The sequence below is a fragment of the Monodon monoceros genome, unplaced genomic scaffold (genome assembly GCF_005190385.1).
Source record: "Monodon monoceros isolate NGI ecotype Baffin Bay Population unplaced genomic scaffold, NGI_Narwhal_1 Super_Scaffold_7, whole genome shotgun sequence".
Classification (NCBI taxonomy): Eukaryota; Metazoa; Chordata; class Mammalia; order Artiodactyla; family Monodontidae; genus Monodon; species Monodon monoceros.
This window is the reverse complement of record NW_021703784.1, coordinates 48,990,101-49,134,279: the sequence shown is the minus strand read 5'-3', so window position 1 is coordinate 49,134,279 and position 144,179 is coordinate 48,990,101.

Below are 144,179 nucleotides of genomic sequence, written 5' to 3'. Positions count from 1 at the left end.
CTGCGGTACGCGGGCCTCTCACTGTTGTGGCCTCTCCCGTTACGGAGCACAGGCTCCGGACGCGCAGGCTCAGCGGCCATGGCTCACGGGCCCAGCCGCTCCGCAGCATATGGGATCTTCCCGGACTGGGGCACGAATCCGTGTCCCCTGCATCGGCAGGCGGACTCTCAACAACTGCGCCACCAGGGAAGCCCCTTTCCTAAGTTTTTAAAAGATTTTATTGGCTCATTACTAGTAGTTTATTCATGTATTCACTATTTATTGAGCATTTACTTTATGCTTATCACTGTGATCATTATTGGCTCACTTATATGTATAAATGATATATCTATATATCTACATATATTCCTTAGTCCTTACAACATCCTAAATCATTATGCTCTCACATAGAATTAAATATAGATTGCCTTGTATTGTAGCTATTACTGTATGTATTTTATGCATACTTATTAGGAAATACATTTATTAAGAATTGTGGGGCTTCCCTGGTGGTGCAGTGGTTGAGAGTCTGCCTGCCAATGCAGGGGACGCGGGTTCGTGCCCCGGTCTGGGAAGACCCCACATGCCGCGGAGCGGCTGGGCCCGTGAGCCATGGCCGCTGAGCCTGCGCGTCCGGAGCCTGTGCTCCGCAACAGGAGAGGCCACAACAGTGAGAGGCCCGCCTACCGCAAAAAAAAAAAAAAAAAAAGAATTGTGTTGTCTTCATTAGATCAATTTTATTTTGAAATAGTTTTAAATTTACTGAAAAATGGCAGAGATACTAGTACATTACTTTTTTCATCTATATATCTACCACATTACTTGTCGTAATGCCTTATGCTCAATAAATATTTCTAATATCAAGACCCACCAGTTCTGTTGGTCACTTTCATGAGGTAAAGAATTTAGAACTGTGTTTGGACAATTGTCCTGTTTAATTATATCCTTTTTATTATTGTGGTATTATTATTAACTGTAATACTAGGAAATACTCATCCATTTTGCCCTTAGAGAAAGGATACAGGAAATAGAAAATAAACAATCATCACCAAAACATTAGCTTTGGTCTGTTATGGGTGTCTGGATGAGAAACTGACAACAAGAAGGAGAATATTATTGGTTTTATCTAAATGAAAGATACTTATCAGAAACAAAAAATCATCTGGGAATTTGATATGATACAGTCATAAAGTTGGAATGGACCCTAGGTATTATTCAGTCCAACTCCCATACTTTGCATATGAGGAAAAAGGTTCAGCTGTGTTCAGTGACTTATAAAAAGGGCAATGCACCTATTAAGAAACAATGTTGGAAATAAACCATGGTCTCTGATTCTAAATCCAGAACTTTTTTGCCTATACCAAAATGAACAGTATATTACTAACAACTTAGGCAGTTCTTCTATACTAATTATTCTTTTGATAAGAATGTAGATTTCATCTCTTTTAATGTACCACTGAATGTTATGAGACTCTGCCATTGTGAGTGGCAACATCATGGCCTTTTTTGCATCCAGGTTTTAGTGCTTGACATTGCTAGATTTGCATTCTGCCTCTGCCACTCCTTTTAGTGATGTGGTAATCATCAAATTAATCTAACAAAGTTTTAGTTTTCCAAGGTATATATAATAACAATCTAAATTTACTCTGAGGATCAAACTGGGTCTTGGCTTAAAGAATCTTCTTTAGAGCCTGGCATATAATAGGCAGTCAATTAGTACTGCTTCCTTTCTCCACCACTCCTGTGGAGAGGGATAATTTTTCTAGGAGACAAGATGGTTTAGAAAAAAGCCTGGATGTGGGAATATGACTAGGTACTAATCCAAGTCTTCCATTGTTTTATGTGCAACTAATGTCTCTGACATATGGGTTCTTCATCTGTTAAGCGGGGATAATATCTGTTTCATGTGATGTTATGAGGATTGAATGCCTAGCATACAGTAAGCACTCAGCAATTGTTCTGTAAGTTCTTCCATTTCCTATATTACCTACCATTTGAAGCAAAATGAGATTTTGCTGATATTTTACATTTTTTTAATGAGTTAAAAATTTGTTATAAAAATATTTTTAAATTATCAACCTTGTTTATAATTCACTCCAGAGAATAAAGACAATGCAATAGAAAATGTCTATCTATAGCTCTTTATACACCTGTTTCCCAAAAAAAAACTACAATTAAAAAGTCCTAATAAGAATATTTGCCAGAAAAAAATGCTTTATAAGAAATCTAGGTGATGTCTCTTAGAATGTAACAACAATGACCTATGTTCCTATTTATATGTGATATAGGTGATATATTCAGTAGAAGGAGGAAGATAACAATAGCTAGACCTGCATTAGGTGGTTTATATAGTATCTTAAATTTTCAAAATAACTCTCTGTATTATTATATTAACTTCAGTGATGGGGAAGCAAGGTTTCTAGAAAGTTAAATTATAACATGCCCAGCCTGACACCTTAGTAAGGTATTGATTCTAGATCTGAATCCAGATATGGTTGCTATCGAAGACATTTCTCCTTTCAGAAATTTTATTGTTCTTTACTGCTACACTCTATTTTCCTGTGATGAAGATAAGATGTAATAAAAAATTAAGACAGAAAAGTCTAGGAAAATTGAGAATACAAAAAGAGCAATACTGCACCTGGCTCTTCCTTCCCTAATTACTGGCTTCCTATTCAGAAGACAATAACATGTACAAATACCTACACACCCATAGTTGATCATTTTGGTTGGCATCAGTAGAAATTAAAATAGACCATGAGCAACCTCTTCTTTCCTGGATACCAGTCTTGTAATTAATGACCCCACTCTTTCTACTAGAACTAATTAGATTTTGTTAATTAGAAATTGAAACAAAAAGTGGTAAGTTAAGAATAATTTGCTTATGCTATGGTAGAATTTATAAACATCACACCAATGGTTACATTCTGCATAACTTTATAATGCATAGTTCATCAGGTCACTGGCTACATTCAGCATAATTTTTTAGTGCAAAAACTAAAAATTGTGGATATTTTCTGCAGGCTGAAGTTTTGAATAAAGTGACAATTTCCCTTCACAGTTTATGAAAAGATCAGGCCCACTTTTACATCCTCTATGTCTAGGATACTGTTCTCTTCGAGCCTCTATGCACTTTCCTCCTGTGCAGTTTGGAATCATGGCTCCATGGACAGCAGTGTGAGGGTTGAGCCTCAAGGCTGAGTTTGGGTGTAAGCTTCACCTCTTACTACACAAATTTCAGAAAAACATTCACATCCTAATCTTCAGATTTTCCCTTATTTGTAAAATGAGAAAAATCTCCCATTTTGAGATTTGTTGGAAGGTCCAAATGAGAAAACATTTTTGGGAATAGTGCTTGTGTGCAAATTGTAAATGGAAACGGAAAGACCCTGATATTCAGAGTGTGCAAGTGTGTGTGCACCAAACTTTACCATTGCTACAAATCCTTACAACCTGCTCTTTCGCTTAAAATCTTTTTTTCTTGAAAGGCTTTGCTTTGCTTTCCTTTCAGTGGTGAATGTTCTCCTCTCTGGAGTTCCTGCCTTGCTCTCTCTCCCTCCTTCCTCCCTTCTCTTTTGCCTTCTTTATACATAACCTTCCACATAACCCTGTCTTTTCTAATCATAATCATAACAATAACAACAACACTGAAGGTAAAGGCAATACTTAGTGTTTACTAAATACTTACTATGTGTCAGGCATTGTTCATAGCACTTTGTGTGCTTTATCTCAGTCAATATTCACAACATCCTCATAAAGAAAATATCACTACCATACTCATCATGGAGACTTCCCCCTCCATCCACCCCATCCACTGCTTGTGGATTTTTCTCAAAATAAATTTATCTCTCTCCCTCCCCTTTTTTTTCTTTCTCCTTCACTCTCTGCCTTTTCTCTCCATCCCATCTCTTGTTGCTCCAGCAACAAATCTGCTACATCTAAGCATTACTTCTCATGCTGCTATAAAAGTGACACAGATTATAGAAGAGCTGCTGCTCTAAAATTCACTTCATTCCTAATTCCTAATAGCTAGAAACAGCTATTTTTCTTTAGAAGGATCATCATTAATGCAGGTGTGGAATCACTTCCTGCAAAACTCCTCTGTAGGATCAGTTCTTTCAGGGAAAAACAAAAACAAAAACAGAAAAAACGACCAAGACACTGCTAAGTTGCTTGACTGATATCAATTCCTTGTGACATGTTAATGTTTTTCTCCAATGGTAAGAGCATGAGAGTTGAATCAGAAAGACCTGAATTCCAGAACTACACAATCATCACTCAGACCTCACCACCGCCACCATGAAACAATTGTCATGTACACATCATTTTATTGTTTAGTGTTTTCTCATGTAAGCTCATCATACTCTGACTTAGCCAGTTTGGAAATCCAGATGAATAGCTTTTTCCCCATATACTGCGGACTGGAAATGCTAAGGGAAAATATGATCCTACTTGTGATGTTGAGCTACTACAGTGTTTGGCAAGAGGTAGAACAAAAAGGAAACTAATATTGGTTGTGTGTTTTGCTTTGCTGCAGGCAAAGTCCTACGTACTTCACATACAGCTCAATAGCAGAAAGCCCATTTTCAGTGAAGCTCGTTAGTCAGGGTTGGTGAGGTTTAGTAATTTGCCCATGGGTCAAGGGCACAGCCAGAATTAGAGCACAGGCCTGTTGGCTTTCAAGACCAACATGTTCTCTGTTCAATTAGCTGCTTCACTTCTTTCTGGGAAGGAAGGTTATGCTGTGTACGTTTAAAGTTGTATTCTTATCATTCACAAGTAATTCCTTGGTTTTCTTGGGCAAGTTTGGATGTAGTTCTGACTCTTGGAACATTAGTTGCCTGCCATTTAGGATATCAAAAGGATAATTTATTGAATTATATCTTAGCTATACCAAAGTTAATATAACTTTAAAAACTTTTTCTAAGTTTTAATCAAGAAATGATTTTAGCCTCTGAGAAAATCTTATTCAATAATAACAGTCAAAATGGTAATAATATATGTAATTTCACCATCTTAGATATGAAGACATTAATGGGAGTTTTCTTTTTTGTTTGTTTGTTTTTTTGTTTGTTTGTTTTGTTTTTTTTGGTTTTTTTTGTTTTTTTGTTTTTTGTTTTTTTGTTGTTTTTTTGTTGTTTTTTTGTTTTTTTTTTTGTTTTGTTTTGTTTTTTTTGTGGACAAGTAATGGGACTTTTCAATTGATTCAACCCTTTTCTCAAAATTTGGGTGCTGTGAAAACATCCCTTAAATCAGTTGAGCCATTTATTTCCTGGTGTTCTCATCTTTCTCTTACACTTGATGATTCTGCCGCTCTTGAATAACTGCAGATTGCAAATCATTTTAATGTTTATTTCTCAATTGACTTTCCTCTCAGATGTGAATAATTCATCTACACTTCTTTCCATGAGTCTCAAGTGCCAAATCCAATTGTATGTAATGTAATGTAATCTTGATGATTTTTGTGAGGAAAAGAAGAGAGAGTAAAGTAAATTCATCTTTTGAAAAATATATGGCCATTGAATTTTATATGTAAAAGAGAAAAGAAATTAGTTGAAAAAGACAACTGATTTGTGTTTATTAAATACTACATATAACAATTCTGTGGCATAATATTTGGTATTTACATTGTGTTATGGGCTAAAATGTAAACAGAAATTACTTTTATGTTCCAGACAAAATGGTACCTTTCCAATGATTATATCATGAAATAAAATAGTTTGAGTTAGAAGACATTCAAAGGCTTAGGGATAATAATGAAAAAGTCTTGGCTCAGTAAAAGTTGAAAGATAATGGATTTATTAGTTTTTCTTTTGAAATAGGTCCCCCAATTCTGGTGTTTCTTCATATTTTGAAAAAAATCTGGTTCATAAACACCAACATTTTGGTACTGACAAAAGAGAAGAATACCAAAATTAGAATACAACACTAAGGTAGATGATGTATTTCTAAATGGCTGAATGTCATGATTTACGAAGACGGCATGATCCTCTTCCCAAAGCCTACTATATTCTTTCTTTACACCTGATGAAACAGTGGCATTTAGTGGTCATAGTGTAGTTGGACATCAGCAAGACCATTGTAGGAGCCTGTTTCAATCACCCTATATAAGAGAAAAAGAAATATGTGGAACAGAACCTAGAATGATAAGTCTGATTAGGAGCTAAGTGAATCATGAAAACAAGTTTTTATTGGCTAATCAACTTCCTCTACAATGAGATTTCTAGTGATTTAGCTGAGAACTTTGTCCATGGACCACTTTCCTTCATTTAAAAGTTGTATCTATGACTTGGTAATGACACCAAAGAAATACATGCCGGATTGATTAGTTATTATGAAGATGGGACAAACCAAGCATGTGTAGGATAGGTATACTAAGAAGAACTAACATGTATTGAGCACTGTGCTTTGGACTTTATGTCATCTCTCCTAATCTTCACAGCAACCCTACAAAACAGTGTCATTACTAACTTTTACACCTAAGGAAACTGAGCATTAGATAAAGACACAGTTGCCTAAGCAGCACCTAATTCAAACAGGGCTAAAATTCAAATCATGAGTCTACATTCCTCACAGCATACTATTTTTATGCCTGAGCTCAGTATTCCCTATGCTTTTGACATCATGGTACAGTTCTAAAAAAGAAAGAAAGAAAGAAAAGACTTAGTTTGGACCCAGAAATTTTCAATTATTAGAAATAAAATATCTTTCAGATATGTCTAAAATTACTCATCTAAAATGATCTTCCTTTCTATGAACTACCTTTGAAAACCCTACTCATCTTCCTAGACCTAGCTAAAAAGTCACTTCCTCTATGAAGGCCTCGCTGACAACCTAGATGTTATAGATAACCATTTTTTTTCAGCTCTTGTTTTCCTTAATGACTTCGGCATTCATACTTTTCATTCATACTTTTATATGCCTTCTTTGCTTTAATTATTGTAGTAATTTTAAAATGTTTAATTATAAACTTATTGTTTTATTCTAATGAATGATGAGTCCCTTGAAGGAAAGTACCAAGTCTGATTTATCTTTTAATTTCCACAAAATATTAAATATAATAGACATTCAACAAGTACTTGAATGAAAATATAAAGCCCATAAAGAGCTAAACTGATCTATTTACATGAATAGGCAAAATTATCTATGTAGCTTGGATATCCAATGTGTCTAAAGTAACTAGGAGGAAGTATCTCCAGAGAAGCAGATTTCAAAGAATTGCATAATATTAATATTAATATATATAAGTTTAAAATCTTTTTCAAGGCCTTAGTGGTATCCTTTATCTATAACCTACTTCCAAATCATATCAATTTGTCACAATACTTCTTGTCCCCGTGACATTGATGGAAATACCACCTCTCCCTAAAATGACCCAACCAATCTTTTCTTCCACTCATACTTGCAAGACCCAGGTCAAACTTTACCTTCTCAAAGCAACCTTTCTTAATACAACTCTAGTCCTCCAGCCCTTTTTTTAGGTGGGGTGGGTTAGATGTCAGTTTTTATAAGTGTATTCTGAGAATGACAACTGCCAATTATCTGGAGATCTGGTAGCTGTGAGAAGCTGAGTTTGGTGTAACTCCTCCTTCTGGAAGAAGTGAGGGAGCCCCAGGTTCCAGCTATTGCTTGTCCAGGAAGCCCAGAGGTTGAGGTACTCAGTGTTGATTTTGAACAACCTTACTATTGCACCACAGTACCTAAGTGACTGTGGTAAATCAGTGTATAAATTTGATTCTGAAGGGGTGAGTACTGGGTACATTCTTTGCAGGAAGTAATATACACTGGGTAAGATATTATCAAAAATGCATTATACAACTGCAACTCAATAATTTTATTAAAGTACAAATTGCATTTTACTCCCTTCTTAACTCTCCATGATTGTTCCCTGCTCCCTGAATGTTCAAACTCCTTAACATGATCCTGCCTTAGTTCCAAACTTCAAGTTCTTAGTGTTTCCTTTATATTTTCTGTGCTTCAGTTCATATTCTAAAGGATATGTTACCAGTTCCATGAATGTGTTGTCGTTCTTCATAGCTCAAGCTATTCCTTCTATTTTGACTTTCCTTATCCTTTCTTCTTCAGTTTGAAGACTCCAAGACTCAGCTCAAATCTCAACATCTTTTTTATTTTTTAAATTAATTTATTAATTTATGTTTATTTTTGGCTGTGTTGGGTCTTCGTTTCTGTGCGAGGGCTTTCTCTAGTTGCAGCAAGAGGGGGCCACTCTTCATCGCGGTGCGCGGGCCTCTCACTATCGCAGCCTCTCTTGTTGTGGGGCACAGGCTCCAGACGCGCAGGCTCAGTAGTTGTGGCTCACGGGCCTAGTTGCTCCGTGGCATGTGGGATCTTCCCAGACCAGGGCTCGAACCCGTGTCCCCTGCATTGGCAGGCGGAGTCTCAACCACTGCGCCACCAGGGAAGCCCCAAATCTCAACATCTTGATGAGGTTTTTACTCCCTCCTCTGAGCCCCACAGTGCTGGGTACTAGAAACTTCCTTAAAGTGTCACTATAGTGATTGTGTTTTATTTCTTTTCCTGTTAGCTCTGGAGGATGAGACACTTCTCTTAGATTTCAAAAAATCCCTAGCTCCTATCACAGCATTCAGATTTCAGTAATTTTTTGTTGAGTGATTGTTAACAACAACAATAACAAAAACCTAACTCATATGTAAAAGCAATAGAAAAATAGAATTGTTTATTTATGGCCAACTATAAAGCAGATAATTTTGATTTTTTAGTATTTTCAGATATTGAAATACAATGTTATAGGGCAGAAGAATATTTTAAAAGGTAATAAATTCATGCCAGGAGGTTTTATGAAAGCTTTATTCTGGATATGAAGCAAAGACTGTCCAACTCAGAGTATCTTGGCATGCATCTCATAAAAGGCTTACTTCAAAAGCTTAATGTATATACTAGGGTGCCTTTGCTCAGTCATTTTTATTACAACCTGCTGATAATTAAATAGAAATGCTTATATGTGCTTAAGCTTAGAGACAGAGGTAATTGGTATGGGAAATCAAGGCAGATTAAAATGAGATTCAGTCTTAGGGAAATAGGTTTGTGCTTTCAGTGCTACCAAATGGGCTAAGAACACCTGTCCTCAGTCTGGTGGACTGGCTCTTGAAAGGTGATAAGTAGGCTCTGCTCTTTTCATGTGTCTGAGCCTTAAGAAAGGATCCCCAGCCTGCAAAGCATTTTTTGGTATAAATTTATTTATCTGTTTATTTTTGGCTGTGTTGGATCTTCTTTGCTGCGCATGGGCTTTTTCTAGTTGCGGTGAGCGGGGGCTACTCTTTGTTGCGGTGCCTTCTCTTATTGCGGAGCACAGGCTTTAGGCAAGCGGGCTTCAGTAGTTGTGGCACGTGGGCTCAGTAGTTGTGGCTCGCAGGCTCAGTAATTGTGGCGCACAGGCTTGATCTTCCCGGAACAGGGCTCGAATCCGTTTCCCCTGCATTGGCAGGTGGATTCTAGGGAAGTCCCCTGCAAAGCATTTTGAAATAAATATCTAAACCCAGAGTGTTCTAAACTAAAGAAAAAGCTTAAACAACAGCTTTGAATGAAGATTCATGTTTCTATTTTGTAGGTTTAAAAAATAGTGTTAGAATTGCCACATTAATCACTTAAAAGCTAGAAATTAAAACGAAGACCCAATTACAAGGGATGAAAAACCTGGGTGAGGAAAGGGAAGAGAAAGATGAAGAGAGAGATAGAAGGAGCTAGGAAGAAAAACAGATAAAATTAATATAGTTTAACAGATATGTAATTTGTTTCAGAAAACTGGACAGTTTAGGATTGTGGGAAGAGCAGTGGCTTAAACCTTGGCTCTGTCCCTTAGTTGCTACATGGCCTTAATTGAATGACTTAGCTACCTTAACCTCCAATTAATCATGCATGAAATTAAATTGATAATAATATCACTTTTGGGGAGACTTTGAGGATTAAATAAAATAGTATATGCAAAGTGCTTAGCAAATAGACACTTCGATAAATAGCAGATTATTTTAATGAAAATTTGATCCTGTTATTCACTTGCTAAAAGCCCTTCTCTCTGGTTTCCTACTGTGCTCAACAACAAATCCAGACTTATACTTGGCGCTCAGGTTTCCTCGAGTTCCATGTCTCCTGTGGTCTCTCCAGCCTCACTCTATGCCTCTTTTTTCTTGCCCACAGTGTTTCACTCTGACCCACTTTCAGTCCTTCCAACAGGTAATTTCAGAACCTTGTATTTTCTATCTGACAGGGACATTCCTCTTCCAGTAAATTTCATACATAGCTAACCTCTCTTAGTCCTTAGGTCTTTTACTAAATGTTACTTCCACAGAGAGCTTTGCCTGGTCACCCTAATTATGTGGAATCTGCCCTCTTAAATACACAAGCACTCATAATTCTCTGTGATTGCACTGCGATTCTTTCCATCAGTGTACTTTCAAAACTTTAATTATATTTGTTCGTTTACTTCTGCCTCCTTAGCTACATTTTAATCACCTTGAAAGTAAAGACCAGGCATGCTTCCTTTAGGTGCCCAAAAAATGTTTGTTATATGAAGTAGGGGAGAGGAAGAAAGAATAGTGATATTTTTCTAAGTGCTCAATGGAGAAGCAGAACATTTTTAGGTAACAAGTCAGTCCTAGGAATATTATATACCTAACTGAGAAAGACCCTATACTTGAAGTACAAATTTTGAGCAATTATAGCAAAAACACTTAGAATAATTTTCTCTTACTACAAAGCAGTAAAAAATAGATGAAGAACTCTGTGGCACATATAAAAAGACAAGACAGTGACAAATAATGGACACTGAACAGCACCAACTCAAGGAAAATATCCTTATGTAAACTTTGATAAGACCTTCACAAATTTTCTAGTAAAGACAGGAATGAAATTTGTAGCAGAACTCCACTCCATGCTATTTGCAAGTTGTGACAATTTGAAGAGGACTGGTTAATTTAGGTGAACATGTAATTATTTTAGGCAAGATCTCAGTTGCTACTTATGCATTTTTGGTGGGAATACAAAGGTTACAGTCATTTCAAAAACTGTTATTTATTGATAGCTGCAAAATGCCCATGCCATTAAACCTAACAGTTCTATCTCTAGGGTTTTGTCCTTAAATAAGAATACAAAATACAAACTAAGCTTTATGCACAAAGACGTTAATGTTATTTACATCAATGAGACAGAATAATCATCCTAAAGGCATTCACATAATAACTACCATGTAGTACATAACATTCTGTTTTCAGAGAGTTTCTAATGTTATGGGACAACGCATATGTTATATTTTTTGTGAAAACAGATGAATTTAAATATTTAAAATGATAATTTATATCTACCATTTAGAATTTTAGGAAATTTTTGAAAATGAACATATGTTCCTATATCAGGTACAGTTCAGCCACGTAAACAAAACCGGTAAAATATATATCTATATATGGCATAAGCCAATTGTATTAAATATATTTAAAGTCTTATACTGAAAGCCTGAAGTCCTTAGGACAGGGAACAGGAAGGGAAGACCACGAGCAGCCTGTAACGCCACAGGCATGAGCTGAAGCTTGTTATCCACAGGTGTGCAGGCAGGAACAAAAATCCAGGAAGGGGCAAGAGAAGGTTATGGCAGATCCAGCTATTTGACGTCCCATCAGCTCAGGGAAGGCCTATGAACTCTTATAAAGCGTTCCCAACTGATTAAAGCAGACCCACCCCAAACAGTTTCCCTTTTGATTAACTTAAAACCTATTGATTAAGGGCTTTAATTATATCTGCACATCCCTTCACAGCAGCATCTGAATTAGCGTTTGATTGAATAACTGGAGAAGGTGTGTGTGTTGGCTACAAAACAGCTGCTGTCTTCCTTTCATCTCCTAGCTCACTGAAAGAATGTTGCTGTAGCCAACACTAAGTGGAAACATGCTAGAAAAGGAATTTTGGGGACTGTAGTTCAGAACAACCAAGTAGACACATCACAAAGCCATCACATTCCTTTTATAAATAGAAAAAGAAAAAGAAACTGATTAAAATCTTAATACCTGTATTAGCAATAGAAATAAAAAGGAACATACTATTTATTGAAACCTATGTGCCAGTTACTTGACATATGTGATATCATTTATCTAATATTATCAAATATTCATAATTACTTTGTCTCACTCATCAACTAGAATGAAAGTTATACGAAAGAAGAACTTGATTTGTGTTGTAAAGTGCTCTATTTCCAGTGCCTGGAAGAGGTTCTGGAACTTAATAATTACTTTCTAAATAAACCAACCAACAAAGAAATAAGTGTCTACAGCAAGATAATAAAGTAATTATCCCCATTTTACAAATAATAAAATAAAAATTTAAATAACCTTTCCTAGCTATGAAACAGATAAATGATAGAAACTGTTTGCAAATCCCTAAAAATTTGGTTCTAGAGTCTGAGTTCTTTGTGTACTGCTACTGTACCCACTAAACGTACTTATTCTTTCATAAAGGCCTTTTATGAACTGTAAGATGTCATCCAAATTCAGGAATCATCATCACTTATTTTATTGTCTGAGATTAAAAAGGAGAGGGGAAGAGAGGCAGGAAAGCATGAGTACATTCGCATCCACAGAAAAGGGGCTGGGAAAGCAGAGATCCTGGGCTGTGGCAGGTGAGGTCAGTGGAAGGCCATTTGGTCTGGAAAGAGCCCCTGTGGAGGCAACCAGGCTCTAAGACAGACAAGATCAATATGAAAATCAAAAGGATTATCTTTGTTTACATCCCAGGTACTGGCGTGTGAGAGTCTTTGGCAAGTGAAGGAGTAGGCTGTAAGTGATGGATGTCCCACTGAAATGAAGCTTTGCAAAGCCTTCATCATGTACTGGCAGAAAAGTCACAAGAGAATAAATGACTTTCTTTTCAGTTGCAAGAGCAGGACAGAGGAGACAGACAGTGTGAATGTCACAGTCCCCATTCAATTGATTTCTCAGCTGCTCATGCTGAAGAGTAGTGTCCCGAGGGAAGAGAAGGCTCACAAACACAGAAACCCAGGCAAGTTTGAGTTGTCTGTAATGAAGCCCAATAAATTTCTTTTACTTATTTCTAAAGAAAATTCTTTACCCATTATACAGAAATGTAACAAAATGCCAAAAAAAAAGAAAGAAGAAAAATGAATCATTATTTCACCACTCCTACAGTTTTTTTTTTTTCAAGTTTTCCATTTTAACTTTTAATAGAAATGAATTTCAGGCTTAAATTTACACACTGCAAACACACTTACAAATCATATAGTTGACCTGCACATTAATAAAACCAAATATATTAAAAGGCAAATTAATAAACCACAAAATATAGTGAGAAACTGTTTGGAATTTGCAAGCATTGCTCACTTGCTCATCCTATGCTCTCTGTAAAAGTATATTTTCCTTATGCATACAAGGATTCATTTACTGACTATAACGTTTAGAGAAATGTATGGAGTGGGGGATAATAGCAGTAACATTTCCACTAAAATATAAAAAGTGATTGGTGATTTTTGAACAATCTGAAATGAAGGTAATTACATCATAGATCTAGGGGAAACTAGAATCCAAATTTAAAAAATTAAAATAAACCTTAACAGGAACACATCTAGACTATAAAATGAGCAGTGCCTGCCCCTATGAGAGTCTATCATTGGTTTACAAAGAGGCTGAGTCCCTTGGTAGGAAGTGGAAAATGTCACCCACAATAGGTAGGGAAAGCCAGTTGCTTAAAATAGGATGTTTTTCTAGAATAGAGTCCTCCATTCATCTTTTCATCTCTTCAAATATTTTAATATTTGTTGAGCATCTGTTCTGAGCCAAATACTGTCCCAGGAGTTGGAGATTGATTCGTTAGAGGATTAAGGTTTCTGGTTTCAAGTTGATAGACTGAAGAAGCCATGTGAATAAGGATTCTCAATTCCACACAAATAACTAGGGTTATAAAATAGTTGATAAGACGTGCATGGACCGATTGGAGAGACACCTCAACTCTTCTCAAGATTTTATATGTTTTTCAGAGGAGGTGATGCCTAAGGTGAGACTTGAACAAAAAAAGCAGGAATTAACAGGATGAAGAGGACACAGTGGAGGTAGCAAAGAGGGAACAACAAACAGGAAGACAGAGACAGGAGAGAGCATGGCTCAGTGTAAAAAGTAAAAATACTGTGATTGGAACATACCAATGAAGAGGAAATTAGTTTTTGGTGAGGCTTAAGAGATAAGCAGGGACTAGATCATGAAGAAATTTGTAATTCAAGATAAGGCATTTCATCTTTTGTCCCAAGAGCAATGGGAAAGTCATTGAATTATTTTAATCAGAGGGATTAGGTCTCTCAATTCTGGAGGGATGTAGTAGTTTCAGTGTGTCAAGCTATCAGCTCAGACATTATCAGGACATGAGAGAGGTGGGTGGGGAAGCTTTCCTAAATAAATGCATTCCTCTCCCTAACCCTGGGGCTCTCCTCTGAGCTCCTACATAAATGAACTCTGATTCACCATTTGAGGAAACCCACTGGAACACAACCAAAAAGCCTCCAGAATATACTCTCATTAAGATTACACAAATACAGATCTATTACCAGCCTGGCAAAAGAAAATTATAGCCATAGATCAGTGTCCTAAGGATTTCAGTGAAGCTACTTGTAACACCTTTAGCCAATTGGCTTTGGAATTCTGGTACAACACAGTCAAATTTTTAAACTGAACTAACAGACTGGACAACATCATGAGGGCATTTGTCTATATTGTAATAAGAGCCTACTCAGCAACATGTGAAGCCCCGTTCTCCTGACGGCATCTGTTTTTTGATTCCGATATTGAGGTTGGATGTGCAAGATCTAAGTAGTCTATATCCAATGAGGCCTTTAGCTGCACTTTGAAATCAAATGTTCCTTAACTCTAAATATTCTTGTCCCTTACAGCAGCTTACCTGATCTATCCCTTTCTGTGACTGATGCTGCCTAAACCCTCCTTCCTCTTTAGACTCAGTCCAGACCTCTATTAGAGATCATTCCGCATTGCACTAAAATCATCACCTCTTTTGACCCCAGCCACCCCCACTGGACCATGGGCTAATGGAGGGGAAGGGCTGAGTCTTGTTCAGAGTAGAGGCTCCGTAAGTAGGAATTTAATGTCTCATCAAAGAGCATGAAGAGTGGGAAGTCCGACTATCCAAGTAAGGTGAGACCCATCACGGTGGCAGAGACCCTGTACCCGATTTAGTCTCCACATCTCTGGTGCCCCAAGTCTCTTTATTTCCTGTCCATTCCTCTCTGCAGGCAATTTATGACGCCCCTCACCACTACCACCACTACCCCCACCCCCAACCCCCAGACAGTTCTCTTTCTGTCCTCCACCCACCTGCCTCTCCCTCTGTGTTTTGGCTTCTGGTTCAAGAAAGGAACTAAAGCCTCAACAGCCTCCAGGCATTCTTCTGGGATTTTATCATCTGACAACTTCAGATGATATGAACATTGGGCAACTTATAGTTAGGGAAAAGAAATTTGAAAAGAAATATCTGGCAAAGCAGGGTTTTTACAGTTTTATATATAGAACTGCACAGCTCAATGGTAAAAGACAACCCATAAAAAGGGACAGGGGTAAATGACTGAAAGAGGGTATGACTTCTGGGTTGCTGGTGATTTTCTGTTTCTTTACTTGGGTGCTTGTTATGACAGGAATATTCCTTTGTGAAAATTAATTGAACTGTTCACATGTAATTTGTGCATTTGGGATTTGTTTGGTTAACTTTGACAGAATGGTATAAAATAAAAGGGAATTGAAAATATTTTCAGATAGAAAATTGCCTTAAGAGTTGCTGGCCTGTAGTAGGCATTTGAAAAACTTTCCGAATGGAAAAGGCAGATAATCAATAATAAGTACTTAATAAATAAGTCCTCTTCAAAGTTCCAAAGATACACCCATGGAAATCACACATCTGTTACGAAGACTTGCACTGAAATTACTCTCTTTACAAGGAATCAGTACACAAAGATGCAAGAAAACATTTATTTCTTTTTGGTTCTAGTTAATTTATAAGCACTATCTTAAATGTTATTTTTTAAGTTGATACTTGTATTGATTGGTTTAATATAGTTGCTGGGCCTAATCTTCAAAATCAGCAAACAGTTATGAACACCATTAATGGGCTAAAGATTTTTCTACTTGAAGCCTCAATTCTACTTAATTCTTGTAAGGTCGGATCTTAACAAACGGCACCGCGAAACAGAGGAAAGCTTCAAGTGAGCTTTATTAGGGAGCGCTCCCGGGCGAGGTTCACTGGTCCGAGAGAAAGGGGCCAGAGAAGTCGCACCCGGGCGAGGGTTGGGCAAGATTTTATAGGGGAAGAAGGGAAAGGGGTGTGGTGAATCTGGGAGGGCGCAGGGTATTCCTTATTTGGTGGTCTTTTCGGGTATCCTGGGGGACCGTTAGTCCCGCCCCTCGAAAGGCGGGAAGGCTGGGCTGGGTTCAAAGTCCCCAGGTCAGTTCCTGGAACTGGGTGGTCCGGAGAATTTCGGTCTGATGCAACCTATGAATCTGATTGTGTTCCCCTGCCTCGGGCCAGTTGGCCTTACAATTCTAAGAGCACATTTTTAAGGTGTTATTTCTTATCCTTTTAGAATAAGGAAATGGAGGCTAGTGGTATTTAAGAACTCGCTATTAAATTCAGGTTTCCCAATTCCAACAACAGCTAGTCTTAATGCTACTTTAAAAAAATGAGGAAAGGAGTGGTAGTGAAAGATTCCTGTTTATCTGCTCTAGTTAGTTTCTAAGTCAGTTTGTTTTTTAAGGGTCCCAAAGAGGGGCTTGTGACCTCTTACCATGGGTGTCCATGACATGTGTGGCTGATCACATTTAAAGAAGCTGACTCAAATTGCCAGAAAAGTACGAGACCTCTTTTGGGTTCAAGTATGGACCTGTGAGATTCTCTTGACAACAATCTAGCAGCAATCTTCATTCCCCTTTTATTTTGTAAAATCTGCACTCTATAAAATGACTAAGATGACTCTTTATGACCTAACCTCAATTTTTTTTTCTACATCTCTATATTTCACACTAAACACTCTTAAGGTATCTGTAGATCTATTTATTGAGTTGTAGGGGATTGGTGAAAAGGCATGTCAGGTTGACTTTTGGGTACAGGGTTTATGTAAGCAGAAAACAGTGTTATTAGAAGGAGCATAGTTTTAGAAGAAAATAAAGGAACATTATTTAAGGAGTTCTTACCATGTGTCAGGTAATTTAAATACAGTATTGTGTTCTCACAATATATTGGGTATTTCTGCCTTGCACACTGGTAACTAACTTTAGCAAATGCCTCACCAATTCATGGAATTAAGCCATTCACACCAAGCAAACCATTTCAGAAAGATTCTACTGACACCTCACCTGTCATATGAAATCTACCCCAGTGGCAAACTTTCTTCACTTCATTCTTCTTGCTTTTCCCTTCTGTTTCAAGGGACCCTGTCACTAGCTTAAGCCTGGGCAAGACTCGATGACTAAGAGAAAATTCTGTCTTATATGCAAAGAATATTCTTTCTTCCTTTACTTGAAAACCTCGCCGTCTCTTCTTCCTAATCCAGAGCCATCTTTATCCTTCCTCCTCAAGTCTGGGTCACAGATTTTCTTGCTTTGATTTACTTGCTTCATTATACTTTATTTCTACCCTATTGTAGTTAGTAAGGCCATGCAGAAAATTTATCTTTCAGGGAACAGGTGATCTAATTTACAAACAGCTCTCTCACACCTGTTTAGTCCAACTCCTGTTGTGACTTCTATCTGTTAACAGTGAGTCTGATGGGTCCTTCTTTTTCTGGCTAGAGCCTCTGCTTCTTTTAGACTTATTAACAGTTCTCTATTTTCATTCAATTTAAATACATATACAGAGAATATAGATCTATACTTTTAGTAAAACTGCACTCAACAGTGACAAGGGAACAATACTGAACCTTGACAGAAAACTATAAATTATATATTCCCCATTGTACAAGGGAATTATATGATATTTGAATATGGAAAGGTTAAGAAAACTGAATAAAATCACATAATGACCAGTGGCAGACTCAGATTTCTAAATCAGGTCTCCACAGAGAACCCAAATCCTGGGCTTTCAACCCTGCCACTTTACTGACAAAAGGTCCTGCCATTGTATGTGGACTTTGCCTTATTAGTGCCATTGAGCTTCAATTGCATCATTTTAAAAATAATCTTAACATTATATATATAACTTGATGATTATGAAAACTAGTCTTAGATTTCTCATAGCAGACTAACAGATAAAAGCAATATCCAAATATTATCTAGTATTGTTATTCTAACTCTTTTTTAACTTTTGTTAACTTTCCTCTATATGGTTTAATTATTGTTTTTGCAAGGTCTTTTTTTTTGTAATCTATATCAGAGTTTCTGCTCTCAAAGTCTGAACTGTTAGAGCAATTCCCAGAGACAAATATTTAAGAGACATGAAATAGATCTTCAACTGGAATTACAGTCCCTGGGCATTTTACTTTTTTTTTTTTTTCCCTAAAGGATTTTCCCTCAATTCTGTCATGTTAAAAGATAAATGGATGGTTGATTAGTTAATGTGCTTTTCTTCTTAAAACCTCTTTAAAAATTACAGCCTGAAAAAAAAGTCAATACCTTAAATAATTGTCAGTTATATGTAATATCAAGTAGTAGGTAGCCAGAGTAATTGAAGAAATTATGCATGGATTTCTGTGTCTGTTGGTAAGCCATGTTGGATGTCTTGCAGTCAAAAGAGGCTGAATCTGAGACTATCAGCAGTGGGCCATTATAAATAAAAGGAATTTCGCTTTCTCTATATTGTGTTTAGTATTCTGTCATACTCATGCCTGACAGAATAACTTATTATATTTTAATATCCTACTAAAGTCGAAAAGCACATAGAAGTACAAGAAATACATATGAGACAACCCTTTTAGAATGGGCATTTGTATTTAAACATCTTAAAAATTTTAAGATTATTTTCTAATTCAATTTGTAAAGTTTCTTGATGAATACTATGTTGTGAAATAATATTTTATATATGTGTGTGTGTGTGTGTGTGTGTGTGTGTGTGTGTGTGTGTATTTGTCTCTGCCCCTGCTACTAGTATTTGGTCCTTGATCCCAGTTCCTGGCAGAGTTCCTAAAATCCTTCTAATTTCCTGAATGATAGGAGTGTCTGACACAGAGATCCTAAATCCCTTGGAATTTCCTGGATGATAGGACCATCTTTTGTTCTAATAGGTGATGACTCTTGGTGGGCTCCTGGATGGGGGCTGGTCACTAGAAAGACCAATCCATGATTAGAAACTTGGAACTTTCAGCCTCCACTCTTCAGAGAGAGGAGGGAACTGGAAAACAGAGTTAATAATTGATTTAATATGATGTTTGTCATATTTCTATTGTTTAAAAATCTCATCATTGAGAGATTTGTTGTCAAGTTGTCAAGTTGTCAAGATGACAACGATGACTACTACTATCATTATCACTACATTTTCATTTAAAATAACCATTTTTAAACAACAGGAATATGACAAACATCATATTAAACCCTGGAGGCATAATATGAATAGATGTGACATTTGTCATCCAAATGCTCGCTCAGGGTAAAGTTGTGTGTCTGTGACATTGTGACATTTACACGTCTCATTTAACAATTAGAAGATATCTTTAAGGTAGGCATTATTTCTGTATTTCATTTTTTAAAAATAGGAAAACAAAGCTCAAAGAAGTTAATCCACTTATCCATATTCACACAGGTAGAAGGAGCAAGATCTGGAATTCAAATTCTCTTCCCTAATACTAAAAAAAGCTTGCTTTGTCACATGTCAAGCATTATTATTAGAGGCTTTCAGCAGTTGTGGAGTGTTGAATGGAACAAGAGCTTGAAGTAAAATGATACAGTTGGGAAATAAAGAGAGAAAGAGACATGCTAAACAGCAGAAAAAATTCCCATAGAAAGATACAAAATTATGATATGGCCAGCTATATTGTCCCAGGAAGACATTAAATGTTCACATTGCTTGTAATAAAGGGCCATATCGGACCTGTGGCTGAAGAGGTCAGTAAGGGACAAATTATAGGATGTGATTTTATGTTAAGCTGAAAAAACTATTGGATGTTTTCAAGTAGAAGAGAAGTATGGTCTAATTTGTATTTATTAGGAAAAATTTTCTGTTCTTAATAACAATAATAATGGAAAGAAAATTTAGTAGTTTTGTCTTTGAATCTAAAGCTAAACAAAATTTTGTAATCCTGTCAATTTGTTCAGTACTCTCAGCATGAGTAAATTTCCCAGTGGAAAAATAAATGTTAATAAAATTTGATTTTATGCCTTCCAGCAATACCTAGTTTGATATTTAAGAAACTTGTCATGTTCTACAATTGAAATGGTTTTTATCAATATATGTTTGCTTTAGGCATTTCATCATTAGTCGGCATTCTTGACTTTGAACAGACATGTCTTATTAGTATGACCCATAGCACTTATTTTATGGTTACTTCTAGTGCCACTATAAATTAATAGAATATTGGTGCCTGCAGCATGGATTCCATATGCAGAAGAGCAAATGGAAGACAATGGATGGCTTCTCTGAAGACAAGATCTTTCAAAGTTTATTCTGTGTTATATGGGATATTTATAAGCTGTAAGTGAATTTACCAAAAACTATTTCAATATCTTTATATATGTATGTTTCTCACATCTCAAATTGGGGTTACTAAAACACATTGGCCCAGGGACACTTATTTTTCCCCCAAGCAGCTTGTGTCCATACATAAGAAAAATTATATCATAATGATGATAATAACAGTGCAACTTATTAGACACCTACTCTGTTACTAGCATTCTGCTAGGGAATTATGTAATTTCATTCAATGTAACCTTTAAAATAGTTCCATATAGTAGGCATGTATGTCTATATTTAACAGTGAGAAACTGAAGCTTAAAGTTAAATGCACACAGTTATTGGCAGACCTGGTATTTGGAAGTTAATATGTATATCTCCTAAACCTATAAACCTATGTTGTCAACAAGTCATGTCATACGTCAGAGAAAAGGAGATGGGACAAAACCTGGAAATAGATTGACCAATTGAAGGAGGGGGTTATACCAAGGGCACAGGCCTGGAGAAAATTCAGTAAGAACAGAATGTCTATCTCTGAGGGTCTGACAGAACAGTAAGGTCTTGCAAGGCAAGATGTCAGAATAGGTGGTATATTTCAAACGATTGGTTTATGTTAGTAGAGAAAAGACCCATCTCTAAGAGGGAAAGAAAGAGAAAAACAGAGTAAGAACCTTTAGGTCCTGAAAAGTTAAGTGAAGAAGGCTGGACCCTGGGGAGAAACTGGATTCTAGCACCAGAACTAAAGAAATAAGAGGCCTGGTGACCATTTGTATCTGAAATCATGGTGATACTCAATTATGGAGGAAGAATTATAAAGAGGGTAGAGTTTTCACTTTGAAGGCCTAGATTCAAACCTGGATCTGTCATTTACCAGCTTTAGTTAGCCATGTTGAACCTTAGTTGGTGAATCACAACGTGAGAATAATATTTCCTTAACACCTATGATTGTTGTTAAGAATGGTGATAAGTTTATAAATGCTTTGAATATGGAACCTGGTAGTTAAAAATGGAAGGAAATTATGCAAGTAGCATTGTATTAAAGAAGCATTTATATGACCAAAACTGTTGTATACAGCCCTATCTGCTAGTTAGTAACACATTTTTCTTTATTTTGGAACTGATCATTTTTCTTTATAAAAACTATTAAAAATGCATTTTATATCATTCAGACCATATAGAGTTGTCAATTATTTTTCACAATTAACACAGCTGGTTTATCATACTTGTGGTGGATTTTTTTTTTTTTTTTTTTTTTGCGGTACACGGGCCTCTCACCGTTGTGGCCCCTCCGGTTGCAGAGCACAGGCTCCGGACGCGCAGGCCCAGCGGCCATGGCTCACGGGCCCAGCTGCTTCGCGGCATGCGGGATCCTCCTGGGCCGGGGCACGAACCAGCGTCCCCCGCATCGGCAGGCGGACCCTCAACCACTGCGCCACCAGGGAAGCCCTAGTGGATTTTTTTATACTATCATCTGTCACATTTCTGATCTATGTTTTTCCTCACCTTTGGGATGACGTCTTGAGATGTTGGGGCGGGGGGGGGGGGCGGTGGGAAGCTAGTGTTGGTAGAGACATATCCCCATATTGCACACTCCAATCTATTATTATTTTTCAGGTTTGCTTTCCTTAAAATTTCTATACAGTAAGATGCATAAGATGTTAAGCACACAGTTTGATTAGATTTGGCAAATGCATTCACTCCATCAGTATACTGAATACCTCCATCATCCAAAAAATTTGCCTTGTGCTCTTTCTCAAGCAGATTCCCTCAGATATATCACTGAATTCCATTTTTTCTCACCATATATGAGTTTTACTAGTTTATTCTAGAATATTCTAGAACTAAAGGAAATATTCACATTGTATACTTTTTTCCTGTAAGATTTCTTTAACTCAGCATAAATTGATTTCAACCATTTTTGTCTTCCTCCAGCAATGTGTGGGAGTTCTGATTGCTCCACATCCTTTCCAAAATTTAATATTTTCAGTCTTTATTTTTTCATGTAAATATGTTTGTGTGGTAGCTCCTCGTGGTTTGAATTTTAATCTTCCTAATAATTAGTGATGTTGAATATTTTTATAGTCTTAATGGTTATTCATATATCTTCTTTTGTGAGGTGGCTTGTTCAAGTATTTTTCCTAATTTTTAAAAAATTGAGATATTTTTCTTTGTAATATTGAGTTGTTGAAGTTTTTTTACATGTTTTTGGTGTAATTTTTTGTCAGATATATGATTTCTGACTCCTCTACTGAAGAGTTTCATCATGCTTTTTTATACAATCTGCCAATTTCTGCCTTTTAATTTTGGGGTGTTTAGATCATTTGCATTTGATGTTATTTTTTTGCATGGTCAAGTTTAAGTCTATCATCTTCCTATTTATTTTCTGGTCTTTTCTGTTTGTCTTCTATTTCTATGTATATATATCTACTCTTTGTTCTCCGTTTTCCTTCTTGCCTTTTTTCAGATTAATGAAATTTTTTATAATTATTTTTTTCTCCTTTGTTTTCTTATTAGCTATAACTGTTTAACTCTTTTAGTAATTGGTTTGGGGTTTATTTTATACATCTTTAACTTACCGCAGTCTATCTTCAACGAATATTATAACACTACACATATAAAATAGGAACCATAAAATAGTGTGCTTCCACTTTTTTTGGCCTCAAGACTTTGTGCTATTGTTGTAATACATTTTACTTCTATATATGTTCAAAAAGTCATGGAACATGATTATTATTTTTGTTCTAATTGGTTAAATAGATCAATATTTTGGCTGCTTTTTCTTTACATTTCAAGGTTATAACTATAGTTTGATCACTAGACATAATGCCGTTATCTAAATTTCTTAATATATTTTAAAATTACTCAGAAATGTATGTATAGATATCTGTAAGCAAACTTTAGTGAATACAAATTCTCTCAAGTGTACATAAACCATTTACAAACAGATAAACACATATGCTCAGCCATAAAATAAGCCTCAACAAATAACAGAGCTGGTATCATACAGATCATATTTTCAAACCATAATGTAGTTAAGCCAGGGGTTAATTACATTTTTAATTCCTATAATTCATACATTTAAGAAGGCACTTGAATAGTTTATTGATCAAAGAAAAAAAGAGTAATAGAAATTATAAAAATACTTAGAAAAAGATAATTATATATATAAAAAATCGAAGAAAACTTAAAGCTTTAAATAACACAATATAAATGCAAAAACTAGCCAATGTGTCCAACATGACAAGTTACTGAAAACATTTTTAAAAGCGTCAGCAAAAGAAAGACTTAGCATGTTGGTATTTTATATAACTTTAATTCTGAGTTATTAGAGACAGAATTTCTCATTTTTGTTTCATCTTTATGTGTGTACATGTAAGTATGTGTATGTGAATATGTTTGCCTCGACAACAAGAGACTTCAGTAAGATATTTGATTATCCCTACTGCACCTATCTCTTGCGGTGTCTCCTGCTTTTGTTTTTTATCTTATTTCAGAACTTATTCCAACATTTTCTCTAGTTGGGTAATTGGTAAAATCTTCTTAGGACTTTTTTTATGAAATAATTTTATTAGCCTCTAATATTGAAATGGAAGTTATATTTTTACATAAACTGTACAACAAAGAGTTTCATTCAGTGACTAAGAAACATATATTACTTCCTTGTCTTTTTACAACTAGTATTGCTTTTGAGAAGCTAATGTCAAAATGATACATTTTTTATTTTGTAAGGGAATTGCTCTTTCTTTCTGGAAGCATTTAGAATGCTATCTTTGTTTTTGATGCTCTTAAATATCACTATAATATATCTAATATGAGTTTTTTAACTCTCTTCTTTGGCACTTGGCATGATGTCCACTGAGATAATTCATCTTTCTTCATTTCCTGTAAATGTATCTCCATTTCTTCAAACATTTTCTTTTTTCTAATTTTATTTTTCTTCTTTCCTGTGACTACTATTATTAGAAACTTCTAATTGTATATTTTATATATCTTAAGTTTCTTTAATATTTTCTGTTTTTTATCATTCTCTGCTTTTTTGGGGGGAATGGGATTTCTCAATCTCATACTTCAAATCACTAATTTTTTAACTCTATTCTACACTATCAATTCCATCTATTATCTTTCTTACTAAAACTAATTTACATTTTATCTCTAATATTTTCACTTGTCTTTATGATAACTTCTTGCATTTCAAATTGATAATCCAACACCTTGTCTTATATTTTTTGCTTATTTAAATTATTGGTGTTCTTGATCAAATGCTAATCATTCTAATGATACATATTGTGCAGTAGTTGTTTTGTTCTTTGGAGATAGTTTACTATGGAATAGTTTCTTCTAAATTTGATTTATGAGCTCATAGCCTGCTGGAGAGCTCTCTCATGTTGCACATTGGAGAAGAGACATCAGAAGAACATATTCTGGGTTTGCTTGCTTGGGGAAGTTCAAGAAAAGAGAGCAGAATTGTCTTTGTGGTAAGAATTACAGGGATCACAAAACCACAGCAAATCACTGCATTTGGGCATAACTTTGGCAATCAGTCTTCTAGGTCATGGCCTCACCTTTGGTTTTACAGATGTAAGTTGCTCTGGGAAGATGCTGTTAGCATAGAATGGAATCTAACAGTCCTGAATATTTGGTGGTGCAGAAGTAGAAGAGTGAATGCCAAGAACTAATCAACACTTCCCTCCCATTTTTCCTAACTTTTCATCCCAGCAGACCTTTTCTAGTGCCTTTATCTAATGTTTGTAAACATCAACATCAGAGGTCTGAACTTTTTAGGAGGTAAATAATGATGGTCTAAAGACAACAGAAACATGTAAGAAAGAGCTGGTTTCCAACTACTTTTCTCTAGTTGATTCTTTCATTCTGTCTCAGGATGTAGCCATTCCTCACCACCCTACAAACTCTTGAGTTCAAACAGCTTTCTATCTTAACAGTGGTTTCTCATTTATTTTGCTTATTATGCTGCTGTTGATGTTGACATTATTTCCTTAATTCCTTGTTTCCCTCTATGATTTCTCTTCAGATTGATCTTACAGGAGGGAAGCCTGCAGCTTGTATTAAATTTGATTCTTCGTGGGCGCCTCAAACAAGCTGTTATATCTGCATCCTTAGCATTTTGTGTAGTGCCTGGGTTATAGGGAAGCCTCAAAAAATATTGCATAATGATCATTTGAACAGCCTCTGGCCTTCAGGAACACAAGATACCCCTTAAATTAAAGATGAGATAGTTCATGTCTTAATGACTTAATAAAGGCTTTAATCACAGGTGAAGTATATATTTTACAACTAACATAGTGGATAATTTTATGTATTCATCCTTATTTCCTTTACTGCCACAGTAAGGTAAAATTTGTTCTAATTAGAGATTAGCAAAGAGAAGCAGGGGAACCAGAACCCAGATGGGCCTCCCAGTTCTGTGTTCTACCTTGCTGGAGGCACTGATTTTAGCCCTCTAGATTTTGCTTATCGTTTCAGTATCATTCTATCAAATGAGGAAATTTATTTTGTCATATTAGTTCCCAAATACAAATATTTTCTAGATATCAGCTGACCATCACCCTAGAAATCAAATCCATAACCAAGGTGTATAATTGGCTTTATTTTATATCACCTCTGAAAATGCATATGAGCAAGCAAGAATTTTTTTTAAAACTAAGGCTATCTTAACTACTATGCCCATTTATCATAATGACAGAATGTAAGATATTTTAAGGTGAGGAGGGAATAATGGATTGAAAACAAGTATGCAAACCTTAACTTTTGTTAGAATAAATTAAGGAGACCTAACTGCCAAGCTATGAAACCCAATTGGGGGGTGGCCTTGAAAGAAAAAAAAATCACAACTCTTAGAAACCATTAAAACTGGTGTGGTAGTAAATCTGTCCCATAAAAAACAGGAAGCTGGTTATAGTGTCTTCACAAGGCCAACTTTGTGGAAATTATGGTTGAAGGTATTTAAAATAAACACTGTTAGGTAAAGTAACATATTTCCCTGTAATGCCAAAAGGAATAGAAAAACTGAGTTAGCCTTTATCAAACAACATGAGTCAGTGGGGTTCTTTCTATATAACCCAAAACTGTGTTAAATTCTACCCAAATAGCTTCAATATCTTGTATATCTTGGATAGAAATTAAAGAGGTAGAATTTCTTTTGTGCTGGGAATGAGCCCAAATACCGCTGTCTCTGTGTTTGAGGGGTGGGATATTTGCGAAGATGGCAGCGACAAAACACGACTCTCTCGACTAGACTGTCAGATTGATTTCTTTTGTTTGGAGATCAGAGGTAGTTCGAATAAAAGCAAATGTAGAGATTTTTATTGTACATATTTATGGTATACTCTATAGAAAATAAAAATCACATATCTTAGGTGTTAATTTCCATGAGTTTTGACAACCACTCACAGAAGATATAGAACATTTACATCACTACTGAATAACAGCTTGTACCCTTTCAGTTAATCCTCACCCACAGGCAGATTTGTTCTAATATGTCAGACAGATTAGTTTTGTCATCCATAAGTTTCATGAAAATAGAATCACAGACTTCTGCTTCTGGTTAAGAAGTAGTAACTAAGATTAGATCTATCCTTCTACTTGAAACAAGTAAAAAAAAAATAGGAAAAATATATGAAAAAAAGTTTTTATGATATTGGACATCAGGTAATGATCCCTGAGTCATAAGAAACAAATGAAGTGAGGCTTATACTTGTCCCAGCTTACTGTCATAAGTGAAATTCCAGGTAGCTGCATAGAGCTGGTGAACCCAGGCAGAGCTAGAAAGACTCTCCTGAGTAAAAGACATAGTGCTGAGTCCAAGGAGATCAAATTGGCTAGAATGTTCTAGAAAGTAAAGAGCTGCACAGAGCCAGGATTTGGGAGATCTACACAGGATTCCCCTCATGTACTCAGCAGAGTGCTAATCAGAGCATATGTGTGGGTGAAAAATGTCCAAGAGAAAGTAAACAACCACTATAAATAATTAGAAGAAAGAGAACTCTCCACTTACACAGGCCCACAAAGAGTGCCAGGTATTAGTCAGATTGGAAAACTTCTTAGTTTAAAGGGTATTGGGTAGAGTACTCAGAAAGGTCATGCCTCAGTAGTTAGAGATAATTATCCCTAGACTAACGACTATCCTTATCCCATATAACATATCTTAAGGGCAAGACCTGAAAGGCTCAAAATGTCTCCATGTACTGTAACTGCATCCCAGAAAAACAAAACAAAACAAAACAATATTTTTATAAACACAAAACATAAGGCAGTGTAATAATAATGTAATGTATACATTAATGTAAAATCTGCAATATCTAGCATCCAATAAATAAGTTATTAGGCATGCAAAGGAGCAGATGTATATGATGCAAAATCAAGAGAAAATCAAAACCCTCTAAGAACTAGCACAAATGTTAGAAATTTTATATCAGGACATTAAAACAGTAATTTATAACTGTATCAAATATGCTTTAAAAGGTGAAAAACGGTTTAACATGTAGAGACATAAAATATCTAAAAACTAGAGATGAAAGCTACAGTGCTTGAGGATAAAATACCCATGTCTCTTCTAAAATTCTTATGTATCTTTATACATTTTATTTACCTTATTTTCCACTAGATTCCTTAGAATTTTTGCAAGTGTTTTTTGTTGTTGTTTATTTGTTTGTTTGCTTGGTTGGTTTTGTCCTCTAATCAACTGTAACATTGGGTCATCTCTCTGACTGCTTTGGTTGATTTTTTAATGACTGTGGGTCACATTTTATTTTTTACGTATTATTATTCTTAACTGAGTGTTGGATATTTTTGTAACAACTCAGTATAGATTGAAATAACTGATATCTATCTTAAGAAAGTGACATTTCTATTCTTCTGTCAGTTTGCTAGAGCAGTAGTTGGGTTGATACATGGCAAGGTTGAACTATTTTGGGCTTACTGCAGACTTAATTTGATTCAGTTTCGAAAGTAGGATCCAAAATTGCCTTCCAGCAGAGACTAGGATCTTAGCAGTGTCAAGGTTTTTGAAATCTCTTTCACATCCAGGTGCCTAGTCTCTAACCTATGGGAGATCTCTGGCTGCTTTATAGCTAGCATGCCGTTTTTTGGAGTCCTTTCTCTCTCTCTTGAGTCCTACCTGCAGTTTTCAGTCTAGTTCCTTTTGCTGCCACTTCCCTGCTTTCTGGATGACTGGAATTACTTTGTAGGAACTTCCCTTAGCTCTTCTTCCCTGCCCTAAGTCATTAATAATTGCAAATGTAAAGTGTGTGTCTGGGGTATTATATATATACATGCACAAATTAATAGTTACATATATACTGTTTTTCCTGAAATAGGTTCAAATTAATTATAATGTTTTCTTCTTAATTACACTATGAAAATAGTTCTGTGGCCATACAGAGTATTCTAAATATCTGGATGTGTTTCATTTTCTTATTGGTTTTAAGTGATTCCTTTTGCTGAACAGTTAAATTGCTAGAGTTTTTTTCCTTAATTACTGAAATGTTCTAATAAAATTATATTTTTTGTTTCATTTTCAAATCATGTTATTTTTTTGTTTCCTTAAATTCTCTCTAGAACAATTGAGATAAAACATTTGAGATTACAGACATCCTTACAGAAAGCATGTTATAATTGTTTATTTGCTTCTATATGTTTCATTATTCCATAAACTCATCAAGAAGAGAGGTTGTGAAATACTTTCATTTCTGTATTCTTTATTTCCAGGATGATGTCTTCTGTATAAAGGGTGTACAGTAAAAGTGTAATGAATACATGGCCACATTCTAATTTCTATACGTAAAATGGGCATCCACTTGTGCTATCTGCCCTAGTAACATACACACACACACACACACACACACACACACACACACACAGAGAAATGTATATATATAATGCTATTACTCTGCTCTGGTATAGAACTGGTACAATGGGACTTACTGTTTTATTGGATCCTATCGATATTTGACTCATTAACCTAAAATGCTTTGGGCTTTTGGGGTGTAAAGTCAAATTCTATTACAAGTCATAATTATTCAAATATAATATATTATGGCGTGTTTCACTTTAAGTCCCTGTCCCAAGGAAGATCTTTTCTGAAAATATTTTTCTTTTTTCCTTATAATGAAAATTGTATTTGCTTTCCACTTACTTTTTAATATCTCTTTTTCTTCAGACATCTTTCCTTAACTTTCAAAGAATCATATTAATGTAATTTCTTTCAGTACAGCTACAAAGTCTAAGTAACCTAGTCCAGCCACAATTGCATGGCTAATGATCAATATCTAAGCAAAAGCAGCCATTCATCTTCAAAAGTCTGAAATTACACCTTTTTTAGGACAAAATGGGAATTTGTTTTAACCTTGAACCAAATTATTGTCAGGAGAAATTTATTGCATTTTAAAACAATAAGATAAACATATTTCAGTACAGGCTTCCATTTCTTTTTTGCAAGCCAGTATTTATTTAAGACTATTTTTTTTCCTCTGTGCATATTTCTGGCTTTTCCATCCCAAGCTGTTTGCTGTTTTATAGCAAATGAAAATATGTTTGTGGAAATTGCATATAAAACTGTTTATTGAGACTTAAATCTTCTGTGGCTGTTTGTGGTGTTATTTTTTCCCCAAGCCTCACAGTTGTAGTTCTCTCTCTCTCTCTCTCCCCCTCCCCCTCTCCCCCTCTTCCTTCCTCTCTCCCTCTCTCTCTCTTCCTCTCTCTCTGTCTCTCTCCCTTTCTCCACCTCTCTCTGCTTCTCTCCACTCCCTCTCTCAACCTCAACTCTTTCACTCTTTCTATCTCCAAAGAGCCTTTGTGTAATTAAAATCCTGTATCTTTTATACCCTTGGTCTGTCCTTCAATCCAGTCATTTGGCTAGGACACTGTAAGGTAAAGTTCATCTATTTAATGCCACTGAGCAGATGAGTAAAGAAAGGAAAGTCACATGCCCAGGATCCCAAATATTTATATTTTGCATGTAAATATAAGAAGGTAATTTGCATACTATATTGGTTAGAATTTTGGTTTGGCCACATAAAGAGACTCAACAGTAGCTTAAAAACAGAGTATTATTATTTTCTGAAGGTAAGTCCAAGTGTAAGCAGGTTGGGACTAATACTGCAGGGCCATTGTGGTCTGTAAACAGGCTGCTTCCAATTTGTTACTATGCCACACCTGGGATGCAGTCCAAGGAGCTGGATAGAGAAAAAGAGCTTTGACCCCACCATTTAAACAATAACTCCAAAAGATAGCATATATCTCTTTTCCCTCTTTTATTTATTTGATGGGAGTTAGTTAAAGGAGGTTACCTGGCTGCTAGGGAGGCATAAAAATGTGATATCTATATTTGATGGCCACAAGCCTACCTAAAATTTAGAGATTCCATTGCTGAAGAGTAGAGGACATAAATTAGCAGTCTCTGGAGATTCACTAGATTATGTTTATGTCCATGGACAAATGAATGTATTAAAAAATATTTGTATATACATACACTAGAATGTTATTCAGCCTTAAAAAGGAAGGCATCTTGCAATACATGACAACATTGATGAATCTTGAGAACATTATGTTAAAGGAAATAAGCCAGTCACAGAAGAACAAATACTGCACAATTCCACTTATTATATGAGGTATCTAAAGTAATCGAACTCATTGAAGCAAAGAATAAAATGGTGGTACCAGGGGCAGAGGGGAGGGGAAAATGGAAAGTCCCTGTTCAATGAGCATAAAGTTTCAGTTATGCAAAATGAATAAATTCTAGAGATTTGCTATATAACACTGTGCCCATAACAGTACTGTATCGCACACTTTAAAACCTATGTGGATAAATCTCATGTTAAGTGTTCTTACCACAATAAAATAAAAATTTAAAAAACTCTGTGGCTATCTGAGAAAACTAGAAAATTGCATGGGAAGGCATCAAATGCCTAAATAAATAAATGAATAACCTTTACTCTTAAAAAAAATTATGTTTAAAAGAGAATAGAAAGACAGTTTCTATAAAGGGCAGAGAAATAGTATAATAACAAAAGAAGATGTGGAGTGAAAAATGTTTTTTAAGTGAGGCAAATATTCAACATTTTTCTGCTGATGGAACTAAGTTATTAGAAAGGGGAAATCTGTTGATTTAAGATAGAGGACAACCACAGGAGTAGAGTTCTTGAATGTGTGATATGAAATGGAGTGAAATAAGTCAGAAGAAAAAGACAAATCCTGTATGATCTCACCTATATGTGGAATCTAAAAAAAAAAAAAACTCACAGAAATAGAGAACAGATTTGTGGTGCTAAGGGGTGGAGGTGGGAGGGGTAGGGCAAAAGGATGAAGGTGGTCAATGTGTACAAACTGCCAATTATAAGATTAATAAGTTCTGGAGATGTACAATATGGTAACTATAGTTAACAATACTGTATTGTATACTTGAAAATTGCTAAGAGAATAGATCTTAAAAGCTCTCATCACACACAAAAATATGTGAGATGATGGATGTGTTAACTAGCCTTATTGTGATAATCATTTTACAATATATATGTATATCAAATCATTACGTTGTACACCTTAAACTTTTACACAATGTTATACATAAATTACATTTCAATAAAGATGGAAAAAATAAATGGTGCAGACCTTAAATAAGAACAGAGTCAATTCATTAGTTGCAATAGGAGAGAAGAAAGCTAAAAAAATTTTGGTCCACTTGGTGGCTAAGGGACATGGCAATTTTCTTCATTTACTCAGTCAAATAAGAAGCTAGAGCATTAGGTAAGATGGAAAAATGAAGAGAATGTTGGGTGTTGGAATTTTAAAGTGGGAGGAGAAGATATTAAAATAGTTTTTCAGAGAATTGGATGGAGGACCAAATGACTGAGAAGCTATAAGATAACTTTTTAAAAGCCCTAGCAATATAAGGTCATAAATTTAACATAGCATGTCAGTGGTAGCATATTTCCTGGAAATATATTCAGCTGTTCAGAGGTAGACATGGGATAGTCACAGAGTTGAAAATTATGATAGTTCAAGTCTTACAGACGAGTCTTCAAAGGGAAAAAAGAAACAATAAGAGGTTGGTAATGTTTAGAATCAAAACCATGTGATGCTTGCTTGGTATGAAAAGAAGTAAAGATGTGAGGGGAGTGATAGATAGAAAAATGGTCAAGTCAATGCACTGAAGATTATGACAGAGCTGAAGAATCAGTAGGGTGAGGATATGGCTGGTGTGAGATGAAAAGTTAGAAGGTGGTGATCAAAATGATTTGTATGAGTATGGCTATGGAAATGCATGGCTGAAGTGAGTAAAATCATTGAAAGAAGGGGGTCAAGAGAAAGTTGTTGATGATAGTCCATGAGTTACAGAGAGCAGAGTGGAAGGAGTTGTACCTAGGATATCTGAGTCAGATTAAGGAATACATAAAGGATTGTAGGGATCAGTGATGACCTGAAAGGCTGAGATTCCTTGTGGTAACATAATCAAAAGGATTGCAGGGCATTATGAAATCAGTCTTAATGGTCACTCGAGGCAAGATGGTAATAAGTTCGAATTATAATCATTAGGGGGTGGGAGGTTGAACTCCTAAGCAGTTTGCTGTGATACAACAGGGATTTTGTATATGGGATGTGTGGCAATCTCAACAGAAACAAGTATAATTCTGTAGATACCTGTTTAGATTTCTTAGTGCAAAGCAAAGGCTGGGTAAGGAGTGGGCTTATTGGGAGAACATAGATGAGCTGACACTTTTAAGATGTAGAAACATCTACTGTGGTAAGACCTTAGCTAGGTGGTCCTGGAGATGTTACCAAGCAGGACCTTGGGGGGCCTTCCTGGAACAGACCTCCCCCCAACCTCACTCCATGTCCTCTGCATGCCTCTTGTCTGTAGAGAAGCTTTAGCCTCCTAGGCCTTCCCTGAGTTCCAAAGAGTAAATTTAATCAGAGAAGTGAGAAAATGCAGAAAGAAAGGAAAACAGTCAAGTAAGACAAAATTATAATAGTAAGCCATTAAACAGAGTCAAGGAACTTTAGTTCCTCCTCAAGGGCTATTGATAATACTCTGACCCATGTCCTTTGAGCTGTTTCGTAGATATGGAAATCCCCATCAGGCGGAAGAAGTTAACTGTATGCTGCCCACAAGCACGTAGATCCTACACGGCTTGGAACCGGAAGGTTGATGATGTTGACTCCGGATTACCTCACCACCAACCAATCAGAAGAATATCCATGAGCTTTTCCCATACCCTACAACCCCCTTCCCTCACCCTGTCTTTAAAAACCTTACCCTGAAAGACTTTGGGGAGTTTGGGCCTTTTAAGCACTAGCTACCTGAACTCCTTGCTTGGCACCCTGCAATAAATGCTGCAATTCCCTTCACCAAAACATAGTGTCAAAAAGACATAAGTGGCTTTACTGCACGTGGGCAAGTGGACCCAAGTTTAGTTCGGTAACAGAGATACAGATGAATCTTAAAGATCCTCTTAAGATATGCATTCTTGGAGCTCTGTCATTTTGCTCACTGACTGATGCAGAGTTACTCACTTAATAGGTACTAACTGTATAAATCTCTGAAAGCCACCATTTACTCTTCCCTAGGCTACACTTCATTTAATCCTCACAATAACTACATAAGGGAGTAATGTAATTAGCTTTATCTACATTTTATAGATAAAGGAACTGACATTTGAAAAGAAAAAAGAAATCTTTCTCAGGTCGTGTAGCTATTAAGTGACAAAGCCTGAATTCAAACTCAGGACACCTGATTTAAAGCCTGTATTCTTATAATGAAAAGAAAATGATACAGCCCACCTCTTAGGGAGAAATTCATGTTATATCTGGAAGAAAGGGAGGTGAATTGCCAAATGTAGCACAGTGTGATACCCAAGTGCGCAAGAAGCATAGAAGAGATAACATTTGAAACATATTTTGAAGAAACAGTAAAAATTATTCTGATAAGAAGAAGGAGAAGATCTCATTCTAAGCAAGGATATTAACAAATGGATGGCTCAATGGTGTGAATGAACACAATGAGGTTTTGGAACAATGAGCAGGTTTTGTGATAAGTGATTAAAATGTAGCAGTGTGTGTGTGTGTGTGCGTGTATGTCTGTGTCTGAGTCTAACTTCTGGGGGTTTAGAAGGGCTGGATATAAATAATAATGAGTCTTGCATTTAGTTCTAAAAAATTTGGACTTTATCCTGAAGGCATTAATAAAGTATTAAACCCTTTATTTAAAAAGTAAGCAACATATTTAAATTTCTGGGGTTTTATTTGGGGGGGCGCATGCCACGTGGCCTGCCAGATCTTAGTTCATTGACCAGGGATCGAACCTCTACCCCCTGAGGTGGAAGCACAGAGTCTTAACCACTTCACCACCAGGGAAGTCCCAGATTTGTGTTTTAGAATTATCCCTTTGCAAAGAGTGTGGATGATTGATTAAAAAGGGTTAACCGTTGAAGGGAGGAGGTGATTGCAATATGTAAAATTGCCTGTGTTGTACATTATTGCTCAGTAAATATTAAGTCTGAAGCCAAAACAACCATTTTTTTCTCATTGCCCAGACATCTGGTTTGATTAACATTTCTTCCCTCTCAATGTACCAGCTAAAATTGACTAGTTGTGGGGTATCATAGTAACATAATTATATATAGATAAAGATAATTGCAAAATAAGACTCAGAAAGACAGAAATGGCACATAAGAGGTTAGGAATGCTGTATAATGCAACTGGCATTCTGTGTGTGTGTGTATGTGAATGTTAGTGTGTGTGTGTGAGAGAGAGAGGTGTGAAGGGGCTCAGCAGATGCCAGTCTGAGAAAAGGAAGATTTAAGCCACATGCAGGTTTGTAGCTAATCTGTGAGGTTGCTGAGGAACCAGCCTATGATTCTCCTGTCACTTCAGTAGAAGACAAATGCCATGTATCACCAAATATTACACCCCAAATGGCAAGACACTGTGAAACAATTGCTCTCACTTCTTTTTTTTTTCTAAATTCACATACCAGTTCATGTGAAAGAGCCTTAGTGATTGGAAATGTCAAAGAGTTAAACATGGCATGAAGAGGGATACAAACTCTAGGGGAACGGAAAGCATATTTTTATTTTTTAACATCTTTATTGAAGTATAATTGCTTTACAGTGGTGTGTTTCTGCTTTATAACAAAGTGAATCAGCTATACGTATACATATATCCCCATATCCCCTCCCTCTTGCGTCTCCCTCCCACCCTCCCTATCCCACCACTCTAGGTGGTCACAAATCACCAAGCTGATCTCCCTGTGCTATGCAGCTGCTTCCCACTGGGTATCTATTTTACATTTGGTAGTGTATATATGTCCATGCCACTCTCTCACTTCGTCCCAGCTTATCCTTCCCTCTCTTCATGTCCTCAAGTCCATTCTCTACATCTGCATCTTTATTCCTGTCCTGCCCCTACATTCTTCAGAACCTTTTGTTGTTTCTTTGTTTGTTTAGATTGCATATATATGTGTTAGCATATGGTATTTGTTTTTCTCTTTCTGACTTACTTCACTCTGTATGACAGACTCTAAGTCCAACCACCCCACTACAGATAACTCAATTTCATTTCTTTTATGCCTGAGTAATATTCCATTGTATATATGTACCACATCTTCTTTATCCATTCATCTGTCAATGGACACTTAGGTTGCTTCCATGTCCTGGCTATTGTAAATAGAGCTGCAATAAACATTGTGGTACATGACTCTTTTTGAATTATGGTTTTCACACTGTATTTGCCCAGTAGTGGGATTGCTGGGTCGTATGGAAGTTCTATTTTCAGTTTTTTAAGGAAGCTCCATACTGTTCTCCATAGTGGCTGTATCAGTTCACATTCCCACCAACACTGCAAGAGGGTTCCCTTTTCTCTACACCCTCTCCAGCATTTATTGTTCATAGATTGTTTGACGATGGCCATTCTGACTGGTGTGAGGTGATACCTCATGGTAGTTTTGATTTGCATTTTTCTAATGATTAGTGATGTTGAGCATTCTTTCATGTGTTTGTTGGCAATCTTTATATCTTCTTTGGAGAAATGTCTGTTTAGGTCTTCTGCCCATTTTTGGATTGAGTTGTTTGTTTTTTTGATGTTGAGCTGCCTGAGCTGCTTATAATTTTGGAGATTAATCCTTTTTCAGTTGCTTCATTTACAAATACTTTCTCCCATTCTGAAGGTTGTCTTTTTGTCTTGTTTATGGTTTCCTTTGCTGTGCAAAAGTTTTTAAGTTTCATTATATCCCATTTGTTTATTTCTGTTTTTCTTTCCATTTATCTAGGAGGTGGGTCAAGAAGGATCTTACTGTGATTTATGTCATAGAGTGTTCTACCTGTGTTTTCCTCTGAGAGTCTTATAGTGTCTGGCCTTACATTTAGATATTCAATCCATTTTGAGTTTATTTTTGTGTATGGTGTTAGGGAGTGTTCTAATTTCATTCTTTTATATGTAGCTGTCCAGTTTTCCCAGAACCACTTATTTAAGAGGCTATCTTTTCTCCATTGTATATTCTTGCCTTTTTATCAAAGAAAAGGTAACCATATGTGCATGGCTTTCTCTCTGGGCTTTTTACCCTGTTCCATTAATCTATGTTTCTGTTTTTGTGCCAGTACCATACTCTCTTGATTACTGTAGCTTTGTAGTATAGTCTGAAGTCAAGGAGTCTGATTCCTCCAGCTCCATTGTTGTTCTCAAGATTGTTTTGGCTATTTGGAGTCTTCTGTTTTTCCATACAAATTGAGAAGTTTTTTGTTCTAGTTCTGTGAAAAATGCCATGGGTAGTTTGATAGGGATTGCATTGAATATGTAGATTGCTTTGGGGAGTATAGTCATTTTTAAAATGTTGCTTCTTCCAACCCAAGAACATGGTATATCTCTCATCTCTTTGTATTGTCTTTAATTTGTTTCATCAGTGTCTTATAGTTTTCTGCATACAGGTCTTTTGTCTCCCCAGGTAGGTTTATTCCTAGGTATTTTATTCTTTTTGTTGCAATGGTAAATGGGAGTGTTTCCTTAATTTCTCTTTCAGATTTTTCGTCATTAGTGTGTCAGAATGCAAGAGATTTCTGTGCATTAATTTTGTATCCTGCTACTTTAGAAAATTCATTGATTAGCTCTAGTAGTTTTCTGGTAGAGTCTTTAGGATGCTTTATGTATAGTATCATGTTATCTGCAATCAGTGACAGCTTTACTTCTTCTTTTCCAGTTTGGATTCCTTTTATTCCTTTTTCCTCTCTGATTGCTGTGCCTTAAACTTCCAAAACTATGTTGAATAATAGTGGTGTGAGGTGGCAACCTTTTCTTGTTCCTGATCTTAGTGGAAGTGTTTTCAGTTTTTCACCATTAAGAAGGATGTTGGCTGTGGGTTTGTCATGTATGGCCTTTAATATGTTGAGGTAAGTTCCCTCTAGGCCTACTTTCTGGAGGGTTTTTATCATAAATGGGTGTTGAATTTTGTTGAGATTATTATATGGTTTTTCTCCTTCAGTTTGTTAATATGGTATATCACATTGATTGATCTGCGTATATTGAAGAATCCTTGCATTCCTGGGATAAACCCCACTTGATCATAGTGTATGATCCTTTTAATGTGCTGTTGGAATTTGTTTGCTAGTATTTCGTTGAAAATTTTTGCATCTATGTTCATCAGTGTTATTGGCCTGTAGTTTTCTTTCTTTGTCTGGTTTTGGTATCAAGGTGACGGTGGCCTCGTAGAAGGAATTTGGGAGTGTTCCTCCCTCTGCTGTATTTTGGAAGAGTTTGAGAAGGATAGGTGTTAGCTCTTCTCTAAATGTTTGATAGGATTCGCCTGTGAAGCCATCTGGTCCTGGGCTTTTGTTTGTTGGAAGATTTTTAATCACAGTCTCAATTTCAGGGCTTGTGTTTGTTCTGTTTATATTTTCTATTTCTTCCTGGTTCAGTCTTGGCAGGTTGTGTATTTCTAAGAATTTCTCCATTTCTTCCAGGTTGTCCATTTTATTGGCATATAGTTGTTTGTAGTAATCTCTCATGATCCTTTGTATTTCTGCAGTGTCATTTGTTACTTTTCATTTTTCATTTCTAATTCTATTGATTTGAGTCTTCTCCCTTTTTTTCTTGATGTGTCTGGCTAATGGTATATCAATTTTGTTTATCTTCTTGAAGAACCAGCTTTTAGTTTTATTGATCTTTGCTATAATTTCCTTCATTTCTTTTTTCATTTATTTCTGATCTGATCTTTACGATTTCTTTCCTTCTGCTAACTTTGGAGTTTTTTGTTCTTCTTTCTCTGATTGCTTTAGGTGTAACATTAGGTTGTTTATTAGAGATGTTTCTTGTTTCTTGAGGTAGGATTATATTGCTATAAACTTCCTTCTTAGAACCGCTTTTGCTGCATCCCATAGGTTTTGGGTCATCGTGTTTTCATTGTCATTTGTTTCTAGGTATTTTTTGATTTCCTCTTTGATTTCTTCAATGATCTCCTGGTTATTAAGTAGTGTATTGTTTAGCCTCCATGTGTTTGTATTTTTTATAGATTTTTCCTGTAACTGATATCTAGTCTCATAGCATTGTGGTCAGAAAAGATACTTGATATGATTTCAATTTTCTTAAATTTACCAAGGCTTGATTTGTGACCCAAGATATGATCTATCCTGGAGAATGTTCCATGAGCACTTGAGAAGAAAGTTTATTCTGTTGTTTTTGGATGGAATGTCCTATAAATATCAATTAAATCCATCTTGTTTAATGTATCATTTAAAGCTTGTGTTTCCTTATTTATTTTCATTTTGGATGATCTGTCCATTGGTGAAAGTGGGGTGTTAACGTCCCCTACTATGATTGTGTTACTGTTGATTTCCCCTTTTATGGTTGTTAGCATTTGCCTTATGTATTGAGGTGCTCCTATTTTGGGTGCATAAATATTTACAATTGTTATATCTTCTTCTTGGTTTGAGCCCTTGATCATTATGTAGTGTCCTTGTTTGTCTCTTGTAATAGTCTCTATTTTTAAAGTCGATTTTGTCTGATATGAGAATTGCTACTCCATCTTTCTTTTGATTTCTATTTTCATGGAATATCTTTTTCCATCCCCTCACCTTCAGTCTGTATGTGTCCCTAGGTCTGAAGTGGGTCTCTTGTAGATAGCGTATATATGGGTCTTGTTTTTGTATCCATTCAGCCAGTCTATGTCTTTTGGTTAGAGCATTTAATCCATTTACATTTAAGGTAATTATAGATACGGGTATTCCTATTACCATTTTCTTATTTGTTTTGGTTTTGTTATTGTAGGTCTTTTCCTTCTCTGTGTTTCCTGCCTAGAGAAGTTCCTTTAGCATTTGTTTTAAAGCTAGTTTGGTGGTGCTGAATTCTTTTAGCTTTTGCTTGTCTGTAAAGGTTTTAATTTCTCTATCAAATCTGAATGAGATCCTTGCTGGGTAGAGTAATCTTGGTTGTAGGTTTTTCCCTTTCATCACTTTAAATATGTCCTGCCACTCCCTTCTGGTTTGCAGAATTTCTGCTGAAAGATCAGCTGTTAACCTTATGGGGATTCCCTTGTATGTTATTTGTTGTTTTTTCCTTGCTGCTTTTAATATTTTTTCTTTGTATTTAATTTTTGATTGTTTGATTAATATGTGTCTTGGAGTGTTTCTCCTTGGATTTATCCTGTATGGGACTCTCTGTGCTTCCTGGACTTGATTGACTATTTCCTTTCCCATATTAGGGAAGTTTTCAACGATAATCTCTTCAAATATTTTCTCAGTCCCTTTCTTTTTCTCTTCTTCTTCTGGGACCCCTATAATTCGAATGTTGGTGCATTTATTGTTGTTCCAGAGGTCTCTGAGACTGTCCTCAATTCTTTTCATTCTTCTTTCTTCATTCTGCTCTGCAGTAGTTATTTCTACTATTTTATCTTCTAGGTCACTTATCCGTTCTTCTGCCTCAGTTATTCTGCTATTGATTCCTTCTAGAGGATTTTAAATTTCATTTCTTGTGTTGTTCGTCATTGTTTGTTTGCTCTTTAGTCCTTGTAGGTCCTTGTTCAATGTTCTTCTGTTTTCTCCATTCTATTTCCAAATTTTGGATCCTCTTTACTATCATTACTCTGAATATTTTTTCAGGTAGACTGCCTATTTCCTCTTCGTTTGTTAGGTCTGGTGGGTTTTTACCTTTCTCCTTCATCTGCTATGTGTTTCTTTGTCTTCTCTTTTTGCTTAACTTACTGTGTTTGGGGTCACCTTTTTGCAGGCTGCAGGTTGGTAGTTCCCATTGTTTTTGGTGTCTGCCCCCAGTGGCTAATGTTGGTTCAGTGCATTGTGTAGGCTTCCTGGTGGAGGGGACTAGTGCCTGTGTTCTGGTGGATGAGGCTGGATCTTGTGTTTCTGGTGGGCAGGAGGACATCCAGTGTTGTGTTTTGGGGTGTCTGTGACCTTATTATGATTTTAGGCAGCCTCTCTGCTAATGGGTGGGGTTGTGTTCTTGTCTTTCTTGTTGTTTGGCATAGGGTGTCCAGCCCCATAGCTTACTGGTCGTTGAGTGGAGCTGGGTCTTAGCGTTGAAATGGAGATCTCTGGGAGCACTTTCACCATTTGATATTACCTGGAGTTGTGAGGTCTCTGGTGTACCAATGTCCTGAACTCAGCTCTCCCAACTCAGAGGCGCAGGCCTAACACCTGGCTGGAGCACCAAGACCCTGTCAGCAACATGGCTCAGAGAAAAGGGAGAAAAATAGAAATAAAGAAAGAAAAACAATAAATAAATAAAATAAAGCTATTAAAATAAGAAATAAAAATAATTATTAAAAATAAAAAAATTTTAAAGTAATTTAAAAAAGAAAGAAAGAAGAGAGCAACCAAACCAAAAAACAAATCCACCAATGAGAACAAGCACTAAAAACTATACTAAAAAAAAAAAAAAGCAGACAGACAGAACCTTTGGACAAATGGTAAAAACAAAGCTATAGACAAAATCACACAAGGATGCATACATATACACACTCACAAAAAGGGAAAAAAGAAAAAAAATTATATCGTTGCTCCTAAGGTCCACTGCCTCAATTTTGGGATGATTCGTTGTCTATTCAGTTATTCCAGAGATGCAGGGTACATCAAGTTGATTGTGGAGATTTAATCCGTTGCTCCTGAGGCTGCTGGGAGAGATTTCCCTTTCTCTTCTTTGTTCGCACAGCTCCTGGGGTTCAGCTTTGGATTTGGCCCTGCGTCTGCCTGTAGGTCATCTGAGGGCATCTGTTCTTCGCTCAGACAGGACGGGGTTAAAGTAGCAGCTGATTAGGGAGTTCTGGGTCACTCAGGCCCGGGGGAGGGAGGGGTATGGAGTGCGGGGCGAGCTGCAGTAGTAGAGGCCTACATGACGTTGAAATAGCCTGAGGCGTGTGGTGTGTTCTCCCAGGGAAGTTGTCCTTGGATCACGGCACCCTGGCAGTGGCGGGCTGCACAGGCTCCCGGGAGGGGAGGTGTGGATAGTGACCTGTGCTTACACACAGGCTTCTTGGTGGCGGCAGCAGCAGCCTTAACGTCTCATGCCCGTCTCTGGGGTCCGCGCTGATAGCCACGGCTTGCACCCGTCTCTGGAGCTCGTTTAGGCAGTGCTCTGAATCCCCTCTCCTCGTGCACCCCAAAACAATGGTCTCCTGCCTCTTAGGCAGTTCCAGACTTTTTCCCGGACTCCCTCCCAGCTAGTTGTGGCAGCACTAGTCCCCTTCAGGCTGTGTTCACGCAGCCAACCCAAGTCCTCTCCCTGAGATGTGAACTCCAAAGCCCAGGCCTCAGCTCCCAGCCCACACCCATCCCAGCAGACAAGCCTCTCAGGCTGGTGAGTGCTGGTTGGCACTGATCCTCTGTGCAGGATTCTCTCCGCTTTGCCCCCTGCACCCCTGTTGCTGCGCTCTCCTCTGTGGCTCCGAAGCTTCCACCCCACCACTCCCCATCTCTGCCAGTGAAGAGTCTTCCTAGTGTGTGGAAACTTTTCCTCCTTCACAGCTCCTTCCCAGTGGTGCAGGTGCCATCCCTATTCTTTTGTCTCTGTTTTTTCTTTTTTCTTTTGCCCTACCCAGGTACTTGGGGAGTTTCTTACCTTTTGGGAAGTCTGAGGTCTTCTGCCAGTGTTCAGTAGGTGTTCTGTAGGAGTTGTTCCATATATAGATGTATTTCTGATGTATTTGTTGGGAGGAAGGTGATCTCCATGTCTAATTCTTCAGCCATCTTGAAGGTCCTCTGAAAGCATCTATTTTTGCTGCTCTGAGGTGACTATATAACATCTACTACAAGAAGTTATACCTTTAGTCACGTTATTTTTTCAACAAATATTAAAGGTATGCTGGGTGCCAAGTACTGTAGATACAGGGATGAAACATTATGGTGACTGTGTTCCAGGCACTAAAGTTGGAAATTTGCATATGTTAAATATAAAGCTCCAGGTCAAACAGCTCTTATTTAGATATGGATTTCAAACACAGCCTCCCACCCTGTGCTACTTCATTATACCACACTGCTTCTGATGATTATGGGATGTTGAGTTATAGGATTTTACATGGGAAGAGATTAACCCTAAATAAGAGAAACCCCAGAAGCCCACAACTTCCAACTTCTAATCTGTGAAGAGCCTTCAGGTTGGTAGAGTAGGTGTAGAACTGATGGTTGGAATTATACCTGGATCCCTATGAGAAAATACTTTCCAATAGTCAGAAGTATCAGCAAATTAAAACATCTTTCTCATGTGGGAGAAAGTATTCCTGCTACTGAAAATATTCAGAGAGAGAATGACTGGTGAGTCAAATATGCAGATAGCTTCTAAACTCCCTTCAGATGCTGTTATACTGTTAGTCCATGAAACATGCAAAGGTATATTTGAGAAATATCAAGGCAAGCTCCAAAACAGTATTATAGAAAGAAGCATGGCAATATCTAAATGAAAGAAGCCTTAGAAATCACTAAGTTCAACTCCATCTTTCATTGTAGAGATAAAAGAGCAAGAAGTAAATAGGCTGAAAAATGTACCAGCGGACAACTCTATCAGCACTATCACAAGCAAAGTCTGGATATATGGGACAAAAAGCTTTCAGGAATTCAAATGAAAAAAAGAATCCAGAGCTAGAGGTATCTTCTGTAAGAAGACCTGGAATAGGATGTGGGTATCAGTGACAGTGAGGATTCTGGACAGATAGGTTTAATGGGAGGGCACTTGATACCTAAGAATAATTAAAGAAAAGAAGGAAAAGACAAATAAAGTGATACCATATTCTAAATTAACATCTTTAAAAATCAGGTACTCCTCACCAAGCCATTCTGACCAAATAGTGTTTGTATTTAGAACTCAGTGTACCAGTGTGAAGGCAGACAAAAGTGATGCTTTGATTTACATTCCATGAAAAGCTGTCTATTAAAGTGGTCATGGGATATTCATACATTAAACAAATGCTTGGGCAATTCTGCCCAAAAGTAACGAATTTCATAGATTTTCTTTAATGTGAAAATGCTGCTGGTCCAAAGCCAGGGATTTCTGTAGATATAATAGGTCATGTGCAGCATTTTATATGATATATATTTGGATACAAAGCCAAGGACTAGAATATTTTCATATATTTTTATTTCATTCACTACTTGGATTATGCATTGACTAGGAAAATCCTATTGTAAGTAGAAATAATGCACCAAATCCAAACAATCTGAACAGTATCTTAGCAAACAATTTATTAGATTGATTTAATATAATACCACTTTATCATTGACTGCTATCTTTTTAACCCTGAGCATATTAACTCTCTGAATTTTTGTGTTTTTTCTCAGTAACAAAATTTACTTGCCTAATATTGTATCAATATCAATAAGACACATTTTTATATTCTTTAATATATTTGTTTACTATTTATTGAGCCACTAAATTTACCACTTTTTGGAATAGACATTTGGGACATAAAAATGAATAATGCACATGTTACCTGAATAAATGACCCCAACACAATGCAAAGGAGCTATTGAGTCCTCACAAGATTTTAGCTATGCGAACCATATAACAATTTTTGAGTAAATATTTGCTAGTTGGGTTTTGAATTTACAACGGCAATCATCTTATTGTAAGAATATTATAAAATATTAACGATCAAGAGGGTGAGAGGTCAGTAACTGATGATTAAATTTTGTAAACTAGTTTACCATTCATTGAATATTATCACTTACATTTGCTACTCACAGCCATCTTGTGGGGTTAATGTGATTGGGTATTATTACAATACCTATTGCTTAAGCAAAGAAACTGAAGCTCAGAGAAACTGAGTGTTTACACTAATTGGGTCAACATCACTTAGTTAATAAGATGCAGATTTTGGTTATCCGAATTCAAAAGCCAGTTGCTTCTTGCTAACTCAGGCTGTCTCTGTGTAAGCAGTGCTATGCTCAAATAAAGCTTGGTGCAGGAAATGGGACTTAAATGTCTATGATTTGACAAGAGATTGGGGGAGAGAATAAAAAGGATTATTCTAGCTTGTATAATAACTAGAAACAATAACTAAATAGTAACTGTTTCTGATCTGAAGTTATTTTCATTGTGAGTTTTCCATTTGCCTTGAGAACCAAGTAAAGCTTTGTCATTAGTGTCTTCTACCCATTTGTCTTAATTATGCTCAAGGGAGTAACTGGAGATGATAAAATGTTTGCTTTAATTTTACTCATTTGAGGTAATCAAATCTGGCACCAAATGCATTTGTATGTCTGTCTTTAATTATTCCCACCACTGAAGATCTCCATTTCGCTCTATCTCTTTTTGTTAAGACTATTAAGGTGTTAAGTGCAAAGTTACCTCTTGATGGAACAAGGCTCCAGACAGTCTGAGTTGAGAAAAACCAGCACTGTGACTTAATTGTCACAAGATACTGTTGATCAAACATTAGGTAACCTGGGATGGTATTAGATTAAAGAGAAAAAGTCAATGAAGGAAGAACAGTGAGTACTTCAGAAACAATATTCCAGTACAAAGTTTCAACAAAGTTGTTGATATTTTCTTCAAGGTCTTAGAATGGCATAATTTTGAAAAAGTTTATAATTTATAAGATAAAGAAAAAAGGAGAAGAAACATTTTTTATGTCATATGAATGAAACAGTTTGTTATCTGTAGGCCCTTTTAGAAAGATGTCTCATTTAAAGGCGCACATGTAAGAAGAGTTTGTACATTTCAACACACTGACTTGATATTAAAAATTTAATCTGTCACTAAAAACTTTCAAAATGTTGATGGAAAATATCTTGTTAGAAGTAGTATTTAATATTAAATGTAAATTTATATTAACCTTTTAAAGTCCATATTTGATAAATGTTATTTTCCATATTTCTCTTTTGGAATTCAGAGGTCTTCATGTTTTCAGTAGAAAACCTCTTTTACTTAATTTGTAATTCTTTTAGAAAATCAATTGAGTTTATCTGTTTCCTTGTTATTTGCATTTCAGAGGAAACACTTCCATTTTACCTGGAAGGTTGCTGAGGACTCTATTTCGGGTTTTTTCTTGGGCAGATATAAAGCTTCAGGTTTTCACATCCTTACTCTTTCCACCCAAAGGAAAAGCCATCCTAGACAAGAGCTCTGAAGAGAATTTTGAGATGAGCTGGACAGAACAACTTTTAAATTCCTCCCAAAGTGTTTGCTTTCATTAAGAAAACCCTATAATTTGGAAAGACAAGCCTTTTACTCTTAGCTCCTTGTGGCTGGGAATATAATATTGGTATCAAGAACTTATTACAAAAAGGCTACATCATTTGGGGATAAATCAGCTGTTAAGATGAAGTTCAGCCTTTTTTCCTTGGGCTTAGCTCTAAAAGCTGAGTTTACAGGGGCTTCCCTGGTGGCACAGTGGTTGAGAGTCTGCCTGCCGTTGCAGGGAACACGGGTTCGTGCCCCAGTCCGGGAAGATCCCACATGCTGCGGAGCGGCTGGGCCCGTGAGCCATGGCCGCTGAGCCTGCGCATCTGGAGCCTGTGCTTCGCAATGGGAGAGGCCACAACAGTGAGAGGCCCACGTACCACAAAAAAAAAAGCTGAGTTTACAAAAAAATGAAGAGAAGTACAACCCAGATCTAGGTTGATTAAGACTGAACTTCCGATTCCACAATCTGTAGAACTCCCAAACTCTGTCATTTCTTAAAAGTTCTCATATTTACTTTCCCATGGCTCTTCTTCAGAACTGCATGTTTTGTAAGTGTTAATCATGCTCCTCCACAACAAACCTGGCACATAATTAAGCCTATTACCCTATTTATACCACAAATTCTTTCAGACCATGCACATCATGAGAATTATACTTCATAGATGTCTGAAAGGATCATGGGGAGGCACCAAATCAACACTGTACAGCCTCTGTGACCTTGCTGGATACCCTCTCATCACAATTCTTCATTTTGTTCTCTGATTGGTCCCCCGATAAGCAAAAAACTCCTCCTTTTCTATTTAATCAAGGAATTAAGATCCTTGCCAATTTAGGACATAAACCAGAAATCCACACTGAAGAACAAAGGTCTTTCAATTAAATAGTTTTTACCAGTACTTCCCTAATATTTTCTTATTTTGGAGTTCATAGAGAATCATAATATTTATTCAGTATTATGAGATCAACCAAGAAGGCACTGGGAGCCTAATTTGAATGGCTTGGAGCCTCCAACCATCAGAACACTGAAAGAACTAGCATTCTAGCATGCCCGTAAGTAAGTCTTTTGAGGTTCAGCAGTGGGCACAGACATGTTGCTCATTCAGATCTGGGCTACGGTCTCCACAGGAGACCAGTGTGGTTATGGGAGAAGAAGGAGAAAGAGAAAAACAATGGTTTCATCTGTATGGTGGAAAAAAATGTTAGAAATTATTAGGGCATATCTCCAGATATCACTTCTCCAAAAAAATTAATGATTACAGAATTTTGGAGTGGAAATAGGACATATTACATTTGCATCTTCAATTCAGCCCTCTCTTCTGGACTCCAACTTCCTACTAAATGGCTCCACTTCTTCGTGTTTTTCAAACTCAAACTTTACTACACTGATACCACTTTCTTCACAAAAGTACTTTTTCCACAGTGTTTCCTGACCTCAGAGAATGGTGACAGCAACCATCCGGCTGCATAGACCAGAAATCAGGACTGCCCTTTCTCCCTCCTCACTCTAAAACTTCCAGTAAGTATTAAGCTCATTCTATTTTTCTATGATTTTCTTTAATTCCTCCCCTTGTATCCATCCCTTTTCCAGAAACCAGTACAAGCTATAACTGGCCATCACCCCAACTACTAATACAGCTCTTCTTTGCTCTCTCTCTATACTCTCCTTATACCATTTTCCACAATACAACCCTAGTTATCCTTATAAAAAAAAAATGTGATCATGCCATGCATGGATTGAACATTTTTCTGTGACTTTACATTGCTCTAAGATAAAGTCCAACATCACTTGCATGGCTTACAAAGCCCTCCACAATTCTGTTGTTGACTAACCCCTCTGCCAATTTTCCCTACGTTTATTACCATCAAGCTCTGCTGGACTTTCATCCACTTCCTCAAATATGCCACACTTTCACTCATGACAAAGGATGATAGACCATTATTCAATATCTGGGGGAATAAAAAACTAGATGTTTTGCTTTCTTTAGTGAGGGAGAACTATGCTGCTAGGCATAATTTCTCTGAGCAGAACAGATCACTGATATTGTATATGGTTTTAGGAATATGTAGAGTTCAGGAATTGGTGGATTTTCAGGGACCCGTATTAGAACAAATTGGCTGATTGGATTTTCAGGGAATTATAAATATTTAAATACTTGAATGGAGGTATTTTTGATTGGTTGGAACTTAGAAGAGTTTTTACTGGAGTATTTCCATTCCTGATTGACTGACTTAAATGTGAGGAACTGTCACAGATTCATCAACTTGTAAGAACATGTTCACTGAGGTGAGTTGCCCTTGTTGACTTACTGAAAGAGTTTAAAACATGTTTCGGGTGGCTACTTGTTACTAGGGCTATAGAAAAATGAGTCTTTTTTTCTAGGAGTGTGAGGACGAGTTTTATTCTCATCTGCCCACTACTTTTCCTTATTTGCTTAGCATCTGCTTATCTTCAGTATTCAGCTTATTTGTCACTTCCTCAGGGATGGCTTTCATGACATACGCCCCACTAAACATCACTGCTTCATCCTACCCTTCCTGTTCCTGACACACAAGTACTACTTCTCTTCCTATCTTGCCTGCTAGACTCTTTCTCCATAAGGAGAGGAGCCTTATCTTTCTTGTTTACTAATGTATATTTCTTCCTACCCATAGGAAATTAAGGTTGGAAAAAGACTACAGTTAGCCTACAATTATGCTCCAGGTCACATAGACTGTATGAGACAGAACCCTCATTCAATCTTACATTTTCTGGCACTAAAACCAATGCTTCTGCCGCCATCCTCCAGGTGACTCCCACAAGCAATAATAAGAAAATGACAGGAGTCCCTGAAACCTTGTTTAAAAAGTCACCCTCATTTTTCTACTGTGGCTTGGGTAATTTTTCTTAATTCTGTAACAAACCTTCTTTAGAGCAGAAGAAAAGCACCCCTTGTAAAACTTTCAGCAGGGAGTAGCCACTATATCTCTCTAATACACTGTGCCATTAAATTATTATCACATTATTATAGCAACAATGAGATATGCCAGGGAGTGATGGAATGTCAACCAGTTTCTACAAACAAGAGATATATTCTGTGAAAGAAGTCAGTCAAGCAGAGACTTTCCAAATAACTGGCAGTGTACCAACTCTCACAGAAAACCAACTGATAGAATTGTGATATAATTTAGAGGGTAGCGTGTATGTATTTTCACCTTTATTATTTTCATTTTTGGTAAGGGAATTTAGGTCTAAAAGATGTAAATACATTGTGTTTTATTTGAACATCTATTAAGCATCTCCACCTACTATGGCTAACACTGATAACGAAGTCAAGGCTCTGTCCATGGTGGGTTTGTTTTTATCAAATACAACTTTGTTTTCCTTTTTTTAAATGCAGGGCTCCATTTTATTTCATTTTAGGATAGCTAAATACGTCATCCAGAATTGCTCAAAACCCCCTTATCTGAATATTTCTGGTCTCAAGATGCAGGCTTCAGCTCCTACACAATACAGGTTTTGATATGCTAAAGCTCAAGTTGAAGTACGTAGACATAAATTGCAAAACAGCCCAAGAAGCCTCATCAAAAAAAAAAAAAAAAAAAAAAATCAATCCTTGCAGAATAGTGGACCAAGAAAATAAGCTTAGAATAAAAGTAGGTTTTGATATGAAGAGAGAAAAGAGATTTTATTTTTTTGAGATGGAATTTTTGGTGATGACTGTGCAAAAACTGCAAAATTATATGATAAGAATGTTTTATTATGTTTCAGGTTTTTGTTCCCAGAGCCCTAATTTCATCCAATGGTAGGTAATTTTAGGGAAATTATTTTTGTATTAAAACAACATCATCATGTTGAAGAGCATGAGATATCTTATAAATGTCTGGGTAAGGTGTGCTTTCACACTTCTCTGCTATATTACCTGGCTGTAGCTCTTTGAAAAGCAGTGAAGTACAGGTCGGTGTTTGCTCTTCTTCTTTTCCTATTCTTCTTTGTTTTTCCCTCCAGCCTATCTTCTCTATGATCTTGAACTTTAAGTGGAAAGATCTATATTTCTAAAGTCTCAAAGAGACCAGGGACACAAGAAGACATTTTGTTAGACTGGAAATAGATAGAATTTTTGGCATTAAGGACTGTTAGAATCTGTTGAAACACTTTTTGAAAATACCTGGTACTGAACAATAAAATGATACTTTCACAGAAACCGGAAATGAAAGAAAGCAATTTACCAATGGTTGTTAAAATGACAGGTGTCAATAATAGCCAGAAACATTTTGGGCCACAGTGAAGGAGAAACTCCATAACGATTTTCTGAGCTGACTATGGAAAGATTTGAGTTTCTCTAAATCTGTAGTTGAGAATCACGTCAGAGCAAAACTTCTTTTTCGTTCAGCTTTATTGAGATATAATTGACATATAAAGTTGTAAGACATTTAATGTACATTGTAGCGATTTGATATATGTATACATTGTGAAGGGATTCCCCCCACTGAGTAAATTAACAAATCCCATCACCTCACATATTTATCTCATTTTTTGTTTTTTTTTTCTTGGTGAGAACATTTAACTTCTACTCTCTTAGCAAATTTCTATTGTACCATACAGTGTTATCAACTATAGTCACCATGTTTTACATTTAATTCTAAGTCCTTTCAAGAACCTTATTTTCCCCACCCCCTAGCCCCTAGCAACCACTTTTCTACTCTTTCTTTCTGAGTTTGTTTTTTTTCTAGAGCAAAGCTTCTCTGTTAAGTTTTTCTTAGGATAGTATGTCTGGGGAGGGGGGGAGGGGTCAAGGAAATGTTATACATATAGATTGAAGAATATGAAATACTATCTGTTTTGTAGAAAACTATGAACATAACAATGTGACTAGTGCTAAGTTAGATACAGGCACCTGGTTCTATGGAAATATGAATGATTATGGGTATTTAACTCATATTAGTGGGAACATGGAATTCTTAAAAAGGAACAACAGTTCAAAAGAGAGAGTGTGTGTTAAGATACTTTAAAGAAGAAGGATGCTCCATACCAGAAGCATAACATTTAAGAAATTATGGATGACAAGAATGGGAAATATTTGGGGGATTACAGATAGTTTAGTATGATGACCAGTGCTTTTGAAAGATTAGTAAAGAGGATGTATTAGCTATTTATTACTGCATAACAAATTACCCCAAACTTAGTGGTTTAAAACAACAGATATTTATTATCTCATGGCTTCTGAGGATCAGAAGTTTGGGAGCAGTTTAGCTGAGTGATTCTGGCTCAGGGTCTCTCATAAGATTGTAATGAAGCTGCATCATTTAAAGCTCGGACTGGGGCTGGAGAATTCCCATGGAGACTCGCTCACATGGCTGTTATCTGGAGTCCTCACTTCCTTACTAGCTGTAGGCTGGAAACCTAAGTTTTTCACTATGTAGTCCTTTCCAAAGGAGTAAGAGTAGGAGAGAGAAAACTGAAGATGGAAGCTTAGAAACCTCGGGCTTTATACCCCAATTTCAGAAATGAATTTCCATTACTTCTGCCATATTCACACAGATTACTTATGCCAGATTCACAAATCTGCTTACCTGTGCAAGGAGATAAAAGGAGGGTGTGAATTGCAGGAATTGGGGATCACTGAAAGTCATTTTGGAGGTTGCTATTACAGAAGGTAACAGACAATAAAGGGAAGGCAATAAAAGATAATTACAAAGTCAGGTATACATAAATTACTATTTTGAAAATAAACAGCTTTCACCAAGTGTACACATTTGCCTCCCCTTTCTCAACCTGCCCAAAATACACATTCTTGACTTTCATATCTCAAATTCACACTTAGAGTAATTTTATAAGAAGAATAGAGGAATTCATAATAAGAATTAATGAAACAACGAGGAAAATAAGCCTTTTTTAAAAATATAAATTGATTTATTTATTTAATTTATTTTTGGCTGCATTGGGTCTTCATTGCTGCGCGCAGGCTTTGTCTAGTTGTGGCGAGCCGGGCTACTCTTCCTTATGGTGCGTGGGCTTCCCATTGCGGTGGCTTCTCTTGCTGTGGAGCACGGGCCCTGGAGCACGGGCCCTAGAGCATGCAGGTTTCAGTAGTTGTGGCTCATGGGCTCTAGAGTGCAGGCTCAGTAGATGTGGTGCGCGGTCTTAGCTGCTCCGTGGCATCTTCCCAGACCAGGGATTGAACCTGTGTCCCCTGCAATAGCAGGCGGATTCTTAACCACTGCACCACCAGGGAAGTCCCAAGCCATTTTCTTAAATGCTATGTTATTTAGTCGAATTGTGACAGATTGCTTTTATTTCTATAGAAACATGACGCCTAAATGGCTAATCACTTGCCAGTATGTGTGAAGATACCAACGTCTATGTGTGAACTGATTTCTCCAAGTTGTCACAGCTTACTAACCAGTTGTGTTGAGAATAAATTTCATCCCCAGTCTCCACCCTCTTCTTCCCCTGCTGCCTCTCGCTGCCTTCTCCACACTAGACATTGCAGTATTGTCCTACTGAACCTGCACATTTCTCATGATCTGTAGCTCTGCTCTCCAATATGGTAACCACTAGCTTCATGTGATTATTTAAATTTGTATTTAAATTAATTACTATTAAATAAAAATATAAAATATTAAAAGTTCTGTTCCTTAGTTATACGAGGTCCATTTCAAATGCTCATTAGCCATATACGAGTAGAAGTGAGTATATTAGACAGCATCTATATAGAAACTTTTCATCATCACCGAAAGCTTTATTGAAAAACACTGGTCTGTAATATATCTCTGATTGCTTTTTGTTTTCCCTATGAGATACGAATATAGGCTAGATACTATGATTCACCCAAATCCAAACATTATTTTTCCCTTATGTCTAAATATCTGTGATATAGGTTAGTCTGTGACATTTAACTGTTAATTAATTTTGAAAGGCCACAGTGAAAATTTTAATTGGTTGTTCCACATCCTTTACAAAGATCACTACAACTATTTAATTAAATATCTATCAGAGAGCAATTAATTAATTAGGCCACAGATGTAGGGAAACACCTCATCAGTCACAGAACTCTGTTTTTTTCCGTATTCTTTTTTTTTTCTTTTTTAGGTGAAAAACCTAATTACTAAGAGAAATTATATACTATGTTTTCTTCAGTCTAGACTTTTATATCTGTCACCTAAGCTTTTATAAAAGCCACTTATTTGTTTTCCCTGCTTTCATACCATCTCACTACCAATCACCCTCACCCTTATCAGATTTCTTCTTTCTAAACACTGATTTAATCAAGTTCTTCCCCTTCTTAAAGATATTTTTAATCCTTGACAAATCCCAACTCCTTAACATGTTGCACTAAGGCCTGTGTATTCTGTGATCAACCCACCTCCCTATATTTGTCTCCTGCCATATCTTCTCCATTTCCTAAACTTATAAAGCCTTTTCTTTCTTTTAAGGCTTTGCACATGTTATTTTTTTCCTCCCTTTTCTTCTTGAAACTCCTATGTATCCTTTAAGGCTCAGCTCAAATATTACCCCTTACAGATTTTATTGGTCAAAGTTAATAAGCTGTCCTTTGTGCTCTGACAGCTTTAAGACATATACCAATAAATTATTATAGCACTTTCTAACTTGTACCAAAATGTTTATACCCCCCTGCCAGTCTGTATTCTTTTAAATGACCAAGGTTATGTCTTGATGATTATAGATAGCATTCATGACAGTTTCAGCCATCAAACATAGTTTGAGAGTGAATAAATGAATGAATAGATGATTGGCTGTATAAGTGAATGAAGGAATGAATGAATGGATACATAAATGTTTACAAAAAAGCAATCCAAGAGAAATCTGGGGTTTTTCATACCTCTTTCTGAGTGTAGCAGTGAACATCAATTGGAATTACTTCTGCCCACATTTTTCTGTGAACAGCATCTATCTCAAACTTCATGGTGACAGCTGTGAATTCTTAAAAGCAATGTTCTAAAAACATGATTGAACCTCCTTGGTCCAGCTAAATAAATGTAAGTGGACATCTGGTTTATGTTGGCTAAATTGGCTCTTCCCAATAAATTTGGATCTGAAATTAAGAGAGCTCATCCTTGATCAGGCTGTTCTTTAAAAACAAAAAAGGAAGATAGATACATTATCAAATGAAGCTAGAATTGGTTTTATTAGAAGTAATCAAAATAGTCCCAAGTAACATGGCTTCCATTTAAATCGATCCATTTAAAGAGATGAAGCACTACCATAAAAAGCTTCTGCTGGTACTTTAAAAGATCCTCAAGAACATTCTACAAAATATCTCCTCTCTATTGTTTTACATCAGCAATCTCAAATTCAATCCCCTGTCTTACATTTTCTTCCTTTAAAGCAACATTATTTCTTTCTAATTATTTTCCTACATTATTTCTGTCCCATCTTCCACCTCTTAGTGCCTTTCTTATCCCCAGCCTTATCTGTAAGTGGTCTGTAACTCTATTTAAGAAACTTATCTGCTCAATCTTGTATTAATGTAACAATTTGTGCTCTTTATTTATATCCTTGCATGTATCTGACAAACCATTATAATATTAACCACCCAAAAGTGCTGAATTATTATAATTACATGTATTTAACAAAAATCATATATTGCCCGATTGAACATGGTTTGCAACAAATTTCTTTCAACCTACTGATATACTGGTCAATATTCAGTTTATAACATATATTGCTTAGATTTTCTCTGTGTGTGTGAGCTCATCTTGGCCTGTCAACTCTCCCAAAATATCAGTATAGTTCATTTTAGTTTAATGAGCATTTATTGAGAGATTATTATTTTCTAGCCCTTCTGTTAGTTGTCTTTTCTCAAGTGGTCAAAACTTGCAAAGAGGGCTGTATATACAAATAGGCAATTACAATAAGGTGTATCACAGAGGTATGCATTATAGGCAGATCAATCAGCATGAACGAAAACATCAGTCGAAAGATATGATTAATGGGAACTACAATCATTCTCTATAACTTGAGAATTTGTGGCAATATGGATAATGATAGAAGATACCGGACAGGTAGGGAAGTATATAGTTTATGAAGGTCTTGGCCTTTACCCGGTAAGTAATGAGTATTAGTTAAAAGGTTGTCACTAGTACTATAAACTACATGTTTGTGTCCCCCTTCCCATCCCCACCAAAATTCATATGTTTAATTCTAACATTCAACATGTTGATATTTGGATGGGTGGTCTTTTGGAGGTGATTAGGTCATGAAGGTGGAAAGCTCATGAATGGGATTAGTGCCCTTATAAAAGAGACCCCAGAGAGATCCCTCTTCTCTCCAGTCATGTGAGGACAGAACAAAAAGGCATTCATTTATGAACCAGGAAGCAGGACATTGAATCGGCCAGTGCCTTGATCTTGGACTTCCTGGCCTTCAGAACTGTGAAAAATAAATTTCTGTTGTTTATAAGCCACCCAATCTATGTTATTTTATTTTAACAGCCTGTATGGAGTAAGACAAATAGAAATACTATATATTATCAGATATGTATTTATTGACATTTTTGCTACATAAGTAATATTTTTGTTTAAAAAATTACAGAAATCTGATACTTATAAAGGGAAATGTTCTGTAATTCCACTCTTCAGTATAATCACTGGTTAATAGTTTAGGATCAGTATTCAATATTTCCCTATATGCTTACTGTATAATAAAAATGTTAAATCTTGATGCATATACACTTCTGCAATTTGCTTTTGTCAGCTAACATATTATAGTATGTATAGAATGTTGGTACAGATCTTTCTGCGTTCTTTTATAACAGCTGCAGAGTATGTATTTCTTTGTATGCTACATAATTTATTTAAGCATCTTTTTTTTAGTAAACATTTAAATTGTTTCTGTTCATTTATTCAGATTATTCTTACACACACAACTCCCTATACATCTCTGGTCTGTTTGCACTTTTTTTCTTTGGGATACATTCTTGAAATTCTGGTTAAAGCCAGGGCTACCACACTGAATGATTCCAGAAGACACCATTCTCATCGTGATCTGTGGGTTGGAGGTCCCTGAAATTGTGTAGTGCATAGCCTCCAACTTCACAACCCACACTTTGAATGCTATTTTACATTGCCCCTTGCTATGTACCAGATGATGTTCTAAGTACTTCACATGCAAAAACTCATTTATTTCTAACAACAACCTCATGAAGTAGATATTTTATCCCCATTTTACAGGTGAAAAAATGGATGCTTACAGAGGTCCAATGGTTTGTCCATGGTCTTGTAAACCTTCAGTGAATGACGTGTGAACTTAGGTAGATAAATACAGTGGAATGCCAATTTTGGAAAATCAGGGATTACAAAATGGCCTTCAAAATTCAGAGTTAGAGCACTTCTCTAAAGGCAAAGGAATCAACACTGAGTCTACAAAAATTTATTGTAAAGAAAGAAAAAAAGGCTGATGAAATTCCCTTCTGCAACTCCCCTGAATTCACTGTATCAGAGAAGTGGAATGGAACTCTCTGGCCAACAGTGGAAGCTGTAAATCTCGAGCTTGTGCCATGGCATTAAATTATAGTGTCAGGAATAAGAATCTAAAGCCCGTCAGTGGTATAAATAACTGAAAAGAGATTACAGTCTAAAACAGGCTGCATACATATTTAAACAGTGCTGTGTATACCACTTGGGAAAATATATGATACTAAATCTAATAGCCCCATCTTACTTCCTAGCTCTTGAGCAGTAATTTAAAGCCCCAGCATTTCGAAGGAAGAAGGACTATGAATATCGTGAACACATGTAAGTTAAAGTGCACTAATGACTGCCATGGTATAAATGAAGGGCTATCAGATCCATGCTATTCTTTATTTTGTAATAAATGCTATTTTTAAATTAAATAAACAAGATGATCCTGCAGTTCTCAGATTTTAAGAATGATGTTTTGTATTGTGTGTGTTTCTACCCTCTTCCTACCTTTTTTGGGGGTGTAAGGGGGGATGGAGGAGACACATAAGTTAATTTCAGGCTCAGCTGGACAATATAAAAACATATCCACATAGACTTTTAAAAAAAATTTTTACAATACATGATAACAGATTAACTTATTGGTAGAATATTAGCCCATAATATCATCGTATTTTATTATGCAGAAAAAAATATGTTTTAATTAGTTGCTTTTGGCATGAAAATGATAAAGATGTCCTTTTCAATATTAAAAAAAAGTCAGAATCATGAAGTATTAATTCCATCTTGTTTATTGGTGTTTGTTAAAAATTTCTGAAAGTATATTTTTAAGAGAAATTGAGAGAAGCCTTATCAGTAAAGAGGATTCATTTTAAAGGTTCTGTATTTCTCATGTGAAATATGACATTTTTATCAGCAGTTGAATTGTATATACTCTTAGTTGATAAGTTACAAACTTCTAAATGTCACCTTTAAACATTCAAAAATTATTTAGTTACTGTTATCATAAATAGATTTGTTGCTGAGTACTCTGGGGAAAATTACATTAAATGGAAGAGCTCTGAATCTTCCTAAAACATCACTTCCCTAATATCTTCCCTTTGTTAAGAATTAAAAATACTTCCCTTGTATTTATTATCAAACTATGCTCAGGATCCTCACTGCATCATTGGAGACTCTCACATCAATATATAAGCCCTATCAAGAGACTAGAAGAAATTGGAATGAATGTGGGCATATACTGGATTTCAGCAAGTAGAGGGAAGTAGATAATTTATGTCAGTCAGGCCAGAAGATAGATATATGTGTAGAACTCTATTCACTTGAAATGTGGTATAAATGGTTAAGAAGGGATATATATTGGGGACCAAACTCTTGGCCCAGGTCTTTTCTTCCCCTATACCATGCTTGCCTTCTCTACTGCCAGTTCTGATTGTATTATTTGTCATTTGTCAGTCCTCTAAAAATGGTCCCTGTTGAATCAGGTAGGACCCTGGAAAGAAAAATATGGCACACTCAAAAAATTAATTGCAAAGGTTTAAAGATGGAACTGTCTATAAAGATGTGGAGAGAGAAAAGGAGGTCAATAAGGGCTGGTTAAGCATTCAAGAACTAGCTACATTAAGGTGCATTGTCACCCAACTGGATGACCAGAAGGATAGTGGAAGGGAACAGATTTTCTCCAGTCTGATGATATCTGTGGCCATGGGAGTGTATGCATCTGCTAGGAACTGTGGTCACAGAGAGGAACACATCCACTGTCTGTGTACCCATGGTCAAGCAGGGTATCTGCACCCCTATGCTCATTGCAGCATTATTTACAATAGCCAAGACCTGGAAACAACCTACATGTCCATCCATAGATGACATATGAAGGAAAACAAAAGGAAATGTTTTATATCTAACATATATATTATTAGGCCTTAAAAAAAGAAGAAAATTATGTCATTTGCAAAAATGTAGATGGATCTCAAGGACATTATTCTAAGTGAAATAAGTCAGAGAGAGAAAAATAAATACTGTATGAGCTCACTTACATGTGGAATCTAAAAGAAAAAAAAACTCATAGAAACAGAGATGAGACTGGTGTTTCCCAGAGATGGGGGTGGGAGGTGGAATAATTGGGTAAAGTAGTCAAAAAGCACAAACTTGCAGTTATAAGATAAATAACTTCTAGGGATGTAACATACATGATAACTAAAGTTAACAATTACTGTATTGTGTATTTGAAAGCTGCTGAGAGTACATCTTAAAAGTTCTCATCATAAAGAAAAAACAATTGGTAGCTATGTGAGTTTTTGGTAATCATTTTATAATGTATACATGTATCATTAGATTGTACAACTTAAACTTATGTAGTGTTATATGTCAATTATATCTCAATAAATCTGGGGAAAAAAGAATTGTGAAAAATGGAACTGGATCAACAAATCCATTTTCCCACTCAGTATCCATTCTTGTCATTCTTTTAGATATGAAAAAACAAGCTAACAACACTGTGTCACTACCAGGGGAATCAGAGAGTCCTATCAGCTACTGTGTCATTGTAGGGTGATCAGTTCAGTCATACCATTATTGGAATTCCCATTGTAAAACTAGGTACCATCTGTGCTCTACATATGGGGAAGCAGGAGAGGAGATTGTGTGTGGGAATGGGGTGGGAGTGGGGACAATAAACCCACGTGTGGTCTCTGCTTTTGTAGCTGGTTACAAAAATTAGACTGATAATCATAGAGCCTTATTCCACTTATTTTTCTCTGTTCTTTTTACATTTTGCTAGATCTTAGCTGGTAGAGGTTTTTAACCTGATAGGATAAATTTCATTGCTTGCAGCTCAAAGTCCTCTATGGTGTTCTCTTTTTCGTATTGTAGTTTTTCATGTACCATTATTTTTGGTTATGGAAGTACTGAGTTGTGAACCAATGATCCTATGGATTCCAGGCATAGCTTTCATTCCTCTATTGAAGAACAATCATTAGCTTTCCCTTGGACAAGAGGATTCATTTCTCCCTTGGGCACTAGGACCTATAAAGTCACCAAGTCTAAGATTTTAAGAATCGGAAGCAAAACTTCCTTATGTGAGTCTTTAGAAAATACTGTTAAATGCATTGTTGAAAGGCCTCTGGGTCTCAGTGCTTCTGGGTAACCTCCCAACATCCCCTGACTTGCCTGGGTGACATTAGCAAGTTGCAGTGGGTCTCTGAACCTCAGGTTTTCCATCTATAAACAAGAATATAATCTTGAAGATCCTTTTAATCTCTGATTCTTTCAATATATGATTATATAATGCTAATTCATTTTAATCAAAGACATCTAAATTTATTAGGTCTTTCAACAGAGAAGGTAAAGAAAGATGAAAGAGTAAAAATAATATTGATATTAGCCAATACTCAGAGAGAACTTATTTTGTGCACTGTACCATGTCAAATCATTTGCATGTGTTATCTGAATCCTCACAACTCCCTTGCATAAGTACTACTTTTATCATATTTCACTTGGGTTAACCAGCCTAAAGTGCCCAGTTAATAATTTAAATTCAGACAATGGAATCTAGTAATCAACCACAAAATGTTTTGGCATTAAAATAAATTGCCTACTGTGGACAAAAAGGTAGGGAAGGATTAACAACTCAGCAATCTTTATGTCCATTAAGATATCCAAAATATTATTACAAATAGTAAACTATTCAACCACACTTAACCAAATGAGAAATGAGCCTGGCTTCTTTTTTTTTTTAACTGATCCAGGTTCCTCTTTTCTAGATACTATAAAGCAAATGATAGTTAACCAAAATTTCAGAAGTGGAGACCTGATTGAAATAAAAGGTGTTTATTTGGGGTTTGTTAGGACTGCAGCCCAGGTGACACAGATTCAAAAAGCACCTGAATTGTGTTCTGCCTGACTGCAAAATGAGGGAGACATAAAGCAAAAAACGTAAGGTCGCTGTTAGTTGCATGGATTGTCTATCAAGAATTATAATTGGAGCTGGCAAAAAGTAAGGGTGCTTGTTAAGTAAGGTTGGGGTTTGAAAGGGGGTTTGAAATGGTTGTGTAGTTACATGGTGAAATCTTGAGACCATTATTGCCTTTGGCAAGTGTTATTCTGAATACAGCTGGTGGTGTCCTTGGGTCTGGTACAGTTCAAAGAAAGTTCAAGTTCTCAGTGGTACAGAGACATGACTGGGACAAGATCCTAAATGGCTGCCTAACTACAGTTTTGTATGCCTGGTTTGTGATTACTTCATTATAATTTCAATGTGTCATATCATAATATATACTAGGGAATGTCCTTGTAGTGTCGCTCATATCACGTATGGCAGTTCTATGGAATAGCGATCATCAGCTCCATTTTACACACAAACTACTCAGACTTGTAGGAGATTAATAACTTGCCATAGTTCCCACATCTAGTAAGATTCAGAGTTGTCCCTGAAGTCTAATTTAACCTGAAAGCCTATATTGGTCAGGACTGGACTTTCCTCCATTCTCATATAGTATCTACCATTGAGCTATCACTGGAAGGAAAGTAAGCTCTGCCTTTGTAAATTCAAGGTTTACCTTCAAGCAGGATTGGAGTGACTCCTGCAAACAACTCCTTCCTGGACTAATAATGTCAGACCCCTTCCTTATCCACATCTAGGTTTAAGTATTATACAGTCATGGTGGTGATTCATCACTACCCCTAAAACATCCCTAAATGCCTTTATGTTTCAGTGATCTAAAACAGTGACAATCCAGACTGGAGGCTGTACAAAATAGTCTTTATATTGTTGGCACTTAGCCACAGAAGCATCCTCATGCTTTTGAAGTAAATATGGCTACTGTCTTTTCAGTGGAATGCCACTTACAAATCTTGTAGATTTTGACATAATAGCTTAGTTGTTGTGTGCAAGGTCTGGGGCCATAGACCTTGGTCATTCACTGGTTACAGTAACTTAGTCAAGTTACTCAAACTCTCTGTGCCTCATTTTCTCCTCTCCATGTGTAAGATGTGGGCAATGACTGTACCTACCTGACAAAATGTTTTAATATCAAATACATCCATTTATGTGCATTGCTTAGCACAGTGCCTGGCATGTAGTAGATGCTATGTAAATGATGATTCTTGCTAAGGGTAAGCAGTTTGTCTTGCCTTTGGAGAACAATCTGTTCTTTTCATGGCAAGGTTAACATGTATGACTTCATTTAATCCTAACCATCCTGTAAAGCATTTCATATTTCATATGTGGAAACTGAAGCACAGAGACTAAACAACTTCTACAAGGTCACAACTCTTAACTACCAGGTCTTCTGACTATTAGCGGAGTGTTATTTCATCCATCCTTATTTCTAAAACTTTCAGGAATTTCATGCAAATGTGGCTTCAGAGTGCAACATAGTACTTCACTCAGAAAAGAGCTTGTAGATTTACTCACTCACAGGGCCCACAGATCACACAAAGAGTTCTCAGCCTTCAGCATGTTTAAGGAACTTCCAATAATTAGTAGTCTGCATCTTTGTTTCCTAGTTGAGGTATCTAAGCAATTTCCTCTCCCCAGGTCTTTTGATATGGTAATGCATCAGGAGATTTCCAGCTGAATTTTCATGGATATAATTACCTGCAAACACAGGTGAAGTACTTTCCGCTTTCCTACCTGATTTACAAATCAAAGCTTTGGCTCAACTTGGACATCAAAGATGTAATTTAGGGGCTTCCCTGGTGGGGCAGTGGTTGGGAGTCCGCCTGCCGATGCAGGAGACACAGGTTTGTGCCCCAGTCCGGGAGGATCCCACATGCCGCAGAGCGGCTGGGCCCGCAAAAAAAAAAAAAAAAAAAAAAAAAGATGTAATTTAACCTTTCAAATATTATCTTTTATTCTTAAAAGAGAAAACCTCATAGAAATCAGTTTTTAAATTACCTCATTCTTAAATTTCATTAAGCTTTTGCAACAGAATTTTTTTTAATTCAGTCACTTGGCTGAACAGTTTAATGAGCAAGCCTTACCTGCAGATGTTTGTGAAATTAGTGAGAGCACAGTATTATGTGAATCCATCTAAAAATTCAGCCTAGCGTTTTGAGTGTGGTAACACCTAGATCTACTCTTGCAACTGACCTGTCTCCTCTCTGATTCCCATGGAAACGACCAAAGGATTATAAGTACCAAAGACAACTTGAATTCACTTGAGAAATGTGGTTTATACAATAAATACTGCTATGACAGCCAGTTAATCATTATTCAATAAAAAAAGGTTGATCCCTACCTCATTCCATAAAACAATAAATTCCAAGTGAAGTTAAGAATTAAATCATTTAATAAAACAATAAAGAAGACATTAAAAGTAAATGTGTATTGGTATGGCCTAGAGAGAAATATTTCTGAGCTTTAAAGGAAAAGATTAAATCATGAAGAAAAAGTGAAAAAAAAGTAAAGCTTCTGAGCCAAAAATATACTGTAAATAAAATTTAAAGATAAAGAACAATATAAACACACACAATTCTAAATATATAGCAAAATTCAGTATCTTAAAACAAACAAAACGAAACAAAATGCCTCCAATAAAAACATGTAAAGACAGCAATAAAAAGTGGACAGAGGAAGAAAGGAAATACAAATGTTCAAAAAGTTATGAAAAAGTTCAACTTTATTAGTACCAAATGAATACCATTTAAAGCAATATTGAGAAATATTTTCACCTATTGTGATAGTAAGTGGAATAAAGGCAGCATAAAAATGGAACTACTCTGTTATTATATTTGGAAAATGATAGGAGTGTGATCTCAGGTTAGTGATATGGATTTTAATTTTTCATACAAGTTTGTGTTTTAAAATAACTGACAGATATTTTAATAATCAAAAAATACATGTGTTATTATAAACTTTCATACAGATAGCACTTGAGTATTTTCACTAAGGCCAAATGCATGTTTTATTTATTTATTTATTTATGGCTGCGTTGGGTCTTCGTTGCTGCGCGCAGGGTTTCTCTAGTTGAGGCAAGCAGGAGCTACTCTTCGTGTGGTGCACGGGCTTCTCATCGTGGTGGCTTCTCTTGTTGCGGAGCACGGGCTCTAGGCACACGGGCTCCAGTAGTTGTGGCTCACAGGCTCTAGAGTGCAGGCTCAGTAGTCACGGCTCGGGGGCTTAGTTGCTCTGCGGCATGTGGTATCTTCCCGGACCAGGGCTCAAACTCATGTCCCCTGCATTGGCATGCACATTCTTAACCACTGCACCACCAGGAAAGTCCCAAAATGCATGTTTTCTTGACGATCTCAGTGATCAGCAAGATGCAGATTCGTGTGAAACCAACAGTTGATGAGACATTGGTAGGCACATGCAACAGCTCTGACATCAGGGTTTTATCAACAGCATCATACAGAAGAGAACAAGAAATGGAAAGTGAGAAAGGGGTGGATCTGGCTTCAGGGCTATGTTAGCTATCTCCAGAGGAAATACTTTAATGTGGCTGCTGAAAGCTTACCTACTACACCTGAGACCCTCTGGCTGAATTTAGCTCTAGAACTCACATTTGGCCAGCTGATTTTCTATAAACATATTAGTATAAGCTGTATGAGTTCAGAACTAGCTCAAGGCCACAACTTTTTCATTAAACTCTCCTGGCTACCCCATCCCACTGTTGATTTAGGTGAACCTCTCCTAGGCTCACAGGGCACACTGTTTCTCCCTCTACCCTAACACATATAGAATCATCTCATTCATCATTTATCTTTTTTCTTATGAGATGGTTATGACTTTGAGTATAAGGTTATGTTTTATTGTCTTAATTATCTTTGTATACTTAACATATATTAGAGCATGACATCTGTAGTAGTTGAATTATTATTTGTTCTCCCAAGAATGTCTTATCACTAAAGAAAGTTAAAAAAGCTTCTGTCTAGAGACCAGGACTGCCTTAAAAGGGCATAATATATATTTGAGTAAATTTTCAGCCAGATTCTATCCTTAGAGCTCTCGACTTTTTTTTAACTTGTTCAAACATATACTCTTGAATGAAATTTAAAATCTCAAAGACTTAATATTTACTGATATGACTAATATGTTGTCAGTTATGGGATAGTCTAGTCAAGAGCATTGTGTGTATAGGGGCTGGAAAAACTGTGTGATAAGAATACTGTACAATGGAAACTAATAAATAAGCAAATATGTGCTATATTAAATGGACATATACGTGGGCATATATTAAATAAAGCAGGCAAGGAGGTGAGCAAGTTTAAAAGTGGAGGGTGGCTTGTTTATTTAGGTTTATTTGGGTTTTCTTAGATTTCTTATGATGATGTATATCAGGCAAGGCCTACTGATACTTCACATTTGAACAGAGGACAGAGGGAGTAAAATAATAATCACAAAGGTATTACGTAAATGTTCCAAGGTGAAGGTCCTTACACCCGATGCACTTGAATAGTCTTCTGTCTTTCTAAGAATAGGGACATTTCAATAAAAGTCTCCTAGGAATGAAAGGCTATTTTTGCTCCTTTCATCAAGGCCTAGATTCATCATAGGCCCTATATCAGTAACAAGCCTTAAACCCTCAGCAGCACATTGTTATTTTTTCTTAGTCACTTATTTTGGCTCTGAGCTACATGTACCGTCGTCCTAGTACATCAGCCCTAAGTATCATCTCTGAGAAGCCTCGTGGGGCTAGGGCCAGAGTACCTTACTGTTAAGACCACCTAAGAGCCATTTGCAGGAAATAGGACCTCAGATTCTAGTTTGTACTCCACTCCTGGCCTGAACTTGGCCTGTACCAAGTGTCCTATTTTTGGACTTTGCCTCTGGAGGCAGCTTGTCAGAGAGGAAAAATTGAGAGTTGTGGAATCAGGCAGACCTGAGACTGGATCACATTTTCATCCTTGGTCGTATGCTATTTCAGGCAGTGACTAAGCCTCTCTGGACCCTGATTTTCTTCAGCTGATAATAATGATTGTGATATTTACTTTTAGAGCCTCAGAATCATCTGGAGTGCTGGTTCAAATGCAGATTGCTTGACCCATTCCCCAGAGTTTCTAGTTAAGTAGATCTGAGGGTGGAGTGCAAAATTCACATTTATAACAATCTGCTAGATTGTACTGCTGCTGCTCAGGAGGCCGCACTTTGAAAATCACTGATAAAAGACCGTGAATATTAAACTAGGTCATATATTTATTTCCACAGACTCTATACAGAGACAGTGCCTGTTGAAGTGGCTTTCCTCCTGTGACCAGTACTAGGCCATGATGACTCAGCACCCAAGTCTGTGAACTCAGCTTGGGACCTGTGTCCAGCTTCCTTACACCTTTGTTAGAGCTCACAGCTTAAATGAACCACTGAGCACTAAATTGGGAGGCAGATTGGTTATGTGAGCCTCTGGGCTATAACAGGCTCGCTCTCAACATTCTTATTAATGCTTTTATATTCTTTGACCTTCAGTTGTCATATTTGTTTTCCTTATAATCTAGATGTTTTTATAAACAGACTTGGCTCTTAATGAAACTACCTTTTCTAAAGGACAGCAAGCCACAAACCTATGCACAGTTTTCAAGCTGTTGGCATCATTTTATATTAAATTGCTAATTGTTATTAATCACCTTGGCATTTCTGGGAAGAACATTAATCTTGGCAGAGTCATTTTGTATTTCGATAGGGGCATCGTTGCCTCCCATCAGAAGGAATTTCTTTCTTGAGGGCTATTCATAAATGTGTCATTTATTGTAAATCACCACTTATGGGAACGAAATCTAACATCTGGAGGAACATTGGTAAGGTCAGAGGTGTCAGGGCTAATATCAGCCCCCTTATGTTTAGATCAATTACACTGTTCCCTTGCAGCACCATTAGAGGAAGGAATGCTGTTAGAAGAAGGGAGTAAAGTATTCCAATACTGGAAAAGTAAACAGGCATTAATGCTATCAACAACAATAGTAATAACAATTGCTAAAGGCATTGATTCTTAACATATGCCTGACAATATGATTAGTGCTTTACGTGCATGATCACTTTTAATCTTTACAGTACAATGAAGTGGGTATTATTATTAATCCGATTTTATAGATGAGGAAATTGAAGTTTAGAGTAAATAATTTGTTCAGGATGGATCACCTGGTAAAGGAAAAGGCTGGGACTTAAATTCAGGTCAGATTTGAATTTGTCCATTTTGGTGACAGAGCCTGAGTTATTAGCTGCAAATGTGACATGGTCCCTGCCTTTGAAAACTTAGTTTCAGTAGAGGAGATGATAGACACACATGGTAAAGTGCAAGGTTGATTGTAAAATTGATATGGTATTCAAAAAATAAGTAACAGCTAAAACCAGGGGAAAAAGATTACATGAGAAAAATCTGAGAAAATCTAGGATTTAAGCAGACGCAGTTGAGTGTAATTTTCCAGCACAACCTTATTTAGCCCTTACTTGGTAATTGCCTTAGAAGTGGCACTTCACTGTGCCTTGCTTTGTCTAAAAATGTGCATTGATTATATATTTTGTACACTGTGTGGTGAGGCTGTATGACCAGGCCACCCAAGATGGCTGTTCTCTTGCTCTCTGTACATTCCCTGCTCAACCAGCGTCTGCTTTACCTAAACACTACTCACATGACTAACCTTCCTACATATTTGCCCCTGCTTCAGCTAGTGATTGTTCTAACCTTTAGATCAGAACATTTCCACCTGGAGAGCTTATCAAAGGGGTGGTGAGGGGCGTGCCCCTCTGCTGGTTTCCCTGGTAACCAATGAGCCAACCTGATGTCAATTCCCTCTATAACTGGTAACCTCCCCCTAACGCTGGGAGCCAAGACTGCCACCGTGTCCTGCCTGCTGTCTGCTCTACATGATGGGGTGTTGCTCCAGGACCTTGCTTTAGACATGTAAGCTCCCCCATCCGTTAACCATTGACATCTCTGTTGCTGACTCCAGGCTCTTTCTTTGGTCTTGAAGCTGGGCAAGTACAGGGTTTGCAGGCCTGAGGGGTGCAGCCCAGCAATGTGACAGAGCAGCCAGGAGACCAAGGAAACTCCCGTGAGTGCCAAGCTGTCGGGAAATAAGGACGGGGGTGGAAAATTGTGGGGCCATCCACTAACATGTGGGGCCTGAAAATTACAGGTGTAATCTCAGGGTGGCCGTCCACTAAAGCAGGGCCTGAAAGTTGCAGGGGTGATCCTGAAAGTTGCAGAGGAAATGCCGGGGTGGCTATCCACTAGTATGTGGGGCTCTGTGGTGGCAGTCCTTGATGAATGGGGGCTGCCAAGAGAGTACAGAGAACTTACAGTCACACCTAAGGCTGTTGAGAAGTTGGCTGCCACTGCAATGGGAAAAAAGAAATTAGACAGTAAGGCAGTGGCCACAGCTGTGGGCTGGCCAGTTTTATGTTAAAGGCCACAGAGGCTGAGCTAACAGCTGAGGCAAAGGTTAACTTGAATGCTGATTCATGTTCCTATGAAAGGGAGGCATGTGAATGTGAGTGAAATGTATTACTGCCTATCATTGTTATTTGTTTAAACTGAATTGGCTATTTATTTTTTATTGAAGTATAGTTGATTTACAGTTTTTCAGGTGTACAACAAAGTGATTGTTTTATGTTTCTGTATATATATATATTCTTTTTCAGATTCTTTCCCATTATAGGTTATTACAAGATATAGAATATATTCAATAGTTCCCTGCACTGTATATAGTTAAGTCCTTGTTGGTTATCTATTTTATATATAGTAGTATGTATCTGTTAATCCCAAATTCCTAATTTATCCCTCCTTCCCCTTCCCCTTTGGTACCTTCCCCTTTTCTATGTTTGTGAGCTTATTTCTGTTGTGTAAATAAGTTCATTTGTATCATTTTTTAGATTCCACATATAAGTGATATCATGATATTTGCCTCTCTCTGTCTGACTTACTTCACTTAATATGATAATCTCTAGGTCCATCCATGTTGCTATAAATGGCATTATTTCATTTTTTATGGCTGACTAATATTACATTGTATATATATACCAATTCTTCTTTATCCATCTGTTGATGGACATTTAGGTTGCTTCTTTGTCTTGGCTGTGGTAAATAGTGCTGCTGTGAACAATGGGTGCATGTATCTTTTCGAATTAGAATTTTCTTCTTTCCCAGATATATCCCCAGGAGTGGGATTGCTGGATCATATGGAAACTCTATTTTTAGATTTTTAAGGTACCTCCATACTGTTTTCCATAGTGGCTGCACCAATTTATATTCCCACCAACAGTGTAGGAGGGTTCCCTTTTCTCTACAACCTCTCCAGCATTTATTATCTGTAGACTTTTTGGTGATGGCCATCCTGACCAGTGTGAGGTGATACCTCATTGTAGTTTTATTTTGCATTTCTCTAATCATTAGCAATGTTGAGCATCTTTTCATGTGCCTATTGGCCATCTGTATGTTTTCTTTGGAGAAATGTCTATTTAGGTCTTCTGCCCATTTTTTTGATTTGGTTGGTTGTTTTTTGGTACTGAGCTGTATGAGCTGTTTGTATATTTTGGAAATTAATCCCTTGTCAGTCATATCATTTGCAAATATTTTCTTCCATTCCGTAGGTTGCCTTTTCATTTTGTTGATGATTTTCTTTGCTGTACCAAAGCTTTTAAGTTTAATCAGGTTCCTTTTTTTAAAAATTTTTTTTATTTTCATTACTCTGGATGTGGATCAAAGAAGATACTGCTGTGATTTATGTCAGTGTTCTGCCTGTGTTTTCCTCTAGGAGTCTTATACTGTCTGGCCTTAGATTTAAGTCTTTGATCCATTTTGAGTTTATTTTTGTGTATGGTGTTAGGGAATGTTCTAATTTCCTTCTTTTACATGTAGCTGTCCAGTTTTCCCAGCACCAGAGTATGATTCCTCCAACTCCATTCTTCTTTCTCAAGATTGTTTTGGCTCTGAGGGGTTTTTTGTGTTGCCACACAAATTTCAAAAAATTTTGTCCCAGTTTTGTGAAAAATGCCACTGGTAATTTGATAGGGACTGTATTGAATCTGTAGATTGCCTTGGGTAGTATGGTCATTTTAACAATATTGCTTCTTCCAATCCAAGAACATGGTATATCTTTCTATCTGTTTGTGAATTGGCTATTTAGAAACTGGAAAAAATCCCTGAAAATGGCCAACATGGGAATCTTCTGACATTCTAAAACTGCTTTTTGCATATGCCATTAGAGGAGCTTAGCTTTCTAGAAGGAATTGGTATTTCTTTTATTGTGCCTTTGAGATGTAAATGATCTACCTGGGATCTCAGGAACTTAAACCCCTGAGAGTGAAGGAAAAAAAAGAATTTTTTAATAACTCTATCAGGAAAACTATGAGATCTCTGTGTCTAAATAGATGTATGTATGTCTCTGTGTACCTTATAAGTATGAGGTGTCTCTGCTTCCAAATGGCATAGCCAAGATTGGTTTGTGGGTGAGTGCTGTTTAATTGACTTAAAAGAAATTAAGCGTTCATATGAATTCTTATAAATGTAAAAGAAACTGGCCCGAATGACTTTCAGGTTTAGGTGATCTGGGAAAAATATTCAGTACTGAATAGATATCTGGTATTGAAGCTACTTAAGATTGCTGGTTTGATTAATATAAACATGACTTTAGAGTCATCAGTGTTAAATATAACGCTTCTGTTGTACCTAGGTTTATTAGAGGTCAAATACAACCTCATTATATCTGCTGCAAATTTGTCAGCAAGGAAAATAACTTGCTATAGATGAAACTTTAAGTAAATGTGAGATAAGAGCTTTTAGGTAAACTCTATAGGAATAATTGTTTTGGGAATGTCTATCTAAAATAGTCTCACCAGATTTTGGTAACTTGAAACTAAACTAAGTTAAATGAAGAGAATTCATTGAATATCTGGGTCATTTCAAATAAGAATAAATTGGAACATTAATTGCTGGGAAGGTCTAAGTTTACCTACCTTTGCCTTCTTAGGGGAGGAAGACTAAAGCGTAAGTTTTCCAATCAGGAAATGCTGATATGACAAACAGTTCACAATTACTTACTTCTTCATTTTTGCCAGAGATTAAAGTTTTAAGGGCTAAGATTATAATCAGTCATAATTCTGGCTATTGTACCCAAGTTTATTTATAGATTACATTGTGATCAGGTGTTTAACTGTGCCTTTTTAAGCCTTTTGTCATTTATGTAGACAGTTATTGTTGTACACTGATTCTTTTTCATCTTCAAGAAGATTCATAGGAAGGTCCTTTTGAAAAGTACAGGTCTCTGATAAATTTCAGATCATACTGCTTCTGAACGGGGTAAGAAATTAAAGAATCCTAGTGGAAAACCTGATGGCTTCATAAAAAGTTAACAAAAGAATTGGTTACTGAGTAAACTGGTGAATATGGTTATAATTTTTATGGTTTTTGTCTGGAGTATTACTGGCTTGCTCTGTGTTTTCCAGATATAGGGAAGCCCTTCCCCTTAAGTTAGTTATGACTTACAGCAATTTGGTAAACTACACCTGTGGGTAGAATTGAGACATTTTTCTTTCTGTCTGATCCCTCCAGAAATTGGAGACTCTTGGCTTCTGAGCAGCCTTATCAGGCAAATGGGAAAAACTTTCTCTTGGCATGTACAGGAATCTCGATATTTTAGGGACCTCTAGAAGAGAGAAATCCATTGAAGCAGAGCCTGATAGCAGGTCTTTGGCATGGCTTTCCTGGCTTTGAGAGGCCTTTTGGGAATTCAGTCTGAGACTCCTTCTGAGGAATTCCATCTCAGTTTGGAAGAACCTATGTGGTCAATTGACCCGACTTATTTTGCATACAAATTAGCCTTGATTTGGCTATGTTTGGTGGAGATGCAGGTCTTTTAGAGAGAAAAATATTATATTTCAGTGGATATTAATTTCTAGATCTGTTAATTGAGGTCTGTATTTGTGAAAGTTATTGTGTTAGCTATACTTTTGCCCTGATGTTCAGGTGGAAAAGAAAATTAGCGAAATCACAGAGTGTAACTACTCACGATGTATTACTGCTTTCTTTAAGTCTGAGGCTAAAAGTACAATGTTTGTGTAACAATTCAGTATAAGTGATAAAATGTATAGCCTATAAAATGTTTCCCCTTAACATACCTCTGAGCTTGTTCACAATATCTGATCAGGTTTCCCCCAACATGGATATCTAGGCAAATATAAAGGAAGCCTAGTACCAAGGGACATGATCTTGACCCAGGGCAGGCCACATTCACTGTGGCTTCAAGGTACATACACTTTGGTCTATCAAAAGATTTGCAATCAAAATGGGAAATGATGGAAAAAATCTTCATATGTGGAGGTATGGTGTAAGTTGTTCTGGCCTATACATGGTGTAACTTAAACTTTACTGACCACAGTGGCCTGTTTTGTGCACTATGGAACATATATTGTATATCTGCTTTGGCCATTGTGGAGGGGAATGCATTTAAAAGTCAAAATGGAGTAGCTGTCAGAGGGCTGGTGTGATGGGGAACTGTCACTGCACATGCAGTCAGCCAGTCCAATGGAATTACCCCATTACCTGATCAAGCACTGGATTTTCAAAATATGGTTGTTGGTACGGTTCCCTCTTCCTGGAATGTCCCTGCCTCCCCTATCTTATCCTCCTGAAATCCTCCCCATCCTTCATGACTTCAGCCTTCTCTGACTTTCCTCCCACACTCATTCCCCACGGATGAACCTCTCGAATCCATCTCACTTCCCTCATCACATGCCAGTGCATCCTGGCTTGTCCCAGGTTTGCTCATACACTTATGTCAACCAGACTGTAGGCTCCACGAAAGCAGCCTTAATCATTCTTTTGATTCCCAGACTTAGTGCACTACCTAGCCCATCAAAAGTGCTCAATAAAGACTTATTTAATTGTACTGATTGAAAAAAATGCAGTAGCTGTGGTTCAGATATCCAGGGTAAAACTAGGTGGTCATTGTAGATGTGATTTTGTACAATTCCTGTATTACTGAAAACTTGAGTTTTCTGAACTGTATTGCAGACCAGGACAAAAGCCATAGGCAGGTGTGGTATCATCTCTGAATGTGGATACTGCTCGTAATTTGCTTAATTGTCATGCTCTCCCCTGTGTTGTGCCTGTTAAATGTCTTACATTTCATCCCTAGCTTGAGTGAAAGAAATCCATTTGAAGACTGGGCAGCAACAATGGCCTCACTGTGAAATGAGTCTAATTGCTGGGTCTACAGCGAGATGCCATTGTCATCTTCCTCTGGACTTCCATGATAAATAGACCTGGCTAATGTGACCATGCGGGGACAACTGACAATGGGAGGGGGTGAAGGAAGAGTCTTACCATCTTCCTGTTCCGAATGCCAGCACATAAGAAGGATCCCATCGGTAAACATTACCGTACAACATGTCATACACTTTGCCAGGGTAACTGCCAGTGAGCCCCCTGGGCTATGCTGTGTGGAGTGGAATAGGCTGGCTTCTGGACACACAAGTCCACCTAGGGGGATTAACTGTTTCTGTTTAGAAAGACCTAATGAGTCCACCCCTATTGGCACTCAATGTAACATGAGGTAGCAGACCTGTGTGGTGACTGCTGACTCCTGGCCAGGCCATCAGAATGTTTCATTTAGAGCCAGGGCTTTCACCTCCCCATGGGGGTGGCTCTGGGTTTGTGAAAACTAGGGATGGCCTTACCTTCCTTATAACTGTACAGGAGGCTGCTGCCACTGACTCCCTCTCCATTGACCTGGTAAGCACTTGGCTCCAAAATGTGCCCATTTCCTGGCAAATGACTGTTCTTAGTATACTAAGTATCTTATTCTTGTTGCTCTTCGGTTGCTGCCATCTGTATTGTATTTGTGGTATCTGGTTGCAGTGCCCTCCTACATACCTGACCCCAGGGATATCGTGGAAGAAGGGCAGACCAAGATCATAAGGGTTGTGCAGGGTACATAGGGGTGGAATGTATGATCAGGCCACCCAAGATAGCTGTTCTCTTGTTCTCTGCTTGACCAGCGCCTGCTTCACGTGAACCCTACTCACCTGACTGACCTTCCTACATACTTGGCTCTGGTTCCATCTAGTGATTGTTCTAATCTTTAGATCAGAACCTCTCCACCATGAGAGCTTATCAAAGGGGTGGTGAGGGCCATGACCCTCTGCTAGCTTCCCTGGTAACCAATGAGCCAAACTGATATCAGTTCCTCATATTACTGATAAGCCCCCGCCAACCGGCAGCAAAGGCTGCTGCCATGTCCTGCCCCACCCTCTGCCGTACAAGTTGGGTTGTCACTTCAGGCCTTTGCTTCAGATGTGTAAGCTCCCCTTATCCATTAAACCATTGATGTCTCTATTGCTGACTCTGGGCTCTTTCTTAGTTCTTGAAGCTGGACGTGTACAGGGCTGTGGGGTGCAACCCAACAATATCAGATAAAATAATATTTTGAGAATAATGGTTGATACATCATGAAAATTATGTAAATGGTAGCTGTTATTTGAGGAGGCTTACGAGCAATGAGATAAATTTGATAGATAAATAGTAGTGAGAAAATTCCAGGAGATTATAGCTTGAACAACAAGGTCAAGGTAAAGGCTACCATGCATGTTTGAGAAGGATTGCCCAGAATGAATGGAGCCTAGAGTGCATTGGGGTATGAGGGAGGAGGTAGGTGGAAAGAAAGACAGTGACCATCCTGGAAGGAACCTGTATGCCAAGTAAGAGAACTTGCAGTTTATTTTGTATTTAAAATTGAACAATTAAAGGGTTCTAAAAGCGATGTGTCATGATTAGGGCTATTCTATCAGAATGTGGGCTCAAATTTAATGCATAAATTGGTGCAGAGAAAACTCAGGGAGAGAAATTCGTTAGGCAGCTGCTCTAGTATTACACAGGAGAGAGGAAGTGGTCATCAATGAATTTGAAATGAAGATAGGGGCAGTTGGAGTAGAAAGCCTGGACGAGGTGCTGGAATTTTGTGAAATGATTGGAAGTGAAGCACTGGGGATAGGAAAGGGGCAAAAATGACTGAGGTTTGGTATCTGAGTACTGAGCTTTGATTAAAAAAGAATATATTCCTTTTGAATGGAACTGGGTCCACATAGCCTCTTTAATGGAATTGTGACAGCATTCTAGAATAACTTCTATTGGATGCTTACAATGAACCATTTCATACATATTATAGCATTTTCTCCTTATAAAAACCTGACAAAGTTGATATTACTCTTCTCATTTTAGATATTAGAAAACTGAGTTGTATAATAACTTCCTCAAGAACACACAACAGCAAAGTCTGAGTGTAGTCTAGAATTACTTGATATTAGAGCCTAATACTCTTTCTAATACTCCATTGTGCCTCTCAAAGAATAAAGTGTAGCATTTTACGGGTAAGTGGTTCCCTACAGGTCTGAGTGAATATGTCAAGGAGATCATCCTCAGGACAAAAAAGTGAGCCATAATTTTTTTTTATGGTATTTCAAGTTTAAGTTCCCCCAAAGCATAATTGACATAATTTAAATAACTCCTATATTGGTATAATACTTGGTAATTTAAACTATTATTTATATTTATAATCTCAATGTATTCTTATATTAGTCCTCTAAGGTAAGCAAGGCAGGTGCTATTATCAACATTTTGCAGGGGGATGACACTGGGACTTGTAGACAGATTACAACATCCAAGCTCATGCATTCAGAAAATGGTAATGTTGAATCCAGAAGCCAGTCTCCAAACCACTCTGAGTGTTGCTTTCTGTACTTCAAATAGTTGTAAGTAAAAGACAGTAACTTACCCAGTCACAAAAAAATTGGCTATAAAAGATAGAATGAATATCAGAAAGCATAGCTATTCTTTATACATAGCATTTTAACAGTAGGTTGAAGGAGGGGATATGGTGTGAGACATTTTTCCTTTCTGTATTGCAGTAGTCAGACCCCAGAACAAAGTGTTCTTGGTATCACTGGTTACTCCCATTATATAAATAGCTACATGGGGAGATTTCTCCTTCCAGTCAAAATGGGGTAACAAAAATTGGATTTATATTTCTTCTTGAAACAACAAAGACATTTTCAAAACACTGGAAATAAGACAAAGAAGGATAGTGATATCCGAAAAATAGAAATAAATGATATGAGTTCTATGAATGCCTCAGCTTAAAACCTTGAGATAATTGTCAAGCTTCTGAGTAGGAGAAGGAAACTGAGGCACAACCCAGGAGACTCCCTGAGTTGAGGAGATTGGAATGAGAGTGTAAATTCACAGGATAAAGTATGAAAGAGGAGAAAACTGCAGATAGAGAAATATAGATATCTCACAGGGTAACTCTCAAGAAGTCAGTTGAGTACTGATTAGTGCAAAAGTTGTGAGAAAATACACAAAACTGGGAAAAAATTATCCAAAAATCCCAGTACCTGGCGCTGACAGAGGACCAGGAATAATGCTAGTTTCCACCAGATTCATTTGGTATTGGGCAGAGTACACAAAAGAGACTTGGCTCAGTAGTAGGGAAAAATTAGCCATAAGATTGGCACTGTTTCAGTCCTACCTAAAAAATTGTAACAGCAAGATGTAAAAGGATAAAACTACTTCCAGTCTAATTAGATGTGTTCCAGAACAAAGCTCAAGAATACTCATGTGAATATAAAAATTATCCAACACCAAAAAGGTAAAATGTTTGGCATCCAATTAAAAATCATCAGTTATGCAAAAAAGCAAGAAAATAGAATCTTTCATGAATAACTAAATCGTAACTTACATAGCTATTAGAATTAAGAGAGAAGGGCATTCAAAGGGTTTTATAATCATGTCGCATATGTTTGAAAGGTTAGGAGACATGAAAGATAAAAATTACCAATATTGAATTTCTGGTCATGAAAACTTCAATGTCTGAGATGGAAAATTTTATGTGTAAGATTAATGGCAGATTAAATATTGAAGAAAAGATTAGTGAACTTGAAGACATAAAATAAACTATCCAAAATAAAGCAGAGAAAAAGGAATAATGAAAGCAAATGAGCAGACCATCAGTTAGCTGTGGGATGATATGAAGTAGCCTAATGTATGTGTAATTAGAATTCCTTATGGAAATGCAAAAAAATATTTGAAAATATAATGGCCCAAAATTATACTCCCATAAATGCAAAAAGCTCAATGAACCCCAAACACAAGAATATTAGGAAAAATTACACCAATATATATCATAACCAAATTAACCAAAACCACTGATAAAAAGAAAAATCTTAAAAGCTTAAAATATATTTAAGTATAGAGAACCAAGATAAGGATTACAACATATTTTCTTGTCAGAAACAATGGAAATGAGAGAGAGTGGAGCAACATCTTTATAAAATACTAAAAGAAAAAAAATAAAACACAAACTAACAATAACTTTTGGAAATTCTAGCCATTTAATAAGGATATTTTAAAAGGCATACAAATTGAAGCAGAAGAATTAAACACTGTCTTTATTCACAGATGACATCAGTGTCTATGTAAGGAATCCAATAAAAGCCACAAAAATCTAGTAGACTTAAAAAATCAATTTACCAAGGTTGTAGAATAGAAGATCAATATTAAAAACTCAGGTATATTCCTATATGGTAGCAAAAACAATCAGTAACTGAAAATTTTTAAAATACAATTTACAGTAGCATTGGAAATTTGGACCACTTACAGATAAAAAGAAAAAAGATATGGAAAACCTTCTCAAATGGACTCTCTAAAACTTTGCTAAGAGAAGCTGAATAAGATATAAGTTGAAGGAGAGCTATATCATCTTCATGGGCTTAAAGACTCAGTATTGTTAAGATGTCAGTTCCACCCAAATTGACCTAAAGATTCCGTGCAAGCCCAATCAAAATTCTGGTACTGTTTTAGAAATTTATAAACTAATTTTTAAATTCATATAAAGATTCAGAGGACCTAGATTAGTGAAAACAACTCTACAGTCAAAACAGTAGAGTCCAGAAACACTCTCATCTATATGTATAACTTATTCTCAAGAAAGTTTTTGGTTGTGGTGGTGTGTATGTTCACCACACTGGTTGTCATGACAGTTTTTCAGTGTCAGATTTATCAAATTAAGCACGTTAGTTATGCACAACCTACTTGGTGTCAATTATACCTCAATAAAGCTGTTAAAAGTATATTTCTCTCTGTACATAAGGGAGATAACATAAACATTAATTTCATGGCTGCATCCTTATTTTTCTATGCTTCTCCTTTTATGCCTCCTTCACTCCTTTCTTCTTTTGAATCCTTCACCCTCCACGTATTTCCTCCTTCCTCCCTGAAACTTCTTTTTCTTATTCTATAAAATAGCTTCTGAAAAAGTTGAAGGGAATTTTTCATTTGATTCCTGCATGTTGCTACTATAGGTGGTTGTTCCCAGAGTTAACATGGCCAAATGGAATGAGCACAGGCTTTGGGATTAGATGGCAGTAAATTCAAACCCCTGCTTTATCTTTTTCCATCTGTGTGATTTGAACTAAGTCACTTATTCTCAATTAACCTCAATTTCCTCATCTGCAAAAGAAGAATAATTATAGCTATTCTGTAAGGATAATATATGGTTTAAAATTAGATAATATGTCAGTTGAAGAAAGATTCTTTATCTCCTTGCTCCTCAATTTCCTAATCTGAAAAAAAAAAAGAAATTAGGGAAAATTGCAGCTATTCTCTTAAAGATAATATAGGGATTAAATACAGATAATGTATGCTAATGTTTCTGGCCCTTAATTCTAAATATCATAATTTATCTTCCTCTTTATAAAGAAAGGTCTCCCCGTTGTTTCCCTCCAAGAAGATATAGCACTAGTGTTCTCTTTTGTGCAAGGGTAGAATTATACTTCTAATAATGTTAGAGTTGAAAGATACCTTAAAGATAATTTGGTTTCAAAACTCGTATTTCCATGATGGTAGAAGGCTGCAGTACAAAAACCCAGAAAGGAAATTTGGCAATTGAAGCCTGCCTAGAAATTTGTGTGGCTCTCAAACTACTATTTTTTGTGCCATGAATTGTGTACGATTGAGTAGAAACCTCCTTGGGTCTCCAGCAGTGAAACTGTCCTGATTCTTCAGGAAAGTTGGTGACGACTGTTCCTAGGCTTAGTTCATTATCGTTGCTTGCCTTGAGAAGCCAATTCTGTCTCCCCTGCTGCTCTTTTCCAGTCTGACTGCTCAGAGTAATGAGGTCCAACTGGAAGCCCCGAGTTTTTCCTCATTGATTGTAACTTTTTATTTATGCCCTTGCCTGCACTACCTTCTGTCAATAGAAACTAAGTTGAGAGCCATAGTTTCCAAGCAGCCCAGCCAGGCTCTGCATTTTTAACATCATTTCACCAGGAATTGAACAGATCTCTGGTTGGGCTGAATAAATTGTCAAAATAGAGTTGAAATATGTCACAAGCTGATGAAACCAGCTGGGGCACTCACGAGGGGAGAACAGGAAATGTGCTTCCTACAGGGATCCAGAGTTGGGTGTAGAGAACGGCAAGCCTTGGTCTCCCTTCTCCTGGAGTTAGGATCTGCACAACCCCCTGGGGCCTCTCACCAACTGGAATTACATAGGCATCTTCAGCTTTGCACAACCTAAAGAAAGCATATTATCTTCCCCTTCAAACTTGTTTTACGACATCTCATTACCACTATCTCGAGTCCAATAACGTGGAAAGAAGAGATGCTGAAGTCTGCCTGGGCAAATGTAAGGGGAAGAAGCCATGTAAGGGAAAAGTGAAAGTGTCTTCTCTGAATTAAGACTGGCCTGGAGACTTAACAATTAAGATCTCCTTTAATCATCAAACAGTACTTGGAGATATCGTTATCCCTATTCCTCAGATAAGGAAACTGAGTTTTAGAGAACTTCGTGGCTCACTGAAAGGCACAGACCACGTGAAAGTGGAAATAATTGAATTTTTGTCAGATGAATGACAATATAAATATATATTCATTGCCAAATACATGTTTATCAAAATGTACATTAGGAAACATTGTTAAATACTGTGAAGGACAAATGTTAGCATGAAGTTATTCTATATTTAAATTGTCTTTCTAGATATGATCATTGTAATATATTTAACACCTTAACAACTTGACTGTTTTTTACCAATTTAGTATTCCACTAGTTTTGTTTAAGGGTTTTCATGTCCCTTTACTCTACCAAGCTTTAGATTTCCAGTTGCTTCAAAAGATCAAAACAATATCAAATAAAGCTGAGTTCAAGGATTAACAGGGGGGACTGAAATAAAAACTCTTATTAATTGAAATAACCAACATTTATGTAGCACATTACAGATTATCAGACCTGTCCTTCTGGATAACGTCATTCATCCTTACAAAAGAAATGGTATGAAAGAATATATTTAGTCTTTTTTATAGTTGAAACTGCAGCATTAAAAAAGGAAAAGCGCCTTGTAATATATCTAACCCTTATTTTTATCAAATTGGGAATGGATGCTTACAGAACTTAAGCAGCCTTAGTCACTCAGCCAATAGAAAACTGGATAAGACACCTACCAGCTTTATCTGTCTCTATCCATGTCCTTTCTGCTAAAAACATTTTACCTCTTTTAAAGTAATCAGTTGACTCATACACAACTATTAACCTCTAAGCTCTCTACAGACTTTACAAAACGTGGACTACATCCCCTTTGGATTCCTTTCATCATTGGAATCGTTCTTGCCTCTTAAATTTATCTAGTATTGGTAGCTGATGTATTTCAATTATGATCAACGTTTGTGATAAGGATTAATAAGACTGCGAACTGACCACAAATTATCCCTCACCTTCCATGGCCTTTGGAAGCGCTCTCTCACATTGATTCTGGGCTGGCCTGTCACCTGCTTTGTCTGGTGAGACATTAGCAAAGTGAGCAAACAAAGACTTAAAAAGCTCTTACGTGAGGCTTACTGCTGTTGGGACTCTGCCACGACCACAATACGAAGAAGGCTGGTTAGCCTGTGAATTATGAAATATGATGTGTCCCAGGAGCCTCTTTCATCCTGGCTGAGTGTCTGAGTTCCAGACTAAAGCGAGGTCATCCCTGATCATCTATCCACCAGCCAACCGCCAGTTGGCTTGAAATAGATGAGCAAGCCCAGAAGAGATCTGCCAAGCCAGACCAGACCAGAAGAACTGCCCACGTGTCTCACAGATCATGATTTAAGTGGAACTTGTTTTCACCCACTAAATTTCAGAGTGTTTGTTACACATCAAAAGTGAATTAATGTGAAAGGTCTCTACTTACATCCCAGCAGATATTTGCTACTAAAGGGCGCTGTATTTTGAAGCCCTCTCAAGTGTGAAGCACAGGCTAAACGGGTCACTGGTCTCCTCCTTCTAACATATTCTTCTTATAATTCTTCAGATAGAATATAAATTTGTTGATTCTAGCCTCATCTAGTTTCATTGTCATGGAAACCTAGACTGTGCTACATTGATCTAAACCTTGCCACAGTGCCCTTAATCGTTGACTTTGCTGTTGTATGGTGTTTCTTTGTGTGTCACCTCAAAGCCTTTGACTTCAAATAATATGCACTCATACCGCTATATAAACTGCTCTTTGTTTATGTATCATGTGAAAATATATGAGCATGTTTTGTGAGGTTTGTCTGACATGTTGTCTCAAAAGTTAGTGGTTTTGGTCTATCATTGATTTATTTGCATGGGCACTGAGGGGTACCTCGAACAAACCAGAGTTCATCTCTTAGAAAAATTGCTATTAAGCTACTTCTTACTTAGGCTACCCTATATAGTTTGCTCCATGATGATTTTTAGCACTTATTTATGTTTTGGGCAGGCTAGCTAATATAGTCAGTGTCTTCTTTCAACTCCAGAATAAGGTCTTTATTCTCAAAACTCCAAAAGCAGCATGAAATGTCATCGGTAGCCTAGCATTGTGGTTAAGGATGTGACACTTTTAAGTCTGCCTAGGATCAAGCTAGTACCACCACCTCCCTGGAGATTTACTTAATATTTATAACTACCCCCTAGAGTTGTTTTGAGTGTTAAATCAGACAGTGATTATAAGGTGCTTTGTCTGCATCTAGTAAAAACAAAATTCTCAATGATGCGTTAGTTGTATTCATTTATCTATTCTAGTTGAGGACATTGGAAGAAAGTAAATCAGTGGAAATGATGATCTGAAGCGCTCTTTCACTAGCAATCTCAATTCCCTTTCATCCCACCTATCAGACAAAAGTCCAGATTTGGCCTATGTTTAGTCTGTAGTCTCTGACCAGTATCCAGCCCTTGATGTGGACTGAGCAGTATAGGGTAGAGATTAACACCACAGGCTCTGAAGTCAGACCACTTAGGTTTAAATACTTACTCAAGCACTTATTCATTATACACTCTGGGAAAATTAAACTATCTGTCATAATTTCTTTATCCACAAAATGGAGGTATAATAGTATGTTCATGTTATTCTTGTAAAAATTAAATAAAAATATAAATGTGAAGTATTAAAATCAGTGCTTGACACACAGTAAGCACTAAGTTGCTATGAATATGATTAGACCCAGGTTGCTGAGTGGTGCTGATGAAATTAACTAATGTATATATTGGAACTGCTGCAAAGCCGCGCCTTCCAAATTCAGCTGGATAGAAAGATTCTTCTCGTTTTACTTAACTTTCTCTAATTTTCTAAGGATTAATCCAATAGCATCATGAAAAAATATGGATTAGTCAGCTATCCATGGGTTTACATCCAAGCTCTCTCATTTGCTGGATGTGTAAATTTGAACAATGTAACCTCCGTGTGTCCTAGTTTATTCATCTGTAAAACTGAGTAATGAAATATAAGTCCTTGGATTGTCATTAAGGATTAAATTAAAAAGCACATATAAAATGTCTGGGACAGATATTCTCAACAAATATGACGCCTTCAATTTTAGTTAGACCGTTTTTGATACTCAACAATTTAAAAAATTTAATAAAGTGATAAACTGATAAAGCTTTATTTTAATAATAAGACTCTTCACAAGTTTGTGGAAAATGGCTTTCTGTTAGTGGGAATCAGATTGGTAGTATTAGTGACTATTGTCATAGTAACCATAGCCTAGCAAAAGAAAAAGAGACGGGAATACCTGTCATGCCATCATGATGCCGCTACATTTACATTTTCACCCAGTAATATTTCAAGGTCTCTACTGACTAGATCAAAGTGGTGATTGGAATTAAGACGATACTGCTTGTTAGCCATAGTGAATTGTTCTAGTGATTACAATTCTCTGTTCACCCTGACTTTATTTTAGTAGTGGCTATTCCCTAGTACTTCTATAGTACTAGTGCTCAACAGCCCCTTTCCAGAAGCACCTGGATATTCTATGTCACATTCAGAGTGCTGAGCTGTGGGGACAGGTAGCAACTTCTTTAAATATAAATATCAGAGCAATGAAGGCCAAAGGTAACTGAAAAGTCTGTGAGGTCTTTTGATCAGCAAGGGAAAAAAAGAATGTTGCTATCTAAAAATTATAAAGAGGTATAAAAGGCATGCTTTTCCTGCTTGGAATATATCCATTTTCATCCTTGTCACCCTTAGTACATGGGCTCCAGTATCAAACAGAGTCTTTGGTCTTAGTCATTAATCTCTTCATTCTACCCAGAATCTACTATTTTGCAGACAGTTAGCTGGACTTTTGTTAAAAAGAGACTGATAAAAATATTCAAATTATAATTCTGTCATTCTTTAAAAATAATCAAGAAACTCAGAAGTATATTTTTTCAATTATAAAAGAGCATGTATCACTATGAAGATTCAAATACACACATATAATAGTTAATATTATTGTGTGCACATATGAAAACTACTCTTCTAAGCACCTCATGAATTAACTCATTAATCCTCCTAAATATTACAAGATGGGTACTATTTAAGCCTACTTTATAGAATAATGAGTATTATAACTATCCCCATTTTATAGGTGAGAAAACCAGAGAGATTAGAGAACTTACCTAGAGTCACACATCTAGTAAAATAGTAAAAACGGGGTAATAACTCAGGTGGTCTGACCACAGGGCTCACATGCTTTTTGTTAGTCAATATAAATCCTAGAATATAGGAGTTATTCAGTCAGTGGCCCTCATCCCGTAGTTTAATGCCCAATCTCTAGTTACATAGGAGCATTTAATTTTCAAACTGTAAAAAATCCAGAGAACACCTAGTCTTACCAATTTATTTTACACATGAAGAAACAGACACCAACAAATGTGTTTTGTTCAAAGTCACAACAGGGTAGCAAAGCTATAGCACCAATTCTGGTCTCCAGACCTCCAGACTGTACTGTTTCCATTATATGATACCCCACTGCTACACTCAGTCATATCCATTGATTTCTTACGTAAAATTCAGCAAAAGTCATGAGTCCAGAAGAAAGGCTAAAACATCATCTTTCTTATTTTCAACATATGTTTATCCTTGCAAATGCATCAAATGATCTATCTCAACTGCCAAGTACATTGCTTTTAAGTGGTGACAATTTCAACCTGAATCAAATTTTAATGGCATTATTTTCAAACCAAGAAAATGAATTATATAGAAGGGAATGACCATGGGATCCTTAACTACCACACAGCCTCCAAGTATCCCTGTATGTCAGCCTTCTGAGCACACCCTTAATTTAATTTATCCATCAGTGGAGAACAAACTGGTCACAAGTGTTATTCTATGGTTCTTTACTATACCACCGCTTTTTCATTTTTGTTTTTGTTTTGTTTTCATTTTAATTTGAGAGGATACTTTATTCCTCTCTCATTCTGCCTTTACAAGATCTTCACCTTCTGTGCAACCAACTCAAAACTGGAAATCCCTATGGTCTTTATTTGCCCTCCCTCCTAGGGTACCAATAAATTCTCCATCTGTGTTTTAAAAAATTAATATTGGTGTGCAGATTGAGTATAAAAATGTTCCTAGGCAAGTTTCAAATAAGTCTTAGTGATTCCATTAAGTCTTTTTAACACCCCCTGTCAAGCCAAACCCCATGTTCTCAGAGAAAGTGATTTGCAATAGTTTTTCCAAATAAGTATTTGATTTTTTTAGGAAATAGCCTAAAGCTAAAACAATATAAAATTAGTTTGCTTAAGATCAAATTAATTAAAACTCACCGGCTAAGTTTCTTTGTGTAACATTTAATAAATGTGAATGTTTTAACACAGAACGAGGAATCTAACTTTGGAGACTTGTGCAAATCATTGGTCCACAAGAGAATCCTGTTTCCTGGCTCAAGGGTGATTTTAAAAGTTGAAAGTCTGGAAAGAAGTGATAACCTGGCATTGGAACTCTGCTGTCTTGTGATTGTAATCGGAATTCTCTAGCAGATCTGTCAATAATCTATAGATATCTGGACTGCTAAGAATATTCATGGGTTATTCACAGTTTTTCCACAATGCGTGCATCTAATCAACGGATGAATTGAGCCTTCCTTATCTAGGTTTTAGTGTGTGAAATATTTTAAATATACTTTTGTAAAAGGTTTTAGTGTGTGAAATATTTTAAACATACTCTTGTAAAAAGTTATCAATAATTCACCCGAATAAGGTTAGGTAGTAAGTGTCAAGGTAGTTTTGCCCAGTTAATATTTTAGACTAAAATGTGAAGATGGGCCCAAAGGGAAGTGATGATAACTGGAAAAAGATTTAAAATTCACTCTAAAAGTTTCTGGCTCTCCTTCCATGAGGATATGAAAGATTTTTTTTTTAAGTAGAAGCAAAATCATTGAAATAATGTATGTAAAATATGGAGAAAAGATGAAATAAAGAAAAACAAACTAGAGTGGAGAAGGGTGAGTGCAGATCAGTTCAAGAAAAATTTACTTGGCATTTATTTTGCATCTGGCACAATTCTCTGTGTTAGGCATAGAGAATATACAAGTAGTGAAGGCAATAGACGTGAATAATTATGATCGATGTGATAAGTACTATGATGAGGAAGATGTATATAAAGTGCTGAGGGAACACATAAAGAAAGGAACTCACTCTACCATGATAGAGCTCAAGAGAAGAAGTAACATTTTAGATCCTCTTTTAAAACATTTTTACTTTTAGCAAGCCCTTTAGTTACCATCCTTACTTTGAAGTTGTTTCCTAGGGGCTTTCAAATCTTTCAACTGTTTCCTGTTACTGACGTCATTGTTCTAAATTCTGTTAATACCATTTTGTGTGTGTTTTTTATTTTTGATATCAATTGAAAGGTTTCTGTTCACACCTCTCTCCCTATTTTATTTTTCCCAATATAGTTAAAACAAATTTTTATGACTCTAAATGTCTGAAAGATACTGAGGAATCAAACTGAAAGCTGTGTTTACATTTCTTTTGTTTATTTTGGGGGGTTCAATTTTCATCAACAAATACTATTCTAGATTTTGCATTTCTTTTTTGTTTATTTTGCACTTATCAACTTATTGTGAAATTCTTTGAAATGCCCCCTAAGAGCTGTAAAACATTTGTTAATATTCTAGACGCTCAATTCTTCAGATATGCAACCAGTTTATTTTTGGTCGTTGTTTTTGTTGGGTTGTGTTTGTTTGTTGCCTACAACTCTCCCAGAATTCTCTATCTTCATCCTCCATTGTAGACTTCCTGTTGTGTATACAGCCATCCTTCTGATTTTCTCTGTGTCTTCACCCTAAGACTTTTCTTCTCTGCTTTCTACTAGTTCCCATGTGTAGTGAACATTTGTGTTTCTCTTGGGTGCCCAGTATCTAAACCCTTCCTATGTAGGTAAAATCTTATGTTTACTTTATGAGCCGGACTCCCATTACAGAAGTTGAAATTGTTAGATAAATGATTTTTTAGCCTCCCTTGCAATAAGGATATGAACACTTCATCTGTTTTCCATGAATCAGTTCCATCTCCTCTGGACTTTGGATCACAAGCTTTGACAAAAATAAACAGGGACCAGGCAGCTCAATCCAGTTGTGGCAGCAGTGGCAGGAGCTGTAGCTATAACAAATCCTGTCTATGCTGATGGTCTTGGCAGTACAATCTGTAGTTTTTTTATGCCCAACTAGCAGTAGCATCATGTCTTCGCAGATCAGCTTGGATGACTGGTCATAGGTGTTATTTTTGGCTTCGGCTTACATTTCTGGAACTTCTATTAGTATAAGGGTGGATCACCTAATTTTCTTCTTTCTGTCCAATTTTTAAATTTCTTTTTTCAGTGTTGTGGGGGAGGTTCTACTTTCACAGAGATTTTCTCAGCTTCATCTTTTAACCCTTCTATGATTTCTTCTTTAAATTTCACCATTTATATTTTTATTTTCAAACGATGCTTTCTTGGTCTCCCATTTTTCCTTTATTACCTTGGTATTGGTACCATGGTATTGGTTTATGGATATGACATCTTCCCTTAACTCTCTAATAAGCATTTTATTTATAGATTGTTTTCATTAAAAGTTTTTCTGCTCCCCTACATTGTGGGTGAGTAGGCCTGGTACCAAGTTCCACGGGTGGGCTCAGTGCTAGGGTCTACAAGCTGGCAGGTCCAGGTCCACAGACCCTGGCAGGCCTGGTATGAGAGTCTATAGCAAAGTCTGACAGTCACTTGGCTTTCTTTCCTCCACAGGAGAACTTCTGGGTTGAGGGGATCTGTCTTAGCACTGCACTGCACAGGCTTGGAGGAAGCATGATGCAGATTAAGTGAAACTGGCCTTCCTACTCTCTTTAACATGTCTTTTCTCATTTCTGTGCTACTCTTGAATGCTGTAATCTCTTATCTGGATTCCTGTGCTCTCGTGAAGGTATTTTCCTCTATGGATGGTTGTCAAATTTGTGTTCCTTAGGGGCAGTGAAGGCTGGAGCATCCTATTCCGCCATCTTGCCAACATCACTAGCTGATCCAGTTCTATAGTGATATCTTATTTAAGTAAATATTTCATACCTTCTCTTTCAGTTTTCTTCCCATCTTTCTCATCTTCAGATATCATATCTCATTATTTAAATAGAAAAGTATATAAACAAAATATAAATGTGTGTGTGTATATATATGTATGATACATATGCATGTATATATTTTGTCTTTGCCATCCTTTCTTTACTATAAACCTTCTAAATATTATGTTTCTAAATGCTAATTGCTCTCTGTTCTTTCTTACACTAGCTAGATTTCCTGTTTAGTATGGTAGTCAATAGCTACATGAAGTTATTTAAATTTTAATTAAAGAAAGTTAAAAATGGGACTTCCCTGGTGGCACAGTGGTTAAGAATCAGCCTGCCAATGTAGGGGACACAGGTTCGATCCCTGGTCTGGGAAGATCCCACGTGCTGCAGAGCAACAAAGCCTGTGTGCCACAACTACTGAGCCTGCACTCTAGAGCCTGTGAGCCACAACTACTGAAGCCCGTGTGCCTAGAGCCCATGCTCCACAGCAAGAGAAACCACCACAACGAGAAGCCCGTGCACCACAACAGAGTAGCCCCCACTCACCACAACCAGAGAAAGCCCGCACACAGCAATGGAGACCAAATGCAGCCGAAAATAAATAAATAAATTTTTGAAAAAGAGAAAAGAAAGTTAAAAATTAAGTACCTCAGACACATTAGGTATATTTCAAGGACTCAACAGCCACATGTGGCCAGTAGCTCCTGTATTAAACAGCAGAGAAATAGAACAATTTAATAATTGCAGAAGGGTGTATTCAAAAGCACTGATCTAGATTAATGGATCTCATTCACTCCCATAACTTTAAATATCACATGCTGAAGATGCCCAAATCTGTTTCTTCAGTTACGGAGATCGTATGGGTGGGCTCACTCAACTCAAAATTCCATTTCCTCTCTGTCCTGTCTAGCTCTATTTTAGAGGCTAGAGAAGTAAATATTTACTTTCCAACCTCCCATGTGACTACAGTAATGGGGAAGGCATTGTGTTCTGGTTTTGGCCAATGAGAAAAACCTAATGTGTACTTTCACTCTTCCCTTTTTTATCCCCTGCTTTGTCAGTAGGTCATGGTTGGAGCTGGGGCCACCATCTTGTATTCATGAAGAAAGATAATAAATCACATACATGCAGACCCTGAACCAAAGTTGAAAGTTAGCTACTTGCATAATTTTGTTGTATGAGAAATAAGCCACTATTTAAGCACTGTTATTTTGTTGTCTGAAGCCAAAGAAAATTTCCAGTGAATACTCCATCTAAATCTGTTATAGGATAATAGGTATTATTCAGAAAAAAAACCTATCGTCTTCCTCAGTCCTACTACCTAAAAAACATTTTTTGTACACCACCTCAATGATTACCAGTGACAGAACTGGCACTGTCTCTGTCCTCTCTGGAATGTAGGCTGCATGAGGTCACAAACCTGATCTGTTTTCTCCATCACTGTATATGCAATGTCTAGAATAATACCTGCAGTATAGTTAGTACTCAATAAATATATGCTTAATAAAAGTTAAACAAGATGCATATTCTACTTAGGAGACAAAATGAATCCAGACATAAAGACCCTGAGGAACATAGACTGTAAAATGAACTCAGATGATGACCCAGCTAAAACCATTTAAAGAAAATAGAAATGTCCTATCTCTTTTAGACTGGGAGATGACGGTTGTACCTATGAAGGAGAGCGGTGAGACAGAGATTTCTTTCATGCCTTTGTAAATTCCAGGAGATGTGCTTGTATTTATTTATTTTTAATTTGTTTGACTTAACTGTATGGTATAAATAATAGAGGCTGTTCTAATAATGATAATGTCTAATGGAATCTCTGCCATATAAATGCCCCGACTCTACCTTCATAACATTTTGACTATGATTAAAACAGTAATTTTCCTCATTTCATAAGCACATTGAAGTGTTGAGAATTTGCACTATTTTTGTAATATTTACAGCCCTCTAGAGGCTGTGCCAATCCTGGGACAAATCATTGCCCATAGGATGCAGTTTTATTAGTCTCATGACATCAAAATATGCATTATAAATTGTTCTTTATGACTACAATAAATTTCACATCTTCCCTCAGAGGCTGAAATTTTTTTGATGATCAGTGTTCTAGAGAGTTGGAAATGTTGGAAATGTTTGTCCTGTTGTACTCTGATTCATAGTAAATTATTTATAGTTTGCCGGGTAGTCATAATTTTGCAATTTGTATGATATAGTGAAACTATTTAGTTCTCTGTGATGGAGAAGTGATCTACTGCTAAATGTTAGCTGTCCCCCGAGTTTCTCAGTTTATCAGTCATTATTAGTCATCCTGTGTGTGCTGGCACATGGCTCAAAATCTAGTTCACACAAAAATTTAAAATATTTCTTAGACAGTAATCTTATCATGTATTGTATTTAAATGTATTATATGTACCTTATTGTCTACCTATCAAGATAGGAAGAAATATAATTCAATGGAAATACAATTAATTTGGTACTTACCATGTGAAAGACACTCCATGAAGTGTTGCAACAGGAAATCAAAATTTAAGAAGTGCTCCCTACGCACAAAAGCCTCTTAATCCAGCAGAAGGAATTATTTAGCAAAAAATAAAACTATGCTACAACGTAGAATCCTACACTCAAATAAATATAATAATTTATTTCTATTGTATTATAGTAATATATATGATTTTTCTTCCATGAAAACTTTTGATGGTTTATTTCAAAGTTTCTGTGGAAGAGAAACTATAAAAGTAGGCATTAAAAGATATGATACATCAAATTGTAAGAGGTAGATATGTTGGGGAAAGGTATAGCCCTGTAGTTAAACAACTCTGGATTTAAATATAAGATGTGCCTCTTACTGGTTGGGTGATCTTGGGTACAATACTCAATCCCTGTGATGCTGTTTCTTTACCTTGCAAAATGAGAGAGAGTACTTATCAAACAAAGTAGTAAATATGCTAAGTTGTGAGAAATTTATAACACAGGTCATAATACTGTTGTTTTCAGTAAACGGTAAAAAGGCTGTTTCCAGAGAAATATTGGGCAGAGATATAAAAGTTTGCAAAACATGGGATGTCATTTTATTCAAGTTTAACTTATGTGAAAAAGTACATATTTCATTGTATAAGTAAAATTCAAATTATTTATCTATTCCCACTTGGGTTGCTTTCACCGTTTTGCTCTGGCAAACACTGGTGCTCTGAACATCCATGGACTTGACTTCTGGTGCACACATCCCAGTGTTTTGCTAAGAGGGGAATAGCAAAGTTACTGGAAATGCATGTCTTCCACTTCACAAGATAATGTTAAATTGATTTCAAAGTGGTTTAATGATTTGTATTTCTGTCATTAGTATCTAAAGTTTATATTTGTTTCTTAGTTTCACAAGTATTTTGTTTTTGTCTTGATTTTTAATTTTGGCCACTCAGGTGGGTATAAAGTGCTATTATATTTGGTTTTCACTTTTATTTTCTTGATTACAGTTTCATTAAAATGTTATATTTATTGGATATTAAGGCTTCTCCTTCTGTGGAAAACACTGTGCATGACCTTTGGCCATTTTTCTGTGAGGTTGTTTTGCCTTTTTTTGAAAATTGACATTTAGAAGATAGGTATGTATCTAGATACTAATCCTTTGACAGTTCTGTTTCTATAGACTGAATGTTTGTGTCCCCTTAAAATTTATATTTGAAACCTAATCCCCAATGCAATGTTGATTGGAGATGGGGCCTTTGTGAGGTGATTAGATAGCATGGGTGGAGCCCTCATGAATGAGATTAGTGCCCTTATAAAAGAGACCCAGAGAGTTCTCTCATCCCTTCTGCCATGTGAGGATACAGTGAAAAGACAGTCATCTATGAAACAGGAAGCATGCTGGCACCAGACACTGAATCTGTCAGTGCCTTGATCTTGGATTTTCCAGCCTCCAGAGCTGTGAGGAATAAATTTCTGTTGTTGTAAGCCATTCAGTCTATGGTATTTTGTTATAGCAGCACAAATGGACTGAGACACATGTATTGCAAATATCTAACTAGAAAGTAAACTCTACAAGGGGAAAAAAAATGTTTGTTTTGTTCACTGATGTATCCATAGCCCCTAGCACAATGCCTGGAATGCAGAGTAGTCAATGAAAATTTGTTGAATTAATAAACAGAATTTTACATTTACTGCATCCCTTTATGGGTTGCACATTTGAAATCTTAGAATGAGAAGTCCTTCATTAGCCTGAGGTCATATAAATAGTTTCATATATTCTCTTCTAAAAAGTTCACTTTTCTTCTTCATATAAGGTTTTTTTCTTTAATCCACCTAGAATTGAATCTTGCATATGATGTGATAATTGTCCAAGCATACTTAATTCATAAACCTATCTTTCCCCAGTGATTGGCAAAACAGACTTTTTTTATATATCAAGTTTTTATATAACAGTGAAAATATTCCTGTGTTCTCTACTGTTTTATATGGCTCTTTTCTATTCCCAAGCCAATTATTTCTAATTCTTAGCTAATATTTTAGTTATTGTAATCTTTGAGTTATTCTTGATACCATGCAGGATATATATCCTTCCACTTTCCTCTTCATTTCCTTCAGAAGTGGTTTGGTGTTTCTTGTGTCATTCTTATTATATAATTCTTAAATGACCCTCAAGTTTCTTTTAAAAAAAAAGAAACTTTGGGGGATTTTATTAGAATTTTATTGACACTGATGGTTCTGAATGTAAAGAAAAAATTATCTCTGGAATATTGAGACTTTTTATCCAAGAGCAAAGTATATTTGCACACTTATTTTGGTCTCTTCATAAATATCCTTCAATATTTGTTTTTCAATTTTGTGGTTCAATCTTGTACTTCCTTGATTAGTTATATTGCTATGAATCTTACATTTTGTTACTATTTTGTAAATTGTATCATTTCACAAACTATAATTTGCATTTGTGGCTGTGTAAAATTTGCACTGATTTTTTTGTATATTGGTTATACCTGTATTTTCCTTGGTAAACATTCTTCTTCATTCCAATAACTTGTAGAGTCTTTGAAGTGTTTCTTATTTTAGATAATTTTATCTGCAAATATTGGTGGTTTTGTTTCTTGCTTCCTGATCTGTAAACATTTAAGTAAGTTTTTTTCCCTTGTGTTTACTCTAATGACAAGAATTTCTGGCAAATTGTCCAACAGAAACAGTTCATGAGCATCTTCTTTATTTTAGTAAACAACTTTGCTGTAGGTTTTTGTTAGATAATATCTAGAAGACTAAGGAAATCCTTTTTATTTTTATTAACTAAGACATCTTGAATGTATGTTTCCTATTACCAGATACTTTTCTCTGCATCTATGGAGATAAATCTTTTTTTTTCTCTTTCAATCAGTTAGTGTGATAATCTTCACCATCAGATTTTTCAGTGTTAAACCCACCTTGCTTGCCACAGATAAGCTTTACTTGCTCATGAGTTATGGTCTCTTTTCTATATGTTGCTGAATTTAGCTGGCTCATATTTTTACTGAGGGCTTTACAAATTTATTTAGGAGATGATTTACTTGTAACATTCCTCTTTTATACTACCCTGACAAGGTTTGGTTATCAAGATTATATTAGCTTCATAGATTTAATTGAAGACAGTCCTTTTTTCTATACCTTAGGAGATTTCTATAAAATTGCAATATCCATTTTGTTAATGTTTTGTCATATAGTCCTTTAAATCATAAAAGCCTGGTGTTTCTCTTTGAAGAATATTTTGAACATCTGAATTAAACTTAATTTCATTAATGGAATTTTGGTTTTCTCCTTTTTTAAAAGTGTTTCTAGGAATTTGTCATGTGTACATCAAATGTGTATATATACATATTTACACACACATATATATAATATATGGTATTATATAAATACGTAAAATATTGGCACATGTTTCTTAAAGGTATGCTCTTATTTTTAAAAATTTCTCTCATATGTATGATAATGTTACTACCATTTTCATTTTCTAATATACTTTTATTTGAGCATCTCTCTATTTTCTTCAATTTGTCTTGCCAGAACTTGGCATACTTAACTCTCTTTTAAAGAAAAATTTCCATTTATTTTTCATCTTTACTTTCATTTCTATTCTTACCACTATTATTTCCCACTTTTTCATTCTTAAATTTGATTATTGGCTTATTAATTTTCAGTAGTTTATTTCCTTCTTAATATAATGATTTAAGGCTATATATTTATCTTGAATTATTGTCTCATCTTCATGCTAAAAAAATAAGTTTAAATGTTAGTCAATTTCAGTTCTAAGCATTTAAAATTTTATTATGATTTCTCTTATGAGCTATAAATATTAATAAATTAGAAGTGTTTGTGATAATTTTCAGATTGATTGGGGGGTAAAGGTATCCCATACCTGCTGATTTCTGATTTAACTGCATATTGTGTTCTTAAAAAGTGGAATATGCAATAAAAATGTTTTGCTCTGTTGAGACTTGACTTTATGGTTGGGAACACAAATTGCTTTGTATATGTTTTATTGTACTTCATAAGAATGCATTTTCTCGAATTTGTTATACAGCATTCATATATTTCCATTAAATAAAGTATGTTAATTGTTACTAAATTTTTAATAACTTCACTAGCATTTCATCTGTTTTATCACTAATTAAGAAAATTATGTTGCACATGGTTTGTATAATTCTCCCTCTGCCTTCAATGTATATATATTAGATTATATACATATATGCACATATCTATAAAATATACATTATAATTGTATTAGATGTGTATATTTTATATATACTAGCAGTAGTTCTATCATACATATATGAATATATTTATAAATATATAAATAAATTTATGTATATATTTGAGTATTTTATTAGGTTCATAAAATGAATACTTGCTATTCATCCTGGCAATTGAATTTGCTTTTTTTCATACTAAATTTCTTAGTCCCTAGTGATGTTTCTTCTTTTAATAAGCATCATTTTAGAATAATTTTAGATGTCCAGAAAAATTTTGAAGATGATATAAGAGCTCCTGTATTCTATACCCACTTTCTCCTATTAGAAACATCTTGCATTAGTATGGTAAATTTTTTTATAATTAATGATCCAGTATTTATACAATATTATTACCTGAAGTCCATTCATTTTTCAGATTTCCTTATAGTTTGCCTAATGTCTTTTTTTTCCCTGTTCCATGATTCCATCCAATATACCACATAATATTTTGATGGCACATCTCCTTAGGCTACTCTTGGCTGTGATAGTTTCTTGATTTTCCTTGTTTGTGATGACCTTGAGAGATCTGAGGAATACTTGTCAGATATTTTGGGTCTATTGGCATTTGATGATTTTATATCAACATGATTAGACTGGGGTTATGAGTGATTGGGAGGAAGACCAGAGATAGAAAGTGCCATTTTCATCATATAATATCATGGGTAGATACTATCAACACAGCTCATCATTGTTGACCTTGATTATCTGGATGAGGTAGTATTTGTCAGTTTTCTCCATTCTAAAGGTACTGTCCTCTGCCCTTTCCATAGTGTCCTCTTTGAAAGGAATTTACTTTGTGCAGCCCAGAGAGGAGATATGCTCCACCTCTTTAAGGACAGAGTATCTGTGTAAATTTTTTGGAATTTTTCTGCACAGATTTGTGCCACTCCCCCCACTTCTTTAGTCACTCATGTGTTTTTATTAGTATGAACTCTGGATATTTATTTTTTACATTGGGTTATAATTCAATACTGCTTTATTAGAAATATTTGCTCAATTTTTTTCAGCCTTGACCTTTACAAGCTCTTTCAGTTATCTTCTGTGTCTTTTGGACATACCTCCATCATTGTGGATATTTTTTTTTGATTGATTAATTATATTTTTGAATACTTCCCTACTTTATTACATTACAAGATGTGCCAGGCTCATATTATATATTTCTTGCCCCAGTCCTAGAATCAGCCTTTTCTTCAAGCAGCGCTCTTTCCTTTTATTGAAGAATGATATTAAATTGTCATGTTCATTGCTTCTTAGTGTCACTGCTCTAGGCCTTCTGAACTGACAGGGCAAGGGAACCCATGTTTGTACTAACCAATGACTATATATCAGCACATACCTATACATATTTTTATATATAACTATTAAGCTAAATGTGAGTTTATACTGATATGTCTAACTCTAATCCACTACCACATTGGTCACTGTAGCCTCTTCCCTTGCTTATCTGTAACATCCTGCTCCAACAATGAGAATCCTGGCTCACACCATTAGTTATCCATTTATTTAATTGTTCAATCCCAGGATACATGAATAGTAATATTAAAAGTTAATCCATACCCCAACCTCAATACAGTGCTATCTGTGTACAGTTTCTTTTACTTCTACTTTTATAGACTCCACTCATTGCCCAGTTTGCTTAGTTCAGCATTTCTCCCCAGCCCCTTCTGTGAAATACTAAATATATTTGTAATACAGTTCAGTTCTTTGGTCATAGTCTGCACTCCATGCTGGTATCCACTGATCTCCTAACTAATACTTATAAAATTGTATAACTAAGGTTCACACTTTTTACTAGAAAGTTCTATGAATTTTGGAAAATATTTAGTGTGATATATCCACCAGTATAATATCATACATAATAGTTTCACTGCCCCAAAATCCCCTGTGCATCACCTATTCAATCCTCCCCCCAAGAGGAGATGTGTGCAAGTGAGTGATTTCAGTGACTACAAATGGAATTTAAGTCTGTTTCTAGCTTCTCACACATATTTTAAATTTTATTTTATTTTTTAGCATTTGAAACTTCATTATTTTATATTCTGTGTCTGATAATTTCAATGCCTGTAATCTTTGGTGATCTAAAACTGTTGTTCACTGTTTCTATTTACTCTTACGCAGAATAGTTTATTTTCTCATAAATAAAGTAATTATTATTATTTTGTATTGTTATAATTGGTTGAAGTTTATCTGTGGGGTCCTGAGGAGCTTGAGTTGCAGATACTTTCCTCCTGAGAAGTTCTGCATTTGTTTTGCCAGCAGATGCTACATAACTGGGATTATTTTAATACGATGAATTTGTTGGAGATTTCCCTGAATGCATGGGCAATGCATGTTTGACTTCCGTATCCATTTTAGACCAGGTCAATGGTCGCAATTCTCAACAGGTGATAATTATTATTATATCATGTCCTATTCACTGCTCTCATTTTATTAAGATTCCTTTTGGAGGGAATACTTGGGTTTTTTCTTACTTTGTTCACCACAGGTAAATGATTTTAGAGTTGGGGTGTTTTTCATTTGTTTTGTTTGTTTTTGCATTTACCTAGGATCGAATTATATTGAATTAGGGGAGATATTTAGAATATATTTAATAACACATTTCCAGAAGATATCCCATTAGTTCAGTTTTAGCCATGCAGATGATAATGAACCCATAGAACATTTAAGCTGTCATGTCTAGCAGGCACAGAGAAATAAGAATCAGCCTCAAGCTCTAGTTTTGAGAGTCATCAGCACACAGATGAGAAATGGAACTATAGAGTTAAAGTGATCATTCGAGGAGCATTCAAACTATAGAAAAGTGCAGAGACTATTACAATTCAGTGTCACACATACAACTAAACATATGTGCTAGGTAAAATGGGGACATAAAAAGGTTTGTTTACCCTTTTTTCCAGGGAGAGGAAAGCTTTTGTTTGTTTTTTATAGATGACAACAAACCTCTATCAGTATATGTCAGTTAATAATGCTCAAAAGGGCAAGTTGTGATAATAGTCCTCAAACTGACATAAAACTATGTGCATCTTTTCAAGTTTTGTATGACTTTTAACATTACTTCTAAGAATTAATTTTACTGTTGAAAAAATCCACGTTGTCTTCCATATTAAGTTCTTTGTTATTTGGTCCCTCTATATGTTTCCAGCCTTATTTTTTTACAAGCTTTTCCTTTACCAGTATACTTCATGCATTCATTTGTCCCTGGAGATTTGGGATTGTTCTTCTTAACTATTTATGTGGATATTCCAACTCATCTTCCAGAAATAAACCCTTCAGTATCCTCCCAGGTAGTGAGCTTCCACATTTCCTTTGCTTAATTCCGTTGTATTCTACATGAGTAAATTCTGCTTCTATTCTGTTTGTATATTTTCTACTCTGTGAACTTATTCTCCAGTGGCCAGGACAGTATATAGGAACAACACTAAGCAATAAATACTTGTGGGTTTGAATGAATGTATGAATGGATATGTATATGATTAAATTTTGATCATACCACTGACCTGTAGTGCTAAAGAAGCTCAGGATAAAACCAAGGCAGTTAATGTAGGGTTGAACTATACAAACTGAGTGACATCAAGTACTTGGTGGTCAGAAAGTAACAGCCAAATGTGGTTCCAGTAACAATAGGAAATAGATATGTTCAGGAGGTCTAAGCCAAAATCTCAAAGGGTTTAATTAGGGACTGCTTTCAGGAAAGTAACCATGGAAAGAAGCTAATGTCCTGAAACTGGGAAAACAGATTATGCAATAACACTTGGAGCCATATGTAGCAAATGTTTGTTAGCAATTTAGGTAGACACAGTTTATCTGCCCATGAGGTGTTTTTATTTACTTATTATTCTTTTTTTAATAAATTTATTTATTTTTGGTCGTGTTGGGTCTTCACTGCTGCGTATGGGCTTTCTCTAGTTGCGGTGAGCAGGGGCTACTCTTCATTGAGGTGAGCGGGCTTCTCATTGCAGTGGCTTCTTGCTGTGGAGCATGGGCTGTAGGCATGTGGGCTTTAGTAGTTGTGGCACGCAGGCTCAGTAGTTGTGGCTCATGGGCTCTAGGGCACAGGCTCAGTAGTTGTGGCGCATGGGCTGAGTTGCTCCATGGCATGTGGGATCTTTCCGGACCAGGGCTCGAACCTGTGTCCCATGCATTGGCAGGCAGATTCTTCATCACAGTGCCACCTGGGAAGTCCCTCTTTTTTTTTTTTTTTTTTTTTTTTAGTATTTATTTGGTTGTGCCCTGTCTTAGTTGTGGCAGGTGGCCTCCTTAGTTGAAGCATGCAAACTCTTAGTTGCGGCATGCATGTGGGATCTAGTTCCCTGGCCAGGGATCGAACCCCGGCCCCCTGCGTTGGGAGCATGGATTCTTAACCACTGCACCACCAGGGAAGTCCCGAGGTGTTTTTAAAGGGCTGTGCTTTCTTGCTAGTTTGAGCTACATTTCATCTAAAAAGTGCACATAGTGCCTAACATAACCTTACTGGCAAAGTTTCCCCTGTGGTAAAATAAAAACTTAACTTCTCCCAAAGGAGAAAGAACTTAATATTCAGTTTGCACTCTACAAATGTTGAGTTATATTACACACTTCTTGAGCAGCCAGCCTTAATGAATGAATCCACATTATAAGAGCATTTGAAAAAGGAAAAGCTATCCTTATTACTTTGTGTGAGTCACTATAATGCTCATACCAGTATAACAGATATTTGAATAAAAGTAAAGCAAGGTGTTTAACTTATTAACAGACCAAGATGGATTGAGAGATGCTATCACCCTGTGCAATCCTACCCTGGGAAACATATCTAACATTCATTTAATTCTCAACGCTACACTACAAGATGGTTCAAAAAACCATTTTTATCAACTAGAAAATAAACCTTAGACAGTTTGGTTACATACCCAAGGATACACAGCTTGCAAGTACCTTAAATTAGAACCAATTTTCGGACTTTTTTCCAAAGCCCATGATCGTTCCTGCAAATGTTGACAAAGCCAGTTGCTGCTGAGAGATAAAGATGGGAACTAAAAAGAGATCGATGCATTCAGTGATCAGAAGCCCTCTAGCCACCTTGGAGAGCCTAGTTACACTACAGAAGAAAGGATAGTAAAACATATTTCAAAAGATCATAGAGGGCTTCCCTGGTGGCGCAGTGGTTGAGTCTGCCTGCCGATGCAGGGGACACGGGTTCGTTCCCCGGTCTGGTGAATGTCCCACATGCCGCGGAGCGGCTGGGCCCGTGAGCTATGGCCGCTGAGCCTGCACGTCCGGAGCCTGTGCTCCGCCAACGGGAGAGGTCACAACAGTGAGAGGCCCGCGTACCAAAAAAAAAAAAAAAAAAAGATTATAGACCGTTTTGCAGAAAGAAATTGTCCCTGGCCCAAATATATAATAATGATGAGTCAATTCTTCCAGCATTTGAAATCCTTTTTATTTTTTGAGAAAATATTTTATTGTTTTAGAAACCACTAGATCACTATCCTGAAACCAAGGGATTTGTTTAACACTTTGAGACATCCAGAAGAAGCATGAAGATGTTAAAAAGTGTTCAGTGAGGGGATCCTGGCCCCCAAATCTGGCCTTGGGTCTAAGGTTTGAACTCTGAAGGTGTTAAGCATGAAACAAACCAGCCTGATAAATGGTAAAACAGGCAACTTGAGTTATGAAGACAGCCGGGTCTTGAAAAGTTTGTAGAACCAAGAATAGGCAAAGGAGTCAAGGGATATTGTCTACAGAAGGAGCAAGCCATCAAATGAGGAAGACAATCATAGACCAATGCGTTAAAAATGGTAGCCCTGGAGACCAAATGGGAAAGGATTCATGTGTCATCTCTGCACAATCAGATGGACTCTGACAAGTGGAAGATAGATGTCTTAAACTTTTATTCATCCATAGATGTGAGTTTTGCTTCCATCTTCTAAGCCAGAAATGTAGCCTGCTCTCTGGATAGACTGTTTTACCTATATCGATTACAGTTGTAAGCTGCTTTTTCAGCATGTTTTATGAATCTTATTTCTGCCATAGCTGTCCAGGATCACTGGACTCTGAAAGTACTACAGTACTGTCGGACTCTGCAAGGTATGTGACCTATGACAAGTTCCTTCCCTTTTTGTCATCTATCAGATGGAGGTCATGACAGGTACTGTGCTCAACATGTAATAAATGCTTGATAAATATTTTTGAATGGATACTTTCATAAGTGATTTTATGAAACCCTGTATGCAAAGTGAATAGCACAATGTCTTGTGCTTACTAAGTGTTCAAAAATGATAGCTGTTAGGGTTAATATTTTAAATATCATAATGCAGTAAGATAAATGGCATTAATGACAATAGAAAACTGCCTCTTTAGGCAGTTTTTAAAATTATAAAAAGATGAAGAAATATTTATGTACGTATGAAAGTAGGAAGGAAGAAGTTATATCAACATCTGATTTTGCATCCAAAATAAGCCGTTCTTCCTTCTGTAATTTATATAGACCTGACTGTAGGCACATACTCTTTTCTAACTCTCCCGTAGATACGGGAAACTTGCATATCAAAGGAAACTAGGAAATGGCTAATCAGGTATGTTATCCTTCATATTGCCCAAGAAGAAATGCACACCCGAAGATACTGAATAATGGTCTTCATGTGACACGGCCAGTTAGAGTTTTCTTCTAAATAAGTCCAGTGCACCTTACCACTGCTCTCTAAGCTTGCATAGTTGATAACATCTTTCAGCTTTCAAATATTCCAATCCAGTGAAACTGCCATTAATTCAGTGGTCTTAAAATCAGCTGAAAATATCTCTGGCCTATCCTTTGATGATGCATGCAGCATTTTCAAAGTGATTCTTCTCCTTGATTATGTTTTTGGAGATTATTTTGGATATATAAATCCATTCTCTCAAAGAGAGGGAGATTGCATTGTGCATTTGACTGACAAGAAGTGGTTTTAAATTGTTTCATAACAAGCAGTTTATAAGGAGTATTTTGAATGCAAAAGTTTTTCAATAAGGGTTCAGTGGTATATGAATGAAAAGAGAAGCCGTGAATAGATTACATATAGGATAAAGAAAAATCAGGTATGAAAAACATACCTGATGTCCTTGAAAGAATGATCTTATTTTAAAAATACTCACTATTTTGTTGATATTTTTAATATGAAAGTCACTAAACTATCTGTCATGTTAGTGGTCTACATAAACAACTGCAAGGGGCACCTTGTCAATATTTTTACTGTTGTCTCTCTTACCAGCCCCCATCACCAATCCTGTAGTATGTATTTTCCCTGGATTTCTTAAGAAAATGCAGTACAGTTCAATGACTAGAGTCTTATATGTAATAAATAAATTTAAAAAAACGAGGATTCTAGATTGAGATAATCTGTGTTTGTGCCCCAGAATTGCCATTTTTCTTTACTCTTTTTTTAATGAGATATAATTGACATATAACATTGTTAGTTTCAGGTGTACAGTATAATGATTTGATATTTGTATATATTGCAAAATGATCACCACAATAAGTTGCTATTAACTAAGTCAGAAAGTGAAAAGTAAAACAGAAGTGGGGGAAAAATGAATTAATTTGGAAGCATTTTCTATTGGAAGAGCTTTGGGACATTAGGGTGACATATAAAATGGAAAACTTAAAATTATGAGTGCAGCATAAATTTGTGACTACTAAAATCACTGAACAAAGGGAATCGATGATTAGACTTCCATCTTAATTCCTGTGTACTTGGGAGAGACTAAACTGGCAGCAGAATTCAGGAGGCAAAGTGATGGTTGGCATCATCCAGATGACTGATGCAAATGGCTTCAGTGTGGTAGTGGCAGTGGAGACGGAGATGGAGAGAAAAATTAGGAGTTATTAAGATGTCAATATTAAAGTCTTACACATTAAGATGTTACAGTCACCGTTTCACTAACAAAGGTGAACAAAAGAACGCTGAATGGCCTGTCTCCAAATTGCTACTTTAGAAACCTGGGCAGGGATGGTACTATAGAAGAAAGCAAAATAGGAGAGGGAGAATCAACTAGTCAGAATATTTAGTTGCACGTACAGAAATCTCCCTTCAAATTAGCTTACACACATGAACAAGATAATGCACTGGAAATGTACTGAAGTCTTTCACAAAACCAAAGGAAAAGCTATGGGAAACATGGAATCTCGAGATACTTCAAAGATTAGATCTGGGAGGATTCAGACACTTGTCTCAACTTGATTCCTGCTGTATTTGTTCCTACTGAACATTTTTTTTTAATGTGATTAAAAACATAACTCCTGGCATCTCAGGTGCAAATATATCTCCTTCAATGATTCAAAGGGCAAGGAATTTTCCTTTCCCAGTTTCTGGTTGAACCAGCCTTGCTTACATGCCTGCTCTTTGAACATGTTTCTGGAACTAAAGATAATTACAAATAATGCTGCATGGGTTGAATGGCCAAACCTCTAGTGGGGGTGAAGGGTGTGTGGTACAGAGTGAGTGAGTGTTGGGCAGACAAAACAAAGATTGTCAACTGTAAGGTTTGTGAAATAGAACCATGAATTCTGATTGAGAAATACTGAAACTGAAGTAATAGTGAGATAATTGAATAGAATTGTCTAGTGATAGTGGAAAGAGGAAGTAAATGCTAGCCTTGCACTCAGGGGAAAAAATGGCTTAAGATAGAGTCCCCTGAATGCACCGATAACATCCTTGATGATTTCTATGTAGTGGACAGCCTGACAAAACTGTGCCTTAAGAACATGGATCCCTCTGTTAGGTGTTAGAAGGGTTATATGAGACAGTGAATGGAGGCAATTGAAGAATTAGGAGGCTGTCCATGGTGCTTTTTAGCAGGCAGTATGCTGATCTAGCAAATTCATATCCTCAAAGCATATCATCAAGAGTCCTTTCCCCAAATGGAAAGGCACATGCAGGTCACCTCTGAAATCTGCTTGCAAGAAACCTCTATTGTTTCCACATCACATGAAACCAGGAATCGCAGACCTGTTCTTTGTGAAGGTGTTCTAAAGGAGTGTATAAAGTGCTAAATTTTGCTTGAAATTTGACGAGTTTATTTTCTTCCACTTTCATTTTCAAGACCCTCAATTCATCATTTTTGACAGGTGTCTTTTACTCTTTATTTTACCCCCATTTAAAAAAAAATAAGCTCTAGGCTGGGGTTGTAAATTCATTGTCTGTTTCACAGTTTGCTAGGAATGTTATTTCTACACAACTGCTACTCTCTCAGTAGTGTCTTCTTCAAGGCATCATTTGAACACTGTGGTCTGATACAGTGGAATTTCTAGCTCCATCACTGACCTCTTTCATATGGCAGTACTGAACAGGAGGACTTGTCAACTAACTCTTTCTGTCCAGTGTGGATAAAATGTCAATTTTTCTTATAGATGTTGTGTGAGAAACATCCCACAAATATGTGAGAAGATTGACTTGCCCTGTGTGAAAATCCTTCTAATACTATTTCAGCCTGCTAACCAAAATCTAGCCAGCTTCCCATCATAGACAAATATCTTGGTACTCAGTATACAAGGAAAAATTACCACAGTAATATTTTTCTGCACTTCTATATTTTCCATATATCAGTCTGCTGGAAGACTCTGGAGACCAGCACACACTAGTTCATCTTAAAAACGCAGCATATAGTTTGAAATTTAAGGAAAGACTCTTGCATCAAAATTACAGAACAACAACAACAAAAGGAATGTGGGAAGGAGAGAGATAGTCAAGCAAAGAATTACTCAGACCTAAGGAAAGAGGTAAAGAATGAGACCCACACTTTAAAAGAGATATGGGAAATTCAGAGTGAGCCCAGAATTTTTAAGCCTTTTATAAAAGTGGAGTTATAGAGTATAGCAAACCAAAATCACAATAAATTAAATAGTGATACAATTCTAAAACTGAAATCTCTATGAAATGAATGGTACTAATAGATTTCCTACACTATTGTCTTTCCAAATACTGATAAATGTTTTTTATTCAGTATTCATGGATTCATTTTATAGGCTTCATGTGATTGAAGCAAAATCTCCTGAGATGTGATGTTCAAATAATAATTATAACATTCTAAAGCAAGGAAAGGAAATGGTGATAGTTTCCGAAAACACCATTATTGGAAAACAACCGACTTCTTTCTAGGCATGCAAGAATATGAAAAACCCAACAGTAATTTTCCAAATGCTGACTGCAATCTAAAAACTAAAAAAGTTATTTTACTAAAATGATACATATTCTTATTTCTTTGCAGACCTAAATATTCAAACCAATAGTTACTACCACATTTATAATTAACTTGAAAGTAATACAAATGTATACTTATGTAAAGGAGATACCATTTTATGACAGAAGAGTTAATTTAGAGCATCCAGGTACTACATGACTCTCTTTAATCACAATAAAAAAATAAAATATCAATAAATCATGTTGTCATTTCTGATTGTATTAATTATATGAGTAACAAAAAGTCTTCTTTAAATTCTGAGAAAATTAATATTTTCTTACATCTTAATTTATATTATGTTAAATTTTGTTCTTTACTAAGTTCTTGTTTGAAAGTGTATTTGTTTACTTAAATTGAAGACCAATTAAATTGGTGTTAGATTTTTACCCAAAGAGAAAAGATTTAAAGAGGATAGTGCAGGATATACCAATGTCAAAATTATCTCAGATTTGAAAGAGCTCTGGAATTTTAAAAAATTACAATAAAACTTTTAGTATTTGAACATTGATGTTTCCAGATAAATTTATTTTTTATTGAAGTATACTTGATTTACAATGTTGTGTTAGTTTCAAGTATACAGCAAAGTGAATCAATTTATATATATACATACTTTTATATATATAAAAATATATATATATACTCTTTCAGATTCTTTTCCCTTATAGATTATTACAAGATATTGAGTATAGTTCCCAGTGCTATACAGTAGGTCCTTGTTGTTTATCTATTTTATATATAGTAGTGTGTATATGTATAATCTCAAATTCCTAAATTTATCCCTCCCCACTGTTTCCCCTTTGGTAACCATAAGTTTGTTTTCTATGTCTGTGAGTCTATTTCTGTTTTGTAAATGTTTGTTTGTATCATTTTTTTAGATTCCACATATAAGTGATATCATATGATATTTGGCTTTATCTGGCTTACTTCACTTAGTATGATCATCTCTAGGTCCATCCATATTGCTGCAAATGGCATTATTTTATTGTTTTTTATGGCCGAGTAATATTTCATTGTATATATATACCACATCTCCTTTATCCATTCATCTGTCAATGGACATTTAGGTTACTTCCATGTCTTGTCTATGGTAAAGAGTGCTGCTATGAACATTGGGGTGCAGGTATCTTTTCAAATTACAGTTTTCTCCAGGTATATGCCCGAGTGGGATCACTGGATCATGTGGTAACTCTAGTTTTAGTTTTTTAAGGAACTTCCATACTGTTCTCCATAGTGGCTGTACCAATTTGCATTCCCATCAACAGTGTAGGAGGATTCCTTTTTCTCCACACCCTCTCCAGCATTTATTATTTGTAGACTTTTTGATGATGGCCATTCTGACCAGTTTAAGGTGATACCTCATTGTAGTTTTGATGTGTATTTCCCTAATCATTAGCAATGTTGAGCATGTTTTCATGTGCCTGTTGGCCATCTGTAAATCTTCGTTGGAGAAATGTCTTTCTAGATTTTCTGCCCATTTTTTGGATTGGGTTGTTTGCTTTTTTGACATTGAGCTGTATAAGCTGTTTGTATATTTTGGAAATGAATCCCTTGTCAGTAGCATAGTTTCTCCCATTCTGTAGTTGTCTTTTTGTTTTGTTTACGTTTTCCTTTGCTGCACAAAGCTTTTAAGTTTAATTAGGTCCCATTTTTAAAATTTTTGTTTTTATTTCCATTACTCTAGGAGACAAATGCAAAATATTGCTGTGATTTATGTCAAAGAGTGTTCCGCCTATGTTTCCCTCTAAGAGTTTTATAGTATCTGGTCTTACATTAATCCATTTTGAGTTTATTTTGTATATGGTGTTAGAGAATATTCTAGTTTAATTCTTTTACATGTAGCTGTCCAGTTTTCCCAGCATCACTTATTGAAGAGAACATCCTTTCTCCATTTGTATATTCTTGCCTTCTTTGATGTAGACTAATTGACCATAAGTGTGTGGGTTTATTTCTGGGCTTTCTATCCTGTTCCATCGATTGGTATGTCTGGTTTTGTGCCAGTACCATACTATTTTGATTAATGTATCTTTGTAGTATAGTCTGAAGACAGGGAGCCTGATTCCTCCCACTCTGTTTTTCTTTCTCAAGATTGCTTTGGCTATTCAGGGTCTTTTGTGTTTCCATAAAAATTAAAAAATTTTTTGTTCTAGTTCTGTGAAAAATGCCATTGGTAATTTAATAGGGATTGCGTTGAATCTGTTGATTACTTTGGGTAGTATGGTCATTTTAACAATATTGATTCTTCCAATCCAAGACCACAGTATATCTTTTCATCCATTTGTGATGTCTTCAGTTTCTTTCATCAGTGTCTTACAGTTTTCCAAATACAAGTCTTTTGCTTCCTTAGGTAGGTTTATTCCTGGGTATTTTATTCTTTTTGATGCAAGATAAATTAATTTTAAGTGTGCAAAATTTTTTTTAATTGTAGGAATTATGATCATCACACATTAAATTTGCAAAGCACTTTAGGCTTTTCAAAGGAATGAGGAATGTTTTTCATTGTACTCAGGAACATTAGTTATTTAGAAATGTTCTTAGATTATGCAAGAGTTAACATTTTTCAGGTGAGGAAATAGCTTGTATTGGTTAGCTGACAAACCAAAGATGCTGACAAGTTCTGCAACTCTGAATTAGTATTTCCTTCTACTGTATGTTTATATATAACTCTTGGTTTCTTTTAAGATTTTTAAAGTTTGATCTGAATTATATTACTACTAAAGATACAATGTACTCTTTGTTATTCCTGAATATTCTTATTTTCAAAAAAATTGCAAAATATTTCCTGTCTCAAAAATGTGGTCAATTCCCTCTTTTGTCTTCCACCATAATCCGTGCTTTACTTTGTGGCCACATTCAAACTGGATAACGATTAGTTGTTTACACAATATCTCTCTTGCTAAAAAGTAAGATATAAAAGACTGCAGCCAAATCCCCACCAAAATCATGGGATATGTGAAAAACAGGAAAATGTCATGTATACTTAAAAAACATCAGTCAATAGTAATCAAACCCAAGACGACCTTGATATTATAACAATAGACATGGATTTAAAAACAGGTATTATATAGTCATAAACTTAAAAAAATAAGCATAATGAGTTAATGGATAGGGAATTTCAGCATAGAAATAGAAACCATAAAAAGGGCAAATGAAAAATCTAAAACTGGGAGGTACAACAACTGAAAAGTAAATCACTAGATAAGGATTAATGGAAGATAGAAGACAGAAGAAATTCAGTATACTTGAAGATAGACCCATAGAAAATTATAAATCTGAGGAAAACAAAGAGAAAAAGACTAAACAGTGAATATAATCTCAGAAACATGGGGCATGATATCAAGTAAATTAACATAAATACAATCAGAGTCTCAGAAGGAGACAGGAAAAAGAATAGGGAAGAAAAAAATAGGAAAAATAAAGGCTCTAAATTTTCTGAATTTCGAGAAGGAAATCAACTTCCAGATGCAGAAACCTAGATGATACCCAAGCAGGAGAGAGAGAAAGAAAAAAACCACACTCAGGCACATCATATGCAAATCATGGTTTTGATGGGCTAGTGTAATCGATATCTAGGTAAGGTCATTATAGAACTGCAAGACAGTAGAATGGTACTTAAAAATCTGTTATTGACCCAATGTAAAGGTAACATAAGTTCAGTGGTAGAATCTGAAAATAAATGTATCAAGAAAAGAGATGAGTTTTACATTTGGTAGTGTATATATGTCCATGCCACTCTCTCACTTTGTCACAGCTTACCCTTCCCCCTCCCAGTGTAGCATACGGTATTTGTTTTTCTCTTTCTGACTTACTTCACTCTGTATGACAGACTCTAGGTCCATCCACCTCACTACAAATAGCTAGTGGGAAGTAGCCGCATAGCACAGGGAGATCAGCTTGGTGCTTTGTGACCACCTAGAGGGGTGGGACAGGGAGGGTGGGAGGGAGACACAAGAGGGAGGAGATATGGGGATATACGTATACGTATAGCTGATTCACTTTGTTATAAAGCAGAAACTAACACACCAATGTAAAGCAATTATACTCCAATAAGGATGTTAAAAAAAAAAAAAAAGGAGAGATGAGGACATATCAGACATCACTATTTTAAGAAGAAAGAAATGTTAACACAGGGAATTAGGCCCTTAAAAATCACTCCAAGGCTTGGAGGAGTAGACACAAGGAAAACCCAGTGGATGTCACAAAGCATCAGAAGAGTTAACATATAGTGGAAACAGTCTTCTGAGATCAGATCTAAAAAGAATCCGGGTTATACAATAAATACGTTTAACAAAGTTAGTCAACTGTTCCCTATGGTAGGAAGCTAATTCACTTTAGAGCAAATTATGCCATTCTCACTACTGTGATGGAAAAATAAATTCAACTTCATTAATCAGTATGTTAATTGCTACCCATGAAAAGAACATGCTGATCTGGGAGGCAATATAGTGTTAGGTTAAAGTACAGGTTTTGGTTGCAGACATAGATTTAAACCTCTGCAATATCACTTTCCAGCCCAGTGATGTGGTACAACAAAAACATCATAACACTATAGAAAATAATAATCATTTCTTGAGTAAGGCACTGTTCTAAGTATTTATGTATATTAGTTTATTTCGTTTTGTCAGGGAAGGGGAAATTCCCCACCTCTACCAATCTTGTGGTTAGACTGATAATTAACTTGATACAAAACAGATTAACATTAGGAAAAACAGTTTATAGGAAGGTCTCATGGAAGTAGGACCTAAGAAGTGGCCAAAGCTGGCAGCTTTTACATTTTTTAGACAAAGAAACAATAAATTTGAGAGGAATTGACAAGACAAAGAAACTTATGTTTGGGTGTTTAGTTAGTAAGGAATTTAAGCAAAGTTTGGGCTTGGGTAGTAAATTAATATAGAAGTAACAAGGTTTGTTTATGTAGGCCTCTTAGCCCTGACTTCCCTCTCTCTGGTGATGTCTTTCTACCTCCCAATACAGGAAGGGCACCTTTCACATGGGAGATTTATTTCCTGCTTTCAGGGAGATAGAGAAGAGAGTCAAAATGTCCCTCTTTCATCAGCCATTTCTTAAGTAATTTTAATCCAAAATAATCAACATGTATTGAAGCATATTTTGAGGTGGCTGCCCTTGGCCCCATTAGTTCTCATGAAAACCCTATGAAATTTTATTTTGTTCTCAGAGTATTCTTGTTATTTCCATTTTGCTGTTGAGAAACAGATACAATTTAAAATTAATTCTGTTAAATTTAGGGCCCTTTATCCATCATTTCTACAACAAGGTTAATATTAGGGAAACATGAGGTGTTACCACCAATGCACCAATATTACTACCACCATCCTACCTATATCCTTTAATAATATTCCTCTACTACTATTTTTGCTCTAACTGTAACAACTACTACAGCAATCACTATGCTTACCATGTGCTAGGCACTGTGACACATACTTTTATAATTTCAATCATTTAGTCTTTATAAAAACTCAATACATAAGTTCTATTGTTATTCTCATAATTGAAGACCTGACTTTGTAACTGCTCAGTGTTTTGCAGATAATAAGTTCTAGAGTCAAGGTTAAACCTAGATATAAATTCACCTAGGATCTTATTAATGACAGGTATCTGTGGTGATTATAATGATAATAATGAAGATGATGATGAAGATTCTGACAATTCTTTAGTCATGACAGAATTTTCCTACACCAATCACTTACTGACCATAAAGTCAGGAATCTAACAATCTCACCCATCCAGTATGGAATTAATAGTTGAGACATTGATTTTAAAAAGTAATGAAATCCATGCCATAACTTTTTAAAAAAATATTAACAGATTTTTATTAATTATGTGAGCAATCAGATTGTGGTAAATGTATCAGAAGGACATACTATAGATGGGGTTGTCAGAAGAGGAGGTAACTTTTGGATTGAGATCTGGAAAATAAGGTGGAATCAGTTATGCAAATAGTTGAGGAGAGGGATGTTCCACAACTAGGGTACAGCAGATGCAAAGTACTTACTTACAAAGTCACACACTTGGCATGTTCTTGAAAGTGTAGAAGGCTTATGAAATAAAAGCATAAGGGAAAAGAGGAAAAAGGGCATTAGGTAAAATGGCAAAGTTGTGCAGAGATCAAATTGATCAGGCTATGATAATGAGCAGATTTTATTCTAAGTCATTCCATAACTTTTATTTTTTTCTTTTAACGTCTTTATTGGGGTATAATTGCTTCTCAATGGTGTGTTAGTTTCTGCTTTCTAACAAAGTGTATCAGCTATACATATACATATATCCCCATATCTCCTCCCTCTTGCGTCTCCCTCCCACCCTCCCTATCCCACATAACTTTTAAACACTATTATCAAACTGTATTCAATGCTTATTCACTACATATTATTCTAACAAACTGAACTATAACATTTCCCTATACACATAATGGGTTAAATTAGTACTTTGTTGTAAGCATTTGTATTGGAGCAATTATCCTAACAGCAACAGAAAAAGAAGATGACAACCTCACAGAAATAAAAATATGTAGTTGCCAAAATTTATGAAACATCACAATGTATAAAGCAAATATCTTCAATTAATTCAACCATCAATTAGGTCATCACAATAAACCAATGAACATGCATAGTGTCCATGGTGAGTTTTCCCAGTCTAAAATATGTTTTGAACACATTTTTTAAGAGTAAGATTCACGTAAAACACTCAAAGATTTATCTTTCAATTGGTTATGTTAACATTAAATCTTAACACAGTTTTAACACAGACAGAATGCTATATTGGGCAAAGAGTGAAAAACTGAGTCTCGGGCTGTACTTGCATCTTTGCCAACAACTATTACTATAACTTTGGCCAAAAATACTTTAACAATCTTGGGCCTAGATTAAACTCGCTTTAAAGTGTCTTCTATCTCTTATATTTTCTATTTCTATTGTACTTTTAGAAAATATGTTGAGATAGTATACTTTAGTTAGATAAACCAGGAATCCATGTCATGGACAGTAAGATAATGGGTATACTCTAATGCATTACTATTGTGGATACAATAAAATAACCCCATATATTTTGAGTTATTCATCCATAAAAATTTACACATACAGGAAATAACAGTTTACTAATCACCCCAGAAGAAGGGGTTAAAAATACATTTCTTCAACCTTGTCTTGTAACATTATGTTTTAATGTCAAGGTTATTATGATTATCCACCTATTTATTTACTTATTTATCTGCTGTTTTCTTTGTAAATATAGGCCTGTTGTACAGCCTCCATACTCATTTATAGAAAAGATTAAAACTATAAATCATCACAACTCATAATCTGCCTACTTGGAGCTGAACAGCCAGCACAGCACCAAAACTGATGGAGATTTATGATTCTCCAACAGCTCCTCTCACCCAACTTCATGAAGATAAAGGGAAAGGAAAGCTATCCAATTAATTCGGTGTGCATAGATGACACTTATGTAAAGAGATGGGATCTGCTACGAGGAAAAAACCTCTAGGAACACAAGGAGGGTACATGAGGAGAGTGTGTATTGACCCTTGTCTCTTCTACATGTTGGAATCCCAGCTATGTATGAGGCCTAATTGAAGACACCTGCTTTTTTGAGCTTTATCCAGCCAATCATGATTGTCTACTCTTCTAATCTCTAGTAGGTCTTATGCCTTATGCCACGTTCAGGTATATATAACTGCTGTTGCAGTCAAATCATATCTTATTTGATGTATAAATAAAATTTCAAGGTTTTTAGTAAGAATTATGGTTTTTACTTTATTTGTATAGCACACACTATCTTGTTTCTCCATTTTCTAGTCTTGATGAGTCTTGCAGAGATGAGATGACTGTTAGAAACAAGTCACTCAATTATTTTCTATTGCCTAGCAAAGTGATTTGTAAAATTTTCCTCATGTAGAAAATTTTTCTCTGAAAAAATCCCTTAGAAAACACCCATTATATGAAGTAGATAAAATTATACTAAAATAAATAAACTTGAAATTTTAAAACACTCAATAGCTACAATTTGTATTCATGCAATTTGTAAAAAGACTTAGAAAACAGAGACAGTCTCCATCAGCAGTTGATCAGAGCTTCTTTAGTTTATGTGAAACAAAGAATTTAGCTCAAGACAGAGAAGAAAAAAAAAAGAAATAACAAGTTGATTTAAGTTGAAAAAGAAATAACAAGTTAGTGCTAAGTCATAAAATAGGCATAAATTATGAACTACACTATTTACCATATTTGTTACATTTATTACCAAGCATATCTTGTGCTTACCTATGTGCTTATACCTATATATATATATATATATTTTAAATTTCAGAGTAGAAAATAGATGTTCAGTTTCATAACAACTTGAAAACAGAAGAATTCTTATCATTTTATGATAGATATTGAGAGAGAAAATACAAGGCCTGTTAATTATTATAGAGTAAATTTATTATAATTTAATAATTTTGCTTCAACTTGATCAACCAGCTTTGTCTGTCCTACTGGGTTGTAAGTATTCTGCAGTTTTCAACATTGTTAACAACAGAGAACAGATGTATAACAGAGTATTTGAATAAACAAAATATATCTAAGGTCATAGATATTGTAGATGGGATTAGATATTTTAGAGAAAAATTTATGACATCCGGTTATCCTGATTAAAAAAAAAAAGATGGCAAAATAACCTGCTTATTATTTCTAAAGGTGCATGAAATTGGCTTCCCTGCTGAAAGTGACATTTAAAAGTTGTCAGATTTTAGTAAAGACGTGATTAGGGAAACAAATGTTCTTCCTCAGGCCAGAGTAAGAGAATGCCACAGACTCCTACTGTAAATGGTATGCTTTCTCAGATGTAAAAATGAAGTATGAGGTAAACTTTCATGGAAGAATCTTGGCATAACATGATATAAAATGTGGTACTGTAAAATGTTAATCCCATAGTACAGAGTTTGTCTCATGTCATAGTCACAATATTGTTCAATAGTGTCTCCTGATACAATGTAAAATGTACAAACAATCATCTATGTGGCATTCTTGCCAAAATATTTATGCTGAATCTATTCAGAAGTAAACATCAGATAGAGCCAGAATGTGCCAAGATAACTAATATGACTTCATTAGAACTTAGAGACATAATAGCTAAACACAAATGGGTAAACACTAATTAGGTTCTATCGATAGATTTTTTTTTTAAGGCTATAGAAGACACATTTGAGAGAATTGGCAAAAAGTGAAGGTTTCAAAAATGGATTGCACTTAGATAATATTATCAAATTGTTAATTTTCTTACATCTGATTATGATATTGTGGCTGTGCAGGAGAATGCCTTTACTGTTAGAAAGTGAGTTTTGAAGTATTTAGTGATGAAGTGTTATGAAATTTGAAATTTTGAATGGTTCTGAGGTAAAATTGAGAGAGAGAGAAAGAGAGGGGAAAAGGGAGAGAGGAAAGAATGAATAAGGAAAGGATGGATGGGGAAGGGAGACGTGGCAATATGGAATTATGCTCATTGGTAAATCTAAGTAAAGGTAAAGAATATATTGATGTTCATTTAACTTTTCTGTCTAATTTTACTAGGTTTGAAAAATTTGCCAAATATCGAGGAAAATAATGAAATGAGACATTAAAATTTTTCCCCTTAGTTTTCTCTATCCCTAGTAAAAGGTGGGGTAAATGTGGTGTGAAATTTTATGAAATTATTGTTTCACTAATCAGAAAGGAGTGATTATTTTGTTTCTAAGTGAATTTCTCAGTTCAGTAGTATTAAATATGCTTCTCTTTTGGAGGGGCAGGACTGGGTGGAGTAGAGGAACTTGGAATTAAATACTTCAGCAGTGACCTTAATAATCAAAATTAATATTTACTATGTACTTATCAGGAACTTATTGGTTCTGGGTTTTTTGTTTGTTTTAAAAACTCTTACCTGTACAGATTTGGTACCAAGAGTGGCTCTCAAGGAACAGAGTTTTAAGATGGGTTTCCTGAATTTGTTCTGGGGGCTCTGGAATTGACTCTCAAATCTGACTAGAGTTAAAGATGCTAATGATTCTATTTCCAGTGGTAAAGAGAGCACTGGTAGTCCACGGAGTGATCTGGCTATAGAGATATAAATATCACCATCAGTTACTCCTAATCAACCATTTATAAGAGGCAAGTAGCAGGGTGACTGTGAATATAATATTTTTGAACATTTTGTCACACTGATGAATATGAGATTGGATGGTTGCTCCTAAAGTTGCTGAACAATGTGGGAAAAGTAAAGAATGAGCTCAAGGATTTGAATTCGCAGCTCAAGCACTGCACACGTGACCTAAAAGCTTCTGTGTGTCTAGAAGGAGAACCCATCTCCTGTAGCCAAAGCACCAAGATTGCCGAAAATCAAACTGAGAATCTCATCCTGTGACTGGCTGAATTTCAATGCAAGTTGAACTCCGAGCCTTTCAGGGTGTCTACTGTTCAAGTGAGGCCACTGATTAGAAAGCAGTGGGATCCTGAAAGTTGTAATGAGATGTGTGGGAAGACCCTAATGAAGCTGGGGACATTGATCCCCTGATGTCTGGAGCCTTCTTTACCAGTGGAAGCTGCCTCTCCACCCCCAGTGGAAGCCTGGTTCTATTTCTCTGAAGAACCCTGACTAATACAGTATCAAAACTTTTTATTGAATTCAATGGAATACCTTTCTTAACTTCTGTAGAAATGATGAAACAGTTTTCCACATATAACCCAGATGTTAGGTAGGTTTCCTTGACTTTGGGAGATGTGGTTAAAGTTGGCCAATGACCCAACTCTGTGCTTTCACGGTTTATTTCTCTTTACTTCTATCTCCCTCCTTGCTTCAGTTTTTTCTCACAGTATCTTAATTTACATCTGTGATAACCCAAATGCAAAACACAGTACATTTGCTTTTTTCCGTGAGAAATTTTACTCACACCTAGTAATTAAAGAGTGGTAAGATTATGGGGAGAGGAAACAGCTTTTCTAACATTTCTACCTTTTTCATGTGTGTGCTTTCTTCACATTCCTTTCCATTTATTTCTTATTCTGTTCCTCCCCAGTTGGTCCTAAGGAATGCACAAATAAAAAGTCTCCTCTATGATTAAATGTGGCTTCTTCCTTCTTTAGAAGCCTTGGCATCAGTGTCCTTCCAGGCACCAGGGGAATCATTTGCCAGCCAAAGCATCTTTTAACAAAAGCAGCCTTCTCCCTAAAAAGAATTCTGCTACCAGGGATTAAAGTATAATAATGGTAGTGGCAGTGCATAGTTTGTGATGTGTTAATATGAGCCATTATGTTAGATAATGGATACATAGATAGCCTCATATTCACTATTCATTCTTTGCTGGGATAAGCTCTTCTTTTTCCCCCGTCTGTTAATCTTTCAACTTAAGGCTGAACTATATTCAGTGATATTTGACTGAAGACTTTTTTGTGCTATCTTTCTTGGGGTTTTATGTCAATTATGATAATTTTACGCAATGAATTGGATAGCTATTCTCAGTTCTCCATGCTGTTCAACAGTTTATATAACATCTTCTTTTCAAGAGATTAAGATACCATAAAATTACTGCTTGGAGATATTGTGACTATTTTATATATATACAACAAAAACTGCATATGACTACAGTACTATATAAATATAACTTCAATATCAAGTTTAGCATTGCTATATTCAGATACAATATTTCTTCTAAGATAAATATATTTTTCTAGGAAATAATTCATTTCACCTAAGTTTAATGCAATTATATGCAATCATATGCAGTATTCTTTAAGAAAGTCTCATTGTGTTCATTACTATGCCTTTTATATTTACTTCTCTCCTTTTAAAAATGTTGTAATACTTTTGTAAAACAAACCATTTAATGTCTCTAAATATTTGCTTGCAGATATATACAATTTGACACAAATACAAAATGTGATCCTATACATGTAGCTTTTTGTGCCCTTTTTGTACTTAGCTTCTTCCTCTCCCCTACTCCATTTTTTTTTTTTAAGCATCTTTATTGGGGTATAATTGCTTTACAATGGTGTGTTAGTTTCTGCTTTATAACAAAGTGAATCAGTTATACATATACATATGTTCCCATATGTCTTACCTCTTGCGTCTCCCTCCCTCCCACTCTCCCTATCCCACCCCTCCAGGCTGTCACAAAGCACCGAGCTAATATCCCTGTGCCTTGCGGCTGCTTCCCCCTAGCTATCTACCTTACTACGTTTGTTAGTGTGTATATGTCCATGACTCTCTCTCGCCCTGTCAAAGCTCACCCTTCCCCCTCCCCATATCCTCAAGTCCGTTCTCCAGTAGGTCTGCGTCTTTATTCCTGTCTTACCCCTAGGTTCTTCATGACATTTTTTTTCCCCTTAAATTCCATATATATGTGTTAGCATACGGTATTTGTCTTTTTCTTTCTGACTTACTTCACTCTGTATGACAGACTCTAGGTCTATCCATCTCATTACAAATAGCTCAATTTCATTTCTTTTTAAGGCTGAGTAATATTCCATTGTATATATGTGCCACATCTTCTTTATCCATTCATCCGATGATGGGCGCTTAGGTTGTTTCCATCTCCGGGCTATTGTAAATAGAGCTGCAATGAACATTTTGGTACATGACTCTTTTTGAATTTTGGTTTTCTCAGGGTATATGCCCAGTAGTGGGATTGCTGGGTCATATGGTAATTCTATTTTTAGTTTTTTAAGGAACCTCCATACTGTTCTCCATAGTGGCTGAACCAATTCACATTCCCACCAGCAGTGCAAGAGTGTTCCCTTTTCTCCACACCCTCTCCAGCATTTATTGTTTCTAGATTTTTTGATGATGGCCATTCTGACTGGTGTGAGATGATATCTCATTGTAGTTTTGATTTGCATTTCTCTAATGATTAATGATGTTGAGCATTCTTTCATGTGTTTGTTGGCATTCTGTATATCTTCTTTGGAGAAATGTCTATTTAGGTCTTCTGACCATTTTTGGATTGGGTTGTTTGTTTTTTTGTTATTGAGCTGCATGAGCTGCTTGTAAATTTTGGAGATTAATCCTTTGTCATTTGCTTCATTTGCAAATATTTTCTCCCATTCTGAGGGTTGTCTTTTGGTCTTGATTATGGTTTCCTTTGCTGTGCAAAAGCTTTGAAGTTTCATTAGGTCCCATTTGTTTATTTTTGTTTTTATTTCCATTACTCTAGGAGGTGGGTCAGAAAGGATCTTGCTGTGATTTATGTCATAGAGTGTTCTGCCTATGTTTTCCTCTAAGAGTTTGATAGTTTCTGGCCTTACATTTAGGTCTTTAATCCATTTTGAGCTTATTTTTGTGTATGGTGTTAGGGAGTGATCTAATCTCATACTTTTACATGTACCTGTCCAGTTGTCCCAGCACCACTTATTAAAGAGGCTGTCCTTTCTCCACTGTACATTCCTGCCTCCTTTATCAAAGATAAGGTGTCCATATGTGCGTGGGTTTATCTCTGGGCTTTCTATCCTGTTCCATTGATCTATCTTTCTGTTTTTGTGCCAGTACCATACTGTCTTGATTACTGTAGCTTTGTAGTATAGTCTGAAGTCAGGGAGCCTGATTCCTCCAGCTCCTTTTTTCGTTCTCAAGATTGCTTTGGCTATTCGGGGTCTTTTGTGTTTCCATACAAATTGCGAAATTTTTTGTTCTAGTTCTGTGAAAAATGCCAGTGGTAGTTTGATAGGGATTGCATTGAATCTGTAGATTGCTTTGGGTAATAGAGTCATTTTCACAATGTTGATTCTTCCCATCCAAGAACATGGTATATCTCTCCATCTATTTGTATCATCTTTAATTTCTTTCATCAGTGTCTTATAATTTTCTGCATACAGGTCTTTCGTCTCCTTAGGTAGGTTTATTCCTAGATATTTTATTCTTTTTGTTGCAATGGTAAATGGGAGTGTTTTCTTGATTTCACTTTCAGATTTTTCATCATTAGTATATAGGAATGCCAGAGATTTCTGTGCATTAACTTTGTATCCTGCTACTTTACCAAATTCATTGATTAGCTCTAGTAGTTTTCTGGTAGCATCTTTAGGATTCTCTATGTATAGTATCATGTCATCTGCGAACAGTGACAGCTTTACTTCTTCTTTTCCGATTTGGATTCCTTTTATTTCCTTTTCTTCTCTGATTGCTGTGGCTAAAACTTCCAAAACTATGTTGAATAATAGTGGTGAGAGTGGGCAACCTTGTCTTGTTCCTGATCTTAGTGGAAATGCTTTCAGTTTTTCACCATTGAGGATGATGTTTGCTGTGGGCTTGTCATATATGGCCTTTATTATGTTGAGCAAAGTTCCCTCTATGCCTACTTTCTGCAGGGTTTTTATCATAAATGGGTGTTGAATTTTGTCGAAAGCTTTCTCTGCATCTATTGAGATGATCATATGGTTTTTCTCCTTCAATTTGTTAATATGGTGTATCACGTTGATTGATTTACGTATATTGAAGAATCCTTGCATTCCTGGAATAAACCCCACTTGATCATGGTGTATGATCCTTTTAATGTGCTGTTGGATTCTGTTTGCTAGTATTTTGTTGAGGATTTTTGCATCTATGTTCATCAGTGATATTGGCCTGTAGTTTTCTTTCTTTGTGACATCCTTGTCTGGTTTTGGTATCAAGGTGATGGTGGCCTCGTAGAAGGAATTTGGGAGTGTTCCTCCCACTGCTATATTTTGGAAGAGTTTGAGAAGGATAGGTGTTAGCTCTTCTCTAAACGTTTGATAGAATTCACCTGTGAAGCCATCTGGTCCTGGGCTTTTGTTTGTTGGAAGATTTTTAATCACAGTTTCAATTTCAGTGCTTGTGATTGGTCTGTTCATATTTTCTATTTCTTCCTGATTCAGTCTTGGCAGGTTGTGCATTTCTAAGAATTTGTCCATTTCTTCCAGATTGTCCATTTTATTGGCATAGAGTTGCTTGTAGTAATCTATCATGATTTTTTTTATTTCTGCAGTGTCAGTTGTTACTTCTCCTTTTTCATTTCTAATTCTATTGATTTGAGTCTTCTCCCTTTTTTTCTTGATGAGTCTGGCTAGTGGTTTATCTATTTTGTTTATCTTCTCAAAGAACCAGCTTTTAGTTTTATTGATCTTTGCTATCGTTTCCTTCATTTCTTTTTCATTTATTTCTGATCTGATTTTTATGATTTCTTTCCTTCTGCTAGCTTTGTGGTTTTTTTGTTCTTCTTTCTCTAATTGCTTGAGGTGCAAGGTTAGGTTGTTTATTCGAGATGTTTCCTGCTTCTTAAGGTGGGCTTGTATTGCTGTAAACTTCCCCCTTAGAACTGCTTTTGCTGCATCCCATAGGTTTTGGGTCGTTGTGTCTCCATTGTCATTTGTTTCTAGGTATTTTTTTATTTCCTCTTTGATTTCTTCAGTGATCACTTCATTATTAAGTAGTGTATTGTTTAGCCTCCATGTGTTTGTATTTTTTACAGATCTTTTCCTGTAATTGATATCTAGTCTCATGGCGTTGTGGTCAGAAAAGATACTTGATACAATTTCAATTTTCTTAAATTTCCAAGGCTTGATTTGTGACCCAATATATGATCTATCCTGGAGAATGTTCCATGAGCACTTGAGAAAAATGTGTATTCTGTTGTTTTTGGATGGAGTGTCCTATAAATATCAATTAAATCCATCTTGTTTAATGTATCATTTAAAGCTTGTGTTTCCTTATTTATTTTCATTTTGGATGATCTGTCCATGGGTGAAAGTGGGGTGTTAAAGTCCCCTACTATGAATGTGTTACTGTCGATCTCCCCTTTTATGGCTGTTAGTATTTGCCTTATGTATTGAGGTGCTCCTATGTTGGGTGCATAAGTATTTACAATTGTTATATCTTCTTCTTGGATCGATCCCTTGATCATTATGTAGTGTCCTTCTTTGTCTCTTGTAATAGTCCTTATTTTAAAGTCTATTTTGTGTGATATGAGAATTGCTACTCCAGCTTTCTTTTGGTTTCCATTTGCATGGAATATCTTTTTCCATCCCCTTATTTTCAGTCTGTATGTGTCTCTAGGTCTGAAGTGGGTCTCTTGTAGACAGCATATATAAGGATCTTGTTTTTGTATCCATTCAGCCAATCTGTGTCTTTTGGTGGGAGCATTTAGTCCATTTACATTTAAGGTAATTATCGATATGTATGTTCCTATTCCCATTTTCTATATTGTTTTGGGTTCGTTATTATAGGTCTTTTCCTTCTCTTGTGTTCCTTGTCTAGAGAAGTTCCTTTAGCATTTGTTGTAAAGCTGGTTTGGTGGTGCTGAACTCTCTCAGCTTTTGCTTGTCTGTAAAGGTTTTAATTTCTCCATCTAATCTGAATGAGATCCTTGCTGGGTAGAGTAGTCTTGGTTGCAGGTTTTTCTCCTTCATCACTTTCAGTATGTCCTGCCACTCCCTTCTGGCTTGTAGGGTTTCTGCTGAGAGATCAGCTGTTAACCTTATGGGGATTCCCTTGTGTGTTATTTGTTGTTTTTCCCTTGCTGCTTTTAATATGCTTTCTTTGTATTTAATTTTTGACAGTTTGATTAGTATGTGTCTTGGCGTATTTCTCCTTGTATTTATCCTGTATGGGACTCTCTGTGCTTCCTGGACTTGATTAACTATTTCCTTTCCCATATTAGGGAAGTTTTCAACTATAATCTCTTCAAATATTTTGTCAGTCCCTTTCTTTTTCTCTTCTCCTTCTGGAACCCCTATAATTCGAATGTTGGTGCGTTTAATGTTGTCCCAGAGGTCTCTGAGACTGTCCTCAGTTCTTTTCATTCTTTTTTCTTTATTCTGCTCTGCAGTAGTTATTTCCACTATTTTATCTTCCAGGTCACTTATCCGTTCTTCTGCCTCAGTTATTCTGTTATTCATCCCATCTAGAGTACTTTTAATTTCATTTATTGCGTTGTTCATCATTGCTTGTTTCATCTTTATTTCTTCTAGGTCCTTGTTAACTGTTTCTTGCATTTTGTCCATTCTACTTCCAAGATTTCGGATCATCCTTACTATCATTATCCTGAATTCTTTTTCAGGTAGGCTGCCTATTTCCTCTTCATTTGTTAGGTCTGGTGCATTTTTATCTTGCTCCTTCATCTGCTGTGTGTTTTTCTGTCTTCTCATTTTGCTTATCTTACTGTGTTTGGGGTCTCCTTTTTGCAGGCTGCACGTTCGTAGTTCCTGTTGTTTTTGATGTCTGTCTCCAGTGGCTAAGGTTGTTTCAGTGGGTTGTGTAGGCTTCCTGGTGGAGGGGACTAGTGCCTGTGTTGTGGTGGATGAGGCTGGATCTTGTCTCTTTAGTGGGCAGGTTCACGTCTGGTGGTGTGTTTTGGGGTGTCTGTGGCCTTATTATGATTTTAGGCAGCCTCTCTGCTAATGGGTGGGGTTGTGTTCCTGTTTTGCTAGTTGTTTGGCATAGGTTGTCTAGCACTGTGGCTTACTGGTCGTTGAGTAAAGCTGGGTGCTTGTGTTAAGATGGAGGTCACTGGGAGATTTCCGCCATTTAATATTATGTGGAGCTGGGAGGTCTCTTGTTGACCAGTGTCCTGAAGTTGGCTCTCCTACCTCAGAGGCAGAGCCCTGACTCCTGGCTGGAGCACCAAGAGCCTTTCATCCACACGGCTCAGAATAAAAGGGAGAAAAAGTAGAATTAGTAGAAGTATGAGGAAAGAAAGAAGGAAAGGAGGAAAGGAAGGAAGGAAGAAAGGAGCAAAGAAGGAAAGAAAGGAGGGAGGGAGGAAGGAAGGAAGGAGGGAAAGAAGGAAAAAAGACAGAAAGAAAGAAGATACAGTAAAAATAAAATAAAGTATAATATAGTTATTGAATTAAAAAATATTTAGAAAAAAAAAAGGGACGGATAGAACCTTAGGACAAATGTTGGAAGCAAAGCTATACAGAGAAAATCTTACACAGAAGCATACACATACACCTTCACAAAAAGAGGTAAAGGGGGAAAAATCATAAATCTTGCTCTCAGAGACCACCTCCTCAATTTGGGGTGATTCGTTGTCTAAAGGAGGGAAGGAAGGAAGGAAAGAAAGAAAGAACGAAGGTAAAGTATAATAAAGTTATTACAATTAAAATTAATTATTGAGAAAAAAAAAATTTTTTTAAAAACCATGGACGGATAGAGCCCTAGGACAAATGGTGGAAGCAAGAGTATACAGACAAGGTCTCACACAGAAGCATACACGTACACATTCACAAAAAGAGGAAAAGGGAGAAAAAATCATAGATCTCGCTCCTAAATTCCACCTCTTCAATTTGGGATCATTCCTTGTCTATTCAGGTATTCCACAGATGCAGGGTACATCAAGTTGATTGTGGAGCTTTAATCCACTGCTTCTGAGGCTGCTGGGAGAGATTTCCCTTTCTCTTCTTTGTTCTCACAGCTCACAGGAGCTCAGCTTTGGATTTGGCCCTGCCTCTGCGTGTAGGTCGCTGGAGGGCGTCTGTTTTTTGCTCAGACAGGACAAGGTTAAAGGAGCCACTGATTCGGGGGCTCTGGCTCACTCAGGCCGGGGGTGGGGGCGGGGGGAAGGAGGGGCACTGCGTGCGGGGCGCGCCTGCGGCGTCAGAGGCGGCGTGACGTTGCGGCAGAGGCCGGCGTGACGTTGCACCAGCCTGAGGTCCGCCGTGCGTTCTCCCGGGGAAGTTGTCCCTGGTTCCCGGGAACCTGGCAGTGGCGGGCTGCGCAGGCTCCGCGGAAGAGGGGTGTGGAGAGTGACCTGTGCTAGCACACAAGCCCCTTGGTGGCGGCAGCAGCAGCCCCAGCGTCTCCCGCCCGTCTCTGGGGTCCGCGCTTTCAGCCGCGGCTCGCGCCCGTCTCTGGGGTTCGCGCTTTTAGCCGCGGCTCGCGCCCGTCTCTGGGGTTCGCGCTTTTAGCCGCGGCTCGCGCCCGTCTCTGGAGTTCCTTTAAGCAGCGCTCTTAAACCCCTCTCCTCGCGCACCAGGAAACAAAGAGGGAAGAAAAAGTCTCTTGCCTCTTCGGCAGGTGCAGGCTTTTCCCCGAACTCCCTCCCGGCTAGTCGTGGTGCACTAACCCCTTCAGGCTATGTTCAAGCCGCCAACCCCAGTCCTCTCCCTGCGCTCAGTCCAAAACCGAAACCCGAGCCTCAGCTCGCAGCCCCACCCGCCCCGGCGGGTGAGCAGACAAGCCTCTCAGGCTGGTGAGTGCTGGTCGGCACCGATCCTCTGTGCGGGAATCTCCCCGCTTTGCCCTCCGCACCCTGTTGCTGTGCACTACTCCGCGGTACCGAAGCTCCCCCCTCCGCCTCCCGCAGTCTCCGCCCGCGGAGGGGCTTCCTAGTGTGTGGAAACTTTTCCTCCTTCACAGCTCCCTCCCACTGGTGCAGGTTCCGTCCTTATTCTTTTGTCTCTGTTTTTTCTTTTGCCCTACCCAGGTACGTGGGGAGTTTCTTGCCTTTTGGGAGGTCTGAGGTCTTCTGCCAGCCTTCAGTAGGTGTTCTGTAGGAGTTGTTCCACGTGTAGATGTATTTCTGGTGTATCCGTGGAGAGGAAGGCGATCTCCGCGTTTTACTCTTCCGCCATCTTCAAGGTCCCCTCCTCCATTTTTTTTTTTTACATCTTTATTGGAGTATAATTGCTTTACAATGGTGTGTTATTTTCTGCTTTATAACAAAGTGAATCAGTTATACATATACATATGTTCCCATATCTCTTCCCTCTTGCATCTCCCTCCCTCCCACCCTCCCTATCCCACCCCTCTAGGTGCTCACAAAGCACCGAGCTGATGTCCCTGTGCTCTGCGGCTACTTCCCACTAGCTATCTATTTTACGTTTGGTAGTGTATATATGTCCATGCCACTCTCTCGCTTTGTCACAGCTTACCCTTACCCCTCCCCATATCCTCAAGTCCATTCTCTAGTAGGTCTGTGTCTTTATTCCTGTCTTGCCCCTAGGTTCTTCATGACATTTTTTTTTTCTTAAATTCCATATATATGTGGTAGCATACGGTATTTGTCTTTCTCTTTCTGACTTACTTCACTCTGTATGACAGACTCTAGGTCCATCCACCTCATTACAAATAGCTCAATTTCGTTTCTTTTTATGCTGAGTAATATTCCATTGTATATATGTGCCACATCTTCTTTATCCATTCATCCGATGATGGACAGTTAGGTTGTTTCCATGTCTGGGCTATTGTAAATAGAGCTGCAATGAACATTTTGGTACATGACTCTTTGAATTATCCCCTACTCCATTTATGTACTTTGATCAACTCCTCACTAAGAAAACAAAGAACAATTCATTTGCTTTTATAAAATATCACAATAATCCTCCATTATTGTTATAAGCATATGCACATATTTATAGAGTCATTTAGCACAGCTCTGATTATTTTAATGGCTACGTATTTTATAATATACCATAGTTTTGAAATTCTTCTAATTATTAATGGGCATCCACTGTGTTTCCAGTATTTTGCCACTGCAAATAAACCTGAAATAAGCATCCTTTCACACATGTTTTTATTTACTGGTGTATTTTCTTTAGGAGTCAAGTTTAGGAAAGGAATTTCTGGGTAAAACAATGTTTATATGTTTAATTTTGGTAAATATTGCCAGATTACATTATCAAAAATGTATAACATTTTATATACTAATCCAAACTGTAATCTATCTTCCTATTTGTTCTGGTCTTGTTTTGTGTGCTTCAATACTATTTTCTTGTCTTATTCACATTTGTTTTATGACTTTCTTGTTAAATATATCTTCCTAATAAGTATTGCAAATTTTTGTCACTATTTATTTGAAATATTTTTCTTATCTCTTTATGTGGTTACTCTTGGAGTAGGAAAAGATATATATATATATATATATATATACACACACATATACACACACACACATACATATATATATTTAATTAATTATATGTCAGTAATTCTAGCCTTTATTTCTCTTTGCTCTATTTCCTAGTTTGTTGTTTTGTGTTGTTTTGTTTTACTTTTTCTCTATGTCTCTTTCACTAATTTCTTAGAAAGTGTACTTAGGTTTTTTCTTTTTTTTCTTTTTTTTTTTTTGTAGTACGCGAGCGTCTCACTGTTGTGGCCTCTCCCGTTGCGGAGCACAGGCTCCGGACGCGCAGGCTCAGAGGCCATGGCTCACGGGCCCAGCCGCTCCGCGGCATGTGAGATCTTCCCGGACCGGGGCACGAACCCGTGTCCCCTGCATTGGCAGGCAGACTCTCAACCACTGCACCACCAGGGAAGCCTCGGTGTTTTCTTTTTTTAATATTAACTTTTTATTAGTGAAGGCATTTGGGGGCAAAACATTTTCCTCTTAGAATAGCTTTTTCTGCACCTGAAGGTTTTTATATTAAGCACCCTGATTTTTGTATTGTTTTGTTTTTAACATAATATGTGACATTCTCTTTGAAACAAGCATTATCAAGAATTATTGATGTAATTTTAAAGTAGTTCTCTTATTTTTCTCCACTTTTATAATGTGTTTCTTATTTTATTGAACAATTCTAGTATGAACCCCCCACAGTTTGTAGATAACGTGCTCCCTTTTGCCTAAGTTCAGGAATAGTCCCCAGATGCACTAAATGTATATTTTTGTTCCTCTTGTTTTCCTAGAAATAGGCCAATGTTTTCAATCTGAAAATGAAGCATTTCCTCAACTGATAGGAATAATCCTTTTTATGAGTTAATTTTCTTTCTTTCATGCATTACTATGATTCACAGATTGTATCTTCTGAATATATTCTCAAAACCTCCTATATTTGGTTTTACGGCTTTTTTCCCTCTGTGTATTTTCTCTGTGCATTGAAATATGCCTTACACCTGATTTTCCTGGTCACTAACTTGGTTTTGTTTTTTGTTTTTTTTTATGCGGTACGCGGGCGTCTCACTGTTGTGGCCTCTCCCTTGCGGAGCACAGGCTCCGGATGTGCAGGCTCAGCGGCCATGGCTCATGGGCCCAGCCGCTCCACGGCATGTGGGATCTTCCCAGACCGGGGCACGAACCCGTGTCCCCTGCATCGGCAGGCGGACTCTCAACCACTGTGCCACCAGGGAAGCCCCTAACTTGGTTTTTAATAGTGATCATTCTTTCTTTCATCTACTGAATTTCCTAATCAGTGTGACAGAAACTTCTGCCTCTTCAATGTGTTTTCTCCTCTGTCTTGCTTACAGAATTAGTATTCTTTAGAGTTTGGCAATCTAACCAACTGAAATATTCACCTGCCCAGACTCTTGCATTTAATGGTGGCCAATGGGCTTAGTTCTTTTCCCATAAAGTAGAAATAAATATTGTTGTATGTGAGTGGTGTCCAGAAACTTTTAAAAAATGAACAAACTTATCTGCCATGCCCTTTTACTCTTTGTCCTTCCTAACTTGTTCTAGCTGACAATGGATGTTAGGACCATAAGGACAAGTGTTTTAAACTAAAAAGCATGGATCAGGCAAAGGGGAAAAACTCGGGACATTGATGAAATCCTATAATCACTTGTACCAGTCATTGTCTATTTAATTCATGACTTCTCAAATTGTAAAAAGAATTAACCTTTTCTTGATATGCCACTGTATGCCAAATTTTATGTTAAGTTCAGCTGAATCCATTTGTAATTGATACAACTGGAAGTCTGGCTTTTGGTTTTAGTTTCCATTTCAGTGAAGTGTGTGTGTGTGTGTGTGTGTGTGTGTGTAAGGGGAGGGGATGTCCCATTGTTATTTTATTAATCTCTTTGACCTTTTTTTAAAATTTAACTTTATATATCTCTACTGCAGTAGTTCTATTATACAGAGCATACATTCTGGTTGACCTATCATCTTCCTCCTTCTGCATCTGGATGTCTTCCATTGGATGCAGTTTTTCTTTGTTGGCTCATGGCCACTTCGATTTTCTAATATTTTGTCAAGGAGTATTTTGTCTCTGTTTACAAGAGATTTATTGGTCTGTATTATTCTAGTTATCTCCTTATCTGGTTTTGGTATTCAAGTACTACTTAGCACATAGAATGAGTTATTAAGTTATCCCTGTGCTATTTTCTGGAAAATATTGTGAAATTTTCCATCATTTCTTACTTAAATGTTTGGTAAAATTCAATGGTAAAACCATCTGGGGCTGTAGCTTTACAAAATTATTAGTCTTTTATTCATTGTCCTTAAAAGATTCAAGGCTATTTAGGTTATCTATTTTTCCTCATGTAAATTCTAGTAGTTTGTATCTTTCAAGGGTTTGATACTTTTTATTCTAATTTATGAAATTTGATGGGATAGAGTTGTTCCAAGTATTTATTTATAATCCTATTAATGGCCATCAGTAGAAATCCTCTCATTCATTTATGATATTGGTATTTTTCATCTTCTCTCTTTAAATCTTAATTAACCTGGCTAGTGTTTTATCAATTTTATTGCTCTGTTTAAGAAGCACTTTTACTTTTGTTGATTTTCTCCATTGTTTTTTGGGTTTTAGCTTCATTAATTTCTCCTATAATTTGTATTATTTTTCTTTGCTTGCTTTAGGCCTAAATTGATCTTCTGTTTCTAGTTTTCCTATAGACTGTATTTGTCTTTTCTTGCCTCTTTGCATGCATACACATTTTTTTCTGATGTTTAGAACAATAATTTACATAATAAGAGACTTTATTTCCCAAACAACCCCTTTAGGTAGTTATCATCTACATTTTACTAGTGACAAAATTGATAGAGAAGTTATTACTTCTTCCAGGCCACAGAGCCAGTGATTGAGAACACTTGATTATAGTTCTAAACGTTTCTAAAGGCATTGTTTGTAAATATACTACTATTTTCCCTGTGAAAATATGTAGTTACTTAAGCTTGTGCACAAGTTTATCATCCTTCATAGTCTCTCATATCTTGAAAACGGGATAGCAATACTTACTTGTTTATATCCTTCAAGGAAATGCAATTTTAATATATATTTAATTGCTTTTATAAAACAAAATGAAAAATAGCATTTCTAATTTTTGTAAATATCTTTGGATATGTTTTAGGCAGCAAGTTTTATGGGAAATGACTGTCAAAATTATCAGGTTTTCAATTCTGCTTCTCATTTACTAATTAGACAAGTTTTTAAAATTCTCTCAATCTTAATTTTATTTTTTGAACAATGTGGATAACACCATCAACCTCCCAGTGCTCTTGGGAATATCAAATAATGAATGGATCTAGAAATGTATTATAAATTGTAAAAAACTCTACACAATAGCAAAAATTGTTATTTTTTATTAGGAAGAGTCTCTTCTATTTCAGCATTTCAAAGAGACACTTGTAAATTTTGCTCACATTTTAAAATGCTATCTTAATTTTCATTCAAGAAGTGTTTAGTTTCAGGGCTATGGGATTCACTAGGAAAAACTGGCAAAGCACTTATTCTATAACATGAATAAATTTAATCATAAAGTGAATTTGACAGTTGGTGATAATCTGTATTTCAATGATGAATAATATTAATAAATGAAACAAAAAGAAATTTTAAATCCATCTCCAGTTTGTTCTGTGTTTGTCTCCCTCTTTTTCATGTTTAATTTTTTGCTATTCATGAGAAAATGAAAATGCCATTGTGTGGAATGATTCTGATAAAGTGAGGAATGGATAGGATAGATTTGAGGAATGGTATAAAAGGAAGTTTCAAAAGAACTTTATCAACTTTGTAGGCATTCAACAAATCAGAGTGCCAAACCCAAGATAATTTGTATGTATATTTTTTATTGAATGAAATATTATTTAAATTCCATAGTGCTTTATAATTTTCAAAAGTTTCACACAGATGATTTCACATAGTCCCATAATAACTCTTTTTTTCTGCCTACCCCTATATTGCTTCTCCCCCCTTCCCTCTCCCCACTGGTAATCTCTAGTTCATTCTCTATATGTGTGAGAACTTTTTTGTTGTATTCACTAGTTTGTCGTATTTTTTAAATTCCACATATAAGTGCAATACTTTGTAGGTATTCAACAAATCAACATGCCAAGCCCAAGAAATTTTATATTTTTAATATAAATGAGACAACAAGAGAGAATGATGAAGAATTCTGATTACTCTAGAAAATAAGAGGATGTTTTAAAAATTTGGTAGGCATTGAGAGCAAAGCACTTTTATTTGACAACTTCAATTTTGTTTTGTTTTGTTTTTAGAGATATTTATTCAGGGCCTACTGGTTGTCATAAATAATGGTAGCATCTTTGAGTAATATACATATATGAGTAAAGGTCAATGAATATATAACTACCCTGTACCAGACAGTGTTTTAATCATTTTATGTGGGCCTTTCATTTACTCCTCAGAAAATTCCAAATTTAACAGTAGAGAAAAATAAAGGACAGAACAGTGAAATAATATTTTTTTAAGTTCTGGTAGATAATGAATGGAAGAGCTTGGGTTCTAATTCATATCTTTCTGCTTTCAAATCTTTACTATTTCTAACGACTTTCTAATGATGTTTCAATCAATTAGAGAAGAAGTAATAAACCAAAATTTATTATATTTATGGCAATATGAATGTCACATAAGATACTGATGAGACTCAGGTTGGATCTCAAGGAGAACCCAAATTTGGTTGAAAACTTACAGGAAAAAAAATCTTTAGGGAGAAGATGACATTGAGATATTTAACAGGAACTTAGAAAAGACAGGAAATCTAGGAAGTGTAAAATAACTGAATTTGACCTCAATATCAGAAATGGGGCTTCAGTTATCAATGACAGTAATTTTAATAGTCACATCATCAGAGAGAAGGAAAAAAAGATAATGTGTACATACTCTTCATCGAAATAAGGATGGTGTACCAAACATCTTGCATTTGGCTCTCAAGATCTGCTCTCCTCTCTTCTCATATTGTCACCTACTCCATGTTTCTTTGCCTTCCAGCTGGATTTGTCTAAGCAGATGACTTTACAGGGCTCTCTTTCTGGATATTGGTACCAATACCTTCCACTTATCCCTTTAGGCCTCGAGTTGGTAAGTCCTTTGTAGTACAATATTTTTACAGTACTCCAACACTCACATCCTGTAAATAACCCCCTTTTAAATAAACACTCCTCAAATAATCCAATTTCAAGTAGGCCACCTGTTTCTTATTGGAACCCTTCCTGACACAGATGGCTTTATGGAAAAAGTATTCAAATTGAAGAAAGTATAGAATTCAATAAATTGGGGTAAGAAGAGGAAAGTCTATATATGAATGCATAACCAGGACCAGAATAAATGTGACTTAGTGAAAGCACTTTGAAAACTAAAATTACTATGCAAACAATGAAGATGGTCATGACAACAGTGATGACAGGGACTATCTTGAGTTACCAGAAGCTGTGATCAGGGAAGGAAATGGTAAATCTAAAATCAAGTTTGGAACCAGAAAAGGAGCAGGATTTAAAACAGGGACTTTGACAAAGTTGATACAAGGTTACTGATAAAACATGTATCACAGAACCAAGAGGGAATGTTGTTAGAGATGATATAGGAGGGACATTTCTGGATAGGAGATGTGAAATAAAATTCATATTTTGTGGCAAGGCAAGAAAAATTTAAACATAAAAATTTTTCGGTGCTCTTTGGCCTCCTTTCCCCATTCTACTTTGTATTGCATAGCTGCATTATGCATCAGCCAAACCTCCCTATCAGCAAAAATACCTGCTCAACCATGATGAGCGACATTCTACTAGCACCAGTAAGACAACTCTTAAAAGATAACATTCCTTCTTGATCTTGTAAGAGGCCACAATGACGCTTAGATCTGGATTGTGTAAACTGTTAATAATACATCATCTAATGTACAGCCCTCAGTCTCAAAAAACTTATATAACTGTGTGTTGACTTTTAATCGCTGGAACAGTTCTTGGTACTTTCTGAGATGCTGTTCCTGAGTTTTAATACTGAATTTGGCTCTAATAAAATTTTCCATTTCTTTCTTAGATCGACTGATTAATTTTTTTGTCAACAGATGTCAATATTTCATACTGGCTTTTTAGAAATACTTTATGAGACTGGGCTTCCTGTTAGCTGAGGACTGCTGTCACCTTAGTCATGCACCTATTTTATGGCACAGAATTGTGATGGTAAAAGCTGATTGGTAGAAAATACATGTGATACTGTGGTGGTGATGGGGTGATAGTGGTGGTACGATTCAGAATGATGGTGAAGAAAGCTGTAGTGTCAGGGATGAAAGATGTGGCAAGACTGGATTAAAACTTTAGTGAGAGAGAATTAGGAGAGGTATTCAGATAGTTGATGTGGAACCAGGTTACAGAACCAAAAAAAGTGCTTGAGTCATTTCTATTTCTTTATAATTATAGAATGATAGAAATACAAGTTGAGCATTCAGTTGAGAATGTACAACTGATGAGCATAGTGACACTGAACTAAGATTACAGCCGTCACTAAAGTGAATAAACGAATTTGATAAAATTTCCAACACCTCATCATGTTATCTGGGTCTGTAATTTCCTTTCTCTTCACTCGATAGTGATAAGACACATCACACACTGCATTAATGCTACTAAATGTGCTCTTTTTCATTTTGCTGATTCAGTAGCTCAGAAAACTATTACTCTCCCTAGCTGTCTGGCTCAGAGAAACTAAGCCCTCCTTGGAAGAATTCGTTTTTGAACATAAAATTCACAATCTTATACAAGAATACTCAGAGTTATGACTAGGTTTTATCTGTAATATTTTTTATAAGGTGATAATTTAGAGTTTGAACACACAATTTTCTCCAAGAAAGATAAATAAAATTAGCATTCATTAAGCACTTATAATATGCATTGTTCTGGGCTAGGTACACTACTTGAACTATTTTAATCTTTCTAATACTTTAATCATGTAATATTCATCAATGGGGCAGCCATTCAGATTGCATAATGCCCATACTGTACTGGCCATTAAATAATTTGACTGTTAACTCAAGCCTTTGGAGATAGATATTAGATTTATCTCATTCTAATAATAGTGAAGTACAGAGAAGTTTAAAAATATATACTTGTCATACAGAGAGAAATTGATGATTGAAGGAATCATTAAACATTGAGGCCAGCCCACAAAACTTACCTATCCTATAGCGTGGCTGAAATTAGTTGAAACATTAGGCATTTACTCCATTTCAGACACAATGCTAGGTGGGATAAACATAAGACAGAGAGAAACTCTGGCCATAGAAAAATATAAAGTCCTTAAGACCAAAAGTAATTATATAATTTTCAGCTGTAGAACAGATTAAATAGGCTTTGGAGTCTATCCTGGAATAGTTATCCAACATCTCAGGTTTTATTTTCTTCAAATCTCAGGCAGCACTTCAGGAGAGGAAAGGACTAGGAAAATAACATTTACTAAGTGTGGCAAACAGTTTTATAATTTTATAATCATATGAATTGAAAGGATAGTTTATGACAGTGCTTCCCATACACGTTCACATTGTGGCACATAGGAAAAAAAACAATATTTGTACAGCATATTTGAGAAAACTGGAAGGCATGTGAGGGCATTACATGAGGCTTGATTTTTTAATTAATAAATTTATATTACATTAATAGGAACAGAAAATAAAATATTATAAAATATTATATATTAAACCTCAACATTTTTCATATTTTGACAAGAAACTTGAATTTATTACTGTGAATATAACTGTAGCAGGTATTTTTATATATAAAATTTTATAACTTTTAAAAATAATTTATGCTTTAAATGGTTACATAAAATTCCAGATCAAGCTATTTTAACATTAATTTAAAAAGCTAAAGAATGTACTTGGTTTAGTTAATCAAATGATGCAAAAGTGTTATAAAAATATACAGTTGTTTTCTAACCCATATATTCCTAATACATTGATTAGCTCTCCCAAAGGCAAGCTCTTTCAACTCTTTTAAAATGTGTTTACAGTGCTTTATTTTCATTCACAAACTTTAGAAATTATCTTTTGGATTCCTATTGAAGTACATGTGAATTTATCTCTCTTAAAACTGAATCCTTTTCGTTTCCCATCTCCCATTGTTCCAATAACATTATTAATTTCTTATTTATATCATAGAGGTAGTATTTACAATATTATCCTTATGAAAGATTATTCATAAACTGAGCATTTAGTATATTTGATTATATTTCCTTTCTTTTTGTTTTTTTGAAAGCAAATATTTGTCTTCTTATTTACTTGGTTATTTTGTTTGTCCTCTTCCTATATGTTCTAAAGCCTCTCACTACAATTTTCCACAAAGTCAATCTTATGTAATCCATTATTTCCTGTTCTTTCTTGGAAACTTTCCTCTTAGAGATTCTCTTCTCAGGACCAAGTGCTCACTAGTCCTGCCACACAGCTTGGCTGTCTTTTGATCACATTGAGGTTGTCTGCACTGGCCTCAGTTTGCACTGAGCTTATGTCTGTCTCTTGTCTTATACAATTAGTATCAAGTAGGATTCAAATATGTATTTTTTATTGGGATAAAAAACACATAACATAAAATTTAACATCTTAATAATTTTGAGTGTACAGTACGGTAGTGCTAACTATGTAAACACTGTTGTGCAACAGATCTCTAGAATTTTTCATCTTGCAGAACTGAAATTCTATACCCATAGAACAACAACTTCCCTTTTTATCTTCCCCCAGCCCCTGGAAACCATTATACTTTCCATTTCTAAGAGTTTGATTTTTCTAAAACCCTCATATAAGTGGAATCATGCAGTATTTGTCTTTTTGTGACTGGCTTACTTCACTTAGCATAATGTACTCAAGCTTCATCCATGCTGTAGCATATGACAGGATTTCCTTGTTTGTAAGGATAATATGCCATTGTATGAATATACCACATATTCTTTATCCTTTTATCCATGGATGGACAATTATTTTGCTTCCACATCATGTTTGTGAATCATCTGTTACTGAGTCCAAGCTCCTACTGTTTGCTGCACAACAGGTCAATAAATCAAGAAACAAATTGTTGGGGCAAAGGAATAGCAACTTTATTTGGAAAGCCAGCAGACTGAGAGAATGGTGGACTAGTGTCCCTAAGAACCATCCTGCTGGGGTTTGGATGCTAGTTTCTTTTATAGAACAAAGAAGGGGTAGATGAGGAGAAGAAGTAAAAAAAGACCATAAATTGCTGCATATTTTTGCTGGTTCTAGCTAGTCTCCTGAGGGGATATGTTAATGTCTTCTTTCCTGCAGCCATTCACAGATGGGCTTAGTCATGATGTTTCCTGTGAGCTTAAACAAAGGTATTTTAGTTTAACACTCAGGCATGGGAGGCAGGGTTCCTGGAGATAGGCCATTATGTATACTTTAAGCTATAGGCAACATCCATTTAGTGATTAACTTGTAGCAAAAGCAATAGAATACATGGGTTAAAGTAAAAGAAATAGATCCAGTGTGGAGTCAGTTTTATTCTTCTCTATTACACATGCTACATTGAACATGGGTGTGCAAATATCTTTTCAAGATCCTGTTTTCAATTCTTCTGGATGTATACTGAGAAGTGGGGTTGTTTTATCATATGGTAATTTTATTTTTAGTTTTCTGAGGAACCTACATATTGTTTTCCATAATGGTTGCACCATTTTAAAATCCCACTGACATTGCTCAAGGGTTCTAATTTCTCCACATCCTTGTCATCACTTGTTATTTTATTTCATCGTGGCCATCTTCAGGGTATAAGCTTATGTCTCATTGTGGTTTTGATTTGCATTTCCCTAATGATTAATAATGTTGAGTATCTTTTCATATATTTGTTGGCCATTTGCATATCTTCTTTGAAGAAGTGTCTAATCAAGTCCTTTGCCCATTTTTTCAGTCAGATTATCTTGTTTTTGTTTAGTTATAGGTGTTCTTTTTGTATTCTGGATATAAATCCCTTATCAGATAAACAGCTTATAAATATTTCCTACAATCTCATAGGTTGCTTTTTTACTCTGCTGATTGTTTCCTTTTTTTTTACATAATTCTTTTTTAAAAATTAATTTATTTTTTGGCTGCATTGGGTCTTCATTGCTATGTGTGGGCTTTCTCTAGTTGCGGTGAGCGGGGTCTACTTTTCATTGCAATGCGTGGACTTCTTATTGCAGTGGCTTCTCATTGCGGAGCACTGGCTCTAGGCACGTGGGCTTCAGTAGTTGCAGCATGCAGGCTCAGTAGTTGTGGCTCATGGGCTTGAGAGCACAGGCTCAGTAGTTGTGGCTCACAGGCTTAGTTGCTCCACAGCATGTGGGATCTTCCGGACCAGGGATCGAACCCTTGTCCCCTGCATTGGCAGGTGGATTCTTAACCACTGCACCACTAGGGAAGTCCTGATTGTTTCCTTTGCTATGCAGTTTTTAATTTGGTATAATCCAATTAGTCTACTTTCTTTTGTGGCCTGTGCTTTAGGTATTGTATCCAAGAAATCAATGTCAAATCTAATGTCAGGAAGCCTCTCCCCTATGTTATCTTCTACGAGTTGTATAGTTTCAGGTATTACATTTAGGTCGCATACATTTTGAGGGAATTTTTGTTTATGGTGTAAGGTAAAGATCAAATTTCATTCTTTTGCAATTAGATACCTGGATTTCCCACTTCATTTGTTAAAGAGACTGTTCTTTCCCCACTGTGTAGCTCTGGCACCCTTTATAAAGATCATTTGAACACTTGATTGTCTCTTTTTGTGCCAATACCACACTGTTTTGATTACTGTAGCTTTTTAGTATTGTCTGAAGTCTGGGAGGATTATGCCTCCTGCTTTGTTCTTTTTTCTCAGGATTGCTTTGGCAATTTTGGGTCTTTTGTGGTTCCATATAAATTTTAGGATTATTTGTCCCAATTCTGTGGAAAGTGTTATGGGTAATTTGATAGGGATTGCATTAAATCTGTAGATTGCTTTGGGTAGTATGGCCATTTTAACAATATTAATTTTTCCAATCCAAGAGCATCGGATATCTTTCCATTTCTTTGAATCATCTTCAATTTCCTTTATCAGTGTTTTATAGTCTTGAGCACTTAAGTCTTTTACTTCCTTGGTTGGGTTTATTCCTAAGTGTTTTATTTTTGATGTGATTTTAAAGGAATTTTTTTCTTTCCTTTTCTGATATGTCATCATTAGTGTAGAGAAATGCAACTGATTTCTGTATGTTAATCTTGTATCCTGCTGCCTTGCTGAGTTCGTTTATCAGTTCTAGTAGTTTTTGTGTGGAGTCTTTAGGATTTTCTATATATAGTATCATGTCATCTGCATATAATGACAATTTTACCTCTTCTCTTCCAATTTGGATATGTTTTATTTCTTTGTCTTGTCTGAATGTTGTGGCTAGGACTTCCAATATTGTGTTGAATAGAAATGGCAAAATGGGCATCTTTGTCTTGTTCCAGATTTTAGTGAAAAGTCTTTCAGCTTTTCACCATTGAGTAGTATGTTGGCTGTGGGTTTGTCATAAATAGCTTTTATCATGTTGAGATATGTCCCCTCTATACCTACTTTGGTAGGAGTTTTTATAATGAATGGATGTTGAATTTTATCAAATGCTTTTTTCTGCATCTATTGAGATGATCGTGTGGTTTTTGTCTTTTGTTGATGTGGTGTATCACATGGATTTGCACATGTTGAATCATCCTTGTGACTCTGGGATGAATTCAACTTGATCACGGTATATGATCCTATTTATGTGTTGTTGCATTTGGTTTGCTAATATTTTGTTGAGGATTTTTGCATCTATATTCATCAAAGATATTGGCTTGTAACTTGCTTTTTTGGTAGTGTCTTTGTCTGGTTTTGGTATCAAGGTGATGGTGGCTTCACAGAGTGACTTTGGGAGTGTTCACTCCTCTTCAGTCTTTTGGAAGAGTTCTTCATTGTATGTTTGGTAGAACTCCCCAGTGAAGCCATTTGGTCCTGGACTTCTGTTTGCTGGGAATTTGTTCTTTTTTTTTTTTTTTTTAAATTACAGATTCTATTTCACTTCTGGTGATCAGTCTGCAAATTATCAATTTCTTCCTGATTCAGTTTTGGTGGGCTGTATATTTCTAGATACTTGTGCATTTCTTCTAGGTTGTCCAATTTGTTGGCCTATAATTGTTCATAGTATTCTCTTATGGTATTTGTGTATTTCTGTGGTATCAGTTGTTATTCTACTCTTTAATTTCTTGCTTTGTTTATTTGGGTCTTCTCTTTTCTTCTTGGTGAGCCTGGCCAGAGGTTTGCCAATTCAGCTGATGTTTGCCAACATCAGCTCTTGGTTTTATTGATTTTTTTCTATTGTTTGTTAATCTCTATTTTATTTATTTCCTCTCCAATCCTTATTATTTTCTTCCTTCTGCTGACATTAGGTTTTGTTTGTTTTTCTTTTTCTAATTCTTTTAGATAGTAGTTTAGGTCATTTATCTGAGATTTTTCTTGTTTTTTGAGGAAGGCCTATACAGGCATTTTAGATGTGAAATTTTTTATGGTAATTCTGGGACAAAAAGTACTTCTGTCTTACAGTTCTACCATTCTTTAAATCAGGGGTCAGAGGACAAATCACAGCCACCACCTGTTTTTAGATGACTTATGAGTTAATAATGGGTTTTACTGGGAATTCCCTGATGGTCCAGTGGTTAGGGCTCAGCACTTTCACTGTCAGGGCCTGGGTTTAATCCCTGGTTGGGGAACTAATATCCCACAAGCTACACAGCATGGCCAAAAAAAAAAAAAAAAAAAGTGATTAAAAATGGGATTTACCTAAGTAGTTGAAAAAATTCAAAATAAGAAAAACATTTTGATGAAATTATGACATTTTTTAATGTCAATAAATAAAGCTTTATTAGATAACCAATTTGTTACATATTTTCTATGGCTTCTTTTACACTAAAATGAGAGTTTAGTCATTATGACAGACATTGACCCTCAAATGCTAAAATATTTCTCTTTGATCTTTTACAGAAAATATTTATTAGTCATTCAGAGGTTTAGAGATTCAGAAGCTAGCCTAGAACAGCTCAATTTCAGATTGAATTGGGATGATCAAGCCCTCACAATATCTGCCTAATAAAGGAAAAAGAAAAATCTTTTGGGGAGTAGATGGTTGATCTTTCACTTCCCAGAAAACCTTGGCCTCTTTAATAAGCAAATTAATGTATTTCCTTCTAAATGACAATATTTTCATAACAGGGATTTTAGGCAACAGAAACTTGCATTAAGTCAAAAAGTACATTTTATCCCTAATCAAGGCCAGTCAGCTTATTTATCTAAGGGACTTATTTTCTGAGGTGTGAGATCTGCATTAGTAGGAAATATGCTTTATGCAGATGTGTTATTCTCCCTGGGTAGGTCAAGTTTACTGTTAAATATTGATGAAGATATGTTTGATAGTATTGAGCAGTCCTTTGAAGAATGTAAGGGAGATTTTATATATATATATATATATACACTTTCTTAAATAAGAATACAAATGCTTATGAAGACCAAACTATTGTGTCTAACCAAATAACAAATCATCAACTAAACTGAGAGGCTGTAAGACATAACCTCAGTAGGTTTTCGACATTGCTGGTTTGTATCAAAATTACTTGTGGAGCTTGGGGAAAATGCAGAAACCATACCCCATAGAAGCTGAGAACAACTAATGCATTCAAAGACTTTAGACACTGGATTCAGATGAGTCTGAATTCCAACCTTGCCTGTGATTAAATATATGGCTTTGGACCAATTTCTTAAAATCTCTGAACTTTATTTATTTGTGAAAAGAACAAAGTTCTTGGCTTCCTTTGGAGCTACTGTGAGGGTTAAATAAAATTATATAAATGTATACTATAACACAGTACTTAGCACTTAATACATGTTTAATTTTTTTTTTACTTCCCCTTCCATGGACTAGAACCTATTTCCACCTACCTTTAGCCCTATTATTATTTTAGTGAACCCTAGCAGAAGTCTTGAATTGGTCAAGTCCCTGAATTAGCCACACAATTGGAAGCATAATGGAACCTCACAAAATGGATCTCAGATGCTAAAAAGAAAATTTCTGGGTTTGGACTCATCCAGGATGAAAAAAGACTCAGGACACAAGGGTACTCAAATGCACACAAATGTACTCAAAATTAGGGCCAAGACAAGACCAGCACTTTGGTTCATAAGTTCTAAAAGTCTGAATAGCTGCCTGGAGGAACCAGAGTAATTGGAAGTAAATTTGACAGGGAGCTTGTGAAACAAGTTTTTTTAGACAGCTGTGTTAAAGAATCCCCTGTGAGAAGCAACTACCTCTATACTTACAGATTTCAGAATTTAACCAACACCTCTGACAGGTTCTGTGACTTGCAAAATCTATCCAGACCAAGAAAAGTTGCTGGACTTTTTCCTTTTCTTAATTGTACATTCTCATATTTTTACTCTTAAATGATAGCAATATTTTTATAAAATTCAACCAAACAGCCTATAGCTCTAGAAAAATTATGGAAGACAAAAAAGATCATAAAATAAAATATAAAAATACAATGAATTATTATTTGTGCAGAGAAATAAAATTCACAAAGCACTTTGCATATTTAGAATCTATCTCTTGGAAAGTATACAATAGCCCCATCATTGTCATAATTTATATTTTCAATAAGGAGACAAACATAGAGAAGTTGAGGAAATTGACAAACTAGTAAGTGACAACTAGAATTCAAACAAAATCTAATTAATTCAGACTTTGGGCTCTTTGTCCATTTAACAATTAATTCAAGAAATTTTTATTGATATTTTACTATGTGCCAGGTTTTATGCTGGGTGTTTGGTATATACAAATAAAAAAGACATAGTCCTGCTTTTCAAAGAATTCATATTTTAATATGGGGATAGAGTTGGAAACAGAATTCCAATAATGTATGACAGTTTAAATGAAAGATTAGATAATTGAGAAATGAGATAAATTAAATGAAAAAAAGATTAACTTTACTTAGACTATCAGGTAAAAGCAAGAATATTTTTTATAAAGTATGTTTAATATGGTATAGAGTTCTTCATAGGTATTATCGCATGTAATCCTAATTATATCCTACAAATTAGGGACTCTTATCCCATTTTTATAAATGATCAAACTAAGGTTCAGAGCAGTGATAGCAAGCCCATGTTTATACAGCTAGTAAGTAATAGGGACCAAATCTGTTGGTCTCCAAGCTCCATCTCATAACCATTATATACATTATCTCTGAGATAGCCTCCCAGGAAGAGATGTTTCATCTTGGTGCTCAAGACTATAGGTGTTCATCCATTAGACAACTTGGGGAAGGTATTTCTGAAGAGAGTAGCAAAGCCTAGAGGTAAGAGACAAGATGTTGAGCCTGGAGAACCATGTGTAATTCAGTGTTAGTGATACAGTGCCAGCTTTGGAGAGGGCTAAGCTGTGAGGCTGGAGAGAGAGCCACTGAGCAGAGCAGTCTATCTTAGGTACCCTGCTAGGGAGGATGGGAGTGATTCATAATCACTAAAGAAGGTTCAGCCACAAAACTACATAGTAAGACTACCATTTTGGAAGAATGAAATTATGACACTGTGATCCATTTTGCCATTCTGTAGCTAACCAATAATTCATCTAATTAAGTATGCCCTCCTACCTTTCTTAAAACATGTCCTTGGGGAGTACAGAGATGAACAGAACAGGAATTTAGTGGAAAGAGGAGAAGCCAGGCTTAGATTTCAGATAGGTAAGCCTTTTTACCTCCTCTAATCTGTTTCCTCCAGTGTGCAACCTGGGTAATGAATACAACCTGCACTGCTTACAATCAACTGTGAGGATCACATGCGTCTTCATTTTTTTATGACAACTTTATTGAAATATAGTTCACATACAATATAATTTGCCCATTTAAAGTGTACAATTCAGTGGATTTTAGTATATTCACAGAGTAGTGCAACCATCACTATAATCAATTTTAGAATATTTTCATCACCCCAAAAAGAAACTCCACACCCTTTGGCCTTCACTCCCCATTACCCTCCACCTCCCTGAGCCCTGGCAACCACTAATCCATTTTCTGTCTCTATGGATTAGCCTATTCTGAACATTTCATGTAAATGGAATCATACTGCACGTAGCCTTTGTGACTTAGCTTGTTTTATTAAATGAAATCAGCCATTATCTGAACTACTACCCTGGCCATTAGGCAATATAGATACTATCACTAATAATAATAGCATAATAAAATAATACCTACAATAAATCCCTCCAATGAAAGTCTATGTGTTCTAATAACCTCTATGTCCTCAGAGTTTAGCCCTATTCTGGAAATATACTAATTAGTCACTCATTTGTTGACTACTGAATGGGTATTAATAAAAAATAATCACACATTTGTACAATTTTTTGTTTTCAAAGCTCATTTTTATTTGACTCTCACAAAATGCTTGGAAAAATGAGTACTATTATTATAATTACTTTACCAAGCAAGCAGAGTCCAGAAAAGTTAAATGACTTATATAAGAACAGAAGCCATTCAGTAGTAGAGCCAGAATTTAATTATAGATTTTCATGTCTCAAAGCTTTATCTTGTGGACCACAAATTCTGAATATGATTGATTTGGAGACTCATAAGAGTGATACTATCTTAAAATCTTGCCCAGACTGGTTTTCAAAGGGATATATCATTCATACCATTTATAGCCACTTATTATGGGCTATCAGTTTTATCATACATGGAGCTTCTATTGACTGGTGAATCCTTGAGCCCTGGGTTGCAGTGGATTCAGAGGCCCTATCTGGGTATGGCAGAAATGAGTGTCAGAATTAGTGATGTCTGTGGGTGTGAGAGTAAGAAGTGAGTGTAGGTTCTGACATGTACTTGCCACCCCTGTGATAAGACACTGTCCTTGGAAGAAGACATAAAAATATATTGTAGTTTTTAACTTACCTATAGTACATTATCACCCATGCCCATATGAGTGTGGCATTTGATGAATGATTAAAAGATCACAGCATAATTGTTGTTGGCTTTTCAGGGAGATATGGAGTACACACTGTGCTATAAAACCTTATAAAAGATCACAGCATAATTGTTGTTGGCTTTTTAGGGAGATATGGAATACACACTGTGCTATAAAACCTTATTCAGAAAAATATTGATTGAGCACAGATGATCCAATAATATTATTTTTCTAATTTCAATGATTATAAATAATATTTTATTGAACATTTTTGTATATAAAACCTTTTTGGCATTTTAGAATTTTTCCTTTTGGATAAATTATTGTGTAGTAGCAACCTGATATATAGGAAAATGCTTTCCAAAAGCTTTTATGTTAAACTAGAGACATCATTAGAAGATGATAATATAATTGAAAGAACTAATTTAACAGAAAAAAGTAAAAAGTATAAAGCTTCTTTGTGGCAGAAATATGGAAATGTATCTGTATAGAGAGTGCTGTAAAAAGTAGGAAGCAGTGCTATATGCTCTTTTTAAAAATTTATTTATTGAGGTATAGTCGATGTACAATATTATGTTTCAGGTGTACAACACAGTGATTAACAATTTTTAAGGTTATACTCAATTTATAGTTATTATAAGCTATTGGCTGTATTCCCTGTGTTGTACAACATATCCTGGTAGCTTATTTTTTTATTGAAGTGTGGTTGATTTACAGTGTTTTAGGTATAATGAAAAGTGATTCAGATATATATAGATATATATGTATTTTTTCAGATTCTTTTCCATTATAGGTTATTACAAGGTACTGAATATAGTTCCTGCTGCTATACAGTAGGTCCTTGTTGTTTATCTATTTTATATATAGTAGTGTGTATCTGTTAATCCCAAACCCCTAATTTATCCCTACCCCCTTTTCCCCTTTGGTAATGATGTTTCATTTCTAGATGCGTGTCTCTATTTTGTAAATAAGTTCATTTGTCTCATTTTTTTAGATTCCACGTATGAGTAATTTCATATGATACTTCTCTTTGACCCATTTCATTTAGTATGATAATCTCTAGGTCCATCCATGTTGCTGCAAATGGCATCGGTTCATTCTTTTTTATGGCTGAGTAGTATTCCATTGTGTATATATAACACATCTTTATCCATTCATCTGTTGATGGACATTTAGCTAGCATCCATTTCTTGGCTGTTGTAAATAGTGCTGCTATGAAGACTAGGGTGTATGTACCTTTTCAAATCAGAGTTTTCAACTTTCTGGATATATGCCCAGGAGTGGGATTGCCATATCATATGGTAACTCTATTTTGCTTTTTTTAAGGAAACTTCATACTGTTTTCCATAGTGGCTGCACCAATTTACATTCCCACCAACAGTGTAGGAGGGTTCCCTTTTCTCCACAATTTATTATTTGTAGACTTTTTTTTAGCATCTTTATTGGAATATAATTGTTTACAATGGTGTGTTAGTTTCTGTTGTATAACAAGGTGAATCAGCTATACCTATACATATATCCCCATATCTCCTCCCTCTTGCATCTCCCTCACACCCTCCCTACCCCACCCCTCTAGGTGAACACAAAACACTGAGCTGATCCCCCTGTGCTTCATAGCTGCTTCCCACTAGCTATCTCTTCTACATTTGGTAGTGTATATATGTCCATATCACTCTCTCACTTCTTCCAGCTTACCCTTCTCCCTCCCTGTGTACTCAAGTCCATTCTCTACGTCTGAATCTTTATTCCTGTCTGGCCCCTAGGTTCCTCAGAACCTTTTTCTTTTTTTTAGATCCATATATATATATATATATATATGTGTTAGCATATGGTATTTGTTTTTATCGTTCTGACTTACTTCACTCTGTATGACAGACCCTAGATCCATCCACCTCACTACAAATAACTCAATTTTGTTTCCTTTTATGGTCGAGTAATATTCCATTGTATATATGTGCCACATCTTCTTTATCCATCCATCTGTCGATGGACACTCAGGTTGCTTCCATGTCCTG